Source organism: Mesocricetus auratus, unplaced genomic scaffold, assembly GCF_017639785.1.
Source record: "Mesocricetus auratus isolate SY011 unplaced genomic scaffold, BCM_Maur_2.0 Super-Scaffold_100024, whole genome shotgun sequence".
Lineage (NCBI taxonomy): Eukaryota > Metazoa > Chordata > Mammalia > Rodentia > Cricetidae > Mesocricetus > Mesocricetus auratus.
This window is the reverse complement of record NW_024429205.1, coordinates 11,527,430-11,671,608: the sequence shown is the minus strand read 5'-3', so window position 1 is coordinate 11,671,608 and position 144,179 is coordinate 11,527,430. Positions and strand designations below refer to the sequence as shown.

At 45.0% G+C, this 144,179-nt stretch overlaps 1 protein-coding gene across 1 annotated transcript; it reads left to right on the top strand.

Annotated features, from left to right (window-relative positions):
* The first annotated feature begins 38,061 nt into the window (after positions 1-38,061).
* Positions 38,062-143,512, top strand: Cyria (CYFIP related Rac1 interactor A). The gene is made up of 12 exons (XM_040730720.1): positions 38,062-38,137; positions 81,775-81,905; positions 112,569-112,648; positions 127,648-127,769; positions 128,360-128,465; positions 131,078-131,214; positions 131,661-131,738; positions 131,891-132,007; positions 132,096-132,175; positions 134,686-134,812; positions 137,706-137,776; positions 139,889-143,512. Exons 3-12 carry the CDS (start codon positions 112,579-112,581, stop codon positions 139,950-139,952), a joined length of 972 nt encoding a protein of 323 aa, XP_040586654.1. The 5' UTR covers positions 38,062-38,137; positions 81,775-81,905; positions 112,569-112,578; the 3' UTR covers positions 139,953-143,512.
* The last annotated feature ends 667 nt before the right edge of the window (positions 143,513-144,179 follow it).

The following is a 144,179-nucleotide window of genomic DNA, read 5'->3' as shown; positions in this document are numbered from 1 at the left end:
GGTTCTGATTCTGGGAAGAAAATAACACTGAGCCTAATGAAGCAAAGTAATTTTTTATTGTCAAAAAGCACAACATCTTTGAGTTGTTCTTTGTGCAAATTCTTTGTCTCATTAATCCTCTTCTACTATGAAGCTTTTGAAGTAGCTTTGATTTTCTCTGTTCTTGCTTTCGAACTAGCCCAGCTCATATTGATCTCCTCTGTGCCAAGGACTACAGGTTACCACATAATCCTCAGGAGAAGCAACATTAGAGGGAGCTACACTCCTATGGAGATGTCTCTATCAAGCCTGGGACAAAGACTTGCTTGTAGAACTCCTACCCCTCATCCTGAGCCCAATTGCAGATGCCAGCTATTTGGAAAGCTTTCCTCCTTTGCAAGGGGGCATCCAAGCTGTATTTCTGAGCCACCCTCACCTTAAGGATCCCTGGACCATGCCCACTTGGAAAAAGCATCGCTGTAAGCACAGAGGAATGTACAATGTGTGGTTCTTGGTCCATGCCAGGTCCATGATGAAATGGCTAAAACATGTGGCGTTGTTCTCTACATTTTGCGTTCTAAAGGTCCCAGAGCAGCCAGATTGACATGGTGTTGACAAATCAGTCAACTCCAAAATGCTGCCCTTGGACCCACTTGCAGCCTCTGGCTTGAGCTGCTCCACGGTGCTCTCCATCTCAACGCCTCATACCCCAACACTCCTCTGCTACTCACTGCCAGGAATGCAGCTCCTGAAAAGGGAGACCCCCCCTCAGTGTAGCACCCCTTACATACTTTAAGTGGCATTCTCTGCCTGAGTCATCCTTGAAAAACACTGTCATCTGATAAGGTGGACTCTGATTTCAACTATCAGAAGTCTCACAGCAAAATCTTGGAGAGGACCTGGAGAGATGACTCTGCTCTTAAGAGCACTACTGCTCTTGCAGAAGACCAGGGTTCGGTTCCCAACACCACATAATAGCTCACAACCACCTGCAACTACAGTTCTAGATTTGATGCCTTCTTCTGGATTCCATTGGCATTATTTGTAAGTGGCACACATACATACATACATACATACATACATACATACATACATACATACAAAACACCAACGAATAAATATTTTTAAACTTTGGAAGCAAGAATTAGTGAGAAGGTGGTGAAATAGGAGCCACATCCTAAGACTGCACAATTCACAGTCACCTGTTTCCAGCCGAGCCAAGCAGCCTTTTCCATCTTGTAGCCTATCATTGTGTAAGGCAGACTCAGAGAGGGGCTAAATTCCACAGACTTGCCATCTAACCACAGCCTGGAGCCCGAAACTTCTGCTTGAAAACACTGTGCTGGCAATATAAACTCTTAGGGAGATGATCTTCTACACCAGACCCCCTGTGTGACCTCTGCACTAAGGGAGAAGTCTATCTAACAGAGCTCCATAGGACCGGTTGTCATACTCCCTGGACTAGTTCATCAAGGCCACAGATTCTGAATGCAGAGGCTCAGGGAGCATCCTACTAACCTCACCACAGCTTGACCGTTGACCCCTCAATGGATAATAGAACCAGTGTTCAAGAACAGGCCTTGGCTTCAGCCTCTGCCCTTGGAATCCCTGAATGCCGGAGCAATCCTCCTCTGTGGGGCCCTCCCTCGGGTCTTGACCCGGCTAAGCCTGAAGTCATGCTCCCACTGGGTGGGGCTCTACTTCGTCTGTGTACTGGGCAGGCTCCCAAGGTCAAGCGTGGAGCCCATACATACTCCAGAGTGTAGAAACAGAGCAGAGCTGGGGCTCAGTTGTTCTCAGCATCACAGCTGTGCACCAAGGAAGCCTGGTAGCCAGGGAAAATTAACTCTCTAACTGAGAAAACAATGCAGCACTAAGAGGTGGGACATACACACAGAGGGCGGTCTGAGCCTCCCACATGCACAAAAACATGCCTGCCTATGTGTGCACATATGAATGTGTAAGCACATACACACAAAGGTCCTGCACTCATATGAACACAGCCACAGCAGGAAACAGGGTATGGAGGATAGCAGTGTCCAAAGATCTAAGACTGCTGGATTATAAGAACCAAAGGTAACAGTTGATTGTCAAAACAGGGAAGCCTGTCACAGAGGAAAGTCAATTTCACAACCCTGTCTGTTGTATGTCACCCAGATTTCCCATGCAGGAATGAGTCATTCAGCCAAGCTGCCAAAAGCATTGGCAGCAAAGGACTCCAAGTTCCTCTGAACCCAAATTAGGTCCTTTCACTGGGTTTTTGCTTTGTACTTTCTTAAAGATAGGCGTGATTTTGAACAGAAGTCTGTAACCCAGCCCTTAGGAGGATCAGGAGTTCAAGGCCAGGCTGAGCTTCATAAAACCCTAATACAGAAAGAGGGGAGAGAATACTTTTCCCAAGGTCACATCCTTAGAGGTGTCTATCATCCAAAAGTTACTCAACAACAATGAATGAGAAGTTCTTAATCTTGGTGTTAGTTAACTTCTCGTGATAATGAAATACCAGGGATAATAACTTACAAAAAGCAAGGGTTTATTTTTGCTCACAGTTTGGAAGGCTCCCATCCAAGATAGGGTACCACATTGCCTTAGGCCTCTGAGTTGTTCTGGAGAGCAATGGTGGGTGTGTTCAGAAAAGTAAACTGCTGGACTTGTGAGGGAGGATGCAAAAAGGAGTGATGAAGAGGCCCGGATCCCAAAACCTGCACTAAATCCTCAGGAACCTACAGACTTCTGCTAGCCCTACCCTCCTAAAGGTTCCAGTGCCTTCTAATAGTGCCAGCCTGGGCATCAATCCTTTAGTCCATGGACTCATGGAAGGAAGACACTTTTCCAAAGCATAGAGTCAATCTTCTACTTGAGAAAATTCTGAAGACCTCCCTCATCTTCAGAACTGTCTGCTCGCTGTGCAAGCATGAAGACTCAAGCTGGGTACCTCCAGCATCTACAGAAAGCCAGGTGAGGCCATTCGGTCCAGTAACCCTAGCACTTGAAGGAGGTAGAGACGGGTAGAACCCAGAGGAGCTTGCTGACCAGCCAGCCTAGCCTAATCAATGAGCTCTGGGTGCAGTGAGGGATCCTGTCAAGCACACACACACACACACACACACACACACACACACACACACACACACTGCCAGTGTTATGTATGTAGTCATGGTGGCAGATACAGAGGAGGGGGGCAAACTGGAAGAGCATGTCCTCTCAAATCAGCTTTTCTAAAAATGCTAACAGTTTATTTGCAATGCCTTTGTGATAAACGACAAGTATCCAAAGTGACCCTTGCTTAGCCTCTTTCAATCCCCCCCATTAATATCTATCCAGGCATCATATTCTAACCCATAGATATGTAACATGTATGTAAGCAATAATGAACTAAAGTCATAAAGCACCTTAAAAGGTTTTGTTTACCACAACCTCATGAACAAGAACATCCAACGACGTTGATGGCTGCCTGACTTTCTAGAGCACGATGGCTCATAGATGGCAGGGAACCACCCTTGAGTCACAGTGTGGAATCAGAGCCACCGTTTCAGTTCCCTTGCACACTAGGAAAGTGTAGTTTTTAACACAAGCAGTATACAGTTTCTCCCACACTTCAGGCCACTTATAACAGGAGTGACAGTCAAATGTGACTGGAAAGTAAACAGGAACAACCAATGCTTTCAAGTTGTTTCATTTGGGGCCAGGCTCATCTGTCGGGCTGCCAGAGCTTGTTGCTGACTCGGAGGCTCTCACGCACGTGCACCGGTCACGTTGAATTCTGTCACCAGATTCCGGGAGCATCCACGGGCTTCATTTGCATCAAATGAAAGGGTGTCCAAAAATACACACTGTTGCTAAGGTTACATCTTGCTGTATGCAAATGAAGATGTGTTTGTTCAGACCAGTTAAAAATATCTTGGCACTAGCTAATTTCCCCATTGGCTTAACGGGAGTGATCAGAGGGCTGTTAAATAGAGGGCTCAGGTTTACCTGACTCAGCAGTGAGGGGTCTGGAGACAGCATTATTTATGAGGAATATTTTTAGAACTAAGAGCATCTACTTTTCATGAATTCAAATGATGTCTGATTTCAAGAAGGTTATAAATATCCTATAATACCAGCACCCACCATCGCCAATAGAGAGATATCTTTCCCCCGTTTGCAAAAGGAATCCTTTGCATGGCTGATTTTAGAAGTGGGGAGAAAATGAAATTAAGCAGCAGTCCAGCAGGACAGGTGAGCAAAGTTAACATCGTATTTCACCTTACTGAACCTCTCAAGAATGCTAACTTTATTCCTGTACTACTGATACAAGGTAGCTGTCTTGATTTCTCTATAAAATTAAGAAACAGGGATTAAGAGACATGCCACCACTCTATATAAGGCCTGAAGACTGTATTTAGTTAGAATCCACTCTTGACTTAGAAATTTTCTCTGTAGCATGCTGCCTCTACAACCACAGATTAATTATTGAAGAAAAATTTAAAATCTAAATAGGAAATGCAAGCCAGAAAAGCAGCTGAAGTTTTGACATTAAAAACATTTAACAGACATTATTTAAAATTGAAACCGGTTTTGGCTTTTTAACCTAATTTTGTCATTCTTCCGGAACTTAGCCCAACATACTGAAAGTCAAGGACAAATGTTTATGTACAGCCATCATTCTGGAAGATGGCCCATCCTTAAAATGATTGGGTCTCAAATACTTAACAAATACCAAAGTGTCAGAGTCAGAAGGGACCCCAAAAGTCATCCCACCCACCATTTTGAGGCAGAAGTTCCTGGCACCACATCCCGGAAGGGAGGCCATCCAGCCATCTGCTTAGAATCCTACATACAGACAGCCGCCCAGCGACTGAATGCTTACCCAGTTGAACACGTGGCACTCTTCACTGTGCTTCACCCATTTTAATTTTTAATTTATGTAACCCGTAGATCCACCCAATGAGATAGGTACCATTACCTCATTGTATAAATGAAGACACTGACACAGAAAATTGAAGTAAATTGCCCAAGCCAATATAGCTTCTAAACTGTAGAGATGGAATTAAATTCCACTTAATTTAATATTCTGAGCTCTGAGCTCTCTACGCTGTAAATTCTCAAGGAAGGCTCCTGCTACATAAAATAGGCCACAAGGCTGTATTTAAAGGAAGGTGTTGCCTATGAAGGTACTCCCCACGGCTTTAGAGTTCTGTGGACTCGGAAAAGCTGGCCAAATGTTCGAGGAGTGGAAGAGAGAAGAAAAAGGATGTGATAGAAGAAAAATGCTTGCTTAGAAACTGCGAACTCCTGAACATTAACAGTCAATGCCTTCAGGGGAAAGAAAAGAAAGCCAACAAGCTACTGCAGAGCGTTAGAGACGCAGGAGATGAAGGTCTCAGGGACCTAGTCACATGTCCAGGCACAGAAATGTGGTGAGCAGGCATCCAAACCACCAAGAGGACGAGTGTGTTCTCTTTCCACAGAAAACCTTTTGCTGATATGTATATCCTTTGGGCTTTTGTCTGTGTTTTCCGCAATTAAGAACTGAGGCCAGGGGTTGGAGAAGTGGCTCAGTGGTTAGCAGCACTTGTCGCTCTTCTGAAGGAACTGGGTTCAGTTTCAAACATCCACATGGCAGCTCACCACTGTAACTCCAGTTCTAGGGGATGCAACAACCTCACACAGACTTTACATTAGAGCAATACACCAATGCTTATAAAATTAAGGAAAAATGAATGAATGAATGAATGAATGAATGAGGGAGGGAAGGAAGGAAGAAAGGAAGGAAAGAAAGAAGGACTGAGACCAGTCTATAGAAATAACATGAAGTCAGATTTAATTTTATTTGTGAGAATTTCCAGGTACTGTAATTTACTCAAAATAAAAATCACTTCTCATGTCAATGCTGTAGAGTCTCGCCTCCGTGTCTCCTCTCCTCCTTCCTCTCTTTCCTTTTTGTCCTCCAAGCATTCGTGTGCTTGCTCTGTGCACTTTCTGGAGAACATTGTCCTCACTCTCCTATGATCTACCTATGTCTTCTAATCTCATGACTTGATGCATTTAAGTGTTAGCTCAGATTTCTATACCACTAGCCCCAGCCTATTGACTCACTTATCCAACTCAGCATCTATACTTAAAATTTCTAACAAACATTTAAAATATAAAACATAAGCAGACCCTGTGATTCTTTACCTCCTTCAAAATAGCCAGCCTTCCCTGAACCTCAGACCTCCTGAAACGGAGCTCAGAGTTACACTCAACAACAAAGCCATCCATCCCCCCAGTTATTCAAAGTCAGAAACTTTAAAACTAAGTCCCACTATTCTATCAGTCTTCTCCTCCCACAAATCTGTCGCTCAGTGGGTTCCAATGATTCCACCTGTGAAATTCTAGAATTTTCTATTTCTCTCTTCTTGTGATAGAGTTACCTTGGCTAAGCCATGACAATGAGTGATGCACTCACGGACTCACAGTCCTTCCTTCTCCCTCTCTCTGCTATTTCTGTGAAGAGCAAGCAGAGAGATGTCTCTAAATCATAAATTGAATGATGTCATTTTTTTCTTCAAAAGCCCCAGTGGCTTCAGATTGAAATTTGAATGAATCTCTTACTCTGCCTCTGGCTTCTCTGTGTAAGTTCATTTAAGTAAAGCACTTCCTTAACATTCGTCCATATCCAATAATACAGACTTCTGTCCATCCTTATAGCACTGAAAAGTAATTTTACCTTGCTATCTCTTCAGATTGTAAAACCATTCTCTCTTATTTCAACGTAGATGACTATTACTTATCTCTTGGGTCTCAAGCTGGGTGTTCTCTAAAAAATATTCCTTGTAACAATCTAGCCAATCTCTCTATTTTCTTCCATAATATTTATCAATATTTATTGGAAACTCTATGTTATTTATAATATGTGATGGCCAGTGATAATAATGAATGTGACAGGATCTAGAATTACATGGGCTATCAGGCTCTGGGTGTGTCTGTATGAGATTATCTTGATTAAGTTAATTGTGTGGGAAGACCCACCCAATATTATTGACACCATTCCCTGGATGTTGGTGGGTTTATAATGAGAAAGTGAGATGAGACTATGTATCCCTTACTCTCTAATTATTGACTGTAACTACAACATATCAAACTCCCTTAAGATACTTCCTCTGTGATTCCCCCCCATTATAGACTATTATCTGGAAACATGGGCCAAGGAAATAACTTCTCCCCTAAGATTTTTTGTCATATATTCTATAGCAACAGCAAAAAAAGAAACCAAAACTACATACTTCATTGGGTATTCCTACCCACCATCTATACAGTACCATAGTATACACCAAGTGGTACAGTACTTATTCTCAAGGCACAGGGAAGTTACTCAATATAAACCTCTTCAATGAATGAAGAAAAGAAAGAAAGAATGAATGAATGATGAGCTTGCCATCTCTGCAATTTCTCAAGCAGGCACTAAATGACAAATAGTATAAACATAAGAGGGGGTCCTGGAGCCTACAAATTGAATTCATCTGTTCACATATGAATCCCAATTCCTAATCCATGGATGCTGCAGGACATGATCAGAACAGAGGATGTTGGTCATGTGTTTCCAATATCTGCTCCAGAATAAGTCAAAGGAAGGAATTAGCCCAGGGCCAAAAGGCAGGGCCTTGATCCTGGGGATTTTTTTCCAGTCCTTGAAACCTGGTGGAATTTCCCCTGGTGGATACTTACATTATTTAGTGTCTGTGACTCCCTTTTACTTTCCACTTTCTCTTCTTTGTGATGTAGGTCTCTATAACTGTTAGCCTATTCTGGGGTACCACGTGTTCTGGAGACCTTATAGGCCTACAGAGAGAAACCAATTTGGTCCCTCGCTGGATCACACTCTAGAGTCTTCCATGTGTCTGATCCGCTTGATGGAGATAGACAGAGCTGGAAGTTTTGAGCTGGCACTGCTGGACTTCAGGCTAATGCTGCATTGGTTTGAGACTTTTGGAGGCACTGGAATGAGAGCCATGTGTTTTGCCTGTGGGGAAGATGTAAGACACTGGGCACTGGTGTCAAGTATAGTAGACTCAATAAGGACCAGTTAAAACACGAACTCTGACTCATAGAAACTGCAAATATTGCCTTTCATGGCAAAAAACACTACAGGCGTGAATGAGAAACAAATCTTGAAAAGGTAAGCTATCATATGTGTGTGTGAATGTACAAATTCACATAATAATCACAAGCAGAGGGAAATTTAGCACAAACAAGATTCAGAAAGCAACAGAGCCTGGAGGAAGGGTCTTAATTGATACAGTGATCAACAGACACCAGAGGCAGGAGGACATGAGCTTTGGACTCTCCCCTGGCTCCTCTGAAGTAAGCAAGACCCTGCTAGCATCTTGCTATTGGCTCACTGATTGGAGATTTCTTGATCTCTGAGCTAGGTCAGAATGCCTTCCTGTTATTTAAAGGCACCAAGTTCATAATGATTCATTCATTGCAGTAGCCAATGGGAAATAGCAGTATCCTGCCTGTCTGTTGAAGTAGACCACCTGTTTTTCCACAGAGTTTTTGCCATCTGTTGCAAGCAACTCTTCTTTGCCCACGCCCATTGCCAAATGAACTGCACCCAATCTCATCGCTGCCTGTCAAATTCACTTAAATGTTGAAAGAATTTCCTCTTTCTACCTGAATGTTGAAAGCAATGAGGTTATGTGGGAAAGCTTCCTGGCATGCCTTTGTAACTATTACACAAAGAAAATTGTACTAGCTTGTAGTGCCAGGTGGCTGATGAAATACTCACTCATTTCTCTCTCATTCCCCAAATCCCTACCAAAATGGAGAGTGAGGTGCAGCCTGAAACACTTTTCATTCAGATATGGAGGCTCCTGATAGAAGACCTCAGCTCTTCTCCCTCTTCTTGACTTCTTGTAGGGTGCTGAGTAGGTTCCAGGGGGAGTTGCTCCTGAGGAAGAATAGGAGAGAGAAGGGTCTAACTCATAGTGCCTCTGTTGATTACTTTTCTCATCATTGTGACAGACTGTCTGAAAGAAGCAACTAGAGGGTATGTCAAAGCCAGGAAGATAGGACATCCGGCTCCTCCTTTAATGCCTTGGGCTGCTTGCATGAGCAGTCACACCATGACTTCAGAGAAGCAGAGGGGAACTTAGGTAGGGGAATAGAGAAGTGCTTCATTCTACTAACCTATGTCCAGTGTCCAAAGGGTTCTACAACTTCTCAAAATAGGGATACCAGCTGGCGAAAAATAGTATTCCATCAGCTGAACTTATGGGGGCTGTTTCACATTCAAATCTTTGACTTTTGTGGGATGGCCTTAAACGTTACACAATGTCACTTTGGCCATACTCTGTTCTGTAGGGGTGTTATGAAAGTCCTGGCAAGCTTCGTGAGAGGAGAAAATAGATTCTGCATCTTGCCAGGGAGTGGGAAGATTCTAGAAGATCATATGGAAATTGTCTAGCACTGGAGCTATCAGACAATTTCAACCTCAGCCCCCAATCCTCAGGAAAACTCCTGTAAACGGTCTCTTGAAGACACTGAGTCTGTGTCAGCTTATTCACATTCTTTGGTAACTGGAACATTGATGTGGGCTTAGTTGTGCCCTTCAGAACTTCGTAATCCTCACCCCAGGACTTCAGAACCTATGCAGATCTGGAAATTGGGTGTCTTTTCGTATTGCTGAGATAAAATACTCTTACAAAAGCAACTTAATGGAGAAAGGGTTTACTCTAGGTCATCAGTCGATGTCCAGTCTGTCATGGCAGAGAAGTCAAGGCAGAAGCCTGAAGCAGCCAGTCATATCATTTCTGCATTTGGAAAACAGAAAATGTTGAATGCTAAGCTAGTGCTCACTTCTTTCTCATTTATGCATCCCAGGATTCTCTGTTTATGTAATGGTATCACCCACAGGTAAGATACATTTTCCCATACCAATGACTATAACCCTGATAATCCTCCGTAGGCATGCCAAGAGGCCCACCTCTTGGGTGAGTCTAGATTCTGTCAAATTAGTGATTAATATGAACTAAGTCAAATAGAGAGACCTTATTGCTTCGAGTGCTGGGATTAAAGGTGTGCACCACCACCCTCTAGTATGTTGTCTATTGCTGTGATAAAACCAAAAGCAACTTGGGAAGAAAAGGGTTTATTTGGGGTAAATTTCCAGATCACAGCCCATCACTGAGTAAAATCAGGGCAGGAACTCAAGGCAGAAACCAGAAGACGGAAGACATACAGGAATGCTGCTTACTGCCTTGCTCTCTGTATACATAGGATCACCTGACCAAGAGTAACACTACACAGTGCGAGGAGGGCCCTCCCATATCAATCATTAATCTAGAAAATGCCCCACAGAAATGCCTACCTGATGTCCAATCTGATGGAAACATTTTCTCAATTGAGGTTCCCTCTTCCAAAATGACTGTAGCTTCTGTCAAATTGACAAAAAATCCTAACCAGCATACATGGCACTCTGTGTGTGTGTGTGTGTGTGTCTGTGTGTGTCTGTGTACATGCATGCAAAGTTCTGGAAATACACCCCTGTTCTAGTTACTTTCCTATTGTGGCAACAAAATACCATGACGAAGGCAACTTTTGAAAGAATGCATTTAACTGGTCTTATGGTTTCTGAGATTTAAGTCCATGTTGTCAGAACCAAGACATGGTAGCTAGAGCTCACATCTTGATGCAGAGTGTGAACTGAAAAGGATAAGAGTCTTGTGAAACCTCAAACCATGCCCAGTGACACACCTCTTCTAATATGGCGACTTCTCCCGGTTTTTTCCCCAACAGTTCTGCCAATTGTGAACTAAGTATTCCAAAACATGAGTCTGCACTAGGCCTCTCTGGAGAATAGAGTTAACTACATGCAGCCATGAGTGTGTAAACTTCTTGCTTCAGTTCTGTGCACATCTACTTTTTTGAGAGATTTGTACAGTAGCTAAGCACTCCCATACCGATAATGACTTGATGATGTTAATATTCCTGTACAAATAAAGCTGTTTCCTCAACTAAATCCCTCTATGTCAATTAACCTATTATAATGCCAGTTTCCAGTTTGCATAGATCAAGATTGCTGTATGGCCTTGCAATGACCTAATCCCATAGCCTCTAGCCCCCTCCACCATATCCGAAGCACAGCTTAGTTTCTGAAGGCTTTAGTATGAGCCAAAAGGAGGGGGGAGGAAATTTCATTAGTGAACTGACTGAGCATAGAGGCTGCTAGATTGAAAGCCATGTGAAAGCATCCATGCTTCTGGCTGGGAACACTATATAAGGTTGCTATGGCGGCAGCCAAACTTGCCTCTATTATAGATCCCTCCCCAGACAAAGAAAGGGCACAGACTGACTTGAGAAATGAATTGTTTGAATTTAATGTTTTTCCACTGAGTACCTACTGTGTGTCAGAACTGATGCTAGAAAATGTGTATGCATGGACCATTTAATGTTTCAAAAAGTCAAAAACGATGGTCCTGGTTCTACAGAAGGCGAGCTGAGGCTGAGGGGGTTTGCTTTTACTGGAATGGATTTGAAATCCGGCCTGAAGCACTGTGTTCTCTTAGGAGGAAAAAGTGAAAGTAAAATGTATACTCCCCCCCCCCCACTGTCTTCTCTGACACTTAATTAATCTGCTTCACATCCTGCTTTTTGTCCTTTACCCCTGGACGCATCCCTAAAGTATAGCTGATCAAGCAACTAAGGCAGGGCTTGGAGGTCTTGGTCACTTTTGTCCTGTATAAATGGTCCTGCTTTGTTCCTTCCTCTCTCCGGGACTCAGGAGCCAATTCTGTCAGCCCTGGGAACAGAGGGGATGCCCTGGAGGGGAGAGAGGCTCTAGACAGAGATGGGAGGTCTTGTGCCTCCTAGAGAACAAGTCAGTAGGGAGTGCCTTAGGGTTTCTATTGCTATGGTGACGAAACCCCATAACCAAAAAGCAACTCAGGGAGGAAAGGCTTTATTTGGAAGACACTTCCACATCATTGTTCATCACTAAAGGAAGTCAGGACAGGAACTCAAGCAGGGTAGGAACCTGGAGGCAGGAGCTGGTGCAGAGGCCATGGAGGGTGTTGCTTACTGGCTTGCTCTCCATGATTTGCTCAACCTGCTTTCTTATAGTGCCCAGGACCATCAGTCCAGGGGTAGCCCCACCCATAATTGGGCTGGGCCTTCCCTGACTAACCACCAACCCAGAAAATGCCTTACAGCTGGATTTCAGAGGCATTTCCTCAGCTGAGGCTCCTCCTTCTCTGATGACTCTAGCTTGTGTCAAGGTGACACAGAACCAGCCAGTGCAGGGAGGAAATGCCAAAGTCACAGCGGCTTGCTTCAGGACAAAAAGAAAGGACCTAAAAGAGTAGAGTCAAGAATGAAGAGAGCTAGTGGCTTATCTGTCCCCAACTCACACCCAACCCCAGTCCTTGATGTCTAGAACCTTGAACCTAAGTTACTACAGAGAAACTGTCCCTCACTAGTTAGCTGCTATTTCGGAAACACAAGAATGCCCTTGAAGGGCAATTCATATTTGCAAACAGTCAATACGGAGCCCACGATGCCAACTCTTTACCAGACTCTCACACTCTGGGGGTGGCAGGAAGTCCTCTCTCCTGCTCATCCCAGGGCCAGTACCAGAGAGCAAGATAGATGGTTTCTATGTCCCAGAACTGGGATTATTCACAGTAGCTTTCGTTCTCTCAGTAAACAGGGAGGACAGAACAGGCTGGGTAAGCATACTATGCATACAGAAGAAGCCTGTACGTGCATGTGTGGTGTGCCTCCCCCACAACACATCACTACACACACACACACACACACACACACACACACACACACACACACACACACACACGAGAAAAGCTGGTTGATTTATTGATTTTGGTTTCTCCACATTAAAAGGCAATCATTCAGACTACAGATAGTCTTCCTGGACAGTGGCGTCCAATGGTTCCCCAGACACTGATCAGATCCCTTAATTACCAGGAGGACAAGCCCACACCCTCAATAATGCAGGATGCACATGAATACTCCACAGAGAACAAAGAGTTACACTAAAGCCCCTTATAGCCCAGGAGTAGTCACTCCACAGGAGCACAAGGCCCAGAAGGAGAATGTCTTTCCCCTCCTTCAACATCAGGCACCTTGCTTACAATGGTGATTTTTCAACACAGAGAACCAAACATGTCACTGGGATTTATCACTCCCAAGGCCGTTTGTATGAGCTCAAAGCAAACAAATAGGGGAGATAGTGAGTTCAGAATTTGACTCAATATTTTAATACCCTGAAATTTTGTTACGTGTAAATATTAAGACAAATTTAAATATAAAAATGCATATGAAATTGGGCACCACCAAATTGTATTTAAATAATTCATGGACTGAAGAGAGAATAACAATTGAATATTTATAAGTGAATAGATTTGCAATTAATTGTGAGACGTTAGGTCAGTCCATAGGCTATAGGGGCAAATGTATTAACTAGAAAACAAGAAAAAGTGAAAACAAATGAGCTCCCAATAAAGAAGAAGAAAATAATAACAGGAAAAGACCAGGCAAATTTTCCTCTAGCATGATTTCATAAAATGTTTAAATTGCTATGCATTGAAGTTACGTTTCATATTGGGTCTTTTCCATTCAAGGTTGTTTTAATGCCTTAATAGTTTTTTAACTTATGCATAGGTTATGTATTTTTGTTAGGATTTTCATTATATGTTTTTAATTCACTTTTGCAGCAATGGAGTTGCATGCTTTCCCATTAGTTTCCAAGAAAGAGCTACATTATTCTGGACCTCATTAAGATTTTTTGTTGGTCTAGAGTCCAACCACATAGCAAAGTTATTTATTTATGTGCAGTATTATTGTTTAAATAATTAAGTGGTCAGCAAATACTAATTTTTAGTACTTTTTCATCTTATTCTTTAATTCAATTATTTCATTGACTGAATTGTGTTGTCCACATAGATTCACTTTATGATGGAGGCATATTTCCTTGTTTTGTTTTTATAGTGCAGGTGTGCATCTCTGTGTTATTGGGAGTGTCAATGAAACCTATTGAGATGATCTCATGACTTTATTTTTATGTATTACACAGTGAGTTTGATTAGATGTTTTCCTGATAAGAGACAATCATTTCATATGCCAAGGTTAGACAAGAAGAAACCTAAGATATTTTAAAATCATTATACAAACTTCAATCATTTCAATGTACAATTTCCCAAGTCTTTTTGTATATATGCTTTGGATATAGGCCAAAATTTGTGATTTCTCTCTCTCTCTCTCTCTCTCTCTCTCTCTCTCTCTCTCTCTCTCTCTCTCTCTCTCGTGTGTGTGTGTGTGTGTGTGTGTGTGTGTGTATGTGTGTACACTACTTGGGACATCTTTAAGTCAGCTCTGGAGTACTCATCTCCTCTATGCTCTGGATCACTTCTTATGAAAAAAGGAGTTGATTCATTTCAAAAGAAAAAAAGACTGTGACTGCCTTTCCCACTTCTTCCACATTAATAGATAAAATATGTTACTTTTTATTGATTTTGCTAAATCCTTCATGCTTTCTAGCATTTTGTGCATCATTCCTTTATGATTCTGAATCATTTTTATTGTCATTTTCTAATCTTTGTGGTTTTTCACCCTTTTATTTGTGGAGATAATATGCCTTAGTGTTTTATTTTTACTCCCACAAATCCCATCACTTTATATTATTATCCATTCTTTTGTTACATTTTACATTTGCTTGTTTCCCCACTTTTGTCCATCATAAAATACTCTTGTCTTTTCTTACAATATTGTTTGATAGTCTCCAAATCTTCTCTATTTACTCATTCTTTACTCTTTACCCCCCCCCAGGAACTTTCTTTTGTATGAACTTGGCCCTGTGAATACTAACTCATCATCCTATGGCTTTAAAAATGTACTTGACTCATTGTAATTTATTGCTAAATGCATCTAATTTAAATATTTAATTAAAATGCATGTTAAATCTTTTCTATTTTTCTTATTGAAGTCTAACAAACTTATCAAAGAGAATCAAAAAGCTGTATATTTATAAATCTTTACATTTAGAAACCAATAGTGTTTAGATAAACTACTTTGGGTATATTTCTTCATTTTATTACATTATTACATAAAAGTTCTCTCTATATATGTATTACATTCTCTTCCTTTGCATAGCTTGAGGTTAACTTTCCTAGTTCTATTTTAGTTAGTTTTTAGGCTACCATCCAAGGTAATGTTTCACTGTGGCCTCTTCATACACACCCACCACTGTACTTAGCTTTGATTCATTCCACTCCCCACAAAGATTTTCTTAAATATTGATGTTTAAGTAAAACAATGTATTCTTCCTTCTTATTGGTACAGAGTTTCACAGAAATATGTGTGAAATGCATATAATGTAAGTACATGTATGTTATTGTATTATGCATATGCATGTGTGTACATTATATCCTGTAACAAATCATTTGATAAGTCTTTGTCATTCCAAAACTGGTTCAGGTCAAAGCTCATCGCCCATGGATATTTGTTAGGACAACCCCTCAGGAAATGAACAACCCTGTTGGAAGCCAGAAGTAATTGGCCGTTGGCCGAGGCTGCCACAGGTCCCCACAGGCCACTCCATGGCCACATGGATCGATCTATACTCAGCACTTCTGTGACCCATCTGTGGTCCACTGCTGTGGGGAAGGGTTGAAGCTCAGCTCAAGTCCTTCGTGACTGTTTGCCTAACCTGCTGATTTTAGAGAAACACACATTAAAACGTCCTAACAGATGTGGATTCAGGTTTCTGTTATCATGTCATTTTTTTCTCTACATATTTTGAAGCCAGATTGTTAGAAGTCTAAAAAAATCCATAATATATTTGGATTCCATATCTCTTAAAAGTTATAATTTTTACTGATATTTTATTTCTGAGGTTTTCCTTTCAAATTCGCTCTTATGTAAAGTAACTTTTCTATTTTGGCTCCTGTGCTACAATAACTTACCTAGGACAGATAAACCTCCAATGTAAATGCAACACTTTATACCCTGTTCTGTTTGGATAGGAAGCACAGAGCCACTGCCTCCCATGAGACTCTGTTTCCCTTATATTCATCGCAGCAGCTATGGGTCAGACCTGCTTCTACAGTTACATTTTCTCTGTAATAAGCTATCTCAGTCCCTGTTTGCATTTTCCTGTCCTCTTTTTACCTTAAGTGAGCTTTCTTCACTGACCCCCCCCCCCCGCCCCGCTCTGGTCTTATAAAGTTTGTATGCCCTATTTTAATTTTGCCCAGTGGAAACTATTAAGTCATCGTCCCATATATTCATTCCCTAGAAGCCACCAGCTTTTACTTTAATGAGATTTAAAATGTTAGTTGCCAGGCCTGGTCATACAGATGCCAAATTACAGTCACTGGAGAGGCTGAACCAGGAGAATAACAAGAACCTGAGGTGGGATGATCAAGGGACAGGAGGGGGCAGAGTCTTCATTACGGTTTCTGATGGTCAAGCCAGCGGAATGGTACTGTGTACTGTGAATAATTGCAGTGAGTTCTAGAGCATAGACGCCATCTGTTTTGCTCTCTGGTACTGACCCTGGGATGAGCAGGACAGAGGACTTCCTGTCACCCCCAGGGTGTGAGGGTCTGGTAGAAGAGTTGGCAGCATGGGCTCCATATTGACTGTTCGCAAATGTGAATTGCCCTCCCAGGGCATTCTTTTGCGATTGAAATCCCAGCTAACTAGTGAGGGACAGTATTTTTCCAATACAGTAGGTCCAAGATCCTAGACACCAAGAATTGAGAAACTAGCAAAAGATAGGTAATGAGCTAACACAACTTCTTCTGGCCCTGTGAAACTAGGGAGAAAAAAAAAGGAAGAACATTTCATTTCTGAGACATCTGTATTTAAGACAGGCAATATCTCAACTCTACCTAGAGACTTCAGAGCCAGCTAAGGCAACACAGTGAGACCCTGTGTAAGTGTAGGAAGACTTAGAGGTAGCTGAGTAGTGGAGCAATTCCATGTATGTGTTAAGTCTCAGGTTCAGTACTTCATACCCAAACCAGAAAAATAAATGCCATAAAATTCCTTTCTTCCTCTCTTTAACTGCAGTTTCCTTCATTATTAAGATTCAAATTTGACACTAAAATAACCAAATAACTGTAAACAACCATCTCAATGGGATATTTCATTGTATGCTGTGGCTTACGTGATATGATTTTGTTTTAATTTTTTAGGAAGAAAAATTTGAAAAATACTCAATCTTTCTCTTCCTTTGGTTTCTTATCTATTTTGCCAGAATGTTTATTAAGACCAGTCTTTTGGAAGCTTCCCTGAATTGTAGATTTGGTAAGCCTTGGTACTCCAATGAGCAGATTATTGCCTCCTCTCATTTGAGAGTTAGTTTGGGTGAACTCTAAGATGGATAGTTCTATTGATAGTTAAAAGAAACTCGACCATGCATTACTTTTAGCATCAGAATTACCCATGGAACCCATGGGAGTCATGGGTTTCTAGGCTGTGATTACATAACCTTCAAATCTTTGTACTTACCTTGTTGTTTTCCGTTTCTGAAAACTCAGAAGTATTTTCTCCCCTCTCATCCTTCCTCCCCACCCCATATCTATCTCCATCTCTCCATTCGCTTCTACCTTCTACTTCCTGGAGGTGTTAGGTTTGGGAATTCTTTCTTCTGTGATCTTTTTCTTCAGGGAAAAAAAAGGATATTCTGAAGAGAAGTCAGGTGTTGTGGTTTGAATAGGATGGCTTCCATACATGTGTTTGGATGTCCATAAGAAGTGACATTATTAGGAGGTGTGGCTTTGTTGGAGTAGGTATGGTCTTGTTAGAGGAAGTATGTCACTGTGGAACGGGCTTTGAGGTCTCATATGCTCAAGCTATGCCCAGTGTGGTACACAGTCTCTTGTTGTATGTTGATCCAGATGTGCAATCTCAGTTCCTTCTACAGAACCATGTCTGCCTGCATGCTGCCATCTTCCCGCCATGATAATAATTGATTAAACTTCTGAAACTGTAAGCCAGCCCCAATTGAATGTTTTCCTTTGTAAGAGTTGTCATGGTCATAGTGTCTCTTCATAGCAATAAAAACCATAAGTAAGACAGCAGGAAAATAAGACTTATGAAATGTACAGTAGGTTTTCCCAGTGATCTTAAGATGCCCCATCCCAGTCCCAGAAAAGTCAGAGAGTCACAGAATCTGTAACTGTTCTGGGATCTCATTGCTACAATCATGTCATATTATACTTCACAATTTTAACATTGGGAATTGTCTAGGTGGGTCTGGTGGAATCTCATGTTCTTTTCACAGCAGAGTAGTTTCTTTGGATGGTGGCTGAGGCAAACTCGTTGCAGTGCTTTGAGTAAGAATGACCCCCACAGGCTCAGATATTTGAATGCTAAGCAACCAGGAAGTGACACTACTTGAGAAGAGTTAGGAGGTACAGTAGGTGTGGCCTTGTTGGAGGAAGTGTGTCATGAGGATAGGCTTTGAGGTTTCAAAAGCACAAGCCAGACCTAGTGCCTGTCTCTTCTTGTTGCGTGTAGATCTGGATGTAGACCTCTCAGCTACTGCCTGCATGCTGCCATGCTTCTTGTCATGATGACAATGGGTTAACTCTGAAACTGTAAGCAAGTTCCAATTAAATGATTTCTTTCATTGGAGTTGTGGTGGTCTTAGTGTCTCTTCACAGCAATAGAACAGTAACTGAGACACTTGTAGGCTTTTGAGTGATGCGTCCCCTGTCAAGTACTATCAGAGTCTCAGGAGCCTGAATAAAACGCAAGTAACTTTCAGCAAGAAAATACACTTCACACCCACAAACACACGGAGCCATATCCTGCTGACACCTGAATGAACTTGGGAGTGCATTCTTCTCAGAGCCTCCAGATGAAAGACCAGCCAGATACTGCCTTGGTTTTGACCTTTCCTTTTGAGATCCAGACAAAGAATCCAGACAAACATGCCCAGACTAATGAACTGGGAGATAATGAATGGGTTTTGTTGTAGGCTTGGTGTCTAGTGATTTGTCATGAAGCAATAGAAAGCCACAGAAGACAGGCATTCATCAACCAGGAAAAATGACTGGTATAGGTGGTCAGTGGGTGCCCCTACTGGAAGGGACTGGTGGTGTGAGCAAGTTAATCCCCTTCCTGTGGGTGTACCTTTGCTCCCTTTCAAAAAGAAAACATTTAAACACACCATTTTAAATGTTAGAATTGCAGAGAACATGAATTCTGCATCTAGTGGATTGTTTTGTTAATTTTTTAAAAAGCAATAGAAGCAGCATTATGGACCAGACCACAGGAGAGCATTGACCTATGTCTGTAGTTTCTCACAGATTGGAAATTTTCAAAGCCAACTTCTGAAACATTAGAAATGAGCGTTAAAACTCTGTGGTAGGGATTTACAAATTCATACATGCCTGCACTGTCTCATTTGCTTAGCCTAGGTAGAGGATTCCCTGCTTATCTGTAATGTAATAGGCATGAGGGACTCTGAACAGTGTTAGCACCACTTTATTTTTTCAAGGAGTTTGTGTCTGCTTCTGGAGATGACTCAGTAAAATTTGTGAAGAGAGTGGTCAAGGCAAACCCAGGAACTGATGACACAGAGCAAACAGCCTTCCCTCAGTCAAGGGGATGGGGTGAATTTTGGTGGGAAAATGAGGGAATTCCTCAAGGAGATGAATACTATTGAATCCAGATTATAGTAGACAAGTAGGAGAGCAGGAATGGTCCAGACCAAAAGAGGAAGAACACCTCCAAGAACAACTGTGAGCTATAGAAAGCCCACAGTCATTATGATCACTTTTCCTATCACGTTCTCATGACTGCTGACCTGTGCTAACACTTTGCACACTGTCACACACCACTGGGTGTCATGTTATATCATCACCACTGAGTGTAGTCCTTTAGCAATGGCCTTCAAAGTCTAATTTCTTACACATTGTCTCTCAAACTTTTTTTTTCCCTTTCCTGTGGACCCTGTGAAGAACTAACCTCACCAACGTCACTCATTCTTACCCATTTCCTCTCCTTCAGTCCATTCTGGGAGGCTTTGCATCACTCACACACCCATAACTTCCCCTGTAGACACTGCTTCCCTCTCTCCCCCTCTGTCTCCCTCCTTTCAAAGGCACTAATCACTAAGGAACCTAAGTCTGCAAAGTGTACTTCCTCCTTAAAGTCATCAATATTACCTTCCCAGTGCCAGCCCCAGACTGAGTTCTGAACCCCTCAGAGGAACTTCAGACATGACCTTTGGCTATACCCTGGCTTCTTGGCTTCTCTGCTTGTCCGCAGTGTCCCCAAACATTCTAGATCACTTCCCTTCCCTGCCTGCTCACTTCTGGTGCTCCCCTCACCCTTGAGGTCCAGCAGGCCACAGTCTGAAGCTCCTTTGCCTGGCCCAGGAGTCTGATGAAAGAGACATTGTCATCAAGGAGCCAGGCTCTGGGAAGTGCAGAGAGTGATGTTTTGAACTAATATGCTTGTTCTTTACAATTGGGCAGGAAATTCAGTTTCTTGACAAGAACACAATTAAGAAGCAAGACAGTAGTTCCCAATGTCATTATCTTCAGAGAAAATTTTAGTACATGTTCGATTTTCTCATTTGCTTATGGGAAAAAATGCATGCCTGCATTCATGGATTTTTCTCCAACCTGCAGAGGAAATACTTGCTACCTGTATAGTCTCCTAACATCAGAAAGATGGGCAATATGACACGGAGAGAGGAGAACACGAGCCCCACCCATGTCAATGTTCCCAGAGCAATCCTTGTTGTGGGCAGCATATGGCTTCAGACCCAACAGTATTTCATGGTAGAAAGAAAATTAAACCCCAGAAAGATCTGGTAGAGAGTAAAAGGACAGGAGCTGGATAGAGGAAGGTAGAGGACCCCCGAGTCCTCTGCCTAAGAGAGGGATGATGGGACTTCTGAAGTCCAAAACTAGACAACCCATCAGTGACACCTACAATGTGAAGGCCATCAGAGCACCTGGAAGCCATGTAGGCAATAGGCATGATTCTATTAGCAAATTGTAACCTGGGACAATTAAAAGGATAAAAATAACATTAGTGGCCTCTGCCCTCCCAGGTCTTGGAGGCTATCATGACTTCTGCTTCTACACATCCAAGCAGAGGAAGTAACAGTGGTGAATGATTCCACAATGAAGTAGCATTTACCCATTGAGAAACTAAATAATGCCTCAAAGTCTAGTACGAAGGTCAGACTAAGTTTTATACCAGGTCGACAAAATAGGTTTGAGTTTTGCTTTATATGGTGTGTCTAAATGTGTGCCTTTAATGGGTCTAAGTGGGATTTGTGTTTCTATGTATGTCTGAGCTCTATGTGTGGTGGTAGTAGTGGAGGAGGTGGTGATAATGGAGGAGCTGGTGGTGTGTGGTGCTGATCGTGCACGGTGATGTGTGGTAGAAATGGTGATGATGTGGTGGAGGTGGTGGTGGGGTGTGGTGGAGGCGGTGGAGGTGTATGGTGGCGGTGGTAGTGGTGTATGGTGGCGGTCGTAGTGGTGGTCTGATGCTACCATATTCTGGCTGACTAGCACATAAAGACTTGGAAATTACATACAACCTCTAAAAGTAACCACCATTCTCTCTGTAAGTTTGAAGAGTTAATTCTGTGACTTCTTCTCTCTGTCATCTCTCAAGATATTTCAGGAGGAAGATGGGACGGGAGGAAAGAATTGTATGACTTAACATTTATCTGCTCCAGCCATGGTCTATTGCAACATTCCTGCAAATACTACCTCTTACGTGTTCCTTTAACATACTCAGTCCTTCCAAGGTCAAGTGCCTTCAACTTTCCCCTCTGTGCAAATGTGACACAGATTTGTAATTGGAAAACTGCCCCTTCGTTTGAAGCATTAGCCTCCCCCGCCCCAGCTGTCTTTACCCTTTCTGAAGCCATCTTCCCTTTCATTGTTTATGCTCTCTGGGCTCAGCCTGGGTGGACACGGAGAATGAGAACTGATCGGGAAGATGAAGAGAAACAGGAGAACCAGCCTGGCAGAAACGTGGGATCAGATAAGGGTGGGGACAGAAACAACAGAAGGGGCTCTCTTTAAGGAACACAAAAATGGCTTTTGTGTGGCGCAGTCACTACTGGGAGCCCAGGAAGTAGCCTGGCTGGCCCAGTTTCAGGAATTCCACATCGTGCTGTTGAGTGCCCTTCGGCCTAGTTTTCTACTCAGCTGTCTTTCTACCTGGGCATTGGGCTGCAAGGTGTCACAGGCTGGGAACTTGGCAACAGGTGTCTATGAGAGAGGGGAGACATATGGCTATCAGACAAGTTTCACCATTAACTCAAGCAGCTTCCGCTGATTGCCGTGTGCCTGATACTGCCTAGGAGTCAGGTTTCGTCAGGGGCCGCTGAGCCAGTGTCATGTGTACAGGGGAAGCATTTATTTGCACGGAGATAATCATCCAGCAGTGGCGAAGAGGCCATGGTTAGGTACCATGAATCTGTAGTTTTGTGAGGAAACGCCCTCAAACTTCAAGCAGCTCTTCATTAAGATAATGCATCCAGGCTAACATTAGCAGGCAATGCTCAAATTCTACTCCCCACTCCTTCTTTGCTGTGTCTGTTCAGAATGCTGTATCTTTCTCTACAAGGTCTGCTTTATTTTGTCATGAGGATTAGGAGGTTTATACTTATTAATGTAGTCACTTTAACAGCTATTTTAAAAACTATAAAAATTAAGGTTGTTTGTCTCCCAAGAGAATGACGGATGAAACACGTCTACACACACTTCATTCTCGTGTCCCCTTTGCTAATCTCCTTTCTGGTGTTTTCAAGGGATTCCTTGGCCTCAAAGTCAAGGCACACATTTTTAGGCCTGTGGGTCTGTGGAACACACTGTTGGCTACATCAAGATATCTGGCTTTTATCCTCAGTGTCATACTGGTTTCATGGGGCTGGCGTTCTAGCTCTGAGTGTGTGTTCTGGCTCTGTAATTGAGCTGAACCCTGTGTGCCAGGGTGGGGTGGGCTGTCTCTCTGCTTCACACTTATTTGCATGGAAGATCATCATGGAACTCGAGGTTGTGGAACCTATAGTGCCGTCTGTACTGTTGCCAGCTGATTATCTCCCGTGCAAATGAATGTCCCTAACAATTTTTACAACTTTCGCAAAGAAGTGTGCAATGGGACTCTATTCAAGAAGTCCCATCTCAGCACCTCGGGGATTTGGCAAAGACAACACCACGTTCATCTTTCCCGTGTCTTATTCTCCCACACCGAGTCCTCCTATTCCCAGAACAGCCTGTAATCCTTTCCCCTTCCTTCTGTATGTGAGTTCTCAGACAGCTGGCTCTGCCCCTCTATCATGGTCTCACTGTCGCCTGACTTCCTCTATCCTTCATCCTTAACCAGCCAGGCAGCCACAGCCTCCTCACGCATAGCTTTGACCGCCTGAATCCTCCAGTAGCTGACAACAGTGTATTTGCAGACCTGCAATCACAAGTTGCAACTCCTTTCTCTGCTACTTCTCGTTAACCCTCAAACCCCCATAATTCAGAAGACCTCCATGTGAAAGGTTCTGATCCAGTAGAGAAATTAAGCCAACATCAGTCTTGGGAAGTGGTCATGTAGCCTTGTTTAGATGTATCCAGCGGCAACAGGCTCTCTGCTACATCAGTTATGACTTTCTCATCTGTGTTGATCTAAAAGAAAACTATTCACCAAAGACAATCTTTAAAAATCTTTGTAGAGTTTCTGGAATGCAAGTGGTCATGGCACCTGCCTGACGTGGGACCAGAAAACTTATATAATGAACTATGTAAAAGCACCTAATAAGTCAGAGGACATTTAGAGTTAGGCCAGCCAGACTCTACCCAGTCTCTAAACATGCCATGATGCTCAGCACCTCTTTGGTGTCGTTGGTTTCCTTGTAATGTTCTTGTTTGTCTTATTGCTGTCCTCTGAGGTTACAGTGAATTTTGTGTATCTGTTGTCCCTGGGTTTCTAGAACCTTCTCTGCTTCATTTTCAGTGCCTTGTAGTGGTCCACAATTTGACACCTCTTAAAAGTTTTATATATACCCATATTCCCCTGGACTTCACTTTTTGGTTTTTCTGTTTTACTGTTTTCTTTCCAGCTATATCTGCCAACGCCACTACCACGAAGCCACAAGTGACAATCCACTTTTACCACTTTGTTTGTGTCTGCAACGATTACAGAGAGTCAACTATATTTTTCCTTCCATTGAGGCTGTTCTGTAGTTTCACTTGGATTTACTTTAGTTTTTGCGATTTGTAAAAGGAGAGACTCCATTTTATAGCCTCTGTGTAAAGAAGCCTTATTTGAATTTTTCCTCAATAACTGTGGCCTGTCTTCCTAGCCATATCTAACTTCTCAGAAGAAACCAAAGCCCACAGGGAAATTAGGTGATTCCCAACATCCCTTAGCGAGAGTACCACAATGAGGATGAAACCCCAGTCCTGATTCTCAGTCCACATTTTTTCTCTCTAACACTTCCTGTTGGTCTATTAAAGACAAAAACAAAAAACCCTTATACTCCAGTCATTTATGTTAATTATTCACTTGTTCAAGTGTCTGTATATCCCCCCGAGTGGCATGATCACCCTCATCTGCCTTTAATAACGTCAACAAATGCATACATTAACTCTAATTAAGCCTTTGTGGGGTTTTCCCATTTGTCCGGACTATGCACAGTGATCACTTGATTTCTTTTTGGAAGATAACAGTGAGTTTTAACAAAAAGCTTTCACTTAGGGTCATTTTCAACTCCTGGTTACAGTTCTTGAATTCCCACACTCGCCACTACAACGTCAAAGAAATTCTGCAGATGGGACAGTGCCACTACACTGCATTTTAGGCTTTCTGTCATCATTTCTATGAAGCTACACTCAAAGTTTCAATTCCCAAATAGAAAAATGAACTGAATAGGCATTAACAAACTAAGCTCTCCGCTTCCTTGAAAATTGCAAACTAGCTGGATTTTTCTCTCATGACTGCTAATAGCCGTGAAGAAACCAATCAGAATTCTTTCTCTTCAACCTTGGAAATGCATCATTTGGAAGCGCTTCCTTTATTGGAAAATAAAATGGAGAGAAAAGTCATATTAGAGACTAATGAACTCATACAGCATTACTTTCATTACTTAGTAACCTCTGGGAATGGATAATTTTCTTTAAACAAGTTTTTAGGATGTGTACCAAGGGACATGCATTTTCAAAAAGCTTGAGTTATGAAACCCTAGTGAATAACCTTTTTTTTTAACTCTTACAACTTTTAAAATGGAAAGTGAGTCTCATTCTTCATACTTTCAGTTACCTGTAGCTTCACTCACATAGCCCAGTTAAAATCACCAAGCGCGTGGACTGAGGAAAAGAAAGAGGCCATCATCTTTAAAGGCATGGGCATAGACTTGGCATCAAGACAATAGCTATAGCCACAGTGCCTGTTGGGGCATCATGGTGTCCTGCAGAGATAATTCCACACAGGGACTATACACACAGTCCAGATTGCAACTCCAACTGGGCACCACCCAAAGTAGGCATGAGCCAGGCTGGTCCCAGAAAAACAGGCATAGCCCCTGGTGACTTCAGCAGTCCAAAGAGAGTTGCCACAGAAGGACCGAGTGTGTGTGTAACCAGGCAAGAATGATCATTACTAAATATGTAAAAACTAAAAGAAGCCAACTTCAACCCAATCTTTTTTATGGACTTACCAAGTGTCTGACCACACCACAAGAGAACTTTCCTATGTGTTGTTAACCACGTGCATGTGTCCTTGGGTCTTCTGGCAAGTAAGGAAAATTAAACTTGTAGAAAACAATTCCCTCAATCAAAAACCCAGAGAAATGATGGATTTAAAAAGGAAAGATAAATGAGATAGCTATGCACATTCATAGCCTAATTCAAGACTGAGACTATCAAGAAGGAATCTCAGAAACAGGAAGTGATAATTATAACTAAAAAGTATTGGGGGGAAATTGCAAGACTGGACAAAGTTTAGCAGCTAAAACTAAGGATTATTGTCACACTGGGAAGGAGATCATTTGCCCAGCAACTACAAATGGGTGGGCATCTAGAACTGAGCTGCCTGAATTGAGTCTGCATTCAGAAGCAGCAAACCCCAAGAAAAGTGCAATAAAATTCCCATCCTTCCATGGGATTGATGGAGGTGGGGGGTGGAGAGAGTTGGGGAGGGAGATACACACACTAGCAAGAAATCAGAACACAGGACAAAGATCCAAGCTTAAGCTACTCAAATAGTTCTGTATGCTTAAGAAATAGATTAATGTAAATATTTGCGCAGGGTTCTTAAATTTTAAAAATTCCAGAAGATATACACAAAGCTGACAACTAAAGTAAGTCACGTGGGTTTCTCAAGGAAAAATACAAGCCATGTAAGAAAATGAATGACCAGGAAATACAGTCGAGAAGAATAATGAGCACCCCTAAATCATAGCACAATCTTAAGCTTGTAAAGTAAATATTTAGAATGTTTCAAAAGTACAGGGAGAAATGGAATCCTAGCGTAAGAAGTTCTACTGTGAACAAAGGAAAATGTATTCTAGAAATTCCAGAAGGAAAGTCATATCTCCTCAAATATGGAGACTGTACATTCCTTTGTCATACATAAGAGTCATTTATTTTTAAAGATCACTAGTGCTAAAATATAAAGTAGAATGTGCTCTTCAATTAATTAAAAACAAATTTTAATGTTGTAAATATTAGGTTCAGAGAAGTTTTCAGTGTGAAATCTGGTAATTCCTCAGTGGCATCCATTCTTTCAACCAACAACAAAACAAAAAATGATGAACAGGCTGGAAATAATAAAACTTCCTAGATCCATCAGAAAATGGAGCTCATGTGTGTTCAAACCTGGTGATGCATGCAAATATGAATTTAGTCCATTTTTGAAGCCCAAGCAAACCAAGGAATGACATGAGGATAAAGGGCTTTTCTTGTAGCAAAATAATTAGGCTCCTTTTTCCTATTGTTCTTCACAATTTATCTCATATACATCAAGGTGAAGCATAAACTATAACACCAATAAATGAAATCACTAGAAAGTATTTTTGCCAAAAATTATACTAGGAAATATTTTCCTAAAGATGAAATGTAGAAAGGAAAAATATGTAACAAATAATGACGTTAGTCATCAAAAATTATTCTGTAAGATAACTGATGCCACAAACAAATTAAAAGGCAAACTGCTGGCTGTATACAGCAGTGTGTAGAGAAGATGGGTATATATTTTGAATTTAATTTCCTATGTCTTACAAATAATGGAAAAAGTCTTTAATTTATAATTATAAATGCAGGTCAGATAATAGATATAAGGGATAGGTGATTTTTACAGAAGGGAAAGCCTGAAAGATCAATAAAACTATGAAAAGATAGTCAATCCCTATGCCTCCCTGCACAGCTCATGCGTGGGAACCAATCCCAAAAAGCACCATTTGGAAAGTGGGCCTTGAATGAGAGGCCAGAAGGTCATGAGGACTCTGCATTCATGAGTGGGTTAATGCCAACGGTGCCTCTGTAAGGGGGTTATTTTAGTATTGGCCCTCCCCTCTTGACCTTTAGCTTTCCACCATGAGATGCTATAGCAGGAAAGCCCATGCCAGATGCCCACATCTTGCTAGCAGACTTTCTAGCTTCCAGAATTGTGAGTCATGTAAAGCTCTCTTCTTTATAAGTTACCCAGTCTGTAGTATTCTGCTAAAGCAATAGACAACAGACCAAGACACTATCACTCAAATTCAAGAAAATGCCAGTAAGAACAAACTCACAATGTATAAATATATCAGAAAGTTTGACAATAGAAATTTGCAAAATAAGTGTCAGTTCACTGGCGTGTCAGTAGAGTAAATATTAAAATAATGGGACCACTTGGGAGACACAATGTGTGAATACTTGACAAAATAGAGCATGTACATAACTAGAGAATTGCATAGTTAGCATAACAGATAGTTCTAAAAATACATGCTACTATATGGGACTGGGGAGATGGCTTAGTGATTAAGAGCATTGGCTGGGTTCAATTCCCAGCATCTACATAGTGACCCACGATAGTATGTAACCCCAGTCACAAGGGATCTCACGCGCCCTTCTAGGCTCCTGGGGCACTACACACATGCGGTACAAGGACACATTAAGACAAAACATTCAGACATATTAAAAATAAATCAAATCGGAGGAATGATGAGCAAAGGGGTCAAGACCAGGCTGGAGAGACCCACAGAAACAGCTGACCTGAACAAGGGGGGAGCTCATGGACCCCAGACTGATAGCTGGGAAACTACTCTTCCAGACCCCCTGAACAAGGATGTCAGTTTGGAGGTCTGGGCAATCTATGGGGTCTCTGGTAGTGGGCCAGTATTTATCCCTAGTACATGAATAGACTTTGGGAGTCCACTCCACATAGAGGGACACTAGACACATGAGGCAGGGTCTAGGTCCTGCTCCAAATGATGTGACAGACTTTGAAGATCTCCCATGGAAGGCCTCACCCTCCCTAGGGAGCAGAGAGGGCATAGGATAGGGGGTCACTTGGGGACAGGGGAGGAGAGGAGGGAGAGGGAACTGGGATTGACATGTAAAACGAGCTAGTTTCTAATTTAAATAAATAAAATATAAATAAATAAATATAATCTCAGAAAAAGGTACAGACACGCTAGCATAGACAGAGGGATGGACTGGTGAGGGGGCAACAGAAACCAAATTCTATTGTAAAATGCCATAATGAGGCTGGATACTCTGAATGCAATTAAAAATTTTTAATAAATAAAAAGGAAATTCCTACTTAGAAGCAAATAATACTAAAGAGAAAGAATACAGAACATTTGTATGAACATTTGAACCATGCACTGAGTTACAATATGGCAAGCATCCATCCATGCTTATTTAGGAACACTTAGAAAATGCGAATGGAAAGACTGTCAGCAGCTTTCTCGGTGATACCCACTGTCTCTCAGGGGTGGGAAAGGTCTGGGGTGGGGGCCAATTGTTTAATAAGGTCGGCTGTGACATCAGCTTTGAAGTGCATCAGAGGTGGGGGGGTACGTTGTTGGAAGTGAAGTGTTCCAACCTAAAGGCAAATTGCAACTGCCCACACAGATCATTGATCAGAGCTTGTCACATGACCCCCATAAAGTCCTCCCATGGCCATGTAGGAAGAGCTGGAGATTAAGCATCAGAAGTTCCTAGTCCCAATGTGGGAGCATCAGGGTTGTGAGTTGATCATTAGTATTCCTTCATTTAATGGGAAGCTGAGGCACAAGCTTCACAATGTTAATATTCTTGGTGATAGGATCATGGGTGTCTGCTAGATTCGTCTTTGTCTAAATATTCCTTGGATAGGGGGAAAGCACCTCTCATTCACCACCCTTTAGCATGAGTTAGACTATCAATCCATCAGACTGAGACAAAGAAAGAAAATGGGGTGTATGTTAAAATCAAACCACAGTGACTGAGAAACGTCGTGTCTTTAAAAAAATTACAATAAGCCTATTAAAATATGCCAGAAATATTCTCTGTGATAGCCACTATCTGAACCTACCCCCTCTTTCCATCATTTCGGTCAAATGAAAAATACTCCTGAAGTACTCTATAAATTAACACTTTGTTCTTCCAGTCTTGCTTAACTTACACATGCAAAAATCATAACTTGCTCCAAATGTCGGTGATATTTTGGCAAGGAAAAAAATAAAAGCCAAAGAAAATCTAACCACCTGTGGAAAATCAACACCACTTTCATGCATACCACTTTAGCAGTAAATAAAGACAATATTCTGTGTTTCTGCAGCTAGAGGGAATGCTTTTTCATGTAGCCTTTCACGGTTTTCATGTCTGACACTTCATTTGCTTCTCTGAGTGCTGCCGTAAGGCAGGCAGGGCAGTATTTATCATCTGTGGTAAACAAATGAGAATTTCAAGATAGGAGTGGGTCTCTGACATGCCCCAAACCATGCAAGATCAAAGCTGAGCTGTTCCGTGTCTAGATTTTAGGAGCTGGTCTCTTCCTGCTACGGCACCCTGCCTGTTTGGAACTGGTGAGATAGTTCATCATGCATGCTTACTCCGTTTTTGGAGACATGACTCAATTCAGACCCATGCCATCATTTGGGAGTTCTTAGGGAATTACAGAGGAAATTTGAAACCTCGCCAATAGAAAACCAGCGTGTTAGATATGTCATGGACTATAAGCCTTCACATCAGAGTCGGAGAGGATAGTACTTCAGCATCAGGAGGATAGGAACACCATAGTTGGTGCTCCAGCTCTGTAGTTCACTTGTCTCAAGGCCTTGAAACTATCTTTGCTCTCCAGGCCTCTGTTTCTCCAATGTGTCTAGTGAAGAGACTGAACGAGACCACCTCTAATTCTTTTCCTGCTCTCAAAGATGGTGAAATATCTAAATACATGTAATAAAAGGTTGTGCCCACTTTCTGTCTAGGTCCTCCCCTCCCCCTACATACACACTAAATAAATGCGCCAAAACCTGGGCATGAAAGAAATGCAAATCAGAAATCTGCATCTATGTATAAAAATACGAAAATCGCCAGATTTTCTGAAATCTTCCATCCATTTTCGTATTAACAGATGGGACACAGTTTGATGGGGCCGATCAGATGAAGCAGCTGCCATCTTCGCAGCCACACCACATGAGTGACACTAATGAGACAGGTGAAACATCCAAGAGCCCAAGACATGCCTCAAGAAACCACTGCTGCTCTGCCAGGGTCATAGTGGGTCTGTTTGTGGGTTTGTCATCAGCTCTAAAAATAGACTATGTGGGTAACATTTCCTCTAATGATGATGATTATTATTTATAGTCTGCCCAGCCTACCAGCAGGCAAGTGTCCCAGAAGAATGAAAGGATGCTGACTATAATTAAAACAAAGAAAATGTAGAGGTGTTGGCATACGAGAAAAGGGAGCGTCTCGACATCACAAGTAGAGTAGTCTCTGGTAGACTTGATGAATTATCAATAATTGGGAGTTTATTTTAGGATCACACAACATTTGTGAGTGTATTGTTTGATGCATCCACAAAAAAAATGCATCCAAACATTTCTCTTCTGGCGAAAGAAAAGTTTCTCTTTGCTCTTCTAGATTTGCATATGTTTCATATCCCCATAAATAATTGGAAAGGGAAAGTCTTCTAATCTGGGTGTCTTGAACATAGAGCAACACAGATTAATTCTGACGATGCTTATTAAGTATACACTATCTTTCTAACATTGGGAATGCAGATGTGCTGTGTGTGTGTGCGTGTGTGCGTGTGATTTTTAAATTAAAACTCCAACATGTGCCATGGTTAGAGTTCCGGAAAGACTTTGTTACATTTCATATGAAAGGGGGGATGGTTCACAAAGGGACGGCGCAAGATGTAAAGGCAGAGAGTGTGATGCAGCATTTTGCTTTTAAGATTGTGAAGACACTCTCAGGAAGAGCAATCCAGGTCAGACAATAAATGAGCTCTGTCCTAGTGTCATGGGGAGCCTTTGAGGGGTTTCAGTGGGGAGCTTCCACAGCCATGTTTCCTTTAAGAGGGTCGCTGGGGCTGCAGGGGGCAACGAATTGAATGAAATAAGAATATCATTGCGAGTCCATCTGGAAACTGTTAAAACTCGAGTGAGGGTTGATCAATGGTTTCTGGTAGGTAACAGAAGGAGGAGAAAACAGAAGATAGTGACTGTGGAGACTGCTCAGTATGTAAAGCCTACTGCACAATGGTCAGGACTGAGAGTTGGAAAGCCCAGAACAAGGTGGCTAGCTAGACTAGTCTAATGTGTGAGGTCTGGGGTCATGAGAGAGACCATCTCAAAATAAGATGGAGAACAATAGAGGAAGACAACACACATCAACCTTTGGTCTACACACACACACACACACACACACACACACGCACGCATGCACGCACGCATGCACACACACATCACAGAAGATACATGTGAATTATTAATATGTAGAGGTCCCTGTAAGATTCAATAATTAAGGCATTTCTCACATAGTTAAAGACTTTTTGAAAAATGTTCAAATGGCCACTGACATAGTGATTGTCACATATAGTCATACACATGTAGCATGACACATTTACATGTTAGCATGGCCTGCCAAGAAGCTCCATGGAGTCAGTTTTGTTGTCTGTGATAAGAATCCAAACGCTGTTTTCAGACACAGACTGAGTTTTCAGGTGCTGAAATCTGACAACATCTCTGGTAGGAAGAGAAAGCAACTTGACCTATGTCTGAACTAAGTCTATCCACTTGCTCATTCTTGGGAATGAAGAAGCACAAGGATGAAGATGAAGGAGGAGGAGGAAAGAGGAAGAAGAAGACAAAAGGAAGAAGGAGAAGAGGAGGAAGAGTCAGTGGAGAGATGTCCAATAGACTCAAGGCCTGGTCCTGAACTGTGAGTAATGACACTTTTGTTGGCTTTTATGACTATGATTCAGTTTGATGACTTAAATGAGTTACACCAAGCCTTAATTTTCTGAACTATAAAATGGGTACAGTCATAAGTGACCCCTACTTACCTGTTTGAGGTGCCATGTAGATGACTGGAGTATGCCTTTAAAATGCTTTAAGCCTTTGCTCAAGGCTCCCTTAATGTATCATTACTTTGTTGGTAGTGATTTTGGAGAGCATGTAAGCTTCAAGGGTGGTAAGGTTGGGCCTCCTAAAGTGGGTGAATCATTTGTCAAAGACACCAAAATTGATACAACCAGCAATTTTGCATTTACCTAGGCAGCCCAGGATTGAAGTCAACCAACCTACTGAAAGTGCCAGAGAATCTGTACTTAGAAGAGAAAAGCCATACACCAAAGCCTTGAGAGTAGATACCAAAAGAATAAAAATAAATTTAGTATTAAAAATAAATACAATTTCATTTCAAATCTGGTAGTTGAGTAGCATCCAGCATTGTGATCATACTCATTAATTCTGTGGACATTTCTTCTTTCATTCAAATTTTCATTCATCATACAATAGGCACTCATTAAATGTCAGTAGTATACCCAACTCTTTCTGGCCAATGTTATGATTCACACTTCCTTGGGTTTGATACAAGACTACAGGGAGAATTATACTCATGCCTTACTGCTGTTAGAGGAGGAAGAAAGCCTAGGTCTACACTAAATCTGTCTGTCAAGCTCCTGTAGTTTTCCTTACTCCCTGGCTTACAAGTGTTCCCTCTCCCTACTACTCTGCTGGCCTTGTCCTTTCAGTCCCTGGGCTGTATAATTTTCTCTGTCACTGACCACCATTTTACTATTTATACAAAGCTTTGTTATCACCCCATTTTTCTCTTTTTGGGTGGATAGATGATAGATGATAAATGATGGGTGGATGAATGGATGGATGATGGGTGATGAAGGATGGATGGGTAATGCCTATATCAACATGCCTGGCTATGTACAAGATGAAGCATTTACTTTAGAGAGCTCCTTGTATTCAGAGTTCAGGGCTCTGGTCAAATGACTGATAAGAACCAAACTGAGTCTTTATCATTCCTCTGAAACAATCAGACATGATTTTTCAGCTTTATTAACAGATGAATATATATATATACTTATATATTGGCAAATATGTAAAGAATAATAGTGAGAAGGCACTGAATAATAGTATACTCATCTATCTGGATTCACTGAATGTTAACTTTTTATTGGGTATTCTCTGGGGGTGCTTGGACGTTATAAATACTGATAAAGCATAAACTTTAGCTTCCCAAAGGTCATGGTCTAGTTGAGAGTCATGTTTAGGATGCTCATTATTTAACAACTCCAAGACTGTAAATTCATTTCCTTGTTAAAACTTATTTTTAGGGGCTGGAGAGATGGCTCAGCAGTTAAAAGCACTTGATACCCTTCCAGGGGTCCTGGGTTTGATTCCAGCACCTACATCTGGCAGCTTAGAATTGCCTGTAATGCCACCTCCAGGGTATTCATTGCCCTCTTCTGGCCCCTGTGGGCACTGCACCCACATGGTACACATATATGCTCTCATACACACATGCACATAAGATGAATATATGCATATGCATATATATTAAAATATGATCTTAACATCAAAACTAACACACCCAATGCTTTTGAGACTTTCTTTTACTGTCTTACCTCAATCAAAAAATACTTTGTCACCCTAATATTAGTGCATGTTCCCAGTAAGGCTGATGAGATGATGGACATCATCCTTTCAGCTCTGGTATTGTGTCCATCTTGTGGGTTATACTGTACTTCCCTGTTCTCATTTCTATGCTTGTTATTGACAGTTTTACTGTCTAAAGTGGTTCTGAAACACAGAACCCAGTTCTGTACAATAGTCCCTCAACACAAGAGTGCTGTGATGCTTGATACAGAGAAAATATGCACATTAGATCTATTCTGCACAGGCACTGGGGACAGTGCTGTTGGCCATGGATTCAATGCCAGCGAACCAACAACACATATTAAGTGTGATGTCCCTAAATAGAAACTGTGGTTGTTTGCTGATGTGTTAATAAAACTGCAACTAGAGACTTAGAGGCACCTAATCCTGTGTCTACCCTAGAAGCCACGGTCCGGTGTTTGTGTAACAAGCTCAAATGGGGTGACTTGATAGAACATAGTTATTGTGCATAAGGAGACTTGACTATTGAGTCAAATGCTGCCCCCAAAAACAGTTAAGTGAGGGTGACTATGAGGGTTTATGGAAAAAGTCATTACAGAGGGGCTTCTTTTGAATCAAGTCTTTAAACATATATACAGAAGGTCAATGGATGGTCCTGGATGGCAGATTGTTCAAGGGTGGGGGAACCGTGTGTGAAGAAGGGGAATATGAGAGACCTGACAAGCTGAGCAGCTTAAAGAGCAATGGAGTCAGAGAGCATTAGTCATAAACGAAGCAACAGGCAGGAGCTTTTAGCCACTACAAAGTTTCTCTGCATAGTTTAAGCTATAGTTTTTGTATCAAGGAAATATGCAGCATGTCAGCTGTGAAAATTGGCTCAATATTCATAATCAACTCTATTATGCTCCCGCTGAAGCCTGGCCCATGTTTCCGTAGAAACCCCTAGTTACGCAGTGGGACCCTGGCCAGCCATTGGCAAGAAAACTCAGCACCCTGGAGGCCACTATAGTAATGCCAGAGGGGAAAGTACTACATAATTCCCGGTGAGACCAACGATCTGGGACAGCAAAAGCATTGTTAGCTTGTAGCATATAAGACAGATAGGAGAAAGAGCACTATGGGGGACAGGATGCGGAATCCTTCAGTCTCCCACCATGTCCCCAGCTATGAAAGATCCTGCCTACCAGTAAGTCTGAACCTGTCACTCACTTGACATCCAGTATAATTCAGGGCGCACAAGAGGATGCCACTCTAAAAAAGCTTTCCTCAGCCTGGCAGTGTTGGTGCAGGCCTTTGATCCCAATGCTCAGGAGGCAGAGGCAGGCAGAGAGAGCTCTGTGAGAGTGCCGGGACAGTTGGGGCTACACAGTGAGAACCTGTCTATAAATACATAAAAATTAATTAATTAATTAAAATTAAGAAAAATAAAAAAGCTTTTCTTCCAGAGTTCCAAAGCAACTGATTCATGCCCTCAGATCAACCACCTAAAGCAAGCTTCCCAATTCCCATCTTGTAGAAAAACAATCCAAACGACAGAGCAATCTTTTTTAAGTTCACACAGTTTGTCCCAAGGACCCTTTACCTGAGTCTTGAAGGGGGAGCTCTCCTTGGCCCACCCTTCTGGGTCTTCACTCTGTTCAGTTTGCATAACCCACTCTACTGCAGTGTCTACTTTGTTGCTCTGTGTGAACTGTCCCTGTCCTAGTTGCTGCTGTTGAAGACTAGGTCATCTCTCAGTTTAGCAAGACCCCCAGAAGCTTCTCCTCACATGGTAGATTCCTTCTATTCCAGGTCTATATGGGCAATGTCTTCTTTCCAAACTATTTCCTGTTCTATCTTGTCATGGCCTGGGCTGCCAGATTTTCTGTGTCATCAAAATCCTGGGACAAGTTCTCATTCTGTCATTTTAAAGTTTCTAGCATTTGGTTGGTGTGGTCTCTCACCACAAAAAACCCACCACCCAAGGAGGATGCCCTGAGAGTTGATTGGCTTGAGATAGTAAGGTTCATGGAAACAAGCACATGCCGTGCATGACTACCATCGGAAATGCCATCTGAACTTACCTGCCCCTAATGGACAGTTTAATTTCCCTACAGTCTTTATTATGACAACTTCTGAACTTGTCATTAGCATTACTGATAAAGTTGAAAGACAGTTTTATCTGATTATTGTGTCTCAGGAAACACTTAATTATTAAATTCCATACCAATAATTAGAAAACCCTATTATTTCATAATGGGCTCAGTAATGCTACCAGGTTTTCTTCAGACAGAAACTACCACTTCCAAGTGAGATCTCAAATGTCAAGAAATCTCTCCTCACCAGCATAAGCTGTATTACTGGAGATGGAGTGTGTAAACTAAAAAGTCTTCTCAACTTGGAAAATAATTGCTCCTCAGGTACGAGTGACACCTGGGGCTGATTCATTCATGGCCTTCCCTATGCCTGGCCAAAGTTTAAGATAGATGGAATAAATACAGGAAAAAAGAAGCCAGGATAGAGAGGTGTGTGTGTGTGTGTGTGTGTGTGTGAGAGAGAGAGAGAGAGAGAGAGAGACAGAAAGACAGAGAGAGAGACAGAGAGAGGGACAGAGAGAGAGAGAGAGAGAGGGACAGAGAGAGAGAGAGAGAGCGAGAGAGAGAGAGAGAGAGAGAGAGCGAGAGAGAGAGAGAGAGACAGAGACAGAGACAGAGAGACAGAGAGACAGAGAGAGAGAGAGGTGTTAAGGCTAAGGTCATGGCAAGAAAAAGAAAACTCTAATAGAACCGTAACATAAATTGTCTGCAGATGGACTAACAATAGAGGCTAGGGCATGACAGGGGACCTTGAAAGATTTTTGCAACCCAAGGATCACTTCCAAGTGAGAGAGCCTATTATTATAACTAGGCTGTGTCTGCCCAGACCCTGTTGGAATTCTTGCCAAAACTGACCCCAAAACTCCACTAAGCAAGCAGTTCCTGGTAACCCATCAGAGACAAGCATTGTCAGAGCTTCAGGGAGACTTGGGTAAATTCTCCTTGCGGACTCATATTGGCCTCTGGAAGGGGACAGCGCCTGGGGACACTCTCCCTTAAGCTGCTTGCCTTGTGGGCCCCAGGCTTGCCCTCCTTCTGTTCCCACTATCAAAGACGCTGCTATGTCTGTCAGCATGGGGCCTGGCACACTGTGAAGGTTTAAGATGATATAAATGTTATAATGGTCTTCCCTGGTTGACTGAAAAGAAAAGAGCAGTAGAACTGGGGGGGTCTGCAAGGCACACACACACACACACACACACACACACACACACGCACGCACGCACGCACGCACGCACGCACGCACTACCAACAGGGCCTCTGACTCACAGCCTGTTTGGCACCTCTCTGTCCTCTGGGCTTCCGGAATCTCCCTCTCTTTAATGCACACACAAAGCCTCCATGGTAGATGTTTTAAAACAGTGATCCATAGTTTAAGCTACTTTCCCCTCACACAGGAGAATTTCAGACTTACTGTTTAGAAGACCCTTGCATTTCACTGGGAAGATGTTTTAGGGGATCCCATCCAGTAACTGCAGCCCTTAAGGCTGGGTGTGGGTGACTGGGAGAGACAAGGGAGGTGGGAGAGACAAGCAGGGTTCATAATCCAAAGTAACTTGACAGCAGGGGCTGGGGCTTTGGGTGATCTTGCTTGGGCACTAGTGTCAGTGTAGGATGTCTGTCAGTGGATTGCGATGATGTGTCTTTGGGGGGATCTTTTTGTTTGAAGAGGAAAGATGGGTATGCGGGAATTCAGGCCTCCTAGTGAGTAGCCAGGCAAATGGCCCCAGGCCCAGGGATGGCAGGGTAGCTGTGAGCCAGGAGGTACAGTGCTAGCTCCCAAGACTGGCTAGAAGAAGAGAACTCAGCTGCTGGGTGACAGGATTCCCGGGGCAGGGAGGGGCGGGCCATGGGGCGGGGCGTGGGCGGGGCAGGGCAGGGCGGGGCGGGGCTGGAAGCAGACTCTCGGGCTGCGGCTGCCGCGGGAGAAGCTTGCACAGCGGCGGAGCGGGCGGCTGAGCGCGAGCTAGGCGGCGGCGCGGGGACAGCGGCGGCGGCGGCGGCAGCAGCGACTCCGGTGAGCGTGGTGCGGACGCGGCTGGGGCGCGGCAAGGAGCGCAGCTGGGAACCCGCCGGGAAAGGCGTTGCGGAGGCGAGGGGGCCTCTCGGGCGCGGGGTGCGGTAGACCATGGCCGTCCTCGGCCGGCTCATAGTGCCCTGCAGCCCTGGGCGAGGGAGGGGGCCAGCGCGACCCGCTCTTGAACCTTTCTTCTTGGTTCTGGAGCCAAATGTCTGTACGTCCATTGCTCCCTCTCACTGGGACTCTCTTGATTTTCTTCCCTTAACACACGACTCCCTTCACCCCTCAACCACTCCCACCCCTAAGAACAACCTTCAACCCCAGAGCTATTCTTCAGGAGACCCCAATCTTTTCCCTTCGGGTTCCCCTGCGAGGGTCCCTGCTCCCCGTCTTTCTGCAGCCCCAAGGCGCGGGTGAAACCTGCCCCGGCCCATGCACACCTGAACCCTTCGGCTGCTACCTGCCACAGAAGTGCTTAGCCAGCAGGCAAGCTGCTGCACTTAAGACCTCGCCTCGCTGCCTGCATTCACTCCGCACACACCAGAACTCCGAACTGGAGACTGGAGTCCAGCAGGAGCAGAGTTTTCCAAGCTGGAGCTTCGGGAACAATTTGACCCACTTCCCGAGGCATTGGTCTAGGGCCAGCCACGCTTTTTTGGTAGGCACACCTGTCTTCTTTGCCAGCTGAGGGACTGACAAGAACACCTCTTGTCCAAATGTACCAGCCCATCCCCGAGTCTTCCTCCAAGCTGCTAAACTTTCTGGCCTCTGTCCCAAGGTCCAGGGCCTTTGTCATTTAAATCTGTTAAAGTTCTCACCCTGACCCCCGCCCCTGTGAAGATCCCCAGAATTCTGTCAGCCATCATCCAGTACCGAGAGAGCCACAATTCTGAGTTCTGGGTATGGTTTCATCTCCATGGGTGATTCCCTGCCTGCCCTATAGAGAACCCCAGGCAGTCATAAGGCTCCCACAAGCTTAGTGGTTTCCCTATTAGAAACTTTCCCTGCTCTAGACTGGCCCAGGCCATCTGCACAGTGTTGAGTCCCCAGGGCATGGAAATCTGGGCTGGGACTGTGCAGGGCTAGGACCCATGCTGGGCAGCAAGAGGAGGGTGGTGCCTGGCCAGGCCTCCGCTTGGGAAGACCAGCCTGTTTGGGTGGTTCGCAGTGGGACTGCATTTCACATAGCATCTAGAGGAGTTTGAGGGTTTCATGTCAAGAGAGGAGGCAGAAGAGGGGCTGTTTTCCCTGTTGCCTGTTTCTGACTGTCTTGTGTTGCTATGGTGACACTTTGCCTCTTCCTCCCCCTGACTCTTCTGGGAGCTGGTTTTTATTGGTCTGTTGTCCTGTCTTTTATGGCTCTAATTTCTTCTTTCTACTTGCTCTGAAATAAACAGTCATAAACATGGGCACTGGGCCCAGGCTGGGGGCTGGCAGAACTTCACCTCCTGCAAGCCCCAAGCTCCTGCAAGGAGAGAAAACTGAATGGGGGTGGGGGTGGGCTCTAGGGAGAAGACAGTTGCATCCCAGGTGGGGTGCATAGTTGGTAGCACACTGCTGTGAAGGGGTGCCAAACACTTGTGGCAGCTCACTGGGGTGCTTTCATGTTCAGGACAATGTTCTAGATGAGGGGAACCCCCACCCCCACCTCGAAGATGTGGCAACTAGGCTCAGAACAAGTGAGTTGTTTCCCATGGGCTCCGGCTGCTGTGAACACACACAGTCAGTCCTCAGGTTTGCTAAATGAAGGGATGTCATGGAGCTGATGTGTCTCCTGCCTCCTATTCTGTTGTGTCCCCCTGCTCTGTCTCCTAGAGGACTTCCCGCCCATCAGGAGGTCAATTAGAAAGGGTTCCAGTCCCCTGACCCTGGTTGGGCAGCTGCACCCCTGGGGACACAAGCTGCCTTCCATGCCCTTTGTGCATCCTGAACCCTAAGTGCTGGAGACCCAAGTTGAGAGCAGAGTGAAGCCACTTGTGACTTCCTGTTTTTACTCAGCACTGAGAAGAATTCGGCTTGCTGGTGCTCCCAGAGCCTAGATGCAACCGGATGAGTCAAGGACACAGAGCCACCCCTGAGCGAGGAGTTCCCAGAGAGCTAGCCCGGGCCAGAGTATCACCCACTGTCCCCTGCCAGGGACACTCTGCAGTGGAGCTGCCCCTCCTGTCCTGGCTATTTTTCTCTTCTTTGTGTTCTCTCTGTCTCCTCTTTGTATGGCAATGCTCTGGGCTTGTTCTATCAGGGCATCATGAAGAGACAAGGGCATGCATGGCCTGCCTCGCTGTCAGCTGTTGACCCAGAGGAAGTCAGTTCACTCACATGGACCTCATTCAGTCTTTAAAATAGACTTGATAGCATCTTTATCTTTCCTGCTTTGATATGGCTTCTTCTTTTAGGATGGGAGGGATTAGCCTATCAGGTATGTTTTGAATGAATGGTTGGAGGGCTGAAAGACCTTTAATTCCCCTAGTTTATGTTGGCAGATCTCAGATTAATGAGATGCCTTGAGCCACTATTGACAGGTTGAAGGTTTTAGGATTTTAAGTCATAATCTCACAAGGCTGGTGTCATTTTCTCAACTTACTTTGTGGCGTGTTCATGGAATGCACGCCTTCATTTATACACCTTGAATTTTCATACCAAATGCAGTGTGGGCATCGTGGAGACACTACTCCCATTTCTAAAAAGTATGATCTGGTGGAGGAGGTAGACCTTGGGATAGAGTCTTGTGATGTAGTCAGGGGAGTGTCTTGACATAGGGACAGGTGACATGGGAATCTAGAGGTTAACACCTCATGGTAAGTCAATTGATTCAGGTATCCTGGGCTTTGCGGCTGTAGTACAGCTACTGTCCTCTTGGGAAGCCCTCATTTAGCCTTCATAGAGTAGGATTATTATCAAAGAGAGCCCTCCTTTAGGAGTCAGTCCTGCATGCCTCTGGGAGTTTTGACTCTTTCATAGTAGCTTCAGGTTCATACTTCATCTTGGTTAAAACTCCTGTCTGTGGTGCCACAAGGATCCAAGATTAAGTCTTACAGTGCTTGGAAAGAGGGGAGGACGTTGGAATCAGACATGAGTTGACGTTCCGTCGTGGTGTGCTCTGACTCTGGAGTCCTGCCTCTGACTCGGGAGTCCTGCCTGACCTCACCGAGCCTCCATTTCTTGTGGCAGTAAAACTCTAACACTTACATTTGCCTTCTTTGGGATTAAATGGTCTTACATGTTTATAGGACCTGGCATGGTGCCAATCTCACACTAGACTTGCTGCTATTTAGTTATATTGATTAGAAAAAAGAGTTCTCTTCTTACTGGGCCTCTGGGGCCTCCTAGAATCTCAGGAGATGGCTGTCTGGATTCTGGCCCTTGGAGATCTATTCATTATCTAGGAAAGTTAAAAATTGCCCACCCTCAGACTCCTAGCATTGCTGGTTAATCTGCGAGTTATGTGCCACCAGATAAGCCACGTTCTCCACCACCAGGGCAAGTGCCAGTCTCTAACACTTTTTGAAATGTAAGCAAACTTCCAGAGTTGCAGGAATGCATTTTTATCTAGGAGAATCATCTAAAATAGATGTTTGCTTTAAAAAAAATCCTGGACCTTTCTAACTGCCCCCTTGTTTTTTTTTAAAGTGAGGATATATATGTTTACATATTTGCTTGTCTCTATTGGGGGCAGGGAAGTAGAATCATTTTCATAGTGTTGTCAGCTAGTAAGTGGCAGGGCCAGAATTTAAAACTAAGTCCCACTTACTCTTTGTGCCATGGCATACAATTTTGTCATTTCCTTGGCTGGTATGTCAGTGACCCAAAATAAGTGTGTTTGAAGAATCTGGGTGGATTTTAGTAAGGGTGGAACTAGTCTTGCTGTAACTCAGACCCATAGTAAATATTTAGAAAGTTTATTAGGGTTTTGCTCTCAGTGCCTCATTAACAAGGCTTTCCACAGCTGGCTGCTGGTTCCTTTCTACAAGTGATGAATAGAAGAGGAGTTTGACATGTCTTAGTTAAGAAAGAAGGCTTGATGGAATTCAGAGTAGTTTTGTTAGCACAAGAATGGACTGTTGGTTTGTCATTAAAATAACCCAAGTCATTGGGCAGGCCAGGATTTTACCATTGGACATATGAATGGAAAACATCACAAGTGTTTCCCTGGAGTGTGGAATTAGAGACAGACTACACAACAGAGTTCCGATGGTTGATGGCAGCCTTGTGGACAGGGAGTTTTTCAAAGGCAAAGGTGGTGTGGATTTATCCTGTCAATACAGCTCATGACAGGCAAGATGAGAGTGAGAAGTAGTTTGAGAATTGTTCCCTTGCCCTCTCTGGGTAAGGTAGAAGCTGGCTGTCCCAGCTGACCCAAGTGCTGAAGTCAGGGACCACGTTTCCCAGCAGTCTGCTTACCAGGTCCAGCTGAGCCCTGCAGACAGATGCGTTTCTATTTGTAATTATCTCAGGGCCTGAGTCTGGTGTCTGCTTATTTAATGACTTCACTTTCTAATAAAAATTCTGCATGGCATAGATAATTAGATTTTTAAAATGAAACTGGGAAATAGAGTGCCCCAAAGAGTTTAATTGCAGTTTTATGATGGATCAAGCATAAAAATGGGACCATTCATGCCTATAACAAATGCATACCATGTGGGTCCATGCCCTTTGCCTGCACTGGGTTGAGAGCATACAGATCAGTAGGGTATCATCCCTGCCCTCATACAGCCCACACTCCAAAGGAGAAAGCATCTGCCTAAGCATGGCCAGAGTCATAAAACCATTATCTAGAGGAAGAGGAAAACTGATGCATCAGGTGCCATTCTCCTCTTCCATTTAGGTGTCATCTGAGGGCATGTCAGTTCCCTCTTGAATGCTGAAATCTAAGGGCATGTGCCCAGGAATAACAGCTGGCTTCAGCAATTAGCATCCAGCCCAACTTCCGGGATAAGGGAGGTGGAGCAAGCAAGTCCCTGGGCTTCTGTATTGCTGTCATCCATAGAACAGGAAGGATTTGATAGCTTGAAAGGACTTTTCCACATCTCATCTGATGATCTTTCAAAACCTTTTGGTTTCTTTTACCCAGCGGCCAGTGTAGAAGGGAGACCCGGCAGCCTCGGTGAGCCAGCTTTGTTGAGAGAGAGCTGGGACTGAGGAGAGTCAAGAGTACTCCTCTCAGGCCAAGGAAACCCTGCTCCCTCCAAGGAAGGGAGCCATTTTCTATTGGAGCACTCCCTAAATGATTGAAAGTCAATGCTGATGAGAGCAGAAAGTCAAGGAAGCTCACTGAAGTGGAGCCAAACTAACACGGTATTCTGTAACTTCCATCGAGGTGAGCGGAGAAGAGGCTGGGTCTCACCTACAGTTGTCTTCTGTCGCAAATTAATGCCCTGAAAACATTTTGGGGAAAGGCTCAATCTTTCTAAAAAGTCTAGTCTTTTTAGCTAAATTAAAATTCACATGAGGAGCAATAAACAACATACTTACCCCACATCCTTCTAGTCCTTTCAAGGCCATTGGCAACGTGGTCCACGTAGGAGCAGTGATGCAACTGATTCCAAGTCAGCCAAAGGGGAGAGGCAGCGGACAGGAGCATGATGGGAGAATCAGAAAACAATAAAAATATTAAATCCACAGCATCTGCTCCTTCATATGCAACCAGGGCTTTGACAAGTTGCCCCCCCCCCGTCTTTCTCTTGCATTCTCTGTCTCTGTCTCTGTCTCTGTCTCTGTCTCTCTCTCTCTCTCTCTCACACACATCTTCTGTTGTTGCTTTTGGTACTATGTGGGCAGCAGCACTATTTACGGAGCAATAGAAGATCTTGTTGACAAGGTAGCACCAAGCATTTGATAACCATCTGGGGCAAAGTTCTGAAGAACATGCACAGCAGACATTTACTGGGCCTTGTGGCTGGGGAAGCTGGCATGCAGAGGTTTTTATAGGAACTTCCATAATGTTGCCTCACTAGGAAGACGGCCCCGATGGTGTCTGCTCCTATGTAGATCACCTTTCAGAACCATTTTGTCTCCACCACCCACATTGCAGACAGGAACCACACGTATGTCAGGAATGTGGTACCCATAAGCAAGTGTCTTGGTAAAATACTTACCTCACAAAGATAGCAATTGCATGCTAGCCAGAGGTGCAGCCATACTTTAAAGTTGAACTAAATCAAACCAAGCGTGTGTTGTAAGTGTTTCCCTGTGCCTGACTGATGTCTTGCAGGGTGCCCTTTGCTCAGCCTATTTTGCCAAAGGATACGACCTGATAGTGATGAGCTGAGTTTGAACTCAGTCTTGCTGAGTGGCGGGTCCCTCCCGGTTGCGGCAGGTGCCATGCAATGCATTTTTCATACTCTTCCCTGGGACAGCTGGCAACCCTGGGAATACAATAGAACTATGTTCTCAGCTTACAGAATGACAGAGTCAGATGTGCATGAATACCTCTGCTGTCTTTCTGTATTCTAGTTTGAGCGGGGTATGGATGGAGGGATGGATGGCTAGGAGATATTAGAATAGGAGAGATGTCGAGGAGAAAGTAATGCCATATGCCTGGGAGTCCTTGCACTTCTTCCAAGCAAACAGACGTGATTTGGAATGTTGGCATTTCCCTTGGTCAGAGTCCTTAAGTCTGTGATGTCTTCCAGTTTGTGAATGGTAGTTGATGATGCTTGTGCCTCGTGGATGGTATGAAGGATATGTGGATTAAATATTTATCAGGTTCTCTTTTTGCTCGGGCTTTGAATAGAATTTGTTTGAAAAGTTTTGGCTGTTCCTGTAGGTTCCTCTTTGGTTTTCTGATGCGAGCAGCCACAAAACTCCCCCCACCACAACCTGTCACTGAATCTCCTCTGAAAAGTCCCTTCCTGTGGTTGCATGTCTCTAGCCTGTGAGCCTTCATTCCCTAGCACATACACAAAATAATCTTGTAGTACTGATAAATCCTAAGAAGGAAAGCCGAGAATCTGGGCACATTTTACTATCTCTCTCTTTGCTTATTTCCTTATTTCTCAAACATGCCCCACCCCCGTGTGTTGAGATTTCAAACCCATGCTCTTGAATGCCTTCACATATAATAAATAGGGTCAAAAGCAAATTTTTCTGACATATCTGCACCCTCTTATTGTTGAGTCCAAAAATCTAAAAAACTCTGAAGGTAGAAAAAAATTTCCTCTTTTTTTTTTTTTTTTTTTTTTTTGGTTTTTCAAGACAGGCTTCCCTGTATTGTTTTGGAGGCTGTCCTGGAACTCGCTCTGTAGACCAGGCTGGCCTCGAACTCACAGAGATCCTCCTGCCTCTGCCTCCCTAGTGCTGGGATTAAAGGCGTGTGCCACCAGCGCCCGACTGCATCACTCTTTTGGAAGTAAAAGCTAGCCCAGTTTTACGTGACACTCTGTAACTCTTAGTGGTCTCACTTGGGATAAATGAGAATATTTAGCAGAAAGATGAGTGTGTCGGACCCTCCTCGAGGTACACACAGTAGGTAGTTGTGTACTGTGTTCCTTTCTGAAGTATGCAGAACTTGGAATTTAGATGCACATCTGGTCTGAGAAAAGCATTTTGGTGAGGACCGGTGGGCTTCTATTGCAAAATGCCTACAGGAGATTACAGTATAGGATTAGGAAACCATAGCCACAAGTCCACCTCTGGAGAAAGTGTGGTGTGCTGGTTAGGTTTTTGGCATCTTGACACAAGCTAGTGTCATATGGGAAGAGGGTCCTCTAGGAATAGAGAACCTCCATTGAGAAAATGCCTCCATCAGATGGACAGGTAGGCAGTTCTGTAGGGCATTTTCTTCATGAATGATTGACGTAGGAAGGACTACTCACTGTGCATGGTGCTACCCCAGGGCTGGTGGTCCTGGTGGTATAAGGAAGCAGGTTAAGCAATCTAGTAAGCAGTGTTCCTCTGGTTTCTGCTTCAGTTCCTGACTCCAGGTTCTTGCCTTGAGTTCCTGCCCCTGACTTTCCTCAATGATTGGCTATGATTGGGGCATGTAGGCCAAGTAAATCCTTTCCTCCCCATGTTGCTTTAGGTCATAGTATTTATCACCACAATAGAAAGCAAGTTAGAACAGAGAGAATGTGCACATCATTCATTTTGCTCTAGCCAAAAGCATCAGCGACCACTTCCATATTTTCCCACTTTAAATAATTAGAAATGCATTATGTGAACATTATTGCTAGGAGTAAAAGAGTAATAACAATTTGTTCCAACATGGCTTCCGAAAGTTTCAAAAGGACAAGGTAGTTTTCAAGCAGAACTTTCTTAGAAGTAAAAATAAATTGGAATTTTGTTGTTGCTTTTAGCCAAGTGTGGCATTAGGGGAAGACAGAGGGGACTTTTTCAGTCTGACTCATCATTTTAGCCTTGTAAGGAGGAACCAGGCTCGAAGGGGGAGCATGAGGAAGTGAGAAGCCCCAAGCCAAGCGTGAGAAGATCTTGGCTCTCACTTTGGGCTTGCTCTTGACTTACTGAGTGACCTTGGCCTTGTTACTTCCCTTCTCTGCCTCCTAGAAACCAAGTTTAAGTAAATGCCCTTTATCTCCTTGAGCCTGGATGTGGAGGCCAGGGTCCCAAAGGACAGGAAGAGGGGCGCACTAACCGCCTGCCTGTTGCCTCCTGCGGCCTCCATTCAGGACACAAGAAGGCCTCTCGCGTGTTGTCTCAGTATCTTCTGGAACTTTCCTTTCCTTTACTTTCCACAGTGATCTTTCCTTGCCTTTCTGATGCAGTTTATCCCCAGAACCTTCACTGTCATTCTTAGGGACAGTACCATCAAGAACTTGCTGGTTGGTGGACCAAGAAGACCGTGACTGTGGTCCCAATGTGGCTTTGTCATGATTGTCTGGCTTTCTATAATAACAAGTTAAGAACACACTGGACATTATGGTGCCAAAGAGGGCTGGAACAGTTCTCTGTTTGGGAGTGGAGGACCAGGGCTAGGTCTGCTCAAGAAAATGAAAGATGCAGAGTCTATTCTTATAGTCCACATCTGTGTGTGGACCAGGTACTTGAGTAGGGGCATTTAGGCAAAGAAATTGTATAACCAGTGTTCCAGGCAATCCCTCAACCCTCCCCCCTCTGTCTTTTGACTTTATGCTTAGCGTATATCATAATTCTGACTTTTGCCCTGTTGAAAGTTGAAACTTATTCCAGGATCCATGAGGTGTGACAAGTTGTAGTTCTTCATTCTTTGGGGATCACTCCTGATCAGCTGTAGTAGACTCTCCCTCAGCAGGAACTGTGATCTGGGGCTTCAATGTAAGGGGTAGTTTCCATGGTACAGAAATGGCAGTAGGGTCTGGATTCTTCAAAGCCTTTGACTGGTACAGACTAATGGGATCTCGGAGGGACTATGAATACGGCCCGTTTCAGAGTGTTGGACTTTATGTGTTACAGAAGCCTGTATGTGTATGTGTGTTACTTGTATACAGGTTTATTTATTGTTTACTTATTTAGTGTGTGAGCTATGTGTGTTACTTGTATACAAGTTTATTTATTGTTTACTTATTTACTATGTGGGTATATGTTTCTCACTTACATACAAGCTTACTTATTTAGTGTGTGTGTGTGAGAGAGAGAGAGAGAGAGAGAGAGAGAGAGAGAGAGAGAGAGAGAGAGAGAGAAATGTGTGCATGTGCCTACCATGACACTTGGGTGATGGAGTTGAAAGGAGAGCCTGTGGGAATTGGTTCTCTCCCTCCACCACATGGCTTACAGGGATCAAATGTGGGCCACTGGGCTGGGCAGCAAGAACCTTACCCCACTGAGCCTGCTGTGCTCATACAATGTGGTAGACTGTGGAAGGTGGGTAAGAATGTAGTAAGTGTGTGTTTGAGAGTAGGCCAAATGTGTAGATGAACTGTGATTGTATGGATGCTCTGTTAGGAGTGCAATGAGCGAGTGTGTGCAGGCAATGGGTGTGCACCCCATGTTATGGGTGTGTGAATGGGTGAGAGATGAGAATATGGATATACTGCATGGATGTGTGTGCTGGATGTGAACATAGGAGAGCATGCTGGGGGGGGTGTGGAGTGCACACGTTGGGGGCATGTGTGTGTTTGTTTATTCAGATCTAGGGCAGTGCTGCTCCAGGCAGGGTCTGCCTGGGTTTTAGAGGCATGGCTTTGACTTACGAAGGGAACTGACTTCTCAAGTGCTCCTGCAGCTGCAGCTGAGTGACCATCTGGGACCTTTCAGGTACCAGTGACCACAGAAAGAGGCAAACTAAGTGGCAGAATGCAGCTAAGTCAAGCCTCCTGGGAGTTTCTAATGCTTCTGCTAAAGAGCCAGACCCTTGTAAAAATTCATTCGAAATGTGCCTTTTAAAAATTCAAAACATTTGAGTGTGGCTTTAAAAAATAAAGAATCTTGGACACAGGTTTTAAAAGAATAGGGAACTAAGGATATACTCCATTTTGCTTGACACAGACCACTGGGAGAAGTGGGAAAGGAAGGGAAGGGAACCGAGGCATGCAGAGTAGAAACTGTTGAGCTGTCTCTGCCCTGCCGAGCTCCGGCTTGCTCCTGTCCCTGCCTCCTGCATGTTCTCACAGGTCAAAGCAACAGGGGAGGGGGTGGAGAGCAGAGTCTGTGGACTAGCTGTAAAAGAGAGGGAACAGAGCAAAGATAAACCCTAGCTACACAATTCTGTTCGCTGAGCTGGTGCGCATTAGGGAGGGGCTGCAGGCAGAGAAAAGCCTGTATGGTTACTGACCTGGGGTACGGAGCCTGGTTCTGCAGCTGGTCTCGCCCCGCCTCAGGAGGTCCACTTACTTCCCTTTGTGAGCCTCAGTTCTTCCACCTCTAATGAGAGAGTTTGATATAGTGTCTCTTGAAGCTGGACCAGGAGACAGGCCTGCCCTTGCCCACCAGTCCCAGAGGCTCCTGAGATGGGGGTGGGGGTGGGGGAGCAGATTTGTCTTTAGCCTGAAGTTATTCTTGTGGAGAGCCTCTTTGTACAGGATAGAAATTGGGTTTCCCACTGAACTGGAATGTAGAGATGATTGTGAACATAGCAGTATGTATACCACACTATGTGCCTATCTCCTGTTTGCTTCTTACTTTAACCCACTGTGTGCTGGAGCCCTCTCCTCCCCTTCCCTCCCTCTCTCCTTCCCTCCCCTTCCTTCCCTCACTGTACTTTCTGAGACTCTAGTAAGGTAGTAAGTTTTATAAGTTTATCTGTTAACCTCAGATTCAGCCACTATCTTAATTGACCCATATACATTAAAATAACTATGGTGGGCTCACTGTAATGTGTGAATTATTTTTCTTTCTAACTAATAATAATTTTCAGGTTACCTAGACCGAAGGTGGCCCCTAAGTTCTTAAGGAATCTTAAATCTCCTCTTGTATTAATTAAAATAAGTTATGATCTTCAGCAAGCATTAGCTCTTAATGGGTGTTAATTGTCTTGCTGGCAGTCTTTTGTATATCCTTCTCAGGCACATCTTTATTCCCCCTTTAAGAATCAAGGCCCCGAACCTAAGAATGCTTTTCTGAAATATCCTGAAGATATAGGACCCAAAGTGGGCAGCATGATTGGGGTACAATCTGTGTGTCTCTGAAAATTGTCTGCATTGCCATACCACACAATTCACAATGGTTCTAGGTCACAGATTTTTTTTTCAGCAAAAGAAAATCCCATTTTCTATCCACGACTAGTCCCTTGTCCCATTTTCTATCCACGACTAGTCCCTTAAGCTTCAGAAAAATACAACCGCAGCTTGATTTTCTTTGCCTTTTTCCCAAATGGAATTTCATGGTTCCCCCTACCTTAATGTATGTAAATTTCATGCAAATAGTATCTTCTGTTAGCCATGTGCTTCCAAAGTGCCAGACGCTGCTCTGGAAACTTTCACATGTGTCAAGTAATGGGAGAAGATGCTGGGTGCTCATTATATAGAGAGCAAAGCTTAGATGCAGAGTGTTGCACTTACTTCAGATGCAGAGTGTTGCACTTACTTCAGATGCAGAGTGTTGCACTTACTTCAGATGCAGAGTGTTGTTGCACTTACTTTCAGGAAGGTGAATCCAATAGAAAATACTTGGCTTGTTTTATGCAGGAGCCATTTACAGACCACAGTTCAGAGAATATTTGACATTTGCTCTGGCCTAGAATGCAGGCATCCTTATTAAAGTCTGGGATCAGGTCCTGATGACTCTTCAGTTCCCAAATTCACTGTACTGGGCTTTCCCGGCTTCTTTCTGTGGCAAAACTGAGGCCCCAATGTGGAGAAAGGCATGCTTCCCTTTGGCTTTTTCCATGCTTCATCAGTCCACATAGTGGTTGACAATTTTTTTTTTAGCCAAAACTCCTTGTTTTTTAGTTTTATGGCTAATCATAGACTTGCATATATTTTTCATTAGCTCCATATTACAGAATAAAAGATGGAATATAATTTGTCCCAAATCACACAGGAGTTGTATCCTCTTTCCAAGGTACTGTCTTTACTTCAACAGATCCTTAGGGATTCACTTCTTATAGACCTTGCTTCTGGAAACCTTCCCATTCCCACCATATTCATCCATCCTTCTATCTATCCACTTGTTTAATAGATCCCAAAACAGGTACTTTTCTGGGGATTAAGCTGTGAACCAGACAGATGCAACTCCCTGGCTTCGCGGATAACTCTATTCTGATGGGGAAAGATGGACCATGACTATGGTGATATATTATGTATGATGTATTAAAGCTTGCCTGAGGATTCAGAAGCAAAGTCATCCACAAGCTATAGAGCTCAGGAGGTGGTGGCATACACCTTTAATCCCAGGACTCAGGAGATAAAGGCGGATGGATCTCTGTTAGTTCAAGGCCACCCAGGAACACATTCGAGTGAATTGGTCTAAAAGAGAATTAGAGTTCACACCTTTTATCCCAGGTCTCATGAGAGGTATTTAAGATAGGAACAGGGTCTCAGAGCTGCCATTCACTCCACACTAAAAATAGGAGGGCATGCAGTCTCAGGAGTCTCCAGCCACACTGAGGAGAGCATAGCAGTCTGGGATTGCAGTCTGAGGTTTGATGGAGCCAGGATCGCTTTTGAGCCTGAGCTGGAGGTGAGAGCTAGCAGCCAGCTGCTTTGCTCTTCTGAACTTTAGCTTGAAGCTTGAAGCACAATATCTGTCTCTGGGTCATTTATTCATCATGCTGCACATGACACATAAGCAAATAAAACAGGGTAGTAAACTGCATGAAGAAAAGGAAAGCCGAGGTAGGTGTAGACCAGTGGTTCTCGACGTTTCTGATTCCGCGACCCTTTAAGACAGTTCCTCATGTTGTGGTGACCCCAACCATAAAATTATTTTTATAACTATAATCTTGCTACTGTTATGAATCGTAATATAAATATCTGTGCTTTCTGACTGTCTTAGGTGACCCCTGTGAAAGGGTCATTCGGACCCGGGGGGAGCGGAGGTCACAGCCCACAAGTTGAGAAATGCTGGTATAGAGGGTGGGGCTTGGCTGGGAGGAAGTCTAATCACTATTTTGAGCAAGATGATCAGGGAAGGTCTCACCAGAAGGTGGGGACTGTGTGAAGACCTGAAGGAAGTGAGAAAATGAACCTCAAGTGGCGGGTCATGGGAAACCATTGTCAATGTTGAGCCTCGGCAAATGCCAAAGCAGTGTCCCTGACCTGAAGGTAACCAACCAACCACAGCTGAGTGAGCACCGTGGGTTTCAGGCAGTGAGGTTGTCAGCCAACCAACCTGTGATTTTAGTACCTCCCGACTCCCTCTGACCAAGAACATAGACTTCATATTTATCGTCTCTGCTTCACTGGCATGTCTGACACTAGACTATGCGCCCAGAGGGCGAGCCTGGGCTGGTTTGTAATCACATCTCTAGCACACTGTGGAGGCCTGGGGCACCAGGAGAGTTCGGCTTTTGTGAACACCTCTGCTTCGTTCTTTTTTCAAAGCCAAAAGTCCTAGTTAAAGATGATTTGAACCATGGGAGCATTGGTGTGCTGGCTCCACACCCCACTTGGCTAGAGTTTTGCTAAAAAAAAAAAAAAAAAGCCATCATCAAGCAGGATTGCTGTAGAATGAATGAGGTGCTGCCAGGAAAGCCTGAAAATAGTGGAGGGGAGGGTGTTACCTGGAGTCCTGAGGATGAGGAGGAGCCCCCCAGGGATTAGCAGCACAGGAGGTCCCTGCTGGGGACAGAGCTAGACAGGGAAAGCTCTCCAGATACCCTAAAGTGTGATAGGATTTCATCCAGGACTCCCATTCACCATTGATGTGACTCAGAGGGTAGCAGGGGAAACCTTCAAGGAAGTCAAGAGTCTTCTCTGTTGGTGGGACCCTTCTCCCAGAGCAGAGCGCTAGTATGCAGAGGCCTGAGCTGATTCTTGGGTAGGAGGCAACACGGAGATTGCAGGTGAGCTAAAGGGGAGAGAAGAGGGCTATGAGGAACATCTTGATGGTTAAGGGGACCTCTAACGCTGCCTCTTCCGCCTTCTCGTGCCTCCCAATCTGAGGCCTGTATCCTTGGGGTAGAAAGCTGTCCCTAGCGACTTTTGCCAATGTGAGCCAGTTAGAAGATAGTGATGAGTTGAAATTGGAGAGGACATCATGAAGTTCTGGGGAGGCCATTATGGTGTCTTTTTTTTACAAGGGAATGAGCTTGGAGCTTCAACCAAAGTGTGTGTGTGTGTGTGTGTGTGTGTGTGTGTGTGTGTGTGTGTGTGTGCATGAACGTACATGTTTGTGTATCAGTTATTACATTGCTGGGACGTAGGCAAGTGAGGAAAGGTTCCTTTGGGCTCATGTTGCAGTCTGTCACAGGGGGAAATGGCACAACTCAGCTCATGGTGGCAGTGAGAGCGCATGAGGGAGGCATCACACGAGTTATCCATATACCCAAGGACTTGTCTCCAGTGACCCATCTTCTCCAAATGGGCCATAACTTCCACAGTTTCCCTCACCTCCCAAGTAGTACCATCTGCTGGAGACAAAGCTTTTGAGACACAACTGTGTGTGGGGCATACTTCAGAGTCAAATTACAACAGTGTGTATGCCACGGGTGTAGGATGAAAGCGTATTCACTCGTGCATGCTAGGGAGAAAGCAATTCTTTTTTAACAGGTGGAAGGTTGGCTTAAGTAAAATGTAAAGGGAAAAGGCAAAGAGTTTTTCTTTTTCTAGTTAAATAACTATCTCTGAGAGATGAACAGACTGCACATGAACCTTAAAGAGCCTGGGGGGGGTGGGTGTTGCTGGAGAAATGGCTCCGTGGTTAGAAGCATGCACTACTCTTGCTCAGGATCCAGACTTGTTTCCTAGCAAGCACATTGGATGCCTCACAACTGCCTGATGCTTCAAACCCAGGGGGTCTAGTGTCTTCTGTAGTTCTCTGCAGTCAGTTACACACACCTCCCCAACAGATACAGACATGGACACACCTGCACACACATACAGGCACACCTGAACACACTCAGACACACCTGCACACACACAGACCACCTACACACAGGCACACCTGTGCACACTCACATGGACACACACACAGCCTCATTCATACATACCTCTCTCTCTGTCTTTCTCGCTCTGTCTGTCTGTCTGTCTCTCTCTCTGTCTCTCTCTGTCTCTGTCTCTCTGTCTTTCTGTCTGTCTCTCTGTCTATCTCTCTGTCTGTCTCTCTCTGTCTCTCTGTCTTTCTCTCTCTCTGTCTCTCTGTCTCTCTCTCTGTTTCTGTCTCTCTCTGTCTGTCTCTCTGTCTCTGTCTCTGTCTCTCCCTGTCTCTGTCTCTCTCTCTGTTTCTCTCTCTGTCTCTGTCTCTCTCTGTGTCTCTCTCTGTCTCTGTCTCTCTGTCTCTGTCTCTCTCTCTATCTGTCTCTGTCTCTTTCTGTCTGTCTCTCTCTGTCTGTCTCTCTCTGTCTCTCTGTCTCTGTTTCTGTCTCTGTCTCTCTCTCTCTCACACACACACACAAACACACACACACACACACTAAACAAAATAGATCTTGAAGAAGCCTGTGTAGGTTGCATAAGCCCTGGCCCCAGAGAGACTGAATTCTTCTGGACTCCAACATTTGTGATGAATATTTTTGATTCTCTGATTCAAACACACCTTTCAAGTTTCTGAAGTGAAGATGTTAAACAAAACAAAAAACCAACAAGAGAATACTTGTGGTACCTGATATTAAAGAAGGCAAAGGTAATTTTGTGCCTGCCAGTGATGTTCCATGGACTTTCCTGCCCTCATCCCCCACTGGGGTTGGTCCTGCTCCCCTCCCTCTCTAGGGAATTTTACAGTAACAAGCAAGCCCTGACACAGATTAAAGTCCTGCCCAGATTGTAGTATGTGACTCACATGCCTAGAAGGGCCTCTGTTCACCATGTGATGCCTGGGTTCAGATGAAGTCGCTAACATTTGTTCCCATCTCAATTTGTGTCAACTTTGCTCCTCTTGGTATGTCTCCAGCCGCCTGTTCGGGCTTTCTTCCAGCCTTCAGAGCTACTTCTCCTGATTTATATTCCGATTTGGTCTCCGTAGTTCAATGTAATGCTTTAATCACACACACACACACACACACACACACACACACACACACACACACACACAGGCACACTTAGCTGACTACCAGGAGGTGACTGTTGATTGTTTTTTTTTTTTTTTTAGTTGCTATTACAGTGATGGGGGGCGGGGGAAGCTCGGCGGAGGCTGGCCTGGTATTGCATGGAAACATCAGCTGTGGGCAGCGGGGGCGGGTGGTGTCAAATGGTTAGCCTGGGTTAGCATTGGAAACCAGCTATGTGAATTGTGGTGGGAAACCGCATGCGAGGTGCCAGTGCCCCTAGAAATGTCTGCTGAGAGGCAAGCTTGCTAGCAGAGAGCTGAGCTGCTGCAGAACACCTGCCCTGTCTACCAGCAGGCTGGACTGGACTGGGAAGCCTGGGGTCAGGGTGAAGTGTGTCTAATCTGGTGACCAAGCTGACTCACTCACCCCTGTTGAATGGATTGGTTTTTTTAATTGAAAGTAAAAGGGAAAGGAGAGTTAAAAATACCGTGAGTTTCGAATCAACAACAGGAACGAGAAGGTCGCCTTAGTCACTGGAGTGAGACAGGGCCTGTGAATGTCTGTCCTGAATGAGTACCTCCTTGAAGAGACATGGAGGTCAGTGCTCGCCGTGTCCGCCTGAAATCACACACACTCGGTTACGGTTCCCCATTCTCATTCCAGGCATGTGGTGGGCATTCTGGGAATTTTTGTCAGGGAGTTTAGACCACTCCCCATCCTGAGCTCAGGGAGAGTTCCCAGGGCCTCAGAGGAGCAACCACCCCTTCATCCGGCCCCTCGGTGTGACCACATGGCGCCATTCAGCATTGCGGGTGAGAGCTGAGGAGATGGCCCATCTTGTTTAATGCGATTAGTAGCTATGCACTTTGACTCTGGTGTCTTTAGTTGCAGGCTTCTTAGTCTCTTGCTAGATCACCTGATGCTGGGAAATATCCCAAAGACCAATAAAAACTTTATGGTTTGCTGGAGGTTTAATTATCTGCGGTTTGTATGGGTTTTACTTCACACAGGTAGGATAGTCTTCTCATTGGCTATTAAAATGCACATGGATTTGTTTATCCTGCTTTTAGATCCTTCCTGTTTGATTTATCTTCTGTTCAGGCTTTGCCTTACTGTATCTCGGGTCTTAGGGACCTTACTCCTAGAATGGTTCTCTTACCTGTTCCATTATAACAGTTGTAAACACAAAATGATCTGGGAAAATGTAGTTGTATCAGTCAGTTTTGCTGAGGCAAGAAATAAAATCCTATCCCAGTAGTTTATAGCAGCAAGTATCCCCCCTTATGGCACATTTCAGAGGCTGTGAGTGGGCTTCTACAGCTCTTCCTACATGTCCTGTTATAACCGGGACTGGGGCTGAGGGACCAGATGCTTTTTGGAATATGTCGGGCTCAGGCATGGAGAAGAGGGTGAGAAAAGCATCATAAACTTGAGAAGCCTGCAGAGTCCTCTGCTGGGACGCAGCATTCTCTGTGCTGCTCAAATTCCATTTGCTAAACAAGGCAAATGACCGAGTGTCCTATAATGTTGATGCCCTTCCATGGAAGAGTTGGCGCTACATCCAAGTCACATGGCAGCCAGTATAAGCTGTGTGCTCTTTTGGAGTCGGGAAAATAGTATAGACTAACCCCAATATGGGAAACTTGCTATATAATATGTGACCAGGATGTTCCTTAGCAAGCCACTATTTAATGACATCCAAGGAAAGGAGTGTAGCCTGATGTCAGTATTTTTTGAGGGAAATATCTAGATTATTGAAGCTCTGTGATGGAGGAGACTGTATTATTTACCCTTACATCTTATGAGCCAGCCTTGCACTCTGCCAGGTAAATAATAGGTGGTCAGTATATCCAAGTTGTTCTGAATAAATCCATGAGATCACAGCTGCTTCAGTATTCTGGAAATCCAGGGAAATCAAACACAGTAGGTCCTCTATAGCTACAGATTCACCGTCTGCAGATCCTACTTGCCGCAAGTGTAAAACTTTTGAAAATAGATTGCATTCTGGCCGTTGTATTCCACATCAGTGTGGCCGTTAGGCCTAGAGGGTTACAGTACTTAAGGCGCACTTCTGTTTTTCTTTGTCATTATTTCCTAAGCAATGAATTATACAGTGGCTTATATAGCATTTACATTGTATTAGGTATTATAAGGGGGATTTAAAGTAATAGAAAACATATGTGTAAGTTATATATAAGTATTAAGCTGTTTTGTAGAAGGATTTGAACATCTGTGAATTTGGGTGTCTGGGGAAAACACATCCCCAGTAGATGCTGAAATATGACTATATAATTATGCTGTGGCAATCTACTTGTGATTAGAAAATTTGATAGGGCATGTATGTCAGCTGCATGATAGAAAGATACACATGTTTATCGACTTATTCCTTAAATTAAGGGGTAATCCAATTTCTGATGCATTTTGCCCTGTGCTAGAATTCATCAGTGCTGTAAACTTAACTCAATGTCTCAGCATCTCAATGACCAATGTCCTTAGCAGGGACAGCAGTCACATAGCACTTTTGACCATTGTTGCATCTTCCTTAGGGGCTGTCCCAGATGCTATGATTCTTCCTACTTCTTTACTGTAGCAGTTATATCCCGTCTTTATGGAGTACTGGGGTGACCTCCTGAATTTGTAGAAAAGAAAACCCATGTACCAAGGCTGTGAGCAGAAGGAAATGTCCTACTATAGGTATCTTGACAGCTCTCCCTCCTGGGTAGCCTTTTTCCATATGGATACACTACCTTTGATAATTCCACCCTCCCTTAAGGCCCTGAGAACATTCCTGAATCTGAATTGCTCCATTATTAATTTCTGTGGAATGGGAATAGAAAAATAGCCTTGCCTATAGCTATTTTGTGTTGTGAGGTCTTAACGAGGTGATACATGCAAAGTGTTTGGAGCCTTGACATTTGGGGTGGGGTGTGGGGTGAGGTGTATTGTGCTGGCTTCTTGGTTGGGCAGAATTTCTAGGTAGTTTCAGTTTGGTTCCTGTGTTCTTGGGTGTGGTTTATAGGAATTTCCTACAATCAGGATCATCTGGAGCACAAAAGACATTCACAGAGACCTTATCTCTCTTTGTCATGACCTCTGGATTGTGTCTCTTGTGACTGGCCTGGGTCAGTAGTCTACAGAGGTGCAGGACTCTAACACCAAGTGCAACTCAGGAACCATGTTGTGTCAAGAACCGTCACAGGAGACAAAACACAGAAAACTTAACTGTGTAGACAAATGGTCAGCATCCTAAGACTGTCCCCATGCTGGAAGCACCTTCCCACATCCTCTGAGGTGGTGGCACTCTGTCCATCTATTTCTCTCTAAGGTCTTAACTAACACACATCTTGAGAGGCCAGTGTGACTTGCGGCATGAACTTGAGAACAAAGGAATGTCACTCCTCTGTCTGTGCTGTCACAGACATTCTAGTACATTTAGTTGAAGTTATTTTATCCTGAGCATCTAGGGATTGCAAAACTCAAATTCATCGTCTCATCTTTTGTTTACCAGGATTAATAGATATCAGCAAGACCAAAAGAATGCCCATTTTAATCGGTGTGCTCCTTCCCTCTCCAAAAGGAAAAACAGAAAAGAAACTGGTATGTGTGTGTTTTAGCAATAAGAAAGAAACTATAGGCCTTATTTGCACATCAGTTGTTTTTAACTTCTGCTAACATTAGTAAGGATACACTCACTGCCCTGCTCCGAAGATATGCAATATGCTGAGAGTCCTACATTGTTACTCTTGATTTTCATAATAATCTTGGGAATTAATCTCATTACCATTAGTGTCCCCATTTTGTGGAAGATGGAAAAGGAACTCATATCTGTGCATATATGGCCCAGGTCATACAACTAGTAACTAGAGGGTACAGGATTTGAACCCTTAGTGCTGAGTGTGTCCAATCCATAGTGCATGTTCATGTCTTTGTATAGGTCAGTGGTCAGTGGCCTGATGTCCTCTGAATGGTACTGAGGAAATTCATCTGCCCCAGCTGCACAGGCCAATATGACTGAGAAGTTACGTTGACAAACTCTCTGTAATATAGCTTGAGGACATTGTCAGGAAAGTCTTGGTGACCAGGAGAGGCCCACTATAGATTCCCCCTCCCCTTTCCCAGCTATCTGTTGGTATATAGAACAAGGGCTGCTCTAGCATGGCATCCAATGGGTGGCTTCTTTCTAAGGACACCTTATTATCTTTTATGCACAGCTGAATGTCTACCCCTGATGTTCCTGAGTGCGTTTAGTTCCACTGGGACTGTGATGCTGGGCCTAGTTCAGCCAGGCATTTATCTTCTTGTTCAGTGAACAAGTACTTATTGGATGCATACTATGTTACTGGCATCTCAAGTAAAGTAAAACTCCTGACCTAGCATCTATTTGTCTGTGTGTCTGTCTGTCCATCTATCCCAATGTCTGCATTGTGTTAGGCAGTGAGAGGTGCAGTGGAAAAATATAAGGACAACAGAGGTAGGAGTGAAAAGCATTTACAGGTTATTCAAGGACGACGATTTGATGACTGGACACATGAACGAAGTTGGCCAGATTGAACCACATGAATATCTCAATGGAACGTATAGAGCATTCATAAATGAAGGAAGAGAAGTTAGAGAGACCTCCCCCATCTAAGGAGAATGTGGTCTGTAAATCCAAAGAGCTGCAGAAAAGGACGGAGTTTCTGAGACAGAATTAATACAATCACCAGAGGTCATGGGCAAGATGGAGGCTACAACCCATGTGGAGACCCTCATAGAATGTGTATTGGACAAGAAGAAAGAAAACCAACACAGAGGACCCTGGATGCTCAGCTCTGGGCTGGTCCAGTCCTTTTCAATCATTTTCCAAAAGAATCTGCTATAGGCAGTATGTCTGAGAAAGCAGGATTGTCATGCTTGTTTGTCATCAGATAGCTCACCAATGACAAAGCCAGGGTGTAGACAGCCTTGAGCCTTAGAGAATAGTCTAGATCTACATCAAACTTACAAAACATACTTTCAGAAGGAAGAGTGCAGCCAATGTAGCTTCATTGCTTTTAAAAAAAATACAAGCACAATCTCTGTTACTTGGTATATATATTTTATCTAGATCTAGAGATAGTTGTAAATATAGAGATTAAATAGACGGTAGCTAAATAAACAGGTGATGGATGATGATGACAGACAGAATAAGCGACAAAGTGAATGAGAGAGAGGGGACAGACTCTTAAGGAACTAACTCACACAGTTAGAAGCTCCAAGATTCACAGTTGGCACACTGGAGAGCCAAGAGAGCTGATGGTCTGGCTCTGGCCTGGGTCTGCAAGACTGAGAACCAGGAGAGCTCACAGTGTCATTTCCAGTTCTAGTCCAAGTCCAAATGCATTAGCCTCATGTCCTAGTTTAAAGGCAGAGTGCTTGCTACATGATGTTCTACTCCGGCTTTCAGTAAATTGCAAGAGGCACACCCATTTGGGGGAGGCCAATTTGTTTTACTTCATCTATGGATTCAAAGATCTCTCTCTCCTCTCTCTGTCTCTCTGTCTCTGTCTCTGTCTCTCTCTCTCTCACACACAGACACACAATATAATGATGTTTAATCACTATATGGGCATCCCTGTGGCCCAGGCAAGTTGATATCTACAATTAGCCATGATGAAAAGCATTTTAAAAAGTATAAGAGGATTAAAGATAGCAGTAATAAGCTTCATCGTTTTCCTGGAACTGCTTTGACTGTGCAGGGAGGCCTGAACTTGTTTGCTCCACAGCCCCATGAACTCCTAGTACTGACTGGCTCCTCTAGATTCCTAAGATTCTTCATTTGGCCTATGTGAGCATGCGCCATTTTCAAGGCAACACTCAAGCTGGAGCCAAGACCTCTGATTCCAAACAGCACACCTATGCACACAACTGGGACACTTCTTTGCTTACCTTAACAAATGTTTATGGGATAACTATGCAAACCAGGAAAGGGTGAAATTGGTCCATTTGGAGGCTTCCAAATGCCAAACCTAAGTCATTTGTAATTTTTGTGGTTATGAAATTGCTGGCAAAAAAAAGTGGAAGAATTCTGGTTCTCATGGATCAGTTCTGTCTGCCTGCCACCTCCCCTGGAATGCCTGCAAGTTCGATTGAAATATGACTTTCAGATGAAAAAATGTGATCACACTCCAAGTCTTATTTCTCCCTTGGATTTCTACTACGCTGAAAAATAATAATTAATCCTTTTTCATTTTAATGCTAATTGCTTTGCTGGGTAAATCTTTACGAGCTCTTCCTAATGAGCTACTGATCTCTAAGAAGCTGAGTTGTGCTACTGTGTGTGTGTGTATGTGAGCATTTTCGCACCCTCATGCCTGCATGTGCGTGTACAATATGCACATCCTGCTTTGTTTTTCTGCTCTACTTTCTTCTTATTTCCCATAGCAATAATTGACCCCCTTCCATATTAAAGACCCCCCAAAGGTAGAAGAGAGTGTACACAGTGATGCCGGAATCTTCTTCCATGTGATTATCTATGTGTGGCCTCTAAGGAAGTTGCTTCTGGAGCCCAGTTAATTCTTGACTTTAATCAGAGCCCAAAAGCCCCTAATCATGCTTCTGAACTTGGTAATGGCAAGCTTTTTTACAAACATCTGGGAAGAAAGCATAGCCGGGGAAGCTTTTGATGGACAGCAGTAGTTAAGCACAGCGGCCGTTGGACAGCTGCCTCTGGAACATGGTGTGCTTTGGCTCCCAGAAGACATAACAGGGACAGTTCACAGGAGAAATGGTCATCTGAGGCCAGGACATGGGCTCTGTTTCAGAAGGTCTTAAAAATCCTTCTGTCAAAATAATTAATTAATTAATTTTAAAAAGTCCTTCTGTCAGTGAAGACAGATTCTTCAATGACCCATTCCACTGCAGGAGCAGACCTTGGGTTAGGGACTTTATAGGCGCACCTCGTAAACTCCATGTATTAGAAGTAGACACCGTAATTGCCACTGCGCTTCAGCACTAAGACCCAGTAAGCTTCAGGGGCAAGAGTGTCCCAAGACGCTGGCCCTCCAGAGTTAAGTTGCTCTCTTGACCACATTCAGATCAACAGGGAGAGGAGCTTGACTTTCAGTCATCAAATGTTTGTCAAGTAATTGCTGGTAGTCAGGTACTGTGCCAGGCACAGAGGGCGGGAGTGGGGGTGAGTCTCATGACTGCCTTGTGGGGAACGGTCTCTCAGAATGCACAGGTCCATCACGGAACTGATCCAGGCAGATGATAGGTAGCAAGTGTCCCACACCTCTGTATTCACAGAAGTCTTTTAAAAACATGGCTTAGTTGAGCACTGAAGGCGTGATGATGAGCAAGATCAACACAGCTGGAAAACGTGCTTACTGGGAGTTCCAATTGTGGGAGAACAGAGAGGGAATGAAGGATAGTTATCTTTGTAATATTGCGTGGGGAGCGTGTGGCATGGGCAGAATTGTCGAGGCAATGTTTATGCACAGTTGTTTATCGACTCTGGTGTGTTTTATTCACGTTTTGACTGAGTATGTCTAGGAGACAAAGCATAGGTCTACACTGGAGTCCCATGGAACTCCACTCAGTTGGACTGTGTAAGTCTGGAACCACTTAACAGTGCTTCTTTTGTGGCACCCAGTAATTGAGATGCTGCTGCATGTTAAGGTGATGAAGTTGTTTATGCCTCTACCACATTATTTCCCAAGATGCTGCTGTCTACAGATGCCACTTAGCTGCCTTTCACTGTATCAAAGTGCTGTGAATTGTCCAATCTGTAGTTCAGAGACAAAAAAGGATAAATAAATAATAACTTTAACTGTAACAGCAGTGTTAAAGATATAGTAATAAATAACAGTTGTAAGACAATAACTTGCGTTGCTTATTATGTGTAAAACTAATATGGGAGTAACAAAAACTTTATCATAATGTTGGGAAGTAATATTTGAAAAAGGTGAGGGTGTAAGCGTATCTTTAGGTTCAGGAACTGTGTTCTGGGTAGGAAGGAGGTATATTTGAGGTTCAGCAAGGAAACAATAATAGAGTGTCCCTGCCCCCCCCCCTGCCCCTGCGCAAAAAATGGGGAAAGCAGTGGTCATGTCAGAGAAGGGGACCTACTAGCCTGGACCAGAGGAGGGTCATGATGGTATCTTGGCGTTAATATGGCTCTGGCTGTTGTATGAAAAGCATACCGCCAGGGAATAAAGATGGGACTACAGAGGTCTGCTGCATAGATATTCTAGCTAGACTGAGCTTCGTGGCATAGAATTTCCAGAATGATTGGATGTGGGTCATGAAATAAGTAGGCTAGATGACTCAGTGTTTGTCCTGGGATCCAGAATGTCTGGAATTACTATTAGCTGAAATGAACGCATCCCTGGACGTAGAGCTAGGAGGAAGGATAAAGGGTTCTAGCCATTAAGACTGGAGTTACACATCTGAGTGTAGATTCTGCATAGATGGTTGGTTATGACAGACAAGGGTCAGGTCAAAGCTGGAAGTATAAATTTATCAAGACAAAGATGGCAGTTAAAGCCCTAAAACTAAAGAGAGACCACCAAAAAAGCATGTCCTGGTAGAACACACAAAGGCTGGAGGTTCCAGAGAATGCCATCATCATTCAGAATTTGGAAAAAGAGAGTCTGCTGACCCTGGTGTAGTGAGGAGGAACAGCGATTAGCTACTGGACAATAGGACACTTGGGTTCCTTAGAGACCAAGGAGATGAAGACCTTGTAGGAAGGGTGGTGACCTGCGTGTGTCTCATCTTGGTGGTACTGTGAGCTTAGTAAAAAGAGATGGCCTTTCTTTTTCATCTCCTGGAGCTCCCCACATTCTCCACTGTAACTTCCCCTTGCCTCCTCTCCTGCTAATGTGACTTCAGTCCATGTAGCTGAATCTCCTCAAGTCCCACCGACACTCACTCACTCACTCACTCACTCACTCACTCACTCACAGCTGATGAACATGCTAAGTGCCTCCCGGGTATCAGAAAGAGTGTTTGCTAGAGTGAGCTTACAAATATAAACCAGTTATCCCTCCATCCTTTGGGGTCTTATAGTCTAGAGCAGCAGTTCTCAAACTGCCTAATGCTGCAACCCTTTAATGCATTTCCTCATATTGTGGTGACCCCCCCACCATAAAATTACTTCATTGTTATTTCATAACTGTAATGTAAATATCTGATATGCGACCTCAGGGGGTCTTGACCCACAGGTTGAGAACCACTGGCCTAGGGGAAGCAAGGTGACTAGAACCCATAGCAGCAGAAATGAAAGGGATTGAAATGAGCAAATTATGGGAACCTGAAGGGGAAGCAATTTTCTCTTGAGTTCAAGAGCTAGTCCATGACTGATGTGGTCTGAGTTTGGCCTTAAAGGATGAATAGCATTGGGAACTTAGGAGGTAGAGTGGAATGAAAAATAGTTGATGTAGAGGGAAGTTGTGACCAAAAGCATACAGATGATGGTGGCCAGGGGTCCCATTGCTCCAGGAGCAGATTCTGGGTGTGGGAGACCCAGGTTTGGAGGGTGAGGCTAGGATTTTGATCAGGGGGTGGGGAGGGTGGGGCTAATGAGAAGATCCTTGGAAATGGGAGGCTGTGCTTTTTTTTTTTCTTCCAGTCAGTTGGGTCATCATTGAAAGGTTTGAACCATGGAGAGATGCTATGCGGGTAATAGAGTCCTATTTGTGCCTTCTTAAAACCTCCGAAGAACAATGGAAAAACGAAATTTCTCACCCCAAAAGGTTTTAGATGAGGGTGTGAAAGCTCCTTAGGAAGAAAGAGGGATCGCTGTGACTGAGGAACCCAGAGAACAGCAGGTGAGTGGGGAGTGACTTCAGATAGCTCTTGGGGAAGATGAGGGCTACAGCTCGGAAGTCTGGACCAGAGGAGGGGAACAATGGCATCTAAATATTAGTAGTGCTATTCTAACTGCCTTAGAAGTAGGCAGATCACTGGACCACCAGGATGGAAGCATATCCTGAATCGGGGCTGGAGACTGACTCGGGACACATGACAGAACCATGAGGTGGAGCCAGGGCTCGGGGACCCCTTGAGAAGCCAAGCAGACCTTCTGAATGCAGTATGGGCTTGCCCCTCGCCGCCCCTCTGTCTTCTACCCAGCCTGCCCGTCAAGCTCTCATTAATGACAGAAAGCCTGTTTATTTGGGGGAACTCTGTGATTAGCACCGTGTCACTATTAAAGAAACAAAAGAGCCCTGTGACAGACTCTCCACCTGTACCCCGCCCACTTTAACAAGGCAAAGCCCAGGAGCCACAGAGGCTGGCCATCCTGATCCCATCTGGCCTGAACTCTAGCTTCCCTCATAGCCCCTGATCAATTGCATGCTGGGAGGGGTCAGGAATTCTTGAAAAAAAGCTCGTCCTGAGACCCAGGGAGGGCAACACGCAGCACCCCCAACCAGCAAGCAGTGCCATTACGCCAACGACGGCCAACCAACCAGATGGGGCTCTCCACTCTGTACAAGGCAGCCCAGGCCACCTGCCTGTTCATTCTGCCTAGAAAACCAGACCCAGGAGACTGGCCATTGTGCCAGAGAATGGAACCCTACTCCATCAGTGCCCTGGATTGTCTCTGTCCTTGGCTAGCCGGGAATACTGAGACTTAGTGGGTAGTGGCCCACAAGGGCATCCTCAAGGATTTCTGGAGGTTGGAACCCCAGCACTGCGGGGGAAGAGTCTGGCCTGCAGCCAGCCCCCAGCATCCCTGTTCCTGTGGCAGCTCGGGGAAAAAACCCTTTGTAGCAGGCAGGCAGGCTGGCTGGCTTCCTCCTGAATCTGCCCATAAAAGGATAAAAGTGCTGTTATCTGGTCGGCATTGGGTAGGATGGCTAATAATACATTTTTTAAAAGTGTGGGTCTTCCCCCCCTTTGTAAAGATGTGTGCTCGTGTGTGCGGGTGTGCCTGCTATCGCACAGTTTGCGGTCTGTATGTGCTAACAGATGGATCCAGCCTCATCCTTTATCCGGTGTTACAGAAGATAAAACTGAAACTGAGTGTCTGGCTGCCTCGTCGATTGAAAGGAGGAGGAGAAAAAAAAACTAAAGGAAAATAAAAAAGCTTTTCAAGGGAAGCCCTTATGCTACTAAAGGGTGATCTAAAAATCTCAACCGGCTTTGCCTGAACAGCAAAATCGCAGCGGAACCATTTCAAAGTGGCTTTCTCCCTTCCCCTTCCCGACTGCTCCGAAATATATGATCTCTTGTCAGAAGTAGGCCAAGCTTGAAGGCGATCATGAATTATATATCAAGGGACATCATTACCCAGGAGCCTTGAACAAATGCCCTGTGGTTTAAATTTTACAGATTTTTTTTCCTACCTAGTGGCAGCAATTTCTGCCTGAGATGGACTCGGAAATTGTTTTTACAAAATGCACAATGAGACGTTATGCTAATAAAGGTGATTGCGCAGGGGCCGGGAACTGTTTCCTTCTGAAAGGCGGCTCTCATCCCCCTCTCCACACTCGCCTGCACTCCAGGTACTTAGGCCAGCGGTCCCCACTTGTCTTGCTCTTATTTCTGCAGGAGTTAAAGACATCCAGAGTGAGGGCTGATTGAGAGAGGGACGCTCGGATCAGCTGAGTATTCTGGGACCCTCCCTTTGTGGCGAAGCCTCGGCCATTTCATTTGAATATCAAATGTGCTTTACCCGCCTATTAACCCACTAAGATTCAAAAAGGCTTGGTGAGAGTCCTGTTTCCACCCGAAACCGGAAACACTCATTTGGGTAAATAAGAAAGGAGGATTTGGGGGACGTTGGCTGTCTGCTACCTTATTGTGCATGCTTCAGAAAATTGGCCCTGTGCACAGGTGTAAGCAGTGGTTGTAGGATACGGCACTTCTAGACCAAAGCTTCTTCTACTGTGGGTCACCTCTAGGGCTGCATAACTGGATATGGGGTCCTGAAAAGCTTGGGGACAGTAAATGATCTATGAACAATGTCAACTTCAGCCAGAATCATGCGAATCGTGCATAGAAGGTGTTTCCGTTGGCACGAACCCACGTCACATTATGAGACTTGGGTACATCCTTGGTTTTGAGCGTATGCAGCCGTGACATGCCAAGGAAAGCTGCCAGAAACATAACTGCTCAGATCGGAATTGCAGTGTTTTTGCTGCCCATGCAAAGTTTTCTCCTCTTATAGAAACAAAGGTTTTGGGCTAGAGAGATAGCTCAGGGGTTAAGAGTACTGACTGCTCCTCAAAAGGATCTGGGTTCAATTCCCAGCACCCACATGGCAGCTCACAGCTGTCTGTAACTCCAGTTCCAAAAAACAATGACAACAAAACTATCAAGGGTTTAATTAGGAAAAACAAAGACCTTTAGTAATTTCCTACCACTGTTTCTTAGCATATAATCAAATTAGTATGTCATTAGATTGGGTTGTGTTAGAAAAATAGGCATATCCATCTTTCTAGTGGGTATGTTTGCTTTCATCTTTAATAAGTGTAAAGATTTTTTATATATAGTAAGATTTCATATGTGTATAATAAGATTATATATATAAATCAGGGACTTGTTTTTAAAGTTACGTTTTATGATTTGTTATTGGTAAATGCTTGGTTTGTATAATTCTTCAGTATACCTATATACATGGGCTCTGAGTGTCTAGATCAAGAGCCCCTGATCTAAGCAGAGCCATAGCTACAGAAGTGGCCTTCTCTGTCTGGGGCCAGGATCTTCTTCCAGTTTGTTTTCACTGTGTGTGTGTGTGTGTGTGGGGTTGTGTGTGTATTTATGTGTGTATGTGTGTATTTGTGTGTGTATGTATGTGTATATATGTGTGTATATATGTGTGTATGTGTATCTGTGTGTGTGTGTGTATGTGTATCTGTGTGTGTGTGTGTGTGTGTGTGTGTGTGTGTGTTATATACTCATTCACAAGAATGGAGGTCAGAGAAGGACATCAGGAGTCTATTGCCCTCCAACTTATCTTTTGAGCCAGGGTCTCTCACTGATCCTAGAGCTCACCATTCAGCTAGACTGTCTGGATAACAAGTCCCAGAATCTGCCTGCCTCATCCCCTTAACGCCAGGGACAGAGACCAGCTATGCCTGGCGTTTTTTAATACATGGATGCTGGGAGGTTTGAACTACGGCCCTCTAGTTTTCACAGCAAGCACTCTTACCCATTCGCCATTTCTTCAGTACTTTCTCACTTTGTATTATTCTAATATTGGCAATATGGAGGGTGCATGATATTTTCCCATTTTAGAGATACAACTATTGCTCAAGCAGGGAGTGTAGATATTAGCAATATAGAATATGCGTATGAGACAAAATACAAACCAGGAAGACTTGTCCTGTCTAGCCTAAAGAGAAGTGAAAGCCTGTAATAGAGTGTAGATTCCTTAAGATTTTCCAGGGCCCTGCACTTCTGCCCTGTTGCAACCCTGACCTCTTCCATATCTACCTCCATCACTTTCCCTTATTCCTGTGAGTCCATTATTTGTAACCATTGGTAATACTTAAGAAAATTAAATTATGTGTATGGGGGCAGGAAGTATGTGCCCATGAGCGTAGCTGCCCTTAGAGGACAAAGGTGTTGGATTCCCCTAGACCTGGAATTAGATGGGCATGGCTCTAACCATTAGGCAACCTCTCCAGCTCACTTCTGTTCATTTTTACTGTTATTTGTCTTTTGCCTGGGCATCTTCCTCACATGCCTCATCAGCCTGGCTAAAGGCTGTGTGGCTTAGCTTAGGTCCCTCCAGGAAACCTTTCCCAGGGATAGACCCCCTATGCAGGTAGAGTCCCGAATGAATCACTGTGCCTCTCACCTGACCTGTATACCAGCATGGTGGCTGCCAGGCTGTTTTTAACTGTCATGCCATGTATTCTTTTCTGGTGGTCTATCAGTTGCTAGCAAAAGAAGGTGGAGCTGACACATTCTGTTCTCAGAATCTTCCCATAGGGATGGAGGAACCATAGGAAGTTAGACTCTGAAGTTGATGTCTTGTCTAGACATATCTCAGAGAAGGACTCCATGATTATCTTATGTGGCTATACCCAGAACCAAGGATAAGATCATAGTCAACCCCTTGTGTGTCCCCCATGACCCTAGCTCTCATTGCCATGCTCAGCTGACATCATGAAGCCTTGCGGAGTCCATGGCTTCTAGTCTACAATCCCTGGTGAGGAAGATGGTCCCACTATGAGAATGAACCTAGGACTCTGATTCAGACACCCTCTGCCATTGGCTGGCCATGTGCTCTCTGATATTTGCCTATTGGCTCTAGGTCTTCGTCTCTGCTCTCATATAAGGAAACTAAAAGACACTATGTGAGAGCTACTTTGATAAGGAGAGATTATTTTGTAAAATGCTCATTTTTTTAAAAAGATACACATGGATATTGACTAACATGAGGATGAAGAAATCACAGCTTCCAACTGAGTAGATCATGGTCTTATTAACATACAGCCAAGTGATTCTCACTGGGACCCATTGTCTTAGATCAGGATGCTGGAACAGAATGTGTAGACCAATGGCTTAAACAATAGAAATGTATTCTGCACGGTTCTGGGAGCTAAAGAGTCCAAGATCAAGGTGCTGCAAGGTCTGGTGTCTGGTAAAGATCTGCTTCCTAGTGTTCAGATGGCCACTTTCTCACTGTGTGCCCCTATGAGGGATGGGGAACCCAGTCTTTCAGAGTCACCCAGTCACAGAGTTCCAGACTTATGGCCTGGTTCCTCCTAATGCCTTCCCTCCACATACATGGCAGTGGTAATTTGGTGTTCAACACATGGATTTGAGGAGATACGGTCACTTAGTTCCTAACACTTGTTCTTTTGTTGCCGTGGCTATTACAACTTTAAATTTAAAAAAAAAATAAAAAGATGTATTTAGGCCTGAGCAGTCAAATCAAATTTGCTGTTTGGCCAGTAGTTGTCTGTGTTTCTCTGAACCTGGCTATAATGAGACCAACCTTGCTGGAATCTGAACTTGAAGGATGAAGGAGAGACAAGGGATTGGGAGGGACCACATTGAGTCTTTTGACATGGTGGTTTGAAGCTACTTTCTCTGAAGCTGTCCTATCTCCATTCTGTGGTCCCAGGTCCTACCTGAGGAATAAGCTGGCTTGTTCTGAGCTGCAGGGAAGCCTCAGGGAAGGAGGGAGTGTAGAGAATTTAAAAGCCACTCTCTGACAAGGTGTGGTAATCAGTGTTGAATGCGAAAGCCTGTGTTTATCTAAGAGCCAGTGAGGAAGGCAGCCAAAACTGCCAGGCCTGGGGCATCTGCTGCCTCTCCCACCCACACCTTGACCAAGCCACAGACCTCATCCACAAGGAAAATGGAGGGAAAGGTACTTGTTCAGGTGGCTTCCAGCTCTAGCATTCAGGAAGTGTATTTTATAGCTGAGCCAGCTGTCATTCATAGACCGGGAAGGGCAAAATTGTCTTCATTACATCACTCGAAGTCCTGGTGCCTGCAAAGCCACTGGGTCCTGCCACGTCTAGAATTAGCTGTGAGCCCTTGGGCTTTTAATTAAAGGGCTGTTTGAGTCGGATGGTTTATGGTTGGCCTTACATCTTCAGGGAGACATGGAGGGAGGTCCCTGTTCAGTCATCTCTTTAGAAGTCTCCTGCCTCTCTGTGTGAGGGTGTGGATGGATGAGGAGTTTCACAGAGACTTCCAGGAAGGGCCTGTGGCTAAGCGTCTTCCTTAGCTCTGCAGACACCAGGCCCTGGAGGCCCTGTGACAGTAGGTATGTAACCTGCTATTGGTCTTTTCCTTGGGACGGCCAGAGTTGAGGCAGCCCTGTGGGATTCTCTTGTGGTTCCCTGGGCTCGCCACAGCTTGTTAGTGTTTCTTAACCCGACACTGTGTTCCACTTTGGGTGGTTTGTGCTAAATGCATTCCCAATCCTCAGTGGCACAGAGAATAAAAGGATCGTCCTTTAAAAAGTGGTTTTGAAAGTGTTGAAAGGAAGGCTGCCTGCTGTGTGTCTCTGACAATTGCCTCACCAGAGGAGTGCTGGGAGACCTCATCTTCCCAGATATCTCAACTTGGGTTTGAAAGGGACTTAAATAAAATTGCCTAACTGACCAATGCTGACAGGGCTAGCAGTGTAGTGATTATTTATCTGCATTGGGTCTCTTGGGTTGCAACTTTATCCCATCCTTCCCAACACCTTCCAGAGCAAGAGAAGTCTGATTTTTCAGTGTCACTGTGGGGTTATACGCAGGCTGGATGGTTGTTCAGGGCGAGAGTGTGTATCATGACTTGATTAGACCCACTCACCTTTTCCATAAGCATCTGTGGTGTGGGAGAGAGCTCTGCCTCCTACCTGCACTCTCCACCCCTGGTATACATCCATGTTCTGCCCTTGCCCAACCTTCCAGGGCTCCACCAGAAACCCGGGTCCTTTATTTTTACTCTGAAGGCTAATGCACGCACAGACTTGGCTTTATTTAGTTCTAGGAGTTGCATATCAGCACACCAACATCCCTCAGTGTGGTGGTTTACATGAGAAATATCCCGCATAGGCTTCCAGATTTGAATACCTGGTCCTCGGCTGATATTTGGAAAGAGGAAATGTGTCTCTGGGGCCAGGCTCTGAGAGTTTATAGCCTCACTTAGTGTTTGTTCTCTGCTTTCTGAGTGGGGTTGGAGATGGAATTTCTCAGTTTCCTGCTCTGGCTGCCTGTGGCTACGCCTTTCCACCTTTGTAGACTCTATCCCTCTAGAACTGTAAGGTGAAATAAATTCTTCCATAAGCCACTTTTGTTTACGGTGTGCTATCACAGCAATAAAATATGTTACTAATATACTCAGCCCTAGCATTGCTGGCATTTGGTGCAAAATATGCTTTTGTTATAGGGTAGTTAGCAGTTCTACAGCCAGCAGCAACAGTTTTGATGACCAAATATGTCTGTGAACACTGATGTCTGGTTCGTATTCATTGTTACCAAAGTACCCTTCTACTCATTTCTGAAAAGGAGACTTATGGCCAGGAGAAGTGTAGGCATTTCAAGCAGTTAACTGGGGACAAGTGTGGCTACAATCGAAATAGCTTATGTTCAGACTGGAGAAATGGCTCAGTGGTTAAGCACACTTGTTGCTCTTCCAGAGGATACAGATGACATGGTGGCTCACAAGTGTCTGTAACTCAGGGTCCAGGGGACCCAAGGCTGTCTTTCTGCCTCCATAGGCACTGCACATTCATGATGCACAGACATACATGCTGGCAAAACAGCCGTCCATATGAAATAAAAGTAAATACACTTAAAAGAAAGAAAAGAAGGAATAAGAAACAGCCTACTGTCTCGTGAATCCATTCTGCACTGTGGCAGTCAATGTTTCATTAATTCTGTGAGATAAAGAAAATAAAATTGATTTGGGCATGTGTCCATTTGCGTGGTGTGAACACTCACTCCTATCATGGCTGCTTTCGAGGTACTTGTATGAACCTCCTTGAACATGACGTTGGAAAGAGATCGAATTGGTTTTGGTGAACTAGTCTCAGAGCTTCAGAGTGCAATAGTGTCATATGCTGTTCTTACAGCGCCCAGTTCTGGGCCCTTTGTTCTCTTCTGTACGTTGTTCTTCTGTCCCAAAGACAGGCTCCTCACCATCATGATGCTCTGTGGAGGAAGCTGGGGCCTGTCATTTGTTTTTGGTCACCCCCTCTGATAAGTGTGAAACAGCTAGGCTGGGCTGTTGTCCTTTGCCTGTGAAGTGACTGCGTCATTCCTGTCCTCATGTTTAAAGAGTTTCAGGAACAGTGTGATCACACCAGTCTTGGAGCAGAAGCCTCCGGATGTTCACCCCAGGGCAAGAATGCACTTCTAGAAGGTCAGGGACTTGAGTGCTGTTTCTCAGTAGTCAATATGCTGAGTGTTAGGTACTTGGGAGGGACCAGGTGGGATCTGTGACAAGAAAGATAACAATCCCCTTTGCTGTGGTTATAAAGTGAACTCTTACATCTCAACTGCAGATGCCTCTTGCCCCCTTGTTCCTTGGTGGGGTGGTTGGTTGTCATATAAAGGTAAGCTAACTGGCCATGAGGACATAGCTGGATTTAGCTTTTTCACCAGGGCTATAGTTCAGTGTCAAGTGTTCTAAGGCACCTTTGGGCACTGTTACTAGGATTATAGTTGACTATACAGAAGTGGGTGGCCTCCTCATGTCTTTGATGCCATACCATGTATAACCTTTGGGAGTAGCCTGTGACGGGAATATGGATAGTGTCAGGGAAGAGATCGGTTCCTTACACATTGGGATTTTATCCTAAAGGTGGTTGGAGATTCTTGAAAAGGGTCTAAGTCAGAAAGGCACATCATCATATGTGTTCTTTATAAGCTTTTTTTACAGGGACACAGCCCAAGAGGCATGAAACTGGTCCTGAGCTTGGAGGGATGGTCTAGTGGAAAATTGATGAGGCAGTCATGAGCACTAAATGCCAAGAGTTCAAAAGGGCAGAGATCAGTGTGAGCTGCAGTATCAGTGGGAATCAGAGAAGACTTCCTGGAGGAAGTGACCACTGCTGGCTTTCAAAGATGACATAAAAGGCGGAGGGGACATTTGACCTGAGAGAACATAAAACCTTGGTGATCACCTTTGGGTTAAGGTGACTACTGTTCATATGAGTCACGATCAGCAGGGGCTCATTTATGGTGGGATGTAAATGACTGGCTGAGGAACGTGGATGCTACTAGAAGACACGGGTCTAGAGAAATGGTAAGAAGGGAAGGTGTGTTTGGCCCTTGCCGCCTTCTCTGAAGACTTTACACTCTTATCTCCCCGCTTCCTCTTTTTTTCTCTCTACGACAAGGTGTGAGGTGCCAAGGGTCCTGATATGGAGGGATCTTGTTCCCTGTTCTTCAGGGACACAGTAATCCCTTGCCTGCTTGAGGTGAGTGAAATCCTGGGTCCTGATCACATGACTCGGGATTTTCCTCACAACAGGAAGCCCGATACCCAGAGCAGCTGTGCTTTTGTCTGGAGTAAGGGCCAGTTTTATCTGGGAAGCCCCAGGCTGACTCTGTCAGTACCACAGAGAAACTGGCTCCCAGCTGTCATAGGTGGGTGAGTCCTCTCTCTGTCTGCCCCTGACGAGGAGTGATACACTGGTGCTATTCCCGTTGCCTCTGTTGGGGCAAGACCATACATGCAGCCTCACCTGCATGGACCCTAACCTGGGCCTGGGCTACAGGAGAGATATACACAAAGCACCAGACAAAGCTTCCAGATGCCACTCTTTGTGATGGCCTTGGCTATTCCAGCATGGCTTATGGGAATCAAGTGATGTTTGCTATGTGAGACCCCTGTGGTTTTGGGTTCCCGAGTGCTGGAACCTCTGCAAGATATGCTGGAGCTTGGAGTCCGCTGGTGTAGCTGGACCTTTCATAGCAAACGCCTCTCGTCACCCAGCCAGCTTTCGCCTTGTACTCAATACAATACAACCATCTGCCCTTTCTGATTTCCATACTTGATAGTGGCACTGCCGTCAAACTCCTAAAACCCTTTATACCAGATGGCCCCAGGTAGCTTTGCCTTAATAATTTAGGCCGATCCTGTTTGCTGAAGTTCAAGCAGTCACTTTTTAAAGGTCAACAAGGCTCAAAGAATATACATTTCCATGGAGCTAGGACTGATGCCTGCAGTTGTTTGATGCTGTAACTTCTGTCACAGCTGTGCCTACCTCTACTGAGTATATAGTAGCTTCCCACTCAGTGAAGTTGCATTTAATGAATGAAGGCATCCACACTCCTCTTTTGTACAGACCTCTTGAGCAGTCACAATAAAGAAGAGTAGGATGCTGACTATCCTAGTAAGAATTGTGCATCTCGTGATGGGTGTATAGAATGAACGCAGATGGCTGTATGAACTGTGTTCAGCCAGGATTTCATTTTAATGTCAGAAGGTAATGGCTAAGGACTGCCCAGTCACGGCCAAGTTCAGGAATAGACCCAAGTCTCCAGTGGTATAATCAAGTCATCATCCTGGCTTCTATGTCCAGGAAATAGTAAAGCACAGATTGTTCTAGACTGTTCCTTTCTGTTTTACTGCTTACCCTCCCTGTGGAGACAGGCTAGGATGTCAACTATTGACGCCTCCAGCTTACTTAAGTTGTACCCCTTACTGATTCCCAGAGGTGACACCCTGGACTTGCTTCTCTAGGGAGAGAAGAGGCAGGCAGAAACATCTGGCTCCCGGCATTTATTATCAGGACTGTCAGAGGAGGAAGCCAACTGCGTGTCACATGTCTCCCTTCTCCCGAAACACCTAGAATAAAGAATACTCTAGAATCGGTCCCCAGGAAAAGGATTCACCCTGGCCGTTTGTTCAGGGAATGAGTGTAGCCTCATTGAAAGGCTGGGTTTTCTCAAGGCTCTGGCCTCTGTAATAGGGACATCCACTTTAATGGCAGCATAGAGGTGACAAAGATCATAGGCCACCTATGAGCCTAAAAGTAGACATGTAGTTCTTATTCTTCTTCTGTTTCCCTAGCATCTACTTCACCTGAAAGGTGGACCACCAACTGTGAGCAACACCTGTATTGACTTCCTCTTTATAGAGTACAAGGACAGGGTTCCAGATGCGTACTTCCCTACAACAGCATTAACACCCAATAACAGTCTCAGCCTCTCCCAGTTGCTCCCATCTGTGTGGGGTGGTAGTGGGGATAACAGATGCACCACTATTGCCAGAGAGGCTGATCTGAGTCTTGGGAAAGGGCCCAGAGAAATAGTCACGAGGTTCCCACCACAGGTCAAAGGTGACAGTGATGGCTTTTGGTAAACAGGACATACATCTCCTCTGAATTAGAGAACATGCACACAGTATGTCCCTTTGCAAATAGGGAAGAGTCACATTGTGTGTGGTATCTCGGGTGAGATCTGGAACCCTGTACAGAGACTGGGGCTATTCAGAGCTGCCAGGCTTTGATTGGATCTTAGTCAATCCTGTCTGTAATATCCCCTGGATACGTGTGAGAAGCTTGAGCCCTTTCACAGAGTGGATGAATGGCTGTTGCTCCCTAGTTAATATTTTGTTTTACCTATATTGCTATGTGGGTTGTATTCGTGACTGATTGCCTGGTTTTAGAAGAAAAGAGGATACCTTTCTCCTCTTGGCCTAACTTTCTTAAGAAAGACGGTTCTTGGGGAATCCTCCTCTTGCCCAGGGCAGGCGGAGAAACTACAGTTGCTCACTCTCTAGGCAGCGTTGGACGCTGCTTGTGGAGAAGAAGGCCAGGTTGTTATATACAGATCTCAGCGGAAACTGGGGCCCACATCCCTGGAGTCGGCGCCACTCTATCTAGTGGACTTAGGCATCACGGTCATGTCTACTACACCAACAGCTCGTCCAGTGGCCACCACCAAATCCTCGCATCTGGAGGAATAGTTCATCATCCAAAACAAACAAACAAAAGCAGCGCTTCCATCTGTGGATGGCCAGGACAGGAGGAACCTACCAGCCCTCCTCAGGTAGCTTGCTAAGTCCCACCTTACTTCTCCAGTCACATGACTTCCTTGAACTCATGACTCATGGCCTCCAGAACTCAAGGAACAAAGGGAGGAATAATTGTTACAGAGGAGGGTTTGTGTGGATTGGGGAGCGGAGGGCTTGACCAGCAGAATTCCTGAGAATGACCAGCCCATTGCGAGTATGAATTGCATTCAGGGGTCCGTGTGTCCTGATGTGTCTGGGTCAGTCCTGGCTTCTGTCATTTGTCCCAGCCGTATTACTAGCAGGACTACCTTTTGTTCTCAGAAACATCAAAGTTTCCCTGGCAGATCAAAAGGACACTGTAATCACATGTGACCTATATCCAGAGAAGTGGTTAATAGCACTGAGCACAGTTGTGTAGAGTGGGCCACAGATTCCAGTGAAGTCCTGGTCAGGATACTCTAGCAGCTCAGAAGCTGGTTATGGAGTTATCACATGGGCACGTCCCTTTTACCATGTGTTACTAATGCGGCTTAAAAGTGAGCTGGTGTGCTCAAATGTCACATGAACGGTGGCTCGGCCTTTCTCGTAGCCTGCTACCTTTGACCTTTATACATTTTATTTAGCTGTCTCAACCCTGAAGTAGGAATATGCATACAGACCTCCAAGAGCTTGACTAGTGATCTAGCTTGCTTCCTGCTGCAGGACAGACCGCCAGCTAATGGCAGCTGCGGCTATTGTTGCTCTCAATACTAGTCGTCCCAGGGCTGGGAAATGGGGAGAGATGACTTGTGTCCTGGCCTTGTCCCTTCTTTCTTTTTTTGTGAGATTGAAACCAGGCAGCCAGGAACCCTTAGGGGGATATATGCCATCGGCCTGGGGACTGCAAGCAGAGAGTGACCCACCTGCCAGATCCAGCTGCTGGATCCTCTGGGCCTTGGAAACTGACTTCCCGGGGCATTATCACCCCTTCCAGCCACCCTGGGTCCAACCGCTTCCCTCTCCTGAGTGGGGCTGTGTAAGCACCAAACCAGGATGCCATTTACTGGTGCTGCCTGACCCCAGCGGGCTGCTAGCCAAGCGGGATCGGGGACTAGATTCTCCGTTCTGCTGTGAGCGCCTTGTGGCATTCCTGCCCGGAGGGAGAGCTTTACTGCCTCCTTCCCTTCTGAATGAAGTGTCCGCTGTTCCCGAGGGATTTGTTTTTATTTAGTTCTTTCCAGTGTTTTTCCCTTTAATATAGCTTTTTTTTTTTTTTGAGAGGGAGTTTTAGGAAGTGCTTAAAAGCAAGAATTCCAGTCAGAGTGTCTGAGTTCATAAATTGGCCCTATCTCCCCTATCTCTCCAACACTGAATCCCTTAGAGCAGAGGCTAAGCCATGATGTATCTCAGTTTTCTTAACTGTGAAAGGGACAAAAGCAGTGGCAAGCCAACAGGATTTCTGTGGGATTTCAGGGAGTGACAAGATGTACACTCAAAGCTGAATGCATGCGCAGTACGTCCTTGATGTGACACTGTTTTGTCTAACTCTGTCCCTTCATTCTTGGCTCTGTTGTGTCCCCACTCCTGCTGCTGTGGGGAAAAATGTCAAGTGAAACACTTTGAACTAGAGTCTTCACTCTGCTTTGGAGGGCGGGGAATTGTGAAGGAGCCCACTCCCATGCTGGCCTTTGGATCCCCTGTCTGTCCCATGTGGAGGCATGAATGTGTTTTCTCAGGCCTTTGATCTCATCATCTACCACCTCAGCCTCTCAGAGTAGAAGACACACAGGTGTCAGCAGCTATGGCCCAGCTCCATCTCTCTGGATAGGAGGGGAAGGGATGCTGTGAGCAAGTCTCTGCATTGGGTGCTGCCCCTCAAGCCTTAGTTCTGTTCTGTGGCCCTGGATGAAGCGTTTCACATTTCTGGATTTGGCTTCCGTACTTTATCAAATGGTCTTTGTAACTCTTTCAAGCTGAGCAAAGGCTGTGGTATTGGAAAACACATTCCTGGCCACCATGCGCTATGGAGGGTAGCCCTCCTGCGTATAGACAGCCCCACAGGCTGCCGTGGTGTCCACAACCCCAGTGTCAGAAGCAAATCAGTACATTGGGATGTTCGGGTGCGTTGCTTTGGAGACAGAGAAGGGTCCATGGTGCTCTCCTCATTTCATCTCTGTTCTCCCTTGTGGATATTTGGTTCTGACAGTTGTGCATGAACTACTACTTCAAAGAGCTTGGACTCCTCACAAAGATATGTTTACACGGGGCTATCTCATATTTGTTTGGATATTAAGAAAATTATTTGCAGAGTCTGTGTGGGACAGATCCCCAGAAGGCCATTCGATGTCAGACCTTGAGACAGTCTGCACTGGGTCTTTGTGACCATGTCTAGGAAACAAGAGGAGGTGGGACCTTGATGAGAGCCGACAATGAATCCCACTTGTTGCCCAAGGGCCAGCCCGAGGGTCCAAGGCAGGTGGATGCCAACAAAGATGCAGAGATGTAAGCTTCCCACCTTCTTCTCCCGGTTTGGGCTGTGCTTTCTATTAGCTTTTCTGATTCACAGCCACTTAGGGGAACCCTGGGCTGGGGGAGGGGGAGGGGTGATGTCGATGACTTGTGGACTCGTTTGTTAAGGATTCTACATTCTCGGTTCCTTCCTCTCATACCCATGGGGGAATGAAAAGTAGTGCTAAATACTATTAGGTCTATTGTGTGTGTGTGTGTGTGTGTGTGTGTGTGTGAGAGAGAGAGAGAGAGAGAGAGAGAGACTGTCAAACACTGATAATGTTAACAATCTTTCTACAAATGTTCTCTCATCGTTAACCCTTCACACTAAATTCTTCTGTTTTTGTTCTCTGACAGTTTCATACACATCTGTGGTGAATTTTGGTCACTTTCAACCCCACCCCGTGTTACTTTTTTTCCCCCTCCTCCTTGGTTTTCCATGGAAATTCTCTTCCCAGTAATTCCCTCCACACTTTCATGTATTTGTGTGTATGTGAGAGAGAGACAGAGACAGAGAGACAGAGACAGAGAGACAGAGACAGAGAGAGACAGAGACATTCAAAGACAGAGAGAGCCACTGATTTGAATTAGGGTTGCTTATGAAGAGCATGGCTAAGTGTTCATTGACTAAATCATGGACCACTTAACCAATGACTAGGCTACAAAAGAAAATGACACCTGCTCAGCAGTGACCATTAACTGCCAACAGCCCCTCGGGGAGCAGTGGGTCCCCATGACCCTCTCATGTATAGTAGGACTATTTCTGTGAGGTTGTTGAGCTCACTAGGACATGCCGGGTTTAATGATGTGTATTTGGAGATGGGGGACTTCTGGAAGCATCTCTAAGTGACAGAATGAACAAAGCGGACAGAAAACATCAGGGCAGGATTTTAGTTGTGTCACGAAGACCTAAGAGTTCTGAACCTCTGGATTATCCGATTGAAGGTAACCTGTCCTGTTTGGCTGAATGAGATTCGTTTATGCCCCCTCGAACCACTAATAATTTGAAAGTGGTTGAGAGAGAAAGCAGGTGGTGGGGGCATGGAAAAGCTCTCCTGAAGTCAGCAATCACCTCAAGAGCTTCTCTCTTGTTTCTAGAACCATCTTGGTGCATCTGGTCTCTCAGGCTTTGCCAAGAAGTGGGAGAAATGGCGGGTCCCTGTGACCCTTTGGAAATTCACTTGCTTTAGTGTTTACACCCAGCCTGGTGTGGGACAGCCCAGGCTCTGGGGCTGGAAATAGAGTTTATGGGTTCGGACCCACAGGACCCTCGTCCTCATTTGCACCACACCACACCCAGTTTTCCAAAAGCACAGCTCCCAGCTCCACAGTCCGCTCTGAAAACAGTCTCTCATGGAGGACGTTCCAAAGTGTCTGTTTTCTCTATCATTTCCTCCCCCCACTTGACTTCCTGTTTTTTCTTCCTCTTTCTCCGCCCCCACCCCATCTCTCCTGGCATGTCCAGGCTGTCTGAGAACAGGAACAAAGCCCGGAGCGAGCGTTGATAATCATGATTTCCTGTGGTGCCCTCTGGCTGCAGCTGCACAGAGCCCAGGCAAGTCCAGCCTGCTGGGGGAGACGAGCAGAGAGCAGGGCAGTAAACCTTGGCTTTCAAAGAGCCCCTCCACCCTGCCCCACACAGAACCTAGGAAGAATAATCCTCCCTGTCTTTCCATCCCTGACGGCTTCCAAAGCACTTTGCCCTGCATTTGAGGAGGACAATGAATGCATAGACAACTTCTGGTTTTTGACCCCAATAACTGTAATCCAACTGATATAAACAGAAAGATCTGGGAGTCAGATGTGTTCCTGTTTCTTTTTCTCTTTTATATTTTAACTTTTGACCATATTCATGTGGCTACTTTCTCTTAGCCCCTCGCTCTACTGGCGAACTCCTTTTTCTCCTTCCAATTAGTCTACTTCCTCTTCCTTGAGTGTGTGTGTGTGTGTGTAAGGAAGCCTTATATATGTTGGACTCATCTCTTCTTCTACGGTGCACTTTCTTCACGCCTCAACAAACATTCTAACTGTAAGAATCTAGTTGTTTGGAAACATGAAATCAGTAGTACCTGACAAGAAAAATTATAAGCTGGGTTTGGGAAATACACGCATATGGAGGTCACACAATGTGCCTGAGAGGTTTGATTTGGCTAGGAAATTTTAGATACATGAATTTTTCCTCTCTGTTCCTTTTCTGTGTTGAAGTGTGACTGTTCAAATACACAGGACAGTCAGAAAATCCCTCTAAGAATTGGTACTCAAGGGAGAATCCGTATCTTTTCCCATTTTCTGTAACAGGCAGCAAGAGAGGGGAGGAGGGAGGGATGGAGGGGGTAAGGGATTGAAGGAGGGAGAGAGACTTGTTGCCACTGAAAAGCAAAGCCCACCTACTGCCATGTCCCTGGTTCACAGTCTTCCATAACAATATTTTTATAATGAGAGAAACATGAACACCACCCGAGTCACATGCCTGAGATGGACTGTTTTACCAATTTAGTTCCCTCCTGGTAAAACCATAAAATCTACAAAAACAGAAGTGTGGGGAAAGTATCGCCTCTGTGTGAAAACTATTTTTTAAAGGGAGCTAGGACATGTCTCAATGTGTGAAGTGCTTGCTGGGTAGTTTCATGGACCTCAATCAGACCTTAAGTACCCATATACATGCTGCACACACGTGGTGACCCAGTGCTCAGGAGGCAGAGGTGGGGGATTCCCGGGGCAAGCTGACCAGACAGGCTAGCCAGTAAGTGAGCTGTGCCGTCGGTGACAAACCCTGCCTCAGAGTAAAGGGAAGGCCATGTCAACCTCTGACCTCCACACACATGTACACACACACACACACACACACACACACACCATACCTGTGTGCACAAGGCCCCATCTGTACATGAACACACATACACACATACAGAAAAAGCCTTCCGGTCCAGAGCCAGTGGCCACTCTTTGGTCGGCCTGAGCATGAGGCTGCACTCTAACATTCCAGTTGCTGTAGCGTCAGAAGCCAAGCTGGACCCTCTCCCAAGCTGATGGTTATCAAAGACGCTGTTTCCTTCTTCAAGCCTTAGTTTCCCTGACTACAGAATGAATCAATTGGGCAAGTTTCTCTCATGGATGTCTTTCAGTACTGGTAGTCCCTGGTCCTGTGATTTCCTGTGGCTTGGCTTAAAAATTGCATGTGACTGGAGGAGGTCTGGAAATTGCCTATCACAGTGACACGATTTTCATTCCCTTCCCACAGGGTACCTACCACTCCCACAAGGACAGAAACTCTCAGGGACCACAGTCCTTGTTCGGGGAGCTCCTAGCTGTTCCACTGGTTTGTCCCTTCAGCCTGGATTGGTGACACCCAACCACTAGAGATATTTCCAGGTAATGGTGAAGTGCTGAGTTTGAGAGTGGCAGAGATGGTGCCTCCGAACACTGGCTAAAGAAAAACTCAATGAAAGGGGACATAAGTAAGAACTGGCATGCATTCCAAGGAAGCTGTGATTAGGGGGTGGTCTAAGGCCTCTGGGCTTTTTTAGCTGTGTTCTCAATGGCGACTGGGTCGCTCTGGGTGTCTGCAATATTTAGGCCTGACACAGTGGATTAGCATGGCACGTAGGGAAGCAACAGATCGGTGCTGGATTTTAGTCACTTTCCCCTGTATCATCGAGGCACAGTTGATGTCCTTTCTATCTTTACTACTTATTTAGCCCAGAGAAGTCCCGTGGTAGACAGCCTCTCAAGGTGGATTTATATGTCTTGTTAGAGGCCTGATTTGCAACCCATTTGCAACACTTTCAGGGAGAGATGCAGTTTATGGAGTTGTCATCCAAGGGCTCTTGTACACCTTTCTTATGGGCCATTTCCTCCTTTCCTGGCTGCACACGTGAGTCTGCCCCACCCCCTTCTCCTCTGTTATGTTCTGGTGATGCTGGACAGTTTTCCCTTTCCTTTGAGTGGTACATGGCCACATCTATTTGAATTTCTTCACTGAGTTTGCATGTGACGAGGGCCGACAAGCCTCCCCATTTGACTAAAGATTTGTGGGGCCTCAGCTTCCTGGGCTCTCCCTTCAGCACGGCTCCCTTAGACCAGCCTGGGAGGCAGCATGACAAGATTAGTTAGTGAGGATGAAGGCAACATTCTTACACCGAGATCACACACTTCACTCTCTCACCAGTCAGGGGAGGTACCATTTCTACCTCTTTCGCTCAAGCTCTTTTTCATAGAGCTGATCTGCATTTTCCTTGAGAGCTAAAACCAGGAGTTTGTGAGCATAAGGCAGAGGACAGAGCCCAGTTAGGGGACCGCTAAGGCATTTACGCACATTCGGTTCCCAGAATCTTCAGTTCCACACTTTCTCGATTGTTCTTTGCTTTCTAGACTCGGCTTGGGCTCCCTTCCTTTCTTCCTCTTCTTGTCTTTCTTCTAGAGTGTTCCCAGAGCTGTGGGACCCACCATCCCGAGGAAGGAGAAAAGCAGCATGAATTAGAATAACTCCAGGGTGTATTTGGTGCACACGCATACTGACTCTGCTTACATCATTGCTAAGTTGCTGAGCCTGTCTGTGTCTCTCTACCGGTAGCTTGGGGACAGTGATTGTGTCCAAAGCTGCCGGTCAGGACTGGAAGACATAATCCATTGACATAGTTTCTTGATCCTAAGGAGCTACAGCAAAAGTTAGATCCTTTCCCACCCAACTTTTGTAGGACTACCTAATCACAGCTCTAGCCCCGTAATGGATTCTGTGACCTGTGTGCCTATAATCTGTGGGCAGTCACTGTCTTCAACACCAGTAAGTCCCCAGCAGTAAAGGTAAGACTGTAATCAGGTTTTGTATCCCAAGGCTTCTCTCTGACTTTGGCCAGGACAGCCTCACCAGCCTGGAAGGTTTGCAAGGTCAGCTTGAGGACCCACCCCTCTTCCAACACCTTCATCGTATCCCTGGTTCCCTGAACTACCAATTATAAACTCTCTTCCTTCCAGAAACATCTTCCCTTCAGACCAGCACATGCCCATGGTCTAGAAGTAGATTCCTATGATTTGGGGCAGGTGTTCTGACCTGAGACTGTGTGGCAAATGTCCCTAACAGCCAAGAGCCAAGGAAGAATGTCTGGAGGACACTGCAATGAAGACAGTTCAGTCCCAAGTACAGTCTCCTCCAGAGGCACTGCACACGTGCGTGTGCACGCTCACACACACACACACACACACACACACACACACACACACACACACACACACAGGCTATCCATTCATTCAGCAAATATTTGCAGAGCATGTGTTATGTGGCAGCGGCAGGTGTTTCTTAGTGCTAAGGATAACAGAGCAGAAGGAGACAAAGTTCCCATTTGCAGGGAGCTGGCATCTGAGTGAGGCCAGGGATGGGGAATGATTAGCACATGTCCCGGATGGGGAATGATTAGAGATGTCCCATTCAGCACATTGGGAAAAAACACAGCAAGCAAAACTAGCTAAATAAATCCGGAGTCAGAGGGCCAGGCTGTCCTTGAACAGGTGTTGTCCTGTTATCTCTGGAGGACCTGAAGAAAACCAGGGACAATAAGGTGGGGCGTGATTACTGAGACAAAGGCTCCAGGGGACTGTGCTGGGCCTTCATGAAGCTAAAAGCAGCGGTGGGATTAGAGTAGAGGAATCCAGGGGTGAGGTGGGGAGGAAGGAGGTAGAGGCCGGACAGTGTGGGCAGTGGATAAGGATCCCTGACGGCCACCATCAGGACCTGGCTCACTTTTCCTGGCCCCTTTACCTTTCCTCTCTCTTCCCCAGTGTCTCTCAAAAACCTCATCTCTAAAACATCCCCGAATGGACACAGAGATCAGTGTTCTTACCCAATACAGTATTAGTCATCCATTCAAAGAACCCTTTCTGGGCTCTGGCTCCTAAGACTGAAGAGCAGTGAGTCTTGGCCCTGGCTTTAGGAGTCTCCCTGATGCTTGGTGAAGTTCATCAATAGGTTAGGTCTAAGTGAAGTGTGACCCTAATTGGATCAGGGTAGAACCAATTTGCTAGAGTATGTTTTTTTTTCCTCCCAGAACCACCTAAAGGTCATTTCCACCAAAGCCTGTGAAGTTCATTTACATAATAGGCTTTTGCCAGGATTTGCCTTCAGGCTAAGCGGGGGAGGAGGGAATCCACTTCATTCCTTAAATGTTTGGATGTACGTCCCTGTCAGCACCTACACTCAGCCCTCAGCAGAACTACTGATTAGCGTCCACACCCACACTCTGGTTGTTTATAGTTTTATCAGGCCAGGTAGCCTGCAACACTTAGTTACCAGCAGTAAGGCCAAAGGGGTGTCAGGAAACCCACAGAGAGGTCACTGACTCAGACCCAGGGCAGCCAAAAGCCAGAGTGGAGAAGCTCCTTGGGGGTGTCTTTCCTCCCAGACCTAGCCAGGAAGTCTACAGGTAGAATTGAGTACTAGAAACTTCATGGGAGTGAGGGAGAAATCTTTAGGAGGTGGGACAACAGGAGCAGTGGCCTTGGCTGCTGGTGTGGCCTCTCCTTTCTTATCAGCAGCAGCTGGAATGTGAGTACCCAGAGATGCTATGCAAAGCTGAGGTGTCAGCGTAGGGCCTTGCAGGCCTGGCCAGGTGGTCCGAATTTACCTGAGACTGTGAGCATCTGGACAGATTTTACGTAAAGATGGCTCGCCAGGACTGGAGAGGTGTAGCTGGTCATGAAAATACAAGGCCTTGAGTTTGGGCCTGGTGTGGTGGCCCTCACACACCTAACAATCCCATCACTGCTGGGTCAGAGACAGATATGTTCCATAGGGCTTGCTCACCAGGAAGTCTTGCCTACATGGTGAGTTCTAGGCCAGGGGTAAATCCTGTCTCAGGAAAGTAAAAGTAGAAAAATAGGTGGTCATTTATTGAGGAGGGGAACCCTCTGCCCCACACAGCACAGCACATATATACTCAAATACACATGAATATTCACACACTGACACACACACACTCTCACACACACTTATACACAGAGAGGCTCACATGCACACACCCACAAATATGTGTACCCAAATATACATGAACATGAATACCATGAATATACACACAGGCACACACACACAAACACAAATATGTGGGCACCCAAATAGGCATGATTGTCTCTCTCTCTCTCTCTCTCTCACACACACACACACACACACACACACACACACACAAAGAGAAGCACAGGTGCACACATTCATAAATATATGTACCCAGATATACATGAACATGAATAATATATACACATACACACAGGCATGCACATATCCAAACATCCAAATATGAATGAACACACATATACACACACACACTCACACACACACTCACACACACTCACACACACACACACACTCACACTGAATGGCCTGATAGGATTGGTGTTTCAGAAAAGAAAGGCCTTGATTTCCTCTCTCTCTCTCTCTCTCTCTCTCTCTCTCTCTGTGTGTGTGTGTGTGTATATGTGTGTGTGTTTCCCCCACCCCCAACGCCCCAGGTTTGTTGACTTCTGACTTTACTTCTCCTTCTGTTACTGGGACACACAGTCTTCTCGGTTTAAAGGAGATTCTCACATGTCAGCTCCACACAGGCTGATCATGGTTCCCAGGGCTCCTCTACCACATGGTGCGCAGGGAGCGCTGCAATAGGATTTTGCATGCTGTCTTGGTGCACCAGTTGCTGTGAGAGATGCTTGGACCTGAAGCCCTCTGTCTGATAGGCAGGCTGCCTGGCTAATGTGCACACTGTTCTGATAGGGGCGGAGACTAGAACTCAGGTCCTTTACATCTTCCTTCAGTTACAAGTGGATCATTTCCACCTCTTAACCCTTTATCCACTGACACTGAAATAGACGTTTCCTTTTGTAAGATAGGCATTCGTCAAAAATGTACCGTGCGTTTTTAGCTTCGGCCCGTGGAGGCCAATAACTGGACACGGTCAAGGAGCTTGCAGTTAAGTGACAGAGGCAGCAGAGCCAATGGTGAGAAGAGCAGCTCGCAGATGGGAAGCCTGGCATGGACCAAGCGATGTTGGCGGGATGAGAAGCATGCTGTCTCCCTCCACAGGGATCAGGGAGGGTCGTAAGAGAGTCTGTACGTGCTGGGCACTGAAGAACGAGTAGGAACCAAGGAGTTGGAAGAGAAGTTCTCCTGGCACAGAAACACCTATAAATAGGGACTGACACTCAATTTTCTGTACTAGGAGCCGGGAGAGCAGCAAGAGAGCTTGTCATGCACAGATCATGCTTCGACTTGCTTTTTAAAAATCCATTAGGAGCTCCTCCTCATCCTCCTACCTGTTCCCAGCAGTGACTAACGAGCCACAAACTGACTAATTTGCCTTGATCTCCTCTCTGACCCCGTGGAGGAATCGGTGAGCATAATGAGATAAGAGTCACCAAGAAAAGAAGCAGAAAGAGGAGGAGGAAGAGGAGGAGGAAGAGGAGGAGGAAGTCGCAGCGCAGTGTTGGCCGTCTCTGTCTTCTAGGTTGCACTGCAGTTCCCTGTGCTAAATTGCAGCTTCCCAGAGAGGGGAATATCTGCTGTTGCTTTTCCCTTCCTCTGGGGGAGAGAGAGACACCGACAGACAGACAGACAGACACACACACACACACACAGAGACACACAAAGAGACAGAAACACAGATAGAGACAGGAGAGACTAAGACAGAGGGAGAGACAGACAGAGACTGAGAGAGACATGTGTGTGTCTGTCTATATACATGTATGTATATGAGAGGTTTGTGCATGTACATTTTATATACTTGTGTGTGCATGAGTATTATGTGTATATATATATATATATTAAATTTATTCTAGAACCTAGCATAGACCCTGGTTTAGTCAACTTTCCATTGCCTTTGCTGACTGGAAGTTGAATAGGTGGGTGGGAATTAACCTTGCCACCTACATCCTTGTTTAGATGTGCCAAGGTGAGTACACTTTGTGCTATTTTTACACCGAGGCAGCATTAGGATGGGTCCCCAAAAAGCCAATTCAGAGTGGTGACATGGCTCACTCAAGGTCTACAGCTCTTAGCAAGTCAGCATCCAAACCCTGGAATCATCCCCTCTTGCACTGCACATCACCCTTTCTGTAATAATAAGAGTGTCTCGTCAAATGAGGTCTTTTTGTGTCCTTGGGCACGCCTTACCTAATGCCCTCCAATGCAGAACTAGACAGAGTGATGGCAGACAGAGACTCCTGTCTGGAAACTCTCCGAATGCACCGTCTCGCCATGCAGGTGTGCTTCCTGGGACAGGGAGTTCACTACCTTACAAGGAGGCAGGATCTAGTTCCAAATGCCATGCAGCATTCTCTTCCTGTGGAGTCACGCTGAATGCAGCCAGGCCTCAGGCCTCATGGCCATAAGCAGCTCGACAGTGGGGCTCTGAAGGCTGTCTGTCCTGCTGCCTGATGGAGTTTCTTGGAAGACCCGTTTCCTGCCCTGCAACTGGGCCATATCTGGCTGTAGCTTCTTGGCATCCAAGTTGTGCTGGTGGGCTGAGGTTGGTGGCCGGATATAAGGCTTTGTGACTTTTCTTCTTTCAAGAGAAGACTTCAGTCCAAACTTGCCCTCACCCACTGCTCCACGAGGAGCAATGACTTCCTTTGACAAAAGGATTTTGATGAAGAGAAAGAGGATGCCAGGAGGAAGGAGTGACAGGGAGCAAGGAGACCAGCATTCTCAGGTGTTCTTATGGAGACCTAGGGAGACATCCCCACCCTCCCCTCCACCACCCACATCCACCGCCCCCACCCCCACGCACTGTGATTCCCCGTTACTTAGGCGGGCTTCCTCATAGGCTCCTCCTGATCCACCCAGCCCCCCAAATCCATGCCAGATAGTGCACCCTAAGTAACCCTTTCTGGATGACCCAGTTACAAAGAGCTATTGTTCTCCGACAGTAGTGCTGCCTCCTTATGGTGCTTCTCAGTATTACAGGACACAGGTAGACGGGAGACAATTGCTGGGAGCCCAGTTCAGCAGCATTCCCTGTTCAGTCCCTGTCTTTTAGGTCCCTGTGCACATTGAGGCTCCATGTTTGTTCCCCTCTGGGTTGGGAACTAGGAGAAACAGACGGGAGTGTTTGGCTAAGCCCCAAGGCTGAACCAGCTCTCTATTGGGCCACCTAGATGCCAACACTCGAACCCTAGGATGAAGATGTTACCTGACTTGTGATGTAGGAAAAATGCTGGGTTTAGGAATAGGGGCAGGCTGGCAGAGATGCCACATAGACTGGCTATGGCAGTGTTTCGACTGAGGAATCTTACTTGGCCATCATGGAAACTGGATGACCCTAGCCAAGTTATTTGTGTCTACTTTCCAGGATTCCCATGTTACAGAAAGTATACTTCTCAGGAGTTGGGTAGGATTGGCTTAAATGGCAGCCGTTATATAATTCACATATAATGAGGCATTCTGAGGAGCACTTGTGAGTCCAACCTCTTGAATCCCGAGCATCCACAGAGGTGAAATGGGACAAAAGTACCAGCCACACATGCACACTCATGAAGGTTCTGATCCCTGAATGAGTTAATACATGCAGATGCCCAGAGTGGTGTCTGGATTATGGTAAGGTCTCAACTAGTACTTGCTGTTTGGGGTTTGAGCTAAAGCCTCTGGGATTTCTTTCTAGAGGTAGGGTTCTGGGCCCCAGAGCCCTTCAGCTTTTGAAGGCCTATTCATTCAGCAGGTCCTGGGTATATACAACTGAAGTCGTGGGCAGTGAACTCAGAGATGAAGTCAGCCACAGTGATGAGCAGGGCCCAGCAGGTATCATCAACCCAGGACATCCAACCAAGGCCACCAAGGCTACCGCAGGCAGGAGCATTCTTGAACAAGGAAGTTCTTAGAGAGGAGGGGTGGAGGTTGAGGGCCAGAACAGAATTAGGATGCGGAAGAGGGTGGGGTGGTGGAAGAGGGTAGGCTAAGGGTGACTCAGGCATAGGGTGCTTTTGTGAATGGGAGGTATCAGCTAAGAGGAGAAACTATTCCATGGTGGAGTAGTAGTTGTTGTTATTTTGCAGTTGGTGGGGCAGTCGCTTCTGTCTGAAGCCTTGACTGTAAATCCCTCTTCACTGGAGGAGGAGACACAGCTTGTGAAAGTGAGGGGTCCCCAGCAGGAGGGACTGGTCCAGGACTGGCCCAGCACAGTCCGTGTGCAGCCTGAGCCTGGCTGGCCTGGTCCCCTTGAAGGCCTCAACAAAGACCTGCCTGTCCCTTCCTGACATCAGATCTTACCCTCGGCATTTCTCTGCCCTACTGGGGCAGATCTCACACAGTGATTGTAGAAGGAACAGAAGAGACGGATCAAGCCAAGGCTGTCTCAGACATCACCATGCCAACGTGCTGGGCCTGCAGGGGGAGGAAGATGGTGCCTGCTGGGGGCAGTGTACCAGCTCATGCCTGGGCCAGGTTCCAGGGGCTGGGCTACCGGTCTCTGTTCAGATTCTCCCTAGCTGTATAGTCAAGGAGTATAGAGTGCTAGCGTTGGATGGAATGATTCCTTTGTACAATGGACTGATTCTTTTCTGCTCTCTTAATTTTTTTTTAAGTATTGCATTGAACAGATTTCCTTTTTCCTTTTTGCTTTCGCTTTTTTACCTGGGAGCACAGGACCAAACTTGGTAGCCCTGACCGGCCTCAAACTTGATCTTTCTATAGGCGTCTGCCTTTTAAGTGATGGGAAGACAGGCGTGTGTCCCCAGGGCAGGCTGGATTTTTTTCTCTTATGGCAAAGATTTATGTATAGAGTTTTGCCAATGAAATCTCATACGTAAAAGTATACTGTGTAGAGGTCTGTGGGAGATCACCAAGTGCCACCTCTGTCTGGTGTGTGTGTGTGTGTGTGCGCGCGCGCGTGTGTGTGTGTGCGTGTGTGTGTGCGTGTGTGTGTGTGTGCGTGGTGTGTGTGTGTGTGTGTGTGTGTGTACAGGAGAGTCAGCAGTGTTGATAATGGAAGCGGCATTGACGATAGCCATGCATTTGCATTCTCAGACTTGAGGGAATGAAATGCTCTGTGGAAAGACAGCCCGAGGCACAGCCGGGGGCGCCCACTCACGGGTCTTATCCCCATGAACATGTTCACTGTTGCAGAGCAAGATTGATCAGTGATCCTACTTACCAGGCAGAATGCAAACTCAGCCAGCAGGAGAGCACTTCCTCTGCAGTCCAGGGGGACAAAGATAGAGAGGCGATTTGATGCTAGAATTTCAAGCCCTTAGTGGGGTGTGTGGTGGTCCCTGACTGTGAAGCGCCTGCGGACCAGACAAACAGGCAGGGTTTGCCGGTCTCCCTGTGTGCTGGCTCTGTGATGGTTGTTGAGGCCACTACCGTAGGCTTGGAGCAGCAAGAATCCAGAAGACTGAGGCAGAGTGTTGTGCTCATAATTGGAGATACATTACTGTGAATTTCTTTTCTAGAATTTTTTTTTTTGCGGGCAGGAAAAACCAGTTGTAAGCACGAGGAACTGAATTTGGGACCTAGAAACCACGTGAAAAGTCTGGGTGTGGAAGTGTGAGCTTGGAATCCAATAAATAGCAAGGATGGCTAAGATGGAAAGGTCCTTGGGCTCATCAGCCAACCATGCTGTGTCCTCTAGCCTATTCTCTCTCTCTCTCTCTCTCTCTCTCTCTCTCTCTCTCTCTCTCTCTCTCTCTCTCAATCTCTCTCTCACACATACACACACACACTTGTGCACACATGAAGACACACAGATGTACATACACATGCACACACATGCATAATAATTTTTAAAAATCGAACTTTCAGGAATAAGTAAGTGCCAGGAAAGAGGTCTACACCCAGCCAGCTTTCATGTACAGAGGGCTGGAAAGAGAGGTGTGGCCCTTCGCTGTGGCTGCGTGGTAGTTACGTGGCAGATAGCCCTCATGGCTTCCGCCCTCCACTGAGAAGCTGAGGTTGTAACGGAATGAGGTAGTTTGGATGCGGATGGCCCCCATAGGCTCCTATAGTTGACTGTTCGGTTCCAGTTGGTGGAACCCTTTGGGAAGGATTGGGTTAGGTGGCCTGGCCTTGTTGGAGGAGATGTGTCGTGGGGGACGGGCTTTGAGGTTTCAAAAGCCCATGCCATTCCCAATTAGCTCTCAGCCTCATGCTCATGGAACAAAATAAACTCTTAGTTAATGCTTTGGTAATATGCTTTCCTGCCTGCCGCCGTGTTCCCCGCCGTCCTCCCCGCCGTGGTGGTCTCTGACTCCAGCCCTCTGAAACTGTAAGCCAATTAAACCTTTTCTTTTGTAAGTCACCTTGGTCGTGGTGTTATAGGACAATAGAAAAGTAAGAAAGACACAAACCCTTGCAAACCACGTTTCCTGCCAGATCAGGCGGCTCACCCTGGCAGTCAACCTTGGCAGTGAAGCATAGTGAATCTGAGGCCAGCCTAGGCTACAAGTCAGTCCCTGTCTGAAAATAACCAAAACACGAGAAATTACTTTTACTAAAAAGCATTGACGCCTCCCTTGAGTCCACGGGAAACAGCAAGGTGCTCCAGGCGTGACAGACCACCCACAAGGTGAGAGCATCTCTATATGATAGAGGGGCTACACCGTGGATTTGACAGTGATCAAGATTGTACGTCCCTGGTCTCCTTACAGGACGGAAGCTGCAGTAGTGGTGGCTGTGATGGCACCTTCACCAGGACTGCTTGGCTATGTGTGTTCCTCTAAAGCTGCTATCTGCACCCTGAAGAGGAATGGCAGTCAGTGGCAGAGGGTAGCTTGTGGGTCTGCTGAAGCCAGAGCTCTTGCCCCAGAACACAGGTTACAAAGATGTTCCGTCGAGCTAAACTCTTAGATAGAATGGGCCCAGGGCCAGCTCCCCATCAGAGGCTTGAATTTGCCCTCTTCCTGTGGAAGAATAGGCCAGGCAGTGAGCGTCCCCGTCTGTCTATACACCCTGCAGGCCCTGCAGAGAGCCGAAGGCAAATACGCATACTGACTGTGTGCTCGGCGTGGCCTGCAGTTACCACCCCGAGAAGCCTAGCTGCAGGGGGGAGTTTGTGAAGATGGAGTATGGCCAGCCAGTCCTCAGTAGCTGGGCAGGGCCTGCACAGCAATCCGGACGTAAACTTCAAGGGTTTGTTTGTTGGGTTCCGGTGTGGTCTTGGTTCATTCATCTAAACAGGGAAGTTCCTTGGGGACTTTGCTGCTTCTCTTGAGTATTGTGAGCTTCCTGCAGAGGCGTCTGGTGTGGAAGCCACTTGGACTTCTGACCACTCTTCAGTGTAGACTTGGGGTAGACCACAAATGCAAACATCTCCTCTCCTCGTGGTATTTCAAGCAGATTTTCTTTTTCGAGCAGACATTTTAAGTATCAATGTTGTGTGTGTGCGTTGCGAGCGGGTGTGCTTACACGTGTGGTGTTGGGGTGGGGAGAGAAGCTCTTGCCCTTGTGTAGAGGCCAAAGAAGGACAGCCTGCGCCCTGCTCCGTCATTCTCCTCCTAACTCTCTCCAGACAAGGCCTCGCACTGAACCTGGGGCCAATTTGCAGTCAGGATGAGTATCTAGCAAGCCTCCACCCAGCCACTGTGGTTACGGACTTACATGACCACCCCGGCAGCCACCCCTGGTTACAGGTTTACATGACCATGCAGGCCTTTCTGTGGTTCTAGGGACTCAAAGCCAGGCCCTCAAGGTTGCACAGCAAGGACTCCTACCCACTGAGCCTCCTCCTCAGCACCAGATCCCGGAATTTCTCACGTGAGCTGTGGAAACCCTGCAATAGAATTCCAGTACCCCTTTGAAATGAAGTCTGGTTGGCCATACGACAGATGTTTTCCTACTTGGAAATATGACTTCAAAAAGTTATCGAGGAGGCTGAGGAGAGTAGTCAGTAGGCGGAATGGCTAAATCTATTCAGTTCCCCCCCTCTCAAAAATCATGATTCCATTTCTGACAAACTAGTTTGAGATTACCTAGGAGCAGGAATTAAGTGTCCACGTTAAGTATTGAGTATTATAGCTATGAGTTAAAACTCTTTGCTCTGGAAAGAAATATTATTTAGGAGAGTGTTGCAGGTGTTGGAGGGGATCCTGCTTTGTTCTTTGCAGACTGCTTTTATACCGGAAAAACCAAACTGTCATTTCTCATGTGAGGCAATGCTGCCATCTAGTGGATAGTCTGTAATTGCAAGTTCATCCATCTAAGGGCCTCTTTTTTTTTTTTTTTTTTTTTTTTTTTTTGGTTTTTGGTTTTTCAAGGCAGGGTTTCTCTGTATTGTTTTGGAGGCTGTCCTGGAACTCACTCTGTAGACCAGGCTGGCCTCAAACTCACAGAGATCTGCCTGCCTCTGCCTCCCGACTAAGGTCCTCATTTTAGCAGAACTATCTGGCATAGCCACGCCCAGTTACATGGCCGGTTATGAGAAAAATCAGCGATCGGTCATCTGACCAGGAACACTTGGCTTTGGTGGAGGCCTGGGCGGAAGTAGAAACTGAGAGAAGGACCTTTGGACCTTTGGAATTCCAGCGGCAGGACACTCACTGACACGGCTTATGTGAATTTGGAAAGGGGCTGAAGAGCATGTGTCCTTACCTGGAACGGAGCTGTGAGCACTGCAGGCTTACCCTAGGAGGGAGGCACTCAGGACCATTCCTGAAGTGCTTGGGGTCTCATCCTGACGTCCCCTCACAGCGCGGCCATGCGTGGGCCACCTGTTGACCATGGTGTGGTCATCTTTGGCATGTTCAGTTGTTCTAGTCTGCCTGTAGGGCTGGCGTTGCGTGGACCTAGTCTTTAGGCTTTCCGTCCACTCTCCGGGAATGCCCGTCCTTGCTAACCGAGCCCCACCCACACCTCAAGCCACTCACCAGACAGGGGCAAATTAGTTTTGTGGAAAGATGAGCAGAAACGCGGCTCTAAGTGTTGAATTTGTGTAAGGGAGGAGGGAGGCTCGTCCTCCCGTGGAGACAAAAGACAAAGGTGAGGGAAGGGGGGAGGAGGATTGAGTATGAGCGCGGTGAGAAGTGGGTGGAGTTAAATATAAGTGGGTGGAGTTAAATATGAGCCGAAACATGAGTAAATCAATTTCAATTATGCTTAATAAATTTCCTAAGATTTATTTAGTATGCATACAGTGTTCTACTGCCTACATGCCAGAAGTGGGCATCAGATCTCTTTATAGATGGTTGTGAGCCACGTGTGGTTGTTAGGAATTGAACTCAGGACCTCTGGAAGAGCAGCCAGTGTTAACCTCTGAGCCATCTCTCCGGCCCCCTATACTTATAATTTCTATACATTTGAGAAAAGATTATAACTTCTTCCAGCTAGGTCCTGCCCTCCCCTGGGCAATGTAAGTAGCTTCAAAGGCCTCCAAGTCACTATGAAGAGTGCTGTGGATATCATAGCTTTGATATTTGTAAAACCCTCCCTACTTAGTACCTTGATGTCACAGTTTACTATTAACGTAAAACAGGGAGACAAGACATGAGTTCTTGGGACAAAAACAAAAAAACATCACTTTCCTAAACATCGGATTTGGCCAACAAATACCCGAAGTGAGATTTTTGGCACAGTTTAACTTTCCCACTTGGCAGCTGTGTAACCGCTGTTATCTTCCCAGTACCCAAGGGCTGAGGCACATTTCTGCCCTGCTTATTGGGTGGAGATTTTCTACACAACGGATTCCTAGCCAACTGCCCGGGCCTCTCACTGTAGACACCCACGAACAGACCTCCTGTCTGTGGTGATGCCCTGCCTTCATGAACACCAGGCTCACAAATGGCTTCTCTCTCCAGACGAGGTTCCTGTTACTTTTTTGGAGCCCTCATCCTAGTCTGGCATCCCAGAGGCTTGGTCAGTACCTGTTTCGTAGTTTGTAAAAAGGAGCTGTGCTCAGTGTTGTACAGTTCAACACACTGCTGCTTGATGGCTTCTTGGGTGTGACTTCTGCAACATGACTCTCACCAGAAGCAACAAGCCACACATTAAAGCTACTTTCCTCTTCTCTAAACTTTGAGGTATCTGGGGTATCAGATGAGTGCATTAGCACAGTGGCTTCAAGTGTGAGTTTTCCAGGATGGCCTGTGTTCAGAGTCTGGTTTTGTTGGCTGATGGCTGTAACTATACAAGCTACTCAATGTGTGTCAGCCTCCTTGGTTGTTAAACCAGAGACGAGAGCAGCACTTAGCCTTGTGGGTACAAATTGACAATACCTGTGAAGTATTCAGCACAGCGTCTATCACAGAATACAGGCAGAGTCTGGGGCTGGGATTACTGACCAGATTCCTTTGCAAGAAGTAGTATTCAGTTTCATGTTTTCTTGGCTGTAACTCAATACACATGAGCCATGTGTTCTGACGGTCAAAACTTCGAGCACCATCCTGGTCTCGTCAGTGGAAATGCCGGGCCCAGATGGAGGAAAGATGGGGCCTCCCGCCTGGACCACACTTGAGGGCCTACAAACAGTCCTGGATACTCTATAGTAGCAGAACCTTGCTTTTATATAAGAAAGAGTGCCGGAGTGGAGAGTGAACCTCAGGAGGACTTGAGAATTCCCTTTCCTGGTGATATGGTGGGAGGAACTTATTGAAGAAGAGGCACTATAGCAGAATAATTATTTCATGCTATATGTGCATATATGCATACAGATAGATGGTTGATAAATGTGTATAATGCAGACAGACAGACAATGTGTATATGTACATGCATATGTATAAACAGATGACAGATAGGTGATAGATAAATGGATTTCCTACTGTGTCACGGGCTCTATTTGAGAAATTTAAGGGCATACAAATTAGGAGAGATTGATGTGCAAAGAAAAACCAAGGGGCCAGGGGCTGACGCAAAGCCTTATTGCAGACACAATAGCTAGGCTGCTTTTCTTCACAGAAAAGCAGACTGAACAGAAAAGCAGACTTGGAGAAAAGCATTTCGAACAGAAGGGGTAGCGGGGGCAAGAGGGAGTGGGAGGTGGGGTGTGAACTTGAACAAATAGAAGGAAAAACAGCCAGGACTCCAAAGTAGCCAAACCAGAGACACATCAGCAGGTGAGCAAGCCACACAGGACCTTGCTGACTGTGACAAAAATCACAGTACTTTATATGGAGGTCACTAAACGAATCTAAGCTGAGGAGTGACCGGGTGTAATTTTTGACACAAGGCTATAGTAACTGCAAGCTGAATGGTTGGGAGTGGGCAAGAATAGGGCTTGGGGACCTGTCGGGGAAGGGAAGGTAGGGAGTAGCCAAATCAGAATAGAGAGCGTCAGCAGGTGTGCAAGCTACATAGGACCTTGCTGACTGTTAGAAAATCCATTTAGTGGAGGTCACTAAACGGATTTAAGCTGAGGAGTGGCCGGGTGTAATTTTTAACACAAGGCTATAGTAACAGTTGGACAGCTCGCTGAGTTGTTGGGAGTGGGCGAGAACAGGGCTTGGGGACCTGTCGAGGAAGGGAAGGATTCCAGCTTGGCCTGGAACACTGTGGAAGGGGCTGATTTTCAGGGGAGAAATGAAGCCTTTAACTCTGGACATGTCAAGGCTGAGATCCATGAGAGGCTAAGAGTCACCGCTCTGTGTGGCCTTTAGAAGGTGGGGATACAGTGAGTTTTAAACTGGGCTGTCAGCGGCACTTCTCCTTTGAGATCTCACTTAGAGCCCTCATAGTCACCAGCTGTGAAGACACGAGAAACTCCCCTGCTAACCAGGGCAGAACTGAGACCTGCTGGTCCCGAGGGGCGTGGCAATTGTGGCAATGGCCACTCATACGTTTGGCAGCTGTTAAAACCGTCGGTTTGCACACCGGTGAGGTTAAGACACGGATCTTTAAAAATGCATGGGTTAAGCCAGGCGGTGGTGGCGCACGCCTTTAATCCCAGCACTCGGGAGGCAGAGGCAGGCGGATCTCTGTGAGTTCGAGGCCAGGCTGGACTGACAGCCTCCAAAACAATACAGAGAAACCCTGTCTCGTAAAAAAAAAAAATGCATGGGTTAAGATGCAGACCTAATAAAAGGCTGCTCTGCTGTTCCATGCAGGGCCTCCCTGACTCCTAATGTCATATGCTGACACGCTACACTTCAGAAGCCAGATCACAGCTCAATTTGGGGAGCCTGATGGAGCGATCTGATCTGTCATTCAACCTCCAAAACTTACAGCCTTGCTAGAAAATTCTGCCAGTTCATCCCCAGCATAAAGTTACCAGTATTCCAAGGGGGGGTGCATTACCAATAGATCAGTGAATCAGTGTGGCCAGGGGCATATGGTGCTGTCCGTGCCAACACAAGAGACAGTTGTCACATGTCTACAGTAGAAGTAGTAACAGTGTTAGGGAATCGGAAGTATCAGGAGTTAAGGTCACTGTTCTGATCAAAAGACGCTGCCAGTCAGTGTGCATTTTCCTTTTTCTGACTCTATGTGAATGATTCAGCCATGCCTGTCCTATTGAAAGCAATCAAAGGAAAACCATTTTGGGCACCCTGACGGAGTGTCAGAAATGCACTCTGTCTTTTACATGCGATGTCAGAGCAGGAAAATGAATTTCCGGTTAGAAATTAATATTTGAAGGGTTGTATGACTTGTCAAAAGTGCTGAAGCTAGTAGCTGCTGCATTTGCAAGGTCCCTATTCCCTAAAGCTCACGCCCACCCCACTTGATTCTGAGACTCAATCCCCTAAGAGCCACGGGGGTCTCAGTATTCCTGACCTGCAGTTCCAGTCATGACCAGCAGAGGGACCCATGCACCGGGTTTCTAGGTCTCACTGCCTGAAGCCATGTTGAATGAGCCAATGTCTGCTGCTTGGATTCTGTGAGATCCAAACGTCTCCTTGGCAGGAAATCCCGAGGAGCAGGACGGGGTTGTACAAACACCCTTACAATGTCCGTTTTGTGTGTGAGCACATGGCTTCTCCCATGTCGCCCACAAAGTTCTGTTTTGGGGGAGGATAATGGGCCTCTGTGGACCCCTCCGCCTTGTCATGCAAAGGGAGTGACCTGTGTTTGTCATAAATGGGCTCTTGTATGATTAATAGCTCTGTGAATGAGCCCGGTGCAGTCGTTCAGCGCCCGCCTTCCCCCCGCGGTGGTCTGCCTCGTCTTTCTTCCCTCCCTAAAGCAGCTGCTGCGGATTTTCTTACTGAAAGGGAAAATGGCTTGCTCTCTGCGGCTGCAGTTCTACAGATACAGGGCAGGGGGCGCACATAACTAGTGTTTGCTGTGAGGATGAGCAAGGCTCCAAAGGCAACCCTAGATCCTTTACCCGCATTCTCTTATGTGTGGCAGTACTAGAAGGGAAGTGCCATGGTTTGCTTTTTATGGACAAGGAAAATCAAGAATCTGGAGTAGAATAACACCCCACCCCTCCCCACCCCACCCCCACCCCCTGAGGTCTCCAAAACTCAGTGTTTCCTTGAAGTGATCGTCTTTCTTTCTTTCTTTCTTTCTTTCTTTCTTTCTTTCTTTCTTTCTTTCTTTTTTGGCAGCTGAGATCACAGGTAGAAATGCCTTCTTCTTCCTACGACTTGTCCATCTATACGTTCAAATCCCCCTATTCTAACACAAATGGGGGATTCCATTCCTGGGCTCTAGTCTATTTACCGACACCTTGGAAACATGTCTTTTATACATGTGTACATTTTTTAGCAGAAGGCCGATTTTCATCGGATTTCCAAAATCGTCTCCTGGGCTCACAAAAGGTTCAAGCACTCCCCACAATGCTGACGTCTGGGGGGTTGCTGATTTTTCCACCCATTCCTGACAGCGACCCTCGGGTCTGTTTGTAATCAATTCCTTTGCCTTCATCGTTCAGTAGCTACTTAGCCAGCACGTGTGGTCCATTTCTGAGAACGCCAGTAAAGAGCGGCTGTCTGTCCGGACCTTTGCATGATGCAACGGTAGAGGTGGAGACAGGGTGCTGTTAGAATGAGGAACGCATACCAGTGAATAAGGAACGGTCCCTTACAAATGCACGGCAACAAAGATTGCTAATTCCGCCCGGGGCTGGCAGGGGGCATCTTTGAAGCCCATTGAGACTCAGTTGTCATATCAGACCTTCAGGCACATGGGTGTCCTTGACAAAGGAAGCATTGAGAAAAAGAAGCAAGAAGGGAGCAGAATTCTGTGCCAGGTCCATACTCCCAGGAGCTAGCTTCTCCGGGCCTGGAATTTGGAAGGAAGAAATGAGCTGATTGCATGGGCTTTGGGGACACCAGAAAAATCTTGGGGCATTTGTGCTGACATAGCCATCTATGTGTCCTGCTGATTTCTGATCCTGCTTGCCTCATGGGGTCTCACTCAGGAAGCAGCCGCAGATGCCAGACTCACACCTGCCAACTCAGTTCCCACCCTTTCTCCCTCTCCCAGGCTTGGGTTGCTGTCTGCACAGCTTGCTCAGGGCTCAAGCTAGGGCTTTTACCTCAAGGAGTTAGTTTTGTTTGTGGGAAATTGTGGTTTCAGTATCAGTGAGATTACTCCTTTCAGGAACAAATACATAACCTTTCTTGACTCTGAAATCTCAAGTGAGATTTCGATTCTCTGGGCACTGTACATTCCTGACACTAAATGATGCCTTAGTATTCTGGGATTTTATATATGCAATGGCTTCTGGTATAGTTTTTGATGCTTGTGTGATGTTTGGGGTCCTGGGGACTCTTTCCTATAGCACTGCCTTTCCTGTACCTTGGCTGCTAATTTCGTGTTTCACTTCCAGACAGAAAACTGTAAACTTCAAGAGGAGGTGTAGGGGTGCGTGTGTGTGCGTGCGTGTGTGTGTGCGTGTGCGCGCGCGTGTGTGCGTGTGTGTGCTTGTGTGTGCGTGTGTGCATGTGTGTGTGCGTGCGTGCGTGTGTGTGCGTGCGTGTGTGCGCGTGCGTGTGTGTGTGTGCGTGCGTGTGTGTGTTGGGGGCGTGAAGATAGCTCAATCAGTAAAGTGCTTGCTTTGCAAGCAGGAGGACCTGAGTTTGATCCTCTCATCCCATTTGAAAAAGTTAGATGTGGTGGTGTATGCTTGTAACCCCAGTGTTAGGGAGGCAGTCACAGGTGGATTCTGGGATGGGTTGGCTAGCCAGCCTAACCTACAAGTCATTCAGAGACCCAGTCCTTAAAACAAGGTGGATAGAGGCTGAGGGATGACATACTGAGCTCCACATCTGCACACACACAGACATACACACATGTGTGTGCACTAATACACAGATATGCCACATGCATGCACACACACATGCTGTTTACATATAAAGACACAGTGTACACACACACACACTTGTACACTCATAGTCAGATATACCACACACATGTTCACTCATGCATAGTCACATTGCATACACATATACATATATACATACTTGTGCACACTCATATGCAGATGCACCCCATACATGCACACATACACATGCTGTTTACTCATACATAGACACACTACAAACACATACATGTTTGTGTTATACACGTTTAAACCACATATATGCACACACATACTGTTCACACACATAGACACAGTATACACACACACACACTTTTGCACTCATTCCCAGATAAACCACACACATGCTGTTCACTCATGCATAGACATACTGCATACACACACACAAACACACAGACACACACAATACAACTACCCTTGGACTGAAAACAGAAGTAGTAGGAGTTTAACTCAATCTGCTTTCATTTTGCACATAGCATGACATCTCCCGTGACGTGCTCAGAAACTGGTGGCTAATCTGAGAAACCTTCCATATCTCGTGGGGGAGGATAGGGAAATGGTGCTGCTAGTTGGGCTGATAAGAAAACAGTATACAGAGGAAGAGGAGAAGCCAGAGCAGGGATGAGAAGACACCGACCACCAGTCCTCTGGGGCAATGCACTGTTGTCCACAGGGTAGCCAGGAGAGTGTGCTGAGAGAATGGTCCATGGGAGGGAGGTGGCGGATTATAGACAGTTGCTGTGCCTGTGGGAAGTCCCCCCAGATGATGGAGCCTATGACTGAGGACCAGAGCTGAGATGACGTTGGCGTACGGATGGAAACTGGAGTCAGGGCTATCTCAGCAGAGAGGGCAGGGAAATGTGAAGAGAAATTGAGTGGATACATGGACCCTGCAACAGGGCCCTTCCTGGAGATGAATAAAGATAGACGGGTCAGATACTGATATGTCTTTTGGGGAGAAGTGTAAGCGAAACCCTCCCTTGCCAGATCGGAGTTGTTACAGGAGGATGACCAGCAGTACACGTGGTAGTCACTCCCTCTGCACTGCCCCTCTCCCCCTGGAGGGTCCGATCTGTTCTTTGCTGGAAAAGAACTTTGGACAACAGCGTATCACCCTAGAGGACTGGAGGTCTCTTCTCATTAACCGACTGTAGGAACAGCCTGGATGGCAAGTAGCTTCTAGGTGGCCACTTCAGTTTTCTAGACTGAAGTTGAAGCCATTTGAGGACAGTGGAAACAACATTCCCAACTCGGCAGAGATCGTGCAAGGCTTTCCCAAGGCTCGGGCCTCTGAGGCTCCTTACCCCACCCACGGTACCCCTTTCCACATGAGATCAACACGCCTGGCCTGGGTGGGCTGACCCTCTGAGTTTTCTTCAGTAAGGAGCAAACACTTCACTTCAGACTGTTTCCTCGTAGCCTGTTCTGGATTCCAGAGGGAGACTGAACAAATTCACTAACACACTCTCAGCGCCAGGTCAGTCCACGGCCAGGCCCAGGCTGATTGCTTCCGTCCTTCACTAGAATTTGAAATGCAAGGAGGGACACATTGATTCATTTTCCCTAAAAAGAATCTAATTTTGCCCTCATTTCTTGGCCATTTTTTTTCTGCTGTAATATTGGTGTTTATGGGAGAATTAGCTGTGATGAGGTAGAAGACTATTTTAGAAAACTGAACTCAGGTATTGAAAGGGCTATTTTAGCCTACACTTAATTGCTCAGTTCCATTATGGTCCCTTGGTGTGGAATGTGTGTGTGTGTGTGTGTGTGTGTGTGTGTGTTGTTGTTGTTGTTGTTTTGCGAATTCCTGTGGGTTGGCTTACAAGTGGACTTCAGGAGCTTGAGTTCCCCAGAGAATGTCAAAGCCTTCAGAGAGACACCTCGATATTAACGATCATGAGAATAATCAGGACATTTTCCCACTTGAGAAACATTACTTGTAGTGTTAAAACGTTTTGAAAACACATTTAAGCCATTAACTCATTTTTATGGTCGGATGAAAGTGCCTAATAGACTCAGTTCTGCTTTGTTCCTCCTTCATCTCAGAATGAAATTGTCTGTTGGGTTCTTGGCAACTCATTCCACAGCGGAACTGACAACCCTATGACTTCATCCCCAAGATGGCAAATTGGTAAAGACTCATCACCCAGCCCAACTAATTTAGACTTATAATCTGCCTGACAAATTCAGTTTCCTAGAGTTAACAAGCTAAAATACTTCATTCCATTGATGTAATCCCCCCCAGAAGTATTTGTGGTGTGTGTGTGTGTGTGTGTGTGTGTGTGTGTAGACCAGAGGACAACCTCAGGTGCCATGCACTGTGTTTTTATGAGACAGAGTCTCCCATTGACCTGTAGCTCACCACCAAGTATGCTAGGCTGATTAGCCAATATTGGCACTACAAATGCCTGCCATCATCCCCAGATTTTTCTTTGTGGATTCTGGGGGATCATTCTTGGGTCTTGATGTTTGTAAGGTGTCTTAGTCAGTGTTCTATTGCTGTGAATAGACACCATGACAATGGCGACTCTTAAACATTTAATTGGGGCTTGCCTGTAGTTTCAGAGTTTTGGTCCATTATCATCATGGCAGGAAGCATGGTGGTGTGCAGGCAGACATGGTGCTGGAGAAGGAGCTGAGAGCTCTGCATCTTGATCCATAGGCAGCAGGAAAAAAGAACCACTGGGCCTGGCTTGTGCTTCTGGAACTTCAAAGTTCACCCTTTGTGACACATTTCCTCCAACAAGGCCACACCTACTCCATCAAGGCCACACCTCCTATCCTTCTCAAATAGTGCCACTCACCGATGACTAAGCATTCAAAACCATGGGCCTATGAGGGCCATTCTCATTCAAATCACCACACAAGGCAACCACTTTACCTGCTGAGCCATTGCCTCAACCTAAGAAGCATGATTTTGTGGGTTTTTTCAACCACCCATTTTGTAGCTAATATGGTGTAGGCTGGTCATTTGTTTCACTTGCAATTCTAAACAGCAAGAACTACAGTTTCCAGCAAGAACTCTAGTCTACTGGGAATGTTTCTGGCTGAAAGGAACTTTCTTTTTCCCAACTGCTAAAGGCCCCACAATGGATTTGATTTAAGCCGATGACTGACAGACTTGAAGGTGCTGAGACACACACATTAATGGGAAGGTGCTCCAGTCAGGCCAAGTATGGCCCCTCCCCAGGAGGGTCAGGTGGTGGAACCTTAAGTCCCTTCATTATGGAAGGAGAAAAGTGGGAGCTGTCATACACTCCAGTAGGGAACACAAAAAGAAGTGATTTTCAGGGGAAGACAAATAGTCCAGAGGATGAACAATAGGTGGGACAACATACGTGGCTGTGGAGGGTGGCCTCAGTTCCAGTCTTCCTTCCGGCAAGTTAATCTTGTGGAGAACATGGCCTGTAGCAGAGAAGGGAGCCTCAGCAAAGCCCCTTTCTGCGCTGCAAGAGGGAGAGGAGGGCTGGGGGAGCAGGTGGGAAGAGGGTTGGAGAGACCTTAGGCCTCCCCTCCCCTGGCTTAGGGCACGCAGCGAGCCAGATGTTGTGTTCAGATGCTGGCTTGCAGACCCCAGGAAAACCAGACTCCGGTAGTATCATCAAGTCAGACTCAAGGCAAAGCAAGGTGGCCAGGTAGCAGTGTACCCAAAGGCACTGTCCTCGGAGATGGGAGGTCAGATCCCACTTGGAGTTTTGCCTCAGTCCTGGGCAAGTCACTCTCTGTGTCAGCAGTTCCCGGATGCCCACATTTTATAAGCCAGTAAAACTTCACGACACACTCCGGGGAGGGAAGAGACAACAGTCACCTTCAGTGTGTAAAATAAATCAAAGCAGAAATATAGACGTGTGCGGCTAGTGTTAGCTCTTTGAAAAGCTGCCGGTGTAGCCTTCGGTTTTCTCATTTGCTTTCGGGGAGCTGACGCTTGGGAGCCCTGGACAAAGTGTTGACTGTCTGCCAGGCCCCACTCCAAGTGCTCGGAATGCAATGAGGTGTGATAACAGCAGCCCTGCCCCAGAACACCTCACGCTCAGAGAGAGCCGCGAGAAAGCGTGCGATTATATTCCCCAGCTGCGTTATGGGCTGCACACGGGCAACAAAAATGAAGCCCCTTGCTCAACGGCGTAGGGTGTGTTTTGGCTGCAGTGGGGTGAAAGATCGGGATGATTTGGGGTCCCCCTCCAGATTGTCACGCCCACCCCTTTTCTCTCATAACCCCGAGTGCTAATAGCGCTGCCCGTGTATGCACGGGTGAAGGACCGTCCACAGGAACACGGTCAATCTACCAGGAGCCCACGCTCCTAAGGAAACTGCCTCTCCCTCTCCTGGAAGCCATCAATGGCTCCTGTGTTGAGGGGCTGGGGAGGTTAGTGTGAATTGGGATTGTAATGGTTTCTGTCTCACGCATTTGGTCGTGAAAGTTAAACACCACGAGGCACGCGGCGCCGTCACCACCTGCGGGTGACGGTGAGTGGGAGGCAGGAAGAGACACACATGCAAGGGCCCTGTGGCAGTGAGGAAGCAATAAGGAGAGTCCTGCTGTGGCTAGCGTGGAGGGAGCGGGTGGAAGGAAAGAGGGCATAGAGGAAGTGAGCAGAGGCCCGGATTTCTGTGTCTCGGGCATGCATGTGGGTGTCTACTGCCCTGCAGGCAATAGGTATCCATGGGAACTTGTGAAGGCGTATGTTCTGTTAGCAATATGCACATGAATGGGGAGGCGGAGAATAGATTGAGCTTGGGGATGTTGGATTGGATGCTATTTGCAGGACATGGGTAAGCCCCACGGAGGGGCCACACGGATCACGGTCCCAGTGAAGTGAGCAGAGCTCCTAATTCCCACTGAGAATGTCCTTGGAGGAGAACTGAGCCTGCTCAGTCAGCGTGCATGGGAGAGACACTTCTGACAGGGAGCTCAAACCCTCAAGTGACACAAGCACATTGTACTTTCCAATGGTACGTCTTTAAAAGCGTTGGTTAGCGAAGTGTGAGATTGGTGTGATGCCCAGATCAAGGGGTCCCCCCAAAACCAACAAGGATTCCAAGTCCCGTATGTAAAGGCAAAGAGCGTTTATTCAAGCTCGAGCTTGGACTCTCCATCTGTCTGACACATCGGTTGAGAGCACACAGTGCCGAGTCTGGGTGGGGTAGAGTTTTTGTCATAGTAGATGTTTTGGGGTTGAGGGAATTTCCAGGGTTCAAGACCCTTATTGGCTGACACTTGTCTAGGGGTGTCTGGGCGGAAGGGGGATAGTTGCATATTGGACTCAAGGACATCTGGTGATCTTATCATCTAATGGTTGGGGTGTTTGGAATGGCAGGTACCTCCCCTTAGATGCCAGCTCTCTCTGGGAGGTGTCAGTTATTGGCTTTTCCTGGAACCTGGTGCTGCCTGCCAGGGGCCTACTTTTTAACTGGTTTTATTAAGCATGCCATGGCTTGCCCAAGCTGTTCTGGGCCCCACAATTGAGATACATGACATCTGGTCCCCTTGCTTAAATCTACCGAATCCATCAACAGAGTCCATTTCCCTTGCCCTGTAAATTAAGGTATTGAAAAGAGGATCCCAATGTCCAGTGTTTCCTGGAGGAATTTGAGGATGCATGGAGACAACAGATCAGGAAGTCCAGGCTCCATCTAGAATGCCTGAGGGGGAACATTAACATCCCTTGAGTCATGGTATTTTAGTTTGTAAAACGGGCCTCATAATGCGGGTATCCATAGCTTTACAAACTTATGTTGACCATGAATATGACCAGACACTTCCTTGACAAAGATGTGATGTCCTATGAATATATGCCATTGCGTTCATGATTTATTTATGGTTTATGAACTATGTTACAGAGGAAACAAAAGTTTCATTGATTGAAACTTCTTGTTTCCCAAAATATGGAGATGCAGTTAATATGAGTTTTTGATTCTTAAAGTCTTTGTATCAAAAGACTAAATACCCTAGATTCAGGAAGATGGTGACATCTTCAAAGTGCCAGCAAACTCCACCCTTTGTGATACAGGCACTGACTGCTTCCTACCTTAGACCCTCAAGGAAAAGAAAAGAAAAACTGTTGCAAAACAAACACTGTTAAGACCTTCATTTTGTTTTCTCCCTCTGCCCTGACTTGTTCTGAATTCAAGGTTGATAGAAATTGCTCTGATATAGTAATTCATTTTCTACATATTCATAACTTTAAAAAAAGTCTTCTAGATGAGTTTATAAAATCATCTCCTGAAAACTGATCATGGAAATTTGGTGCATATGATTCAAAGGTCATCATTCACATTTTTCTACAACCGGTTACATGTTGTTGTGGAAAGCAAACAGAGTTTCCTTGTGTTTGTTACTTTTCTGTTCCTGGGATTAAAAAACACTGTGACTAAAAGCAAACTTATAGATTTACAGTTCCAGAGAAACAAGAGTCAGTTAGGACAGGAGAGGAAGCTAGGACGTTATGACTCAGCTGCAAACATGATGGCACCGAGAGCCAGCTGGAACTGGGGTGAGGCTACGAACTCTCAGAGCCGACCCCCAGTGACCTCCCTAAAAGTCACCAACAGGGGACCAAGCATCATTCACACATTCCCATATGTGAGCCCACGAGGGACACAGCTTTTTCTGTCTTCTTCTTCTTCTCCCTCTCCCTCTCCTCTTCTTCTTCCTCTTCCTCCTCTTCCTCTTCCTCCTCTTCCTTTTCCTCCTCCTCCTCTTTCTCTTCTTCTTCTTCTTCTTCTTCTTCTTCTTCTTCTTCTTCTCCTTCTTCTTCTTCTCCTCCTTCTTCTTCTTCTTCTCCTTCTTCTGCTTCTTCTTCTGCTTCTTCTTCTTCTTCTTCTTCTTCTTCTTCTTCTTCTTCTTCTTCTTCTTCTTCTTCTTCTTCTTCTTCTGCTTCTTCTGCTTCTGCTTCTGCTTCTTCTTCTGTTTTTTTGAGACAGGGTTTCTCTGTGTAACAGTCCTGACTATCCTGGAACTAGCTCTGCAGACCAGACTGGCCTCACACTCACAAAGATCTGCCTGCCTCTGCCTCCCGAGTGCTGGAATTAAAGGTGTGCACCACCACCACCAGGCTTGGACACAGCTTTTTAAAAACAAGCCCTGATTGATTGCATTTGGCTTTATATTCTGGGAAGACAGCTAATGCTGGCATTTAAACTTTTTCTTCCAAGCCAAAGTAGAATTTCGAGGGAGAGAGGGAAGGAGGGAAGGAGGGAGGGAGGGAGGGAGGGAGGGAGAGAGAGAGAGAGAGAGAGAGAGAGAGAGAGAGAATTAATTTTCTCTCTTTTTTGAAACTGGAAATGTTAGCAGTGAATATTTCATTTGGAATATTGTGGATTTTCCACCAAGTGATAGTAGAGCCAGTTCTATAAATGTCAGTGAACAGAGAGCTGAGAAAGTGCACACACACACACACACACACACACACACACACACACACACACACAATATCCGAAATTGCCACCTTAAAGACAGATGCTTCCCATGTCAAGGCCATGCAGGTTGTCTTTACAGACACCTAAAAGACCAGAGAAGCATCCTTTGTCTTTACTATTTGGAGGGATCTTAGCCAGTCACCCCCACTTGCATCCCTTCCCCTTCCTAACTCCTAATATCCCCCAGATGGAAAAACTCTCTCTTCCACCCATATTCCCCAGGCCCGTCTGTGAGTGTCAGCTCTCTTCTTGAGGGAAGCAGACTCGCCCAGGTGCTGCTGCCCTATGTGGTTCATCTTTTCTCTGAACCGCTGCGGAGCATAAGCTTCCTGCATGCCACAGAGCCAATGGCAAGCGGATATCTTTGCTATGTCATAGAAGCTGTAGTGGCTTTCCCTGGAGAAGGGACCATATGCCTGCCATAATAGCATACCCTTCATACACTTTCAGAAGACTGTAGATTTTCTGATGTCCCCAGACAGGGACCCATGGAGTGTCTAGTGTCATACTTTGTCTCCAATGGAGAAAAGAACTTGATGTTTGCATTCTAAGACTTCCAAAGTCAAGCGTAAGTCCATTGACCAGTTAACCTACTTTGAACTCTGTTCTGCTGTAACCAACATGAACATAAACAGAACATCTTGAAAGTTGTTGTAAGATTTGAACAACGAAAGTGTGGGAAAGCTTACAGACACATAGTAGGTACCCCATGACATGCTGATATTCTCCATAAGTACCAGGAACATACTATTATTCCCACATATTGATGAATAATCAGTGAACACCCATGCCATGTGTTTATGTGTTTAATTACTTTCAGCCAGATTAAACTCCTATGTGTACCCTGGGCTACAAGTAGGCTGTGTATCAGCTGCCATTGTGATCGTGGCTTCCCTCACTACAGTCCCCTCCTGCACCTGTCTGGGTTTGAGGATGTTCAACATAGGTTTGATCAGTTCTTGAAGGGTAGTTGTGAACCTTGGCCTGTTTCCTATAAAACCAAGAGCAAGAACAAGTTGCTGCCACATTGTTCTCAGATGATACTATTTTAAGGAATAAGGTTCCTCGGGGGTCCCAAACACCTTCTGCCCGGCTGTATTCTCTGCGACGTAAACTCCTGCAGCTGGGCAGGAATGACAAGCAGCTGACAACCCTTGAAGCGGGAGCAGCGTGTTATAGAAGGGGGTGGCCATGAAGTCACCGGATAGAGCGTGCATGCCAGGTTTCGCGGCTCTGGAGTACACCCCTGGACTGCCAGAGCAGGCATCTCTGCCACCCATATGTCTGCTCTGCCACGGGAGCTGTGACTTAGTATATCCTCAGACATCCTCTTTGAAGCAGCCGCTCTGAGCCAGAGGGGAGTTTTCTTGTCTTCACTTGCTCTTAACCATGATGTCTTTATTTACCCACTGTGATCTTCGTATTTTTTTTTTAATACCGAATCCTGAAAGAGACTATTTTTGCCTCCTGCTCTTTGATTCTGCCAAAGCTCAGATGCAGAAAGCCTTCTCCAGCTACTGGCCCGATGACCCCTGCTTCGTGTCCTGCTTGCAACCAGCCCTTTGTATACTCTTTGCTCCGACTTAACTATGTCAGTGTCTGCGTCCTCCAGCAGAGTGTAAAACGTTACTCTTTTATTGATTAACATAAAATATGTTTAATCTCAAGTAATAATTTATCTCAGTTAAGCCATTTCCTTAGTACTGTGGTGCATAGCAGTGTGCTGATGCAGTAATTGTTTGAACAAATAGGAGAATCTCTGCCATGAAGGGTTTAGGTGAGGGGCATTCTAAGTGGAGTTCAGGTATCAATTTAAAAAGTGCTGTGATGGGCTGGAGACATGGCTCAGAGAGAGCACATTCATAGCCCTGGGTTTGATTTTGATTGTGTGCAAGATAGATGGATAGATAGATAGGTAGACAGACAGACAGACAGACAGACAGATAGACAGCAGACAGACAGACAGACAGATAGATAGACAGATGATAGATGGCGCTATCTGATGACCATCTTTGTGATGTGTCCATCCACTTGGTAGGCTTACCTAAATGAGAATAAAACATCCTGTATTATTGACCTTGGGAAAAGGTAGCAAGTATTACACTCTTTTCCCATGAAAACAATGAGATGAAATATTTCTATAGGAATTTCGGGTTCTTGCATTGCATTTGAAAGACGTGCTTCCAAGGTTCAGAAGGAACAGAATTAACCCCTAATAGAGCATCATGCCCCTGAGTCATTGTTCCAGATGTACCTGGGTTGCAAGCCCACACATCTAGAATCCCAGATGTTCCAGGTAACTGAGCATGGCTGGTGTTGGAATCCTGTTGCAAACTATTTACTGTAGTTGGCTAACAATCTCATGTAACCTTATGGAGTTAGTGTTCTACGGGGAACATTTGGAGATATGTCTAATTTATTTGTTTTGGTCTTTTACAATTTCAAAGGCTTGGCATATTTCCCATGTGTGGATCGGCGCTTATAAAACAGGAGTGTAGAAGGAAGTGAATGTGAGACACACTCAAAGCAGCAAAATAAGGAAGTTGAGGCTATTTAACTTCCATTAAGTTGTTAGGTTTGGGGGCCAGCCTACTATTAAATGAATCATCTTCCTCTAAGAAGTGCCTCCAGCTCAGAACTGGAATTGCTCATTAAAATGTGGTCTAATAGGTCTTGAGAAGACTGCCTAGGACAGGATGGACCGTGCCCATCCTGAGCTTTACATCTGACAGAGCTTGTGGTCTGGGGGGTTTGCTCGGATGTGTTTGCACAGGAAATGGTGAGAAGGCAGAGGATGAAAAGGATAAGGAAGCTGTTTCTTTAGAGAGAGAAGTACAGCTTATCCCTCCATTGGCCTTCTCCTCTGCAGAGCTGCATGCAGCCTACCAACCCCATTGTCCGTCAGGAAATCCTACATGTGTCTGAAGGCTGTTGGGATGATCATGATGGAGTGATAATGGTGTTAAGTACCGTCATCATCTGTAAAACAGACGTAGATGAAATCCTTCCATAGAGCATGGGTCTGCTTTCAGCCCCATAAATATGTCGAATGAATGGGATACATGGGTGAGAGGCCTCCACAGAAGACAGTTGATAATATCTCAGTCTGAGAAAGTAGAATGTTTGCTGGTTACTTCAAAAATAATTCGTGCCTATTCTTTCATCTTAGGTTATGGAATGTAGATAAGTAGCAGATTTGTATCTGCCAGCGGATCTTACCTGCATCTATGCACACCTCAGGCCATTTCTTTTAAAAGCTCTTCTTTTTAGCTCTACTTATATTATTATTTTATGAGTATGTATACATACCATTTGCCTGCCTGCTGCCCATGGAGGTCTAAAGAGGGCATCAGATTCCTGGAACTGGAGTTACAGACAGTTGTGAGTCACCATGTAGATGGCAGGAATAAAAGCATGTCCTCTGCAAGAGCAATAAGGACTCTTAATCTCTGAGCCAACTGTCCAGCCCCTGAGGCTGCTGTTTCATCGAGAATGACTTTCTTGATATTATGCCTTTTGTTTCTTTTAAAATTACATTTACTGGTGTGTGTGTGTGTGTGTGTCTGACACACACACACACATACACACACACACACACTGGTAAGTAGACGTCAGATGACACATTACCAGATGGAGTCAGAGTAGGTTCCCGCCTTCCACTGTGTAGGATTCAGGAATTGAACTCAGGTGTAGGAGTTATGATTTGAGAAATCTAGTCTCTAACATGCATCAGGAGAGTCCCTGGGACCTGAAATCTGTTTCCTGAACTCTTTCTCACAAAAGTTAGAAAATGTATGCTGGGCATGCTGGCATACACCTGGAGACTAAGGCGGGAGGATCGTGAGTTCAAGGCCTGTGTGGACTACATAACAAGACCCTGGAAATCTTGGCTACCTAGCAAGTCTGAGAGATGGTGGGAGTGAGGAAGAAGAGGAAGGAAGGGGGGAAAGAAAAGTTAAAAGAGAACACAAGAGAGAGGAGAAAAGAGGAACCCTTGCTATTCCTGGCAGATATTTTAATGGCACCCTGTCTGTTATACTTATCCAGTGATATATGGTTTGTTCTACACCAGCAGGAAGCAAAGTGAGGCAGAGGTGTCAGCTGCATGATCACAGAGGCTGCAGGATAAGAGGAGAATGGGAACGTTTCATAGAAATAGCCAAATTTCTGCTTCAAATATGCTTAAGTATTATTATTATTTTATTATCATTATCTGACAGGTGGAATGGTACAAAGTGTGCACTTTGGGGGCCTGTGACACACGCACCCGTTACCGCTGTGCTATAGGGAGCCCCACCTAGGGTTACCTAGCTCCCAGCAGCTCAGGGATGCACTGTAAGATGACAGTTGTAAAGGCTCATCTCCACTTGATGGAGCTGCTCTCCCCTTGGTCCTCAGGACGTGAAGGCGGAGCTTTTCACATCCCTGATGGTGTTTGCTTTCGTGTTGTCTTTTCTAGGTTTGCTGGCATGGGAAACTTGCTCAAGGTCCTGACCCGGGAAATTGAGAATTATCCACACTTTTTCCTGGATTTTGAAAGTAAGTTCTGAGCACTGTAGCACCGTAATGGAAGCTATGCACTTGCTTTGTAGCTTGTTTCATAAGGAAGCAATAGAGATTTTCAAACCAAGTTCAAATGGCATCATACTTTTCTTTCTGACATTGTTTCTAAGCTGTTCTTCTCCACCATTTCTTTATGAATTTTAGAAACCTAGAGGAAGGTTTAATTTAATTGCTCCATGGTTTTCTCTGATTTTTATAAGAATTAGCTTTGGTATGATATACATGAAACCTTATCATGAATCTTCCCTAAGATTTTATATACAGTACTGTTCCACATTCCAAAGAAAAAATGGCAAACACATTAACTGACTTGGGCAGACATTAAGTACATGCAATCGAAAAAGTGCCTACCCAGAATTCAGCATTATTATTTTTCATCAATGCCATCTATTTTATGTATTATCTAACTGTGTAAAATTATTTCTGGATTTTTGAAATGTACATATGCATTTTTCTCAAAAGATTATTGCCCTAGTTTTGGTTTTCTACATGATACAACCTAGAGTTACCTAGGAAGAGGGAACCTCGATTAAAGAACACTCAATCAGATTATCCTGTGACTGTGTCTATGGGGTACTGACTTGGTTGCCTACTGTGGGCAGCGTCATCCTTAGGCGGGTGACCCCAAACTGCCTAAGAAAGGTAGCTGAGCTGTGAGCCAGGGAGCAAACAAGTTGGGAGTATTTCCCCAGACTTTCTGCTTCAGTTCCTGCCCTGTCTTCCTTCACTGATGGTTGAGATGCAGGAGTGCAACCCAAATAAACACTTTCTTCCCATGTTGCTTTTGGCCAGAGTGTTTTGTCATAGCAACAGAAATGCTAAATAGAAGTTATGTCTCCTTTACCAAAACATTATAATTAAATTTTTTCTGGAGTAAGAATGGCCTAAAGGTCATTGCTAAATAAGCAGAGATCATGTTTTGTTCATTTTATTTACTGAATCTATGCTGGTTCAAACTAGGTTAGTATTTCCAATCTTTTCCCCTTTGTACGTGTATGCCTGTGTGTGCCTGCCCCCCTCCCCACCGTGTGATACATGTAAATGTGAGTACACACATGGCATAGTGTGCATGAAGAAGTCAACTTTCAGGAGCTGATTCTCAGTTTGTACTTTGAGGCATTCTCTCTCATGGTTTCTGCCTCTACCCTGTATGCTCCAGGCTCTACCCTGCATAGTTTAGGCTCTTCCCTGTATACTCCCAGCTCTACCCTGCGTGCTCCAGGCTCGCCAGCTAGGAAGCTTCTGGGTGATTCTTTTGTCTCTGCTCCTATCTCATTTTAGGAGTGCTGGAATTACAGATGCTAGCTAACCTCTCCAGCTTTTTAAACGTGGATTCCAGGTCATGAGGCTTGCATGGCCATTGCTCTTACCCACTGAGCCATCTCCCTGCTCCCTTTTTGTTTTAAACTACATCCCACAGTAGTTTAAACACAGCTGGATATCTCTTTTGTATTCACATCTACTGCCACTTTAACTTGCTTGAAACTTTAATTTGTTAAGTATTTATATTAAAGAAAATGGCCATAACGTCTTCACATATAGACTGAATTTTCTGGCAGTTTTGTTAATTAAATGCTAGAAGACCTTTCCAGGTTGTAGACTAAAAACTCTCCAAGGTGTTGTATGGTGTCTTTGGTGTATTTAAGACAGCCGCCCAATAAGTGGCTCCGGAACTCATCAATTCTGATAACGAAACTCTTAATTATGTTCACTGAAAGATACTTGGCTTTTGACCTAACCCAATTCCTCCCTGCTGTTAGTGGTCAGCTTGGCTTGGTTTGGTTTCATTTCTATTTGGTCTGATAAGGATTTTGGCTCAGAACTCAAGATGAATTTATCTATGACTCTTCTGAAATCTGTGTCTGAATATATGTCCGTACATGTATGCATACATTACTGTTAAAGTAAAATTCCATCAATAGCTTTAAGTAAGTTGTCTGTAATCCTAACCACTCCGCTTTGTTACTTTAATCGTTCCCTTCCATTTTTAACCTTACACCTTTTGCAAGATTGCACTCAGCATATGCAGTAATTAAGAATAATGTCTACGTCTCCATTCATTCAGTTTCTGAACACCTAGGAACCCAGAGTAATCCCATGTCCGCTGTTGCTGGGAAGCCCTAAATGCCACATGAGTCTGCTGACTCCCACCTACCTGCCAGAATTCAATGACACCCCCCCCCCACTGGTGGTCTAATTGTCTTGATTTCTTGGCTTTCTACGCTGCCATGAATGCTGAATCATTTGATTGGATTAATCTTCAGAACCTTGCAAGGGTACAAGTAAAGCCTTCAAGGGTTGAAAACAATCCCACTGGTCCTCCCTAGGGCTTTGAGGTTTGCCTTGGAAAGCCCCTCCCTGCTGCATAGCAGGCAAGGTGGCCTTGGAGGGCTATTGTCATTGCACTCTGATCTGCTCAGTCATGTGCTTAGGACGTCATTGTACTCTTTAAGGAGAGGTCCTGGTGGCTAAATGATAGAGAAATTGAAATTTGATGTCTGTGATGCAAAAGCTCCCTTTACACATATTGTAATTTCTTCAAGACAAGGAAGTGAGCACTGGATTTCCATGCCTGATGGCTTTCTGTAATTTGTAAAGAAAATATAAATTTAGAAAAATGTACAAAAATTGTTTCTTTTTCCAAAGAGAGAATAGAAAGAAACTCCTTTCATATTCTCCAGAAGATTAGTTTTCTTTTTCCTAAACTCTAGGAGGGAACTAACAGAGCTGAGGTCATACACAGAATGATTAGAGAGATAAGATGGGGATGTGGGCCCTTCTAGCTCCAAACTTCTGCTCTGTTGTCCCCAAATGCTCATCACAGCAGCCAACAGCTTATTTGAAGTACCCTAGCATCATTCTATTCTGACTAGGAAAGACATGTTTTATTTCTAAACTAAACATGAAAAAGCAGAACAAACAAAACAATAATAGAAATACTCTTTTTATTCTAAATATATCCCTCACTCCCCAGACAAGATTTCTGTATACAGCCATGGCTGTCCTAGAACTTGCTCTGTAGACGAGACTGGCTTTGAATTCAGAGATCCACCTGTCTCTGCCTCCCAGAGTGATGGGATTAAAGGTGTGTGCCACCACCACCTGCCGCGCAGTCTGGTGTCCGCACAACCACCCATGGCTTAAATATTGTATTTCTTAAGGAGGTTTTTAAGAAAGATCAATGATAAGAGAAGTGGAAAATATGGACTTTAGGAAGACTTTTCCCTTGAGTCTGTGGTTTGGAGATAAAGGGTATGTTGACCATGATGTGACTTCCATGTCAGCCACACACCAGCAGGATTTGGAACTAAATGAGGATAGCCTGATGGAAAAGTCACAAACTAAAGTGGAGAACCAGATAGACATGTACTTGAAGACAAGCTAGGAGACTTGAGAAAGGCATAATATGCCACCAGAGGACAGAAGGAAACAGAATTTGCATCTAGGTTTTGGAAATGAAGGGCCACAGAAGGAATAGAGTGACACATATTGCAACAGGTGGCATTTTATGAACTTTACAGAGTGACTAGTTTTTCTGCAGGTCCAGATGGGGTGTGGAGTTTTCCAACAGATGGAAATAGTGTGATTAAAAGCTTAGAAATAAGAGTAGAAAGGATATGTTTGAAGAACAGCAAGAAGAGAGAGCACCAAAAACCTGTTGAGAAAACGGGAAGAGGGACTTGAATGAAGGCTGGTTTGGTTAGCTGGTGCTATATACATTTGAGAAGCCAAGACTGGAGGCTCATAATTAGAACTCACGTCCAGACTGAAGAGCTAAAATCCCTTCGGGAAATGGGTGAACAGATGAGAACTTCAGACACTACACTGAAAAGGGCCTCAGTGGGTAAGGAATCCTGAGGAGATGCCCCAGTAGAGATGAAAGGATACCCAACTGATTTGAGATTCCTGGGGGCAGAGTCTGAGCCCTACTGAGTGTTGTGACCCAGCACCTAGACTTAGGTTGAACAGGGGTTTGAGTACTGCATGAATATCAGGGGTAGATGATGATCTTGGAAAGGAAGAACCAAGCAGTGAGGTCATCTAGGCAGTGAGGAAAGCATAGGGAGTCCAAATACCACACAGTGGTCAAGGAAGAGAACAACTGGAATGGGAGATGATCGTTGAGCATTCAGGTGTCACCGCTCACCCTGGGGAAGAATATTTGTGGTTTGTTGCTCTCTATCCAGAGGCTGGGTGGTAAAGCGTTAAGCAATGGAGGTGGAGAGAGAAAGGAAGGCTAAGCAGCATGTATTAACAGCTTAAATGAATTTAGCACGTCTTTCTTCAGGGTTGAATATTCTTTTTGAAGTCAGTGATGGGATATAATTGAACTGGGTCAAATAGATATAATTAAGCTGGGTCAAAACATAATACAAAATTAGATACATCTGTCCTTGGGTTCCTCAGTGGCAAAGATCTGATTTAAATTCCTGTTGACCTTTTCAGTGAGTTCTACAATTTATGCTCATATTTTCCCACAGACCCTTAACATCTTTTTTTTTCCCCGTTGCACCTTTCACGCCTTTACTTTCCTTTTCCTTTGTCTCCCTCTGCCTCCTCTCTAGGCCTCACTCTCTTCTTTGAAAGTCAAGAGGTAGGGGTGTGGTAGGGGAGATTAATGAATGCTGTTTCAATGAGTGATGGTTTGAAGGATGTTGTGCAAGAAGTGTAGCTGAGACCCTGTGGCAGATTGCTCTACCAGAGCCTCCACAGTGGTCCCTAAGGTGGGCAGCAGGCATCAGCCTTCCATATAAGAGGCTGCAGTGATTCCAAGACTGGAGTGATTAGAAACATCTCTTTTAAAGGTAGCTAAGCTTCATGCCCAAAATCTGACCCAGAATGTGAGACTATTTAAAACCTGAGCTCTCTACTGTGCCTTCAGGCAGACCTAGTGCCAACACAACCAGGGTATCTTCTTATGTTTTGTTCCCTGCTCTCATTTTCCCTCGTCATCATTGGGATCACGGTACCATGCTGGCAAACTGACACTGCTTCTTTTTCTGCCATGAACTCCTAGGGCTTCCTGGCTTCCAGGCCAGGACTTGCACATGTGAACTTTTGTGAACATGCAAGCATGTGAACATTCCCATTATTTTCTTCTTACCTACATTTGTGGAATGTTCCTTTTCCCACTTTTCTTCTGCCAATCCTGTAAGTGCCTATTGTCCCCCATTGTCTAGGACAGTTGTCTTACTTTTCAGATTAATGTTACATTCAATACAGTCTCAGCTTTCACAATAAAAATAACAAAGACTTGGCTTTTAGATTATGTGACTTGTTCTCTTTGTTAGAAAGGAAGCAATATTCCTTGTAATTTTTACTTTTTCCACAATAGTATGAATATTTGTTACAGAGCTATAGATTTATACCCAACAAAATTAACATTAATTCTTTTGGGTCCTTGAATATATGGTTAACACATTGAGGTTTACTCGATTCCCCCAACATGAAAATTAACAGGGGTTTTGACTAGTCAAGATTGAAACTGATTCACACATAGAGTTAATTGCTTTTAATGTTTTGATGCTTTCTGTTCTACCATGAGTTCTATCATCTTATCAGATTTTTAATTGTACAATACACTGTTGTTAACTGGTCAAGTCTTTGTGCCCTGCATCTAGAACGTACTCATTCTGCATGGCAGAAGCTTCACCTCTGGTAATTAGCAGCTATGTTGCCCACTCCTAATGCCCCTGACATTACTCTACACTCTGTATCTATTAATTGACATTTTTATGTGCACTGCATAAGTAAGATCACAGTGCGCATCTTTCTATAACTAGTTTATTTCAGCTATTGTAACATCTTCAAGGTTCATCTATGTTTTTGTATAGTGTACAATATCTTCATTAAATTGGAACACCATTGTAATTGCATTTATGCTACCTTTTCATCCTCTGTTTCTTTTAAATTAGTGGTTCTCAACCTTCCTAATGCTGTGACCCTTTAATACAGTTCCCCAATCATAAAAGTATTTTCCTTGCTACTTCATAACTGCAAATTTGCTGTTGTTATGAACCATAATGTAAAGATCTGATATTTCTAGTAGTCTTAAGAGACCCCTGTGAGAGGATCTTTGGATCCCCCAAAGGAGTTGTGACCCACAGATTGAGAACCATGGAAATAGCAGAATGACTGCGTTATGGTTATTACGATCTAGTTCTTCAGGCGATCTTGAAGGGTATTGTGGGTGCCAGCCACTCTCTTAGCCATGACTGAAGTGACTGAAGATCTTATAGTTTGGTCAGGGAGGCAGGCACGGAGGCTGCCATCTCTGATGCAAGTTTTCTTCTGCTAATGTATTTACCTCATCACTAGTGTATACTTTCTTCAGATGAGGGTTTATAGAAAATCATGTGCTTAGATTGTTGTCTCCTCCTGTGTCTGTCATCTTGTTGAGCATGGAGTATAATTTCATTGGTTTTGGTGGACACTAACTGAGTGGCCATATTACAAAGAATCCTCCCGTTTTTAAGGACAAAGTGGCTGTGATGCTAAGTCTTACTGGGAGCAAAGAGACCTGGAAAGATGAGATGTGGCACATTAAAATGAGAGTATTAGAAGGACTCTATCTCTTCTTAAAGGTGTTTTTTTATTTATTTCATTGGGAAAATGAGATATAGGCAGAGCAGAAGCAATAGTCTGGGGATTAGGTGCATCCCAAACAGAGATCAAATACTGTACCAACCAGAAGAACAGATCCTAAGTTAGGATAAAGAAATATTCCTTGGTAGGTAGTGGCTAAAACAATGGAGGTGCTGGAGAGGTGGTTCTGCACTGAGGAGCACCTACTGCTCTCCAGAAGCCCTCTACACTCTTCTCACAGAAGATCCAAGTTCAGTTGCCTGCACCCACACTGGGCGGCTCACAACCACCTGGAATTCCTCCCTAGAGGAAACCAGTACCTCTGGCCTCCAAGGGCTCCTGCGCGCGCACACACACACACACACACACACACACACGATTAAAAATTAAAGCTAAATCTTCAAAAAATAGCACTCTTAGAAGGCAAATCTATGCCTCATAAATTCCTGGGATAATAATGTTGTGTAGTGGGTGATAATTAAGAAAGAAATTCTAAAAAGCATCCCATCACTTTACTTACAAAAGGCTTGTTTCCTATTCTTGGAAATGAAGGTTTGTATCAGGCCAGCCTGTCATCTGGGATGCCTTTGGGGACTCAGGTTCACTTCCTGCCTCTTACACCTGTGGCCTGTTAGCCTTGCATCTGCTAAATCTGCTCAGAGGAAGCTAGAGAATCTAGAGGAGGGGAAGTATTTTTTCATCATGTGGTCAATTGTCCTTTTCTAGTATGCTTACTTGACAAAGAAGAATAATACAAATCAAAACAGAATAGACCTGCAAAGCAGTTTATGGATTCAGCACAAATGGTGACAGCTATGCTCTCACAGGGCCTGGAGAAACAGCTCGGTGGGGAAAGTATTTGTCATGCCATTGTGAGGACCAGAGTTTGGGTCCTCCAAAGTCAGGTAAAGCTGGCTATGGTGATGCATGTATTTTATTTATTTATTTTATTTATTTTTAATTTGTTTTTCAGTTTAAATTTAGATAAGAAACAAGGTTGCTTCACAAGTCAGTTCCAGGTCCCTCTCCCTTTCCCTCCCCTCCTGCCATGCCCTCCCCTCAATCCCCCCCCATTATCCCTTCATTTCCCCAGGGAGGGTGAGGCCCTCCATGGGGGTGTCCATAGTCTGTCATTTCATATAGGGCAGGGCCTAGACCCTTCCCCAAGAGTTCAGGGTGAGAGTGCACCTCACATTGTTCTATGGGAGTCCAAAGTCCGTGTGTATTCTCGGGATGGGTACTGATCTGCTGCCCAAGGCTCAATAGATTCCCTAGGCCTCCTCACTGACACTCATATGCAGTGCTCTTAACCTTGGAGACACGGGGATCCTTGGGAGCTCACAGGCTGGCCAGCCTGTGTACACAGTGGTGAACAAGAGACCCTCCAGCAGGGTAGAAAGTGGGGAGTGACACCTGAGATTGCCCTCTAGCCTCTGTACATGTGTCTATGCATATGCATGTGTGAGCATGCACACACATGTATGCATACATACACATAAATGCAGAGAGATTTTTTTACATTCCATAGTATTCTAGCACTCCAGTTTTCTAAGACCTTTGACCTTGTTTAAATTCCCCCTGCATCCCTTCAGGTAGGAAACAGACAGGGCTATATTAGCTTCCCTTTCTTCCTTCACCCAGGATCTAATCTGGAGTTTAGAGGGGTTAGCTGCTGTGCCCTGAGGGTGGTATTCAATGAGGGTTAAGGTGCTATAGGATTTGCTTTCAAAACTCTGCTTCAGAGTGCCACCTCCACCTAGGGATCCCAGTGAAGCGGATGAAATAGACAACCCTTCACCCGCCCAGCCCTGTTCAGTCCCTGGGGTGATTGTTCCATGGAAAGATCTTTGGGCTCAGTGTGTGATGACTAATGTCCTGTCCAAACAAATGTGTCAGCCCGGCCCCGCTTATATTGTTCAATGGACCTTTGAAATTTCAAGCTGCTTCCGTAAACAACATCTCGCTGTAGGTTGTTACCATCTTACGTCCCCCAGACTTAACACCAGGTAATTATTTATGTCTCTTAGTTTATTTGGAACACAGGAGGGGTTGGGAAAGCATGGAAGTGGGTGGGAAGATGGGCCGTGGATTTAATTTATGGCTTGAGCCAATCCTTTCCACTGCTCCGAGCTCTAGTGTTTACCCAGCACCGAGATAGCTATACATCCCGATGATGAAATGCCGTGGCTGCCTCGGAGACCAAAGGCATCTCGTAAATTGTGTCTTCTCCTCAGATTATTTTAGGTTAATTCGCTTCTTTGTCAGTTCTCCTCACAGGCCCAAGTGGGCTGTGGGGGAAAGGTGTGTGTGTGTGTGTGTGTGTGTGTGTGTGTGTGTGTGTGTGTGTGTGTGTGTGTGTGTGTGTGTGTCCCTGCTGCCTTTGAAGACAGGATGAGGCCTTGGCTGATTTACGGAGATAAAACCCTTTTGATTTGACAGCCCCTTCAGCCCCTGTCCGGTTTGCTGTTGTTTTCCCTGTGGTAGCTTTACTGAAAATCTTTCTGACAAAGACAACCGCTTTCTTCCCCATTAGCACAGAGGAATGCCAGGCATTCTGGTTTGAAAAAAAAATATCAAAAATATTCCACCTACCCTCCAGTGACTCCCAAAATGTTGGCAGTCAACATGCGCCGTCACTGGCAATCACAGCCAAGGGAGGAGACATCAGTGTGTTCCCTGTCTGCGAACAAAATTGATATCCTTCATCTTAACTAATAAAAGGCTGCTTTATCTGCTAAAAGCTGTAGACACGTGAATGTAGTGAGTGCTTGACAACAAGAGTGGGTGTGTAAGGTCGCAATCCACAGGATGCGTTTTCACACTTTCCACAGCAGGGAGTCCAAAACATGCCTTAAATCATCGCCCGGATAATGGCTAGGATACAGGTGTTCCGGGCCTGCTCGGAGTATTGGTTTCTGAAATTGCCTGTGTAAATCACGAGGGCTTTAACAGCTCCATCGTCAGATAGGATGAGCACTCACTTCCTCTCAATCCACTCAAATAATAGAGAACGAGTAGGAGTTCAGAATGTGAGTCGTAGAAGAAACATCACCAAAGACTTCATTGCCTACAGTTGGAAATGAGGACCCACTGCTGTCATGAGGGGTGGTGTGAATGTGTATATGTGTGTATGAGTATATGTGTTTACATGTGTGTATGTGGGTGTGAATGCGTATATGCATGTGTGTATGCGTTTGTGTATATGTGAATGTGTGTGTAAGTATGTGAGTGTCTGTTACCTGTGTATGTGCACATAAATATGATAATTGTGTGTGTATGTATTTGTGCGTGTGTGTATGTGTGTGTGTGTGTATGCACAAGTGGTGTGCCATTTCATAAAAAGTCAAGCTTTGTGTTAAAAATAGAAGAGCAGAGAGCATAGATCAGAATTGCTATTCACTTAGCAAATGCTCTCAAGGTTGCTGGGGGATTAAACACAGTAACCTTTTCCACCATTAATTCTTCAGGGTCCCTTTCAAGATGTCATCTCTTGACATCTGAAAATGCAATAAACTTTTAAAATCTGGTCAGTAGTTGAGTCTGAATGTGAAGAGTGCTGGAAAAGTACCCAAATCCTCTTACAGGGTTGTCCTGGAAAGCAAGGCAGGGGCAGTTACAGACTGGAAGGGGGAGACCTTGAGCAGTTTTGCATTCTCCCAGAGAGAACAAATGTTCCAGGAGCTTGCCAGCCACAAATCTCCCTGAGCAATGGGAGACTTAAGCACACATGTTGATGAAGGGGAGTCAGTTTGGTTACAGGCAGTCACATAACAGTGTATAAGCTATTTATGGAGAGGAAACAGAACAGAATGGGGATGAGAACTTTGTTTATCACAACGCCTCCTGGCACCCACATCCCTCCTCCTGACTGATTCCCCACAGAATTCAGTTTCCCGAATTGCCACTGAGTATTTCCATTAAATCTGATATCATAAGAATACTGGATATAAGTGTCCAAAGAGCTCAGGACTCAAAGACAAGCATCCCCAAAAGAGGCTAGGTTGTAGCACAGTTGATAGAGTGTTCCTGAAGCCCTGCATTCCATCCCCAGCATGTCCAGATATGTGGCACACACCTGAATTTCTAACCCTTGGGAAGCAGAAGTACAATGACTAGAAATTCAAGACAATCAATAGTGTATACAATGAGTTCAAGGCTAGCCTGAAGCAAGTGAGACCCTGTCACCAAAAAAAAATCCTAAAACATGTGAAAAGCATATATATAAATCATTCCTTCAACTATCTAGCTAGCACATTTTCCTTGAGCATATACTATATAGTAAACAGTCACTGAAAATATGTAATCAAATGAAACAGGTAAGATCAGAGCCCTATGTCTAGTAGATAAAATTCTTATTAATTAGGTTTTGTTTTTGTTGTTGTTTTTCCCTGTGGGATGAAAGTGGGATGAATCATTGGGTTCCATATGGATTTGGGACAATGTTAAATGTCACTTGGGATTACACAGTCCTTTTCCAACTTGCATAATGAGGTAGACACTAGGAAGACACATCCAACATGCAGCCTGGTCCATACACATCCCAGGATGACTATAAGTGTAATGCAACACATTTATAGGTGACAACAACATGTCACATAGTCAGATGTTTGGAGATTGTAGTCTCTTAGTTATCATTCTGTATTGGGAAAGGTAGAGCCACTGATGATTTGAGTCCTTTGTAAATATTTCACCTTCCAGCCAGATGGCATGGTGGGGTGGTCTGTTGGCTGGCAAGAGGGGCCTAACACTTGGCTGAGAGAAAAATTGACTTCAATTCCATGCCAGGGAAGGTGGGAGAAATCAGGTATCCCATGAGACTAACAAATTATGGCAGAAAAGTGAGCCAACACATCTCTAAGCCCACCTTTTGTGGCACAGAAAGGATACCACCCCCACAAGCCATTCATGCAAACTCTTTGTGGTCAAAAGAATGTGCATGTCAGTTTATATAAGAAACTGTCACTTCACCTGCCATGGAGACAGGAGCTGGCTGTCCCCAGCTGCAGGACCACCTTGAGGCTACCCTGGAAGATGTTTATTTTGAAAGTACTATATTTTCTAGCAAGTGGTGTGAAAGCTTTCTCCTTTTGTGCTCTGTGGTCAGCAACAGGATGCCATTTGGATTTTGTCTGTGCTCTGATAGCCAACTTAGTTTTAATTCTGTTTCATATGATATTGCTGCTTAGTGACTTGTTAGGATGGGACCACCACATGACAGGGGACATTGAACACATCTTTTCGCCTTCCAAAGGCAACCCTCTTTCATAGTTATATAACTCTGAACCCTTAGATTGGGCACACTGTCTACTTTGCTTGTCTCTTCTCTAAATACCTCATCTGAAAATTTTCTACCTCATAAACAGTGTGTTCCTGGATTTGGGTGAGGGCTTTTTTAAATGTGGTTTTTATCATTGTTGTTTTGATTTCATGTGTATGGATATTTTAACTACATGCATGTCTATGTGCCATGTATGTATCTCATGCCTCAGGAAAGCAGAAGAGGGTATCAGATCCCTTGGATCTAGAGATACAAAAGATAATTAGCTACTCTGTGGGTGCTGGGACTCAAACCCATGTCCTCTGGAAGAGCAGCCATCACTCTTAACCACTGAGCCGTCTCTCCAGCTCCCGAGTGCCTCATTTTTATTTGCTTTGCAATTAGAAGCTCGCAGCCCCTCCCTTGGATTTTCACTGAAGTACTCTCTGTAGTGACTGGATTCCTAGCTCATGGATGCACAGGCTTCTTTTTATGATATCCATATTGCTTTGAGAAAACAAGAAGGGATAACATATGCAGTGATTCACATTGTAAGAAGCCTCAGATCTGATGATATTTACCCAGTGTCTGTGGGAAGCATAGGATCCAGGGATAGAGGAAGAATCGGCTGTGCTTTCCCCTTCGTTTCAGCCCCTGACCTCTCTCCAGACCTCTCTTTCCCCTGCTGGCCCAGCTGTGCTCCATCCAGCCACCTCACCCCTGGCCACCCTGTTCCTTCTTGTGTGTGTACCTCCTTCCATCTCCCACCTCCAATCCCATTCTCTACGCCTGACTCCTCCAACGCCTTCCAAACCTCATTCATTTCCTAACCCCTGATCTGCATGAACCGTGGACCAGTTTTTCCCCTAGTTGACATTGTATCACTTCTAGAAAACGTTTTTTTCCCAGTGTCTAGAAACCTCATTAGGGTCTATAATTTTCTGTCTTATTTTTAGATATTACCTTTCTTTTAATTTGTCGGTGCCATGCATACATAGTGTATTATGGTTCTGTTCACTTCTATTACCCTTTCTTTTTTTTAAGATTCATTTATTATGTAATGTGATGTTCTGCCTGCATGTCAGAAGAGGACACCAGATCCCATTACAGATAGTTGTGAGTCACCATGTGGTTGTTGGGAATTGAACTCAAGACCTCTGGAAGAGCAGTCAATGCTCTTAACCTCTGACTCATCTCTCTACAGCCCATCCCTTTTTTATTCCTCTCCCACTCCCATTACACACACACCCCCTTTCTTCCCAACTAGCATCCACCTACATTTATGGATTTTCTTTTCTTTCACGGTTTAAAGAAATTTCCTTGGAAGCTACCAGTTTCTTTGCCTTTAGCAAGACCTGGTGAATAAACTAGTCCAAAACTTGCCACGGATGTCACTCAGGAGTTCGACAGGAGCTTCTCTGGCCTTCTCTGGCTGTCAACTCTCTCCTGCTGCCCAGTCTGCTAATGCACTCAGTTAGCACTTTTGAATCCATCTATGATACCCCAGAGTCTCACTAGTGATGAAAACATGTCACACTTTGGGAGCATCCGCCCTTTGTATTATGGAAATATTAGATAAAATTGGGGCTGGGTCAGGGGAGTGTCAGACTTCATACAACTATGTTCTTGTCATTCTGTTAGTTAAGTTGCTGACAGCATCCCTCATCTCAGGATTTAAATGCCTGGAAACAAAAATCTGTCTCTCTCTCCCTGAGCAGTGACATCATTATACAGGGAGAAACTAGCCGGATTCATCGCAATTTTGAGGGCGGCAAAAGCCCATGTTTCTCAACTATGGGTCTCCATGAAATGCTACTAGGGGTAAAAGAGATGCCGGAGAGTAAGAACTTCCTGGAGGGCTTACACAGCACTTTGTGGCTAACAAACTGCTGCCTTCATATATGAGAACGTAACACGTCACACACTTCTGCAGCCAACACAGTCAAGACAGACATTTTGACAATGAACTCCCTACGTGCCTTTGCTGAGAAACCTTTGTGTGCACATCCTACCTCTGTGGACCCCTTTCTTCTTCCAGACGAGCCCCTCCCCTTCTCATGGACTTTCTTCTTTAAGAGTGTTTCCATGCCCTGATGCATTCCCAGAAGACTCTACCCATTGGGTCTTAGATGGGGTGTTTATGTGTATGGGATGTTTCGGTGCTTCCTGTATGTCACTGTTCTGGAATGATGTGCTTTTTTATTACATTCAATTATTGGGGAGAGGGTGTGCCATGACACACATGTGGAGGTCAGAGGACAACTTCAGGAGTTGGTTCTCTTCTTCCACTAGGTGGGTCCCGTGCATCAAACTCAGGTCCTTAGGCTTGGCAGCAAACTCCTCCCTTTACCTACTGAGTCATCAGCCCAGTCTCAAATTAAGTGCACTTTAAAGTTGATTGGTGTATACAAATACATATGATAATATGAATTTATATAAAATAGTGTGAGTATATAAAATAAAAGATATATATGTAAGAGGGGCTTTTTTTCATCTGTATTCATGTCTGCAGGTTTTCAATGATGGAAATAGCTCATAGTCTATTAAAATCTATACTCTATACAGTGCTTTGGCTTTCCAAGATCAAGAGAGCTATGGAGCTTAATGAGAGGAGGACTCATAACTTTATCAGTAATGCTGCTCGCCACACTTAAAAATGGCTATGGTGTACATTATATGTTACATATTTTGGCCACAGTGAAAGTGGTAGCTTTAAGGAAGAATAAACACAATGAAAGGGTCATTAAAAAGAAGTTGGCTCCCCCCAAAGTGTTTACCCCTCCTGTTACCCAATATAATATTACTCAATGCACGTAAGGTATACAAATATAATACAATGTAATATTACCAAATACACATAAGGTATACAGAGATGCTTTTTATGTAAATAAATTAACAAATGAACATTTAGACCAATTTGATCACATTAGGCTTAATATGTATTTGAAAAGTTGTTGGGTGCTTTGAACTAAGTCAGGGGCAGAAGCTATGTTCATTTTTCTTACCTAACAGCTTGTAAAGTTACAGAGTAGCTCCCGAAGCTGGAGGAAAAGAGGGGGCTGCTGAACTCGTGGACTCTGAGACCTGTTGGGAAACACCAGCCTTAGTTTCTCCTGGTTTCTGTGTCACTTAGATGCCCAGCCAACAGAAGGAGAGCGAGAGATATGGAACCAGATCAGTGCTGTCCTCCAGGATTCTGAGAGCATCCTCACAGACCTGCAGGCTTACAAAGGCGCGGGACCAGAGATCCGAGATGTAAGTCAATGACAATACTGACGTGATTAAACCCTGAGAGAAGAAGGAAAAACCTTACACACACACTACTTCTGTGTGTACACACACACACACACACACACACACACACACACACACACAGTCCTCATGAGAACATACCGCTGTCAGGATGCTACTGAGGAAGTCTATTAAGGTGTGGCATTTCTACTTCAATGTGTATCACATTGTATATCACAGAAAAGACACAATAGCTACAGCCTCCATTCTTTATAATGAGTGATCTTTAAATGGATCAAGAGCCATTGCCAAGTCTTCCAATTCCAATGTTTTGTTTTGTTTGTTTTGAACCCAAGAACACAGCAGCAAGGGAGATGAGGCAAGATCTACTTGGACCCATTAGCTTTATGCTCAAGTGTTGAAATTGCCTTCAGAAATTAGTCCTTTGGGGAATCAATAGTTCAGATACTCATTGTCAACCGAGGTGGTTCTAATTCTCCAAGCACACTAGGGTTTGCACCTTTTTAAAAACTAAATCATTCAGGCCTCGTTGGTGTGAGATAACTAGTTTTCTTAAACTGGAAACCCATCGTCATCCCCTTTTTCTCCTGTAGGCAATTCAAAATCCCAATGACATTCAACTTCAAGAAAAGGCTTGGAATGCAGTCTGCCCCCTGGTCGTGAGACTGAAACGGTTTTATGAATTTTCCATCCGGCTTGGTGAGTGAATGCCAAAGTTATCCTGTCCCACACAGTACTTCTATTGTTATTATTATTGTTGTTATTGTTCCATTTGAGAGGGTAGAGGGAACAGCTTTACACGTTGGAAAATGTCCCCTATTTGCATATTGTGAGGCCATTCACAAACGGTTTCCATTGCTCTTGTCTCTTTCGATCTACCACCAGTTTCTTTCTCTGAGAGTCACTGATTGGCACCCTCTACTGGCTCAGGGTCTCTTGACACTTTGTCACTGTGCTCATCTCTTCAAAGCCTTCTAATCCCATTTCTTTGAGATTTCTTTTTTATTGTTATGTATGTGTGCCTGTGGCATAGACGAACTTTCAAAGGCCAGAAGAGGGTGTCAGATCCCTTGAAACTGGAGCTACAGATGGTTGCAAGTTGCCATGAGGGTGCTGGCAGCCAAACCCTGGTCCTCTGTAAGAGCAGCAAGTACTTTTAGCTACTGAGACGTCACTCCAGCCCAGGACTTGGTTCTTTCCCCCCTCCCTTCCTCCCTCCCTTCCTCCCTTCCTTCCTCCCTTCCCTCTCCTCGAGATACACTCCTCTGTCTCCCCTCAGAAAAGAAAGCAGGCCTCTCAGGGTTGTCAACCAAACATGACACAACAAGTTACAATAAGACTAGGCAGAAATTGTCATATCGAGGCTGTAGGAGGAAAAGAATCCCAAGAGCAGGCAAGAGAGTAGGAGATAGCTCCACTCCCACTGTTAGGAGGCCCACAAGAACCCCAAGCTACACAATCATAACATACATGCAGAGGACCTAGCTCAAACCCATGCAGATCTGTAATTGTTGCTCCAGTCTCTGTGAGCTCCCATGAACCCTGCTTACTTGACTTTCGTGGCCTGTGTTCTTGTGATGTTCTCTACCCCTCTGACTCCCACAGTCTTTCCACCCCCTTTTCCGTGGGGTTCCCTGAGCTCTGCCTAATGCCTACTGTGGGCCTCTGCATCAGCTCCATGAGTCACTGGAGGAAGCCCCTCTGACGACAGGCAGGCTGGGCTCCACTCTGTTGAGCTCAGTTCTCTCTGCATCAGCTCCATGAGTCACTGGAAGAAGCCCCTCTGACAGTCAGGCTGGGCTCGGCTCTGTTGAGCTCAGTTCTCTCTGCATTTGCTCCCATCAGTTGCTGGATGAAGCCTCTCTGACACAATCGGGCTAGGCTGCCGTCTATTGATCTCATTTCTTAACGAAAACCAAGCTGGAGGGTAGAGTTTATCTGAAGCCACAGTCTACTCACCCTCCCCGCAACACGATTAGCTGAGTACAAAATGTAAGAAAATAAAACTAGCATTCTTACTTGAGCTTTAAAAACAGAACTGAAGCTGCACAGAAACAGCATGTCTCTGCAGAAGCTGGAGTGGAGGCAAATGAGGTTGGCAAACTGGCTCTATGCCCGGTGCACCGTGGTGTAGTTACTGCCATTGCTTGGAATTTCATTGTTAGTACAGTGCATTTAGAATGGAAAAGGCAGTCAGTAGTGCTTTGCCACTAAAACGAGTGCCGTATTTTAAGAGGAAAATCGAAATGGAACCCATGACTGTGCTGTTGAGTAGGACTTGACGTTACGACCAGCTGAGGGGGTGGCACAAACTGATTTCACAAACAAAGGTTGCCTCAGGTTCTCGGGCAGAAGAGAAATTGAATTCTCTGTGTCCTCGCGTGCATCTGGATGTAGTGAGCTGATATTCCAAGGACCTGAGTTCTACCTCAGCAGAAAGGGAAAGAATTTGCTCACAAGAGTGAGCCGCCCTGCCTTTTCAGTAACTAGATTTTTACCATCGTAATGCCAACACCAACAGTAACCAACAGGAAGTGATGAACATATCTACCTTTTAAATGAAACTTTATTTATAAAAATAAACATTGGGACAGATTTGGCTCATGGATCATGGTTTACCAACTCCTGCCATTGGTTAAATGGCTTTGCTATTAAAAGACACATGGAGGCAAAAAGAGTGGAGAATGATTAGAAACAGGCAAATGGGAGGGATTGAGGTTATTGTGAGAACAATAGCTAAGGTAAATGTGGTAGATTTGTTGAGAAATATAGTGGGGATATAGAAACAGAAACACGCTGGAAGAAGCTAGAATCTCCGTGGTGTTAAATAGGTGACTAACGCATGTGTTCAGAGCTCTTGGACATGTGTGTGGAGACCAGAGACTGACGTTGGTGTCTTCTATTGTTCACTGACTGCCTGAACTGCCCAGCCCCAGAGAGCCCTGACTCATCCATCTCTATCCCCATGCCCATCTTCAAAGTTAGGGTTACCTGCTGTAGCCCAGTACAGCATTTTTTTGTGGGTGCTATAGGTATGAATTAGGTCCTCATGTCTGCACGTCGGACATTTTACCCACTCATCTCACCCTGATTCGTTAGTGGCCTTCAAGCACACAAGCTCCATACATGTATTCGTGGTTTTCTACAAGGCTCAGGAAATGAGATTACTAAGTGAACTGGCCTTAGGAAATACTCAAAAGGGACCAGTCACGCAGGTTGCCTCTGAGAATGTCAACTCAAACTAAGCGCTGTGCTTTTAAAGGATGTCTCTGGTCCCCCTGAATATATCTCTGTCTCTCCTTGACTTTCAGAAAAAGCTCTTCAGAGTTTACTGGAATCTCTGACGTGCCCACCCTACACACCAACCCAACACCTGGAGCGGGAGCAGGCCCTGGCCAAGGAATTTGCAGAAATCTTACATTTTACCCTTCGATTTGATGAGCTGAAGGTCAGGTCACACATATGTGGAAGTTGAACTGGATAGCACTACTCTATGGCTCTTCTGCTCAAGCTGTAAGGTCCGGGTGGGATAGTAAGATGGAATACCTTCCCACGGAGGCTTATAACATGGTGAATATTTGCATTCTGTGTGGTCAGAGTAATCTAAGAGGATGATGTACCTGTGGAAATTCGGAAACTGTCAAGTGAGTGCAGAGAGAACCCATACAAGTGCCTTTTCCTCATTAGGCAAATGTGCTTTCCCAGAAATACAGCCCACAGTAAGAGCGGGACATATTTCAGGGCACTGGAGTTATTGACTCTTATTTTTAACGGTTGCTCCCCCCCGGCTCTTGAATGCCAAAGAGAAGTCCTGCCACTCATGTCTGGGCTCCTGATGTTGGCCCTTCAACTGTTTGTGGAAGCTGACCTTCTTGCTTCTCTCCCCAATTTCAGATGAGGAACCCAGCCATTCAGAATGACTTTAGTTACTACAGAAGAACAATAAGTCGCAACCGCATCAACAACATGCATGTGAGTCCCTGGCCGGGGCCACCATCTCTCCATGGCTGCCTTGACTTCTGCGTCTGGCAGGGCCCCTGGAGAAGGCACAGTCCTTGTCTGTAACGTGGTTGTGGAGACAATGACTTTCTCTTTGTAACTGTTTCTTCTCTTGTTTTCATCAGCTAGACATTGAGAATGAAGTGAATAACGAGATGGCCAACCGAATGTCCCTCTTCTATGCAGAAGCCACGCCAATGCTGAAGACTCTTAGCAATGCCACAATGCACTTTGTCTCGGAAGTGAGTGCAGTCCATTGAGTGGCGCGGAGTGCCCTTTTTTCCCTGTGCTGCTAGGAGGCCTGATGTGTGTTTCTGTCTCTCCACTTAGAATAAAACCCTGCCCATAGAGAATACCACAGACTGCCTCAGTACCATGACAAGCGTCTGCAAGGTCATGCTGGAGACACCGTAAGTGAAACCAGAGGTGTGGGCATGGCTAAGCGTCCATCCAGCTGGGACCTGTTCAGATGTGTTGATAGTGGCATGCCCTCTGTTTGATGTTGTATTCAAGTTTCCACGTACAGCACTTGCTTCTGTTTCAATAGGAACTCAGGGTGATCTGTGCCAATGTTGTGTCCATTTCACAACTGAAAGAGCTGAGGCCCTCCCTGATGGGTTGATTGACTTCACAACGTTTTTACAGCTTCTCAGATGCTATAAGGAAGTGGTTCTTAACCTTTCTGATGTACCCATTGATACAGTTCCTCATGTTGTGGTGACCCCCCAGCCAACAATAGAATTATTTCCATTGCTATTCATTGCTTCAATTTTGCTACAGTTATGAAATGTGATGTGAATATCTGGTATGCAGGATATCTGACATGTGATACCTATGAAAGGGTTGTGTGGCCTCTACAGGGGTCACAACCCACAGGTTGAGTATCACTGCTCTAAGTGATAAAAAAATGGAGAGAAAAGAAATGGAGAGATGGGCTAGATGTCTGAGCACTATTATCAAAATACTGTAGAGATTTGAGAGATTTAGAACCAAGAGTAGCAATGCTAAGACTGCTGCAAAAATAACACACACACACACACACACACTCACACTCACACACACACACTCACCTCTCTCCCCATCCGTTTCTTTGTTCCTAAACTAGTTGCTGGATATCAGTGTAAAGGATGGTTGGGGTAACTAAGGATGAAGGACACAGTTACAGGGGAAGCTTGGGGATGCACTTAGTCTGTGCTGCTCACTATGACTATGAATGAACTTCCTGGCCTCTTTGGACCTTCCTTGTATTCTGTCTCCAGTAAAGTTTCCCCAATACCATCTGCTCTGTAGGGTGTTTGGAAGCCCAGAAGTGCTACAGGCCCCTTATAAAGGTGACTGTCTTCAAATATAAAATGACTCTTTTATCCTTTTTATATCTTCATGAATGTATGTGTGTGGTGTTCAAGTATGTGTGTATTCACATGTATTTGCAGATGCATATACATTTGTGTGCATGCATGTGTGCACATGTGTGTGCATGGACATGCCTCTGTGAGTGAATGTGTGTGTGTGTGTGTGTGTGTGTGTGTGTGTGTGTGTGTGTGTGTGTGTGTGTAAGCCAGAGGTTGACTTTGGGTATCTTCCTTGATTGCTGTCTGACATGTATATTGGGGCAGGGTCTGTCACTTGAATCCAGATTTTGCTAATAAGACTAGGCTGGGTAATCAGCTTCCACAGACATGCCCTGTATCTGCCTCCCAAGAGCTGGGATTGCAGGTGGGCCACTGTGTTAGGGTTACTGTTGCTGCGATGAAACACCATGACCAAATGAAAGTGGGGAGGGTTACTGGACGTATACTTCTACTTTATAGTTCATCGTTGAAGGAAGTCAGGGCAGAAACTCGAGCAGGGCAGGAACCTGGAGGCAGGAGCTGATGCAGAGGTCATGGAGGGTGCTGCTGACTGGCTTGCTACTCATGACTCGCTCAGCCTGCTTTCTTACAGAACCCACGACCACCAACCCAGGATGGCATCACCCACAATGGGCTGGCCCCTTCCCCATCACTCACTAATTAAGAAAATGCCCTGCATGCTTGCCTACAGCCAGATCTAACGGAGGCATTTTCTCAATTGAGGGTTTCTCTTCACCAGTGAGTCTAGCTTCTGTCAAGCTGACATAAAACTGGCCGGCACGACCACCTGGCATATAAATGGGCCTGGGGATCCAAACTCAGTTCCTCCCCCTCATGCAGCAAGTGCTTTACCCAGCAAGCCATCTTCCTTGCCCCATAAAAGGGTATTAATTTTAAATCTTTCCTTCATATCAAAGTTAAGATTTATTTCAAGACAGAAATAGTAATTGTCTGCATTGTGGGGCCAACTCATAATGAAATTGATGCTAAAAACGTCTCTAGCATTGGCCTAAATTATTGCAATCATCAGGGCCCCTATCTGTGTAAATGAGCAAAATTTAACCTCCACAAATAACTTCTAGGTACATAATTTCTTTATGATATCTGCCAATCCAAGCTCATCCACAGCCCGTATCTTAACAAAGGAGCTGACTCCGGCTGGATACAAGAGAGCCGTTGTGTCAAAATGAGCCTGATTCTTTTTCTCCTTAATGAAGCCATTATTCTCTATAATCTCGGACAGCCAGAGGGGCCGGCTATAAAATATTCAAGATTGATGGGCAGGGGCTGATGTACACGGTGAGCTAGCTGCTGAAGGGAAGCAGAAAAGGGAATTTACCGCCCTCTCATTTACCGTAGTTTTGCACTGAATTGCTATTTGGATAGACTCAAGGAAAGTGATCATCTTGGCTCTATTCAAGAGCATATTAACCTGGTTGTTGCAGGTCCTGGATAAGTTCTCTGGGGAGTAGGGGGTGCAGAGGGAGTAGAGAAGCTGCCAGCTGCAGATCTTAGAATGCACGTGTCTGGATAAAGAAGTGATGCCATGGCTGTGTCTTCTCTTTCAGGGAGTATAGGAGCAGGTTCACAAGTGAGGAGACACTCATGTTCTGCATGAGGGTGATGGTGGGCGTCATCATCCTCTATGACCACGTGCACCCCGTGGGAGCCTTCTGCAAGACATCCAAGATTGATGTAAGAACGCTCATGCAATGCACTGTTTATATAAAGAACTCTCACACAATGCACTGTCCAAATAAAGGCCCATAAATGTCACCAACTGGACCTTGCTTCTCTTCCTCTGGCCTCCATCCCTCTCCGAGATTTATATCCTAGAGATGCATGGCAAATTTCCTCCTAGCAAGCAGTCCACTCTTTCCCACACGGTTAGGAGGAGACATCCAGCCTCCCACACATAGCTAGAATGCTGGGATACTAGTCCATCTAGGATTGTTTCAGATGGATAGAGGGAGGAGTCAGAGCAAAATCACCAAGACACTGGGAAGATGAGGCTTTAGAGACCAGGGGCAATCTTGGTGCTAGGAAAGATGTGTGGGAATGAACTGGTATTCTCGAGTGACTTCCATAAAGAATCACACCTTAACCCCTGTCCCCAGCCAAGACTTCTCCTGTCTTGTCATGGATACATGAAACATGGCCAGTCCCCAACCAAAGGTTCTCCTTCCCCCCATGAACCCTATTTGAGATATCGTCCCATCCTCTCATCCAGTATCCGCACTCGAAGAAACCCAGGGCTATCATCCTTCAGATCCTAGGAATTGTTTGTGTCCCTCTTCCTCATGCTCACAGGTTATCAGGGATCGAGCATCCATCACCCCCTGTTTCAACTCACTGCCACCCCCACCCACAACCTGAGATTTTTCACTCCTCCTCCTCTTCCTGTCTTTACCTCCTTCTATACCCACTACATTTATACAATGCTCAACACCTACCAAGGGTGTTTTCTACGAGGAAAAGCCTCCAAGTTCCGACTGTGTAGTTAAACCCACACTGGCTCTGGCCCTGAATGTGTTTCTGACAGTTTCTTGTTCTTCCCACCCACGGTTTTAATCATCCTGAAATAGAACTGGAAACTCCTCAAGAGTACCCACTGCCCGTCCACCCCCTTCTGCATCCATGCTCCCACTGCCCCTTGGGAAGTAATCATGTGAACACTTATCACATCGTGATCCTCAGCTGCCTGTCTCTCTCCTCCCACTAGACCCCATCTCTACTGGGAGAGGGACAAAATTCTCCGCATATCCATCACAAACCTGGAGTGGCACGTAACTGGCATATTTGTAGCCTCTCTCCAAACCTGTATCTTTGATAGATTTGACCCTGACATTCGTTCCTGTATGATCTCCAAATGCTTCTCGGTCTTGGGTCTTGGCTACCTTCATCAGCTGACAGGGACTCTCAAGTTGTTACCATAAAACTTTTGCATGTTGAAAGTGTGACTACAAGAAGTGTTAAGAAGTCGCCCCTCTGCAAGTAGCCGTTGGTAGAATGAAGCTTGCCAGATGCCCACACTGCATGAATGCCTAAGATTAAAAGAAGTGATTGACTTTTTATAGAAAGATTTTGCTTTTCCAAAGGATAAGTAAAACACCCAAGAACATGCATAAAATAACATGATCTATGTAAATTTAAATTTTCATGACAGAATTAGATTACTTTAATTCCAACACCTCAGAAAAACTTAGGAACTTATGTAAGTTCGTGCAAATACAAAGCAGTGTTAAAAACTAGGCTGGAGAGATGGCTCAGCCGTTAAAGGCTAGGCTCACAACCAAAAAAAAAAAAAAACTAGGCATTTGGGGCTGGAGAGATGGCTCAGCCGTTAAAGGCTAGGCTCACAACCAAAAAAAAAACTAGGCATTTGGGGCTGGAGAGATGGCTCAGCCGTTAAAGGCTAGGCTCACAACCAAAAAAAAAAAAAAAAAAACTAGGCATTTGACCTCTGTAAGGTTCACATCCTTTACAATTGCCCTTTGCTAGACTTTTCAGAGATGGTTAAGACACAGACCTGTACTACTAGGACTCACTGGCCTAGTGAGCAAGACAAATTACTGACCTGAGGAGGGACTAGTCTATCCAGAGTTACCTAATAAATGATAAGCTATATTGGGGCTCACAAATAAGTGGTAGTGACTGTCTATAGTATGAGTGGGATGAAAAGAGCCTGCCTGGGCCACGGTGATATCTCAGCCTGCATAGTGTTGACTTTGAAGGCACCAGGAGTAAGTTCATCTCCAGAAGCCATTTTTTAAAAAGAAAGCCAGATGTGGTTGGTGTGCTTGCATTCCCAGCCTTGGGGGAGTGGAGATGGGGGGATCTCCAGGACTTTCTTGTCAACTAGCCTAGCCTACTTAGCAAGCTTCAGGCCAAAGAGACCCTTCCTAAAAAATTAGGTGGCTAGTACCTGAGGAATGGCAGCTGAACTTGTCCTCTGACCTCCACATGTATGCAACACACCTACACCAGTGCACACACACACACACACACACACACTTCCTGGGGCTGGTGAACTTGAGGGTGTGGCAGTCAACAGCTGAAAGAGAAGAAAAGCATTCTTAGCAGAAAAACCATTGAATTATGGGGGTGAGTAAAACACTAAGTCTCAACTGAGTGCCAAGGAGAGCGATTTCTGTTCCTGGTCTGGGCTCCAGAGTAGAAGGCAAGATGTTGACCCCGAAACAGGTCAAAAGGACAGTTGTGGTAGAGGATGAAAATCAGTAGAGATGGGAAGTGTGCAGTTGTACAGAACTCTTTTTTTTTTTTTTTTTTGGTTTTTACGAGACAGGGTTTCTCTGTATTGTTTTGGAGGCTGTCGGTCCAGCCTGGCCTCGAACTCACAGAGATCCGCCTGCCTCTGCCTCCCAAGTGCTGGGATTAAAGGCATGCGCCACCACTGCCCAGCCCAGAACTCTTGATGGTACATGGAACGATGCACCATCCTGAGAGGTAGAGCCGTTTATTCCTGATCTCCCTGTGCTGCTGCTTCAGAGAGTTGGTAATGTGGACAGATGCCACTGTGGATGGGGTTACTAGAATATTAACAAAATGCTGTACTTTCCTCTTCCAGATGAAAGGTTGTATAAAGGTGTTGAAGGAACAGGCCCCAGACAGTGTGGAAGGGCTGCTGAATGCTCTCAGGTAAGCCTGTCTCTGGGGTGACAGCACAGTTTCCCTTTCTGACCATTGCAAATTTGGATGCTGTTAGGGGCTAAAAGCCTGAGCACCAGTCTTAGACCTTACCTTGTCGTGTCATTCATCTTCCTAGCAATGCTTCTTACAGATGGGAGAAGCTGAGGTAAGTTAAGTTTTGGGGGTTTGAGACAGGGTTTATCTGTGTAGTCCTGGCTATGCTGGAACTTGCTTTGTGGTCCTGGCTAGCCTTGAACTCAGAGATCTACCTGTCTCTGCCCCCTGAGTGCTGGGACTAAAGGCACGAGCCACCATACCTATCTATGTGAGGTCAAATAAATTTTCCATGTCACACAGTAAAGGGCCAAGTTAGGACCTATACCTGGATCTGGGTAGCCCCATGGGTCTTGGGCCTGACTCTTAGCCGTGATGCTCTGTAAGTAGTGGAGTCTCCAGAGAAGGAAAGCCTCCAGTGTTCATGTCTATCTTCACCAAGGGCTTCCGACCATGGCGGTGTGGTAGGAAGATGAGGGGAGTTCTCAGGCCCGAGGTTGCAATCCAAGTAAATTAGATCACTGGCTTGGAAGCTCAAGCATCCCTCTTGTGTTTGCTCGTTTGTTTGTTTGTTTGTGTTTGCTCCGTCCAAACTCCCCCAAGTGGCTCCAACTTGCAGCTGCCAGAACTCTTGAGGACCTGTTATTCACTGCTGGATGCCTGAATATTTAGCCAGCTGCAGTGTGTTCCCACTCCTTAGGCATCTCCTCTTTTCCCAAGGATGCATTTGCTTAGTCCGTTGCAGGGAGGAGATTTATATCTTAGCTGTGCTGCATCCAAAGGAATTTGCTGAACCACACAAACCATCCCAATACAGAATTTCAATGGGGAAGACTTATGGACCTTGCTGTCTTAGCCTTTCATTTCCTCCAGACCCGTGCAATGGAATACATGCAGGAAGCATGGGTGAGTCTAAAAGAAACGAGTCAGCACTCATTTCTGCATGCAGAGTTCTACCTCCAGTCACAATGTCAAGTGCAGCCATCCCAATCCATGGACACAAGACTGCTCTATCCTTCTCCTTTAGTAGATCAAGAAGCTGGCAGTCTCAAGACACTAAGGTTGCTGTTTTTTTGAGTTGCCAACTCATCAGCTTTAGAGAATAAACGAGTCATTGCTGTAAGAGCCTCCTGAATCCTGGATTGCAGACTGTAAGCACACCAGGCTGGCTTCCCATGTTCGTTAAGAAGACTTCAACCTCTTAATTTCTGGAACTTTCCAGTTTCATTCTAGCGCCAACGCATGTTGGAGATCAGGAAATTGTGGGAAGGGACAAGTTCCATCCCAATGTGGGAATTTGTGTTTTCTGGAGAAAAATGACCAAGTGGGAAGAATGTAGGTTTTCAAGACAGTCAGACTTAGGCTCAAGTCAAAAGTCACAGATGTTTCAGGAGTCAAAACCATCTGCTGTGCGATTGAGAGTGGGCCACTGAAACTGTGAAATCGAGTCACTTACCACATTTGAAAAGTTCTTTGTGACCCAGAGTGCCTAAGGTATGGCCAAAGTTTTGTTACAGGTCAATCTTTTACAATCATTTGCACATAAGATTGAGTTAGGAGATGCTTTATAGTACAGCTCGAGTGTATGACTACATTTGTGCCCCCTGGTGGTGGAAATGGGGATAAGCACAGTCCCTACATTGTGGGGTGTGCCTGTGAGATAGAGGATTGCCGTGAATGTGAGACCAACCTGGGTTACAGAGAGAGCGCAATGCCGACCTGGAATACTGAACAAATCAACGTCAAAGTCAAACCAAAAATAAACTTTCAGGGCTGGAGAGATGGCTCAGTGGTTAGGAGCCCTAGCTGTTCCTCCAGATGGACCAGAGTTCAATTCCCAGTACCAACAAACATGGCAGCTCACAATCATCTAAGTCCAGTTGCAGGGTATCTGATGCCAATGCACATAAAAATAAAGGTTAAATAAATTATTAAAAATCTCGCAGAGAATATATGGAATGGACACCAAAATATGCCTCTCTCTTTGTCAAAAGAAGTGAGCCTATGGTTTTTGTTTACAAATTTCACTTGGATGAGCCCTGACACCCGCTCTCTTTCCCCATTCAGGTTCACTACAAAGCACTTGAATGATGAATCAACTTCCAAACAGATTCGGGCGATGCTTCAGTAGAGCCCCGTTTGCAGAAGAGGATCTGTGTGCTGACCTCAGAAGATGTATATGTTTACATAATTTAATACAGATTGATGTTAATACTTGTGTATTTACGTAACCACTTCCTTCTTGTCACTGAAATATATGGACCTTAATTCGTATCCTGACTGACTCAACCCAGCAGAGCATAAATTGACATGAGAGCCTTATCTTTGATGTCTGAAACCGGAATCCTTTCTCCCTCCGAGGGCCAAATTTGGGATCTTCAATCCTGGCTGCTGGAGCCTTGCAATGACACCTGTAACAATCCAAAATTCTTAATAGTTTGTGGAATTGTTCTAATTCTAGGCGTGTTATCTCTCTGGGAGTATAGTTTATAGAAACACAAAGTACTTGATTTCCTGTGTTAGCTCAGATACAAGAAACGCACATAACCTTTGCCCTGACAGAAAGAGAGACAGAGAGAAGAATCCAAGATAAGAAAAATGCATGTGTAGAGTACAGCACAAGTGTTCTGAGTTCAGCACGCCCACCCCCTCCGCCGGCAAACCCCGCGTGCAGCTTTTCTGTATGCACGTGTTTTATTAATCCAAATCTTCTCCTTCTGCCTCAACTTGTGTCCCTCCCATTCCCTTTTGGTTTTTGCGAGAGGAAAATTGCCTGTGCTTTAATTCACTAACGAGGAGGCAATGGGGTAGATAGAGGGGCTCTTGCAGGACGATTGAGGAAAAGTTGCTATCGTAAAGAGTGTTTGAGAGAGAGAGTTGGGATAAGGACAGTCATATCTGTGTCAACCCTCTGCCTGCGGGGACAGATAAATGGCACTCTGGTTGTAAACAAGACTACTCACTTCCCAGGAGCCTGCAGGGTTCTAGGTACACCTCCCCTCTTAATAAGGGAGCCCCCTTCTCTGTCAAAATGGACTGTTCATGTCAGAACTGAGAACTAAGGCACTTTGTTATTTACCGGAAAACTGGAGGAATTTTGAGAGAAAAACAGTTTTTTGATTGACTGGTGTCAGCCTCCACTGGTTTGAGGACTTTGGCAGAGTCACCTTTAGTCTCACCTTCCTCGTGTATGAAATAGGCAGTCTTGGGGCTGGACAGATGGCTCAGTGGTTATGAATGTTTGTTGCTGTTGCAGAGGATCTGGGTTCAGTTCCCAATGCCCACATGGTGGCTCACAACCATCCTTTACTCCAGTTCCAGGGCATCTAATACCCTCTATGGGCACCACCCTTACACATAGTGCACTTCTATACATGCAGGAAAAACATACACATAAAATAAAATAAATGAAGTTTTTAAAAATCTAAAATAGATAGTTGCTGAGAGTCCTGGAAGACTAGTAGGAGCCACTCCACCAACCTTCCTTCATGTATAATTTTCAGTGAGTATCCTTATTGTTATTAATATCACCAGGCCTGCAGTCATTCTGCCTATAGGCCAGAGCTGAGTTAGGGTGGAATCTTGGAAACATATTCTGGCCTCTAATAGAAAGATGTGGGCACACAAGATGACTCCTACATAGGACTAGATCCTGAGTGTTTCCCATCTGAATCTATACTCTTCCTTCTTCACCATGTGGCCTATGAATATATATTGTGGAGTGTATGGACCCTTGTAGAGAAAGCTTGAGGCTAGCCTGTGTTATTACTTGCATATCTTCACTGGAAGGAGAGAATTTTCCAGACATCTGATGAATGATAATCCTAGGAGTCAGGTCTAGGGTGATCAGGATATAGTATTATTTGGTTTGCAACATTCCAAGAGAAGAGCTGTGAAATACCAATACTTCCAGACTAGTGGCCATTCAACATTCCATTGAGCACCCCAAGAAAGGGGACACTTGGTTTGTTTCAACAAAGAAATGCAAACAAATTGGAAAACTGGTTCCCTGATTTATATGTCAGTGTAGTCAGCAGAGAAATGGTAGAACCGGTTCCCCAGCCTATGTGTCAGTGTAGTCAGTCAATGGAGAGGTGAAAGCCTTGTCCCTCGGTGCTTTACCAGCAGAGTAAGTACAGTCACTTGACTGATGTGCGTGTTCTCGCTGCAACAGAATCATGGTAGATGGCTTCTGTGACCTTGTCAAACCTAGGAATGCCAAGATTCAGAAAATGCAATCATGTGGGGTGAGACGTTCTCCAATGGTCAGCTTTAGGGTATGCTATTTGGCAACCATAGGCAGTGCTCAGTTGGACAACTCTCAAGCCTATGAGGGCAGAGATGCACAATACTGATGAGCATGTGTTCATTTGACCTTTCTTCAAAAGAGGAGATTAAGATTTCAAAGAACAAAGGACTGCCCAATTTCTCTTGGGCTCGTAGACACAGACCTGAGCCATGAACCCAAGCCACGTATCTACACCATAGCTGCCTCTCAGCTGGCTACATAAGAAAACATTAGGGGTTGTCTGTCATATTACACACACACACACACACACACACACACACACACACAGAGTTGAGGACATTTGTAACTTTTAGTTAGACTTTCTATTCAATGGGACCAAATGTGTGTATGGGTGCTGTCAGCCTAGCCAGTCCATTGTCTCCAAGGTGAGACTCAGTGGGACTTGAATTTTGAGAAGCCTAGGGTCTGAATAGTTGCCTCAGGTCACCAAGAGGACAGGCTGATCTGTGTCTGTGATCACTAACAGGGAGTGGGCCCTCAGTCTGCTCCTAAACTTTTGTGGGAGACCAATTCTCTTAACAGACTGTCCAATAGGCATTGGGAATCCTTAAATAATTTGGTTTTTCTTCCTTTTTCTGTGCTGCATGCAGATGTATTCAGCACTCATGGGTAGTTTGGGGGAAAACACTAGGGACAATGTCAATGTTGATAATACTTCATAATTAATGTCTCATAGTTTTAAAATAAAGTGTTTTATATGACTCAGATACTTAATTTGAGGCAAGAAGGAAGATAAAAATGACGTTTCCCAGACATGTTGCTACTTTTGGCATGGTAACTTCTCTCATGTTCACCTAGGCATTCATAGCAAAAGCTTTGTGAAAATGGACATTTTTATTTGTAATAAATAGAGCCAGAATATTAGAGCCACAGTAGAACCAGAATATCAGCTAAAGACCATGAAGAAGGTCTTGGGTGTATTTTAATACTTAATGTCTTCCTCATCAACATAAACATACATTCTTAGTTATCACAGTCATGTCAAACATGAATGGAAAGCCTAAGTTTTCAAGACATCATCACAATTAAGTCAAAATATTTCATGCTTCTTCAAGAGCAAGATGAAACATACCCAATCTAAGGATCCAGTTGTGCAGTAGAATTCAAACTTCTCACTCAATTTTATATAGTAGGCATCTCTCAACTGTTGTAGAAATTAATAACTAACATTGGGATTTTTGTCTTCACCAGCCCCAACCTTCAGAACTAAGTCCATTGTCACAGTACACCTGTAAGGATGGTTGCACATTAGAAGGGGCTTTGAAGCTGTCATATGTTGTTTGCCGAAGTCATTGTAATTTTTTGGTTTTTTGCCTGCATTGCCTCTTTTTGTACAGAACTTTTGAGTGTGAAATGAAAATTAAAGTTTGGTACATACATAATTTAAAAACCATGCTTTTATATGAATCACGGGGTAAAGTGGGTGTTTCAACATAAAAAAGCCTGCTTAGCCTGCTATGAGGTCACATCATACCAGCTGCTCCTCTTCTCCCCCTACCATAGTTTCTTCAGACATGGCATGCAATTCCCCAAAGCCTGCTTCTGGAATCACTGGTCTAATACACATTTCAACAACAACCTTCATTATAGTAAAAGAGAGGAGGAGAACTGACATTGGCCCCTTGAGATGTGGGAGAGCTGCTTGCCAAAGGATGCTAAGAAACTAACAAATGCTCCCTCATTCTTTTGAATGCAGTGGCACTTCATGAGTTTGGCAAAATTGGTGGGGGGAAAAAACTTCTCTGTGTAAATTCGTTTTTTCAGACAACAGAAGCAATAAAAAGTAAACAGGAAAGGAGATTTGGGGGTATATGAGTGTGTATGCATGTGTTTGTATGTCTGTCTGTACTTGAATAAGTTCTGAGAACTGGGGTGGGGGAAGGTAAAGTATTTGTGTGCCTGTTTAGATCAATACAGCTAAATAATGTTGGCGAACGTATTTGAATTGTATCCATTAGAGACACTGATCCAGTGCCCAAGTCCAGGTGAAAACCAGTGAAGAGCCCCACTCTTCTGACCCATGTGGTGACTCATACATCATAGTAAATA

Bases quoted from the DNA above. Each gene is read 5' to 3' on its own strand.
- Cyria (XM_040730720.1), top strand. From the start codon at position 112,579: ATGGGAAACTTGCTCAAGGTCCTGACCCGGGAAATTGAGAATTATCCA. The intron at 131,215-131,660 runs GTCAGGTCACAC...CCCCAATTTCAG, and splicing joins TTCGATTTGATGAGCTGAAG to ATGAGGAACCCAGCCATTCA. The intron at 132,176-134,685 runs GTAAGTGAAACC...CTTCTCTTTCAG, and splicing joins AAGGTCATGCTGGAGACACC to GGAGTATAGGAGCAGGTTCA.